General features: G+C 45.0%; 11 protein-coding genes, 3 long non-coding RNA genes, 1 other non-coding gene and 1 pseudogene across 20 annotated transcripts; 9 read left to right on the top strand and 7 right to left on the bottom strand.

The window, feature by feature from the left end:
- Positions 1-18,442: 18,442 nt before the first annotated feature.
- LOC104581691 lies at positions 18,443-19,388 on the bottom strand. The gene is made up of 4 exons (XR_729774.3): positions 19,347-19,388; positions 18,868-18,883; positions 18,771-18,828; positions 18,443-18,587 (listed from the first exon to the last, which is right to left on the bottom strand). It is a non-coding gene; the product is annotated as an uncharacterized LOC104581691 (long non-coding RNA).
- A 2,926-nt stretch (positions 19,389-22,314) lies between these two features.
- On the top strand, positions 22,315-25,395 carry LOC100821434 (probable 1-deoxy-D-xylulose-5-phosphate synthase 2, chloroplastic). Its single transcript, XM_003557395.4, has 4 exons — positions 22,315-22,547; positions 22,697-22,879; positions 22,967-24,703; positions 24,822-25,395. The coding sequence occupies exons 1-4, from the start codon at positions 22,473-22,475 to the stop codon at positions 24,966-24,968; spliced, it is 2,142 nt and encodes a 713-aa protein (XP_003557443.1). The 5' UTR covers positions 22,315-22,472; the 3' UTR covers positions 24,969-25,395.
- Positions 25,396-42,349: 16,954 nt separating this feature from the next.
- LOC100821136 lies at positions 42,350-49,530 on the bottom strand. Of its 3 annotated transcripts, none has more exons than XM_010229953.3 (8): positions 49,283-49,529; positions 49,099-49,158; positions 45,591-47,591; positions 45,433-45,490; positions 45,127-45,275; positions 44,765-44,851; positions 43,260-43,388; positions 42,350-42,807 (listed from the first exon to the last, which is right to left on the bottom strand). In XM_010229953.3, the coding sequence occupies exons 1-8, from the start codon at positions 49,349-49,351 to the stop codon at positions 42,685-42,687; spliced, it is 2,676 nt and encodes an 891-aa protein (XP_010228255.1). In that variant the 5' UTR covers positions 49,352-49,529; the 3' UTR covers positions 42,350-42,684. The 3 variants fall into 3 exon arrangements, with proteins under 3 accessions (XP_010228255.1, XP_003557442.1, XP_024312788.1); XM_024457020.1 differs by lacking the exon at positions 42,350-42,807 and adding an exon at positions 42,936-43,076 and having other exon boundaries at positions 49,283-49,530; XM_003557394.4 differs by lacking the exon at positions 49,099-49,158 and having other exon boundaries at positions 49,283-49,528.
- Positions 49,531-58,236: 8,706 nt separating this feature from the next.
- LOC100823843 lies at positions 58,237-60,912 on the bottom strand (annotated as a pseudogene).
- Positions 60,913-63,745: 2,833 nt separating this feature from the next.
- On the top strand, positions 63,746-69,478 carry LOC100846640 (plasma membrane ATPase 3). Of its 2 annotated transcripts, XM_010229952.3 has the most exons (21): positions 63,746-63,943; positions 64,525-64,644; positions 64,754-64,852; positions 64,950-65,087; positions 65,174-65,308; positions 65,398-65,577; positions 65,659-65,865; positions 65,967-66,086; positions 66,172-66,291; positions 66,375-66,497; positions 66,590-66,694; positions 66,781-66,925; positions 67,097-67,261; positions 67,367-67,605; positions 67,697-67,729; positions 67,841-67,922; positions 68,039-68,199; positions 68,298-68,483; positions 68,623-68,805; positions 68,898-69,076; positions 69,169-69,478. In XM_010229952.3, exons 1-21 carry the CDS (start codon positions 63,890-63,892, stop codon positions 69,263-69,265), a joined length of 2,871 nt encoding a protein of 956 aa, XP_010228254.1. In that variant the 5' UTR covers positions 63,746-63,889; the 3' UTR covers positions 69,266-69,478. The 2 variants fall into 2 exon arrangements, with proteins under 2 accessions (XP_010228254.1, XP_010228253.1); XM_010229951.3 differs by having other exon boundaries at positions 67,097-67,605.
- A 140-nt stretch (positions 69,479-69,618) lies between these two features.
- Positions 69,619-71,960, top strand: LOC100820833 (pentatricopeptide repeat-containing protein At1g59720, chloroplastic/mitochondrial). Its single transcript, XM_003557393.4, has one exon. It carries the CDS (start codon positions 70,096-70,098, stop codon positions 71,749-71,751), a length of 1,656 nt encoding a protein of 551 aa, XP_003557441.1. The 5' UTR covers positions 69,619-70,095; the 3' UTR covers positions 71,752-71,960.
- A 165-nt stretch (positions 71,961-72,125) lies between these two features.
- LOC104582282 (subtilisin-like protease SBT4.3) lies at positions 72,126-76,408 on the bottom strand. The gene is made up of 10 exons (XM_024458409.1): positions 76,200-76,408; positions 75,915-76,036; positions 75,611-75,702; positions 74,497-74,734; positions 73,908-74,418; positions 73,632-73,690; positions 73,294-73,518; positions 73,075-73,186; positions 72,772-72,970; positions 72,126-72,676 (listed from the first exon to the last, which is right to left on the bottom strand). The coding sequence occupies exons 1-10, from the start codon at positions 76,323-76,325 to the stop codon at positions 72,126-72,128; spliced, it is 2,235 nt and encodes a 744-aa protein (XP_024314177.1). The 5' UTR covers positions 76,326-76,408.
- Positions 76,409-79,414: 3,006 nt separating this feature from the next.
- LOC100846337 (transcription initiation factor TFIID subunit 10) lies at positions 79,415-83,422 on the top strand. The gene is made up of 6 exons (XM_003557391.4): positions 79,415-79,607; positions 79,682-79,746; positions 79,937-79,999; positions 81,685-81,742; positions 81,841-81,891; positions 83,026-83,422. The coding sequence occupies exons 1-6, from the start codon at positions 79,455-79,457 to the stop codon at positions 83,104-83,106; spliced, it is 471 nt and encodes a 156-aa protein (XP_003557439.1). The 5' UTR covers positions 79,415-79,454; the 3' UTR covers positions 83,107-83,422.
- Positions 83,342-83,700, bottom strand: LOC112269879. Its single transcript, XR_002962103.1, has 2 exons — positions 83,655-83,700; positions 83,342-83,540 (listed from the first exon to the last, which is right to left on the bottom strand). It is a non-coding gene; the product is annotated as an uncharacterized LOC112269879 (long non-coding RNA).
- Positions 83,701-83,863: 163 nt separating this feature from the next.
- Positions 83,864-86,073, top strand: LOC100823227. Of its 2 annotated transcripts, XM_003561279.4 has the most exons (3): positions 83,864-84,662; positions 84,776-85,064; positions 85,803-86,073. In XM_003561279.4, exons 1-3 carry the CDS (start codon positions 83,970-83,972, stop codon positions 85,820-85,822), a joined length of 1,002 nt encoding a protein of 333 aa, XP_003561327.2. In that variant the 5' UTR covers positions 83,864-83,969; the 3' UTR covers positions 85,823-86,073. The 2 variants fall into 2 exon arrangements, with proteins under 2 accessions (XP_003561327.2, XP_024313101.1); XM_024457333.1 differs by lacking the exon at positions 85,803-86,073 and having other exon boundaries at positions 84,776-85,247.
- On the bottom strand, positions 85,340-85,411 carry TRNAC-GCA. Its single transcript has one exon. It is a non-coding gene; the product is annotated as a tRNA-Cys (tRNA).
- Positions 86,074-88,594: 2,521 nt separating the features above from the next.
- Positions 88,595-101,785, top strand: LOC100845723 (tRNA ligase 1). Its single transcript, XM_003557389.4, has 27 exons — positions 88,595-88,838; positions 88,907-89,233; positions 89,968-90,018; positions 90,140-90,222; positions 90,317-90,416; positions 90,787-90,865; positions 91,093-91,216; positions 91,935-92,041; positions 92,153-92,281; positions 93,484-93,548; positions 93,652-93,816; positions 93,964-94,124; positions 94,491-94,522; positions 94,634-94,815; positions 95,104-95,183; positions 95,562-95,627; positions 95,726-96,015; positions 96,901-97,008; positions 98,330-98,427; positions 98,551-98,611; positions 99,007-99,083; positions 99,171-99,242; positions 99,334-99,410; positions 99,785-99,865; positions 100,033-100,135; positions 100,741-100,899; positions 101,082-101,785. The coding sequence occupies exons 1-27, from the start codon at positions 88,701-88,703 to the stop codon at positions 101,472-101,474; spliced, it is 3,408 nt and encodes a 1,135-aa protein (XP_003557437.1). The 5' UTR covers positions 88,595-88,700; the 3' UTR covers positions 101,475-101,785.
- A 2,510-nt stretch (positions 101,786-104,295) lies between these two features.
- Positions 104,296-106,156, top strand: LOC100846029 (AAA-ATPase At3g28580). Of its 2 annotated transcripts, none has more exons than XM_010229950.3 (2): positions 104,296-105,017; positions 105,111-106,156. In XM_010229950.3, the coding sequence occupies exons 1-2, from the start codon at positions 104,389-104,391 to the stop codon at positions 106,006-106,008; spliced, it is 1,527 nt and encodes a 508-aa protein (XP_010228252.1). In that variant the 5' UTR covers positions 104,296-104,388; the 3' UTR covers positions 106,009-106,156. The 2 variants fall into 2 exon arrangements, with proteins under 2 accessions (XP_010228252.1, XP_003557438.1); XM_003557390.4 differs by having other exon boundaries at positions 105,096-106,156.
- Positions 106,157-106,252: 96 nt separating this feature from the next.
- On the bottom strand, positions 106,253-110,674 carry LOC100845424 (mitochondrial import inner membrane translocase subunit TIM14-1). The gene is made up of 3 exons (XM_003557388.4): positions 110,388-110,674; positions 108,628-108,806; positions 106,253-106,665 (listed from the first exon to the last, which is right to left on the bottom strand). Exons 1-3 carry the CDS (start codon positions 110,388-110,390, stop codon positions 106,509-106,511), a joined length of 339 nt encoding a protein of 112 aa, XP_003557436.1. The 5' UTR covers positions 110,391-110,674; the 3' UTR covers positions 106,253-106,508.
- Positions 108,813-109,946, top strand: LOC106865844. The gene is made up of 2 exons (XR_001405218.2): positions 108,813-109,227; positions 109,430-109,946. It is a non-coding gene; the product is annotated as an uncharacterized LOC106865844 (long non-coding RNA).
- Positions 110,675-113,771: 3,097 nt separating the features above from the next.
- On the top strand, positions 113,772-115,439 carry LOC112270071. Its single transcript, XM_024457730.1, has 2 exons — positions 113,772-114,085; positions 114,171-115,439. Exon 2 carries the CDS (start codon positions 114,266-114,268, stop codon positions 115,001-115,003), a length of 738 nt encoding a protein of 245 aa, XP_024313498.1. The 5' UTR covers positions 113,772-114,085; positions 114,171-114,265; the 3' UTR covers positions 115,004-115,439.
- Positions 115,440-140,333: the final 24,894 nt, after the last annotated feature.

Raw genomic sequence — 140,333 nt, 5'->3', positions numbered from 1 at the left:
GCAATGGTCTCTCTGTAGATGCGTTGCAAGATGTCATAAGTGGGCTTCAGAAACTTGGTCCCTACAAGTGTAACTCTTTCTTCCATGTAGAGTGGCTTCAACACTCTTTTACCAGCAGCATCATTGTCATGAGGACGAAAGCAGAAGGGATGCAGTGTCCAGCATTCTCATAACCAAGGAGGCCTGCAAACTCAGCCCATGTGGTAGTGCAAAAGTGGCTCCTTGACATCCATGAAACTCTGCGAATGTTCTGATCATCAAGATCTTCTTGGAAAACCGTGACATAAAACTGAGCCACAAGGTATTCATCATAAGGTTGGTTGAGTGTCATGATAGGAAACAAGTTGAGCTTCTCACAAATAGACAGTGCTTCTCCAAAGTACTTCTTGTCGGCTTGCATAGCTTCAACATTGATAGAGCATTGAGGAACAACTTTGGTCTTGGGAGACAAATAGATCTCTTCAAAGATATGAATCTGAAAGTTGGTATGGAAATGATGATTGTTATCCTTGAGATCGGAATCAGGGTCCTTCACATAAGGATTAGTGAACCTCTCCCTCGCAAAGACCTGCTCGGGCCAATGCTTGATAGGAAATCTGGGATGTGCTTTGGAAGTGGACTTTCGACGAGAGGACTTGGACTTGGCGAGGTCCAGCTGCTCACGCTCGCGCTCTTTCATCACAACCTCTGCCCTTTTCTTGGTTGAGAGTTTCTTGGGAGAGGGAGGAATGACCGGATCCTTGCCCCTGTCTTGACGAGAACTAGTACCCCCTGTGAAACAGAAAATGATATGAGGGACAATAGGTAAGTGCTCAGGATTGTAGAAGCAAATAATTGATCAATTGGAGCCGAGGCTGTACAGAAAAATTGTCCAGGGACCGTAAGTTCCGGCTATTACCCGGAAGTTCCGCCCAACCGGAAGTTCTGGTCACGACCGAAAGTTCCGGGGTCCCGCAGAAATTTGACGGACCCTAACTTCCAATCCCTCAACAATCTAGCCATACAACCTCAAATCCAACTAGCCTAGTCGTTGCATTCTACACAACAAAGGAATTCCACCAAGAAATTTGCCCTAAGTTCTCACATTCATCCAAGGATTCAAACAAACCCTAGAAGGAGAGAAAAGAGGAATTACTTGATTTCACCATGGTGGAGATTGAAGAGAATCGCGTCCTTGTTGCAGATCTTAAGAAAGGAACCGGATCTTCCGGTTGAATCCAAGGAGATTGAGACGTCCTTGGAGCTAGGGTTTGAGGAGGAGGGAGCAAGAGAGATGGAGGGGGTGGGCTGGCGTGGAGGGGAAAACCCCCCACCCGGTCCACCCCCTTTACTTAACAGAAAAGCTCCCGACCGGAAGTTCCGTCTGACAGGCGGAACATCCGGCTGACCGGAAGTTCCGCTCGAAAGCCAGAAGTTCCGGCAAACCCAAAAATAGAACACAAATTCAAAGTGTAGGAACTTTTGAGCATATATAATAGATTGTTTTCAGATAAGATGGCTTGGGTTAGATCACACAAAGTAGGAATTATATTATGACATTATACAATTCAAAATACCAAATATGAGTGCATTTCCATAGATAAATAATGTGTCATATTTAACTATATAAAGATTTGCAATTAATTAAAAGAACCAACCTCACAAACAATGAGGCCAGTGGACGAGGCCACCATTGAGTATGTATGAGCTTGACACCGCGAATATAGATTCTTCGGCTCAAGACTCAAAACTCACATTAAAACTCAATGTATAAAATTAATGTTAGCATAGTAAAAGTAGCATTTTCCCATGAATTGAGCTATGCTCCCCCTACATCCATGTGCACATCCAAACTAGACAAATGTTAACCCTGGGTACGGGTGCAAGTTCATCAAACCACAACACTAGAATCTAGGATATTTAACTCATGCCTTAACTCCCGAAATCTTGCTTCATCAAGTGGCTTCGTGAAAATACCTACTAGTTTCTTATCGGTGGCAACATAAGAGAGATCAATATCACCACGGGCCACATGCTCTCGAATGAAATGATGACGAATCTCAATATGCTTCGTCTTGCTATGTTGCACGGGGTTGCGGGCTATGTTGATTGCACTCTCATTGTCACATAAAAGAGGTACACTTTCACAAGTGATTCCATAGTCCAAAAATGTTTGCCTCATCTATAATAATTGTGCACAACAACTTGCGACGGCTATATACTCGGCTTCCGTCGTGGAAAGAGACACACAATTTTGCTTCTTAGAAGACCAACTCATCAAAGACCTACCAAGAAATTGGCACGTCCCGGAAGTTGACTTCCTATCCACTTTATCTCCCGCCCAATCCGAATCCGAATATCTCATGAGTTTGAAAGTTGATCCTTTAGGATACCATAAGCCAAAGTTTGGGGTATGAACCAAATATCTAAAGATTCTTTTCACCGCCACTAAATGGTATTCTTTTGGTGCGGATTGATATCTTGCAAAAATACCCACACTCAACATAATATCCGGTCTAAATGCACAAAGGTAAAGCAAAGAACAAATCATAGAACGATATACCTTTTGATCCACATCTTTACCATTGGGATCGAAATCAAGAGAGCTTGATGTAGGCATTGGAGTCTTGGAACTCTTGGCATCATGCATCTTGAATCTCTCTAGCATGTCTTGGGTGTATTTGGCTTGATTAATAAAGATTTCTCCTCTCAATTGCTTGATTTCAAATCCAAGAAAGAACTCCAATTTACCCATCATAGACATCTCAAACTTTTCGGTCATTAGCTTAGCAAATTGATCGTTGAACACACCATTAGTAGAACCAAATATGGTGTCATCAACATATAGTTGGCTTAAAAACAAATCACCACCAACCATCTTCGTAAAAAGAGTGGGGTCAATTACCCTAATTTCAAAACCACGATCCACCAGTAGCTCCTTTAGGTGCTCATACCAAGCTCGAGGTGCTTGTTTGAGACCATTAAGGGCTTTATCAATCCCCGGTGGTTGTTTGACATATACCAACTCATTTAGTGGACAATTTAGAAAATGCACTTTTCACATCCATTTGTTACAAAGTAATGCTATGATGCGATGCATATGCAAGCAAAATACGAATAGATTCAAGGCAAGCAACGGGAGCGAAAGTTTCACCATAGTCAATACCCTCGACTTGGGAGAAACCTTGAGCCACCAATCTTGCCTTGTTCCTTGTCACTTGTCCAAGTGCATCTTGCTTGTTCTTGAATATTCATTTGGTGCCAATGACATTCTTACAATCTTTTGGTCTTTCCACCAATGACCATACTCTATTGCGCTCGAACTTATTCAACTCTTCATGCATGCCATTAAGCCAATCCGGATCCTCGAGTGCTTCTTGTACCTTTTGGGGCTCAACACAAGATACAAAAGCACGATGTTCACAAAAGTTAGCTAATTGTCTACGAGTGGAGCATTGTTCTTGTTCTTGTTCTTGTTCTTGGCTAGCTTGTGGATCTTGTGGAGGTGAGGGCTCCACTTGAGTAGAGCATTGTCCTTCTCCTTCTTCCATACGGGGATCCTCAACGGGCATAATTTGACCTATGCCCATTCTTCGTATGGCTTGGGAAGGAATTTCATCATCTGCATCCACAACATCAACTTGCCCCACATGGCAGCCATTATTCTCATCAAACTCCACATTACAAGATTTTTCTACACATCCGGTGGATTTGTTGTAGACTCTATAAGTGTGGGAGTTTGATGCATAACCAACAAAATTTCCCTCATAAGTTTTAGGCTCAAATTTAAATAAAGGAACACATTTCTTAAGCACGAAACACTTACAACCGAATACCCGAAAGTACTTGAGGTTGGGCTTGCGTCCCGTGAGAATTTCATAAGGTGTCTTGTTCAATATCTTGTGGAGATAGAGGCGATTAGTAGCATGGCATGCGGTGTTGATTGCTTCGGCTCAAAAGTTGTACTGAGACTTAAACTCCGCTAACATTGTCCTTGCCGCATCCATGAGAGTTCTATTCTTCCTCTCCGCTACACCATTTTGTTAAGGGGTATACGCAACGGAATATTGTCTTTTGATACCCTCATTACTCAAAAACTCAATCAAGGTGTAATTCTTGAACTCGGAGCCATTATCACTCCTTATAGCCATAATCTTTGCATTGTATTGGCGTTGGGCTTCATTGGCAAAGTCGATGACGGTTTGTTGGGTCTCGCTCTTGTGCTTAAAGAAATATACCCAAGTGTACCTAGAATAGTCATCAACAATAACCAAACAATATTTCTTACCACCAAGACTATCATATGTAGGAGGACCGAAGAGATCCAAATGAAGGAGCTCCAAAGGCCTCGTTGAAGTGATAATTGTCTTGTGGTGATGTGCCTTCTCATGTAACTTCCATTCAATACAAGCACCACACACGGTCTTAATTAATTGAAACATTGGTTAGTCTTAACACATGCTCACCTTTGAGGAGACTTTGCAAAGATCTCATATTGACATGGGCTAGACGGCGATGCCATAGCCAACCCACATCAACTTTAACCATTAGACATGTTTCTTCTATACTGGATTTCTTACCGAAATCTACCACATATAGACCATTTTCACATATCCAACAAAGGCTACTTTAAGAGTCTTGCTCCACAAAAGGGTCACACTAGTTGTGTCAAAGAAGGAATAAAAACCCATATGTGCAAGTTGAAGTACCGAAAGTAAATTGTATGAAAGGGACTCACCAAGTATGACATTCTCAATGGATGTATCCGGAGAGATGACAACCTTGCCTAGTCCCAATACCGTTGATTGTGAAGAATCTCCAAATGTAACTTGCTTGAACCTTGATGTACTCATTTTGGCGTCCACAAGCAATTCTTTGCTTCCGGTCATATGATTAGTGCATCCACTATCCACTATCCATGAAGATCCACCGGAAGCAATCTCGTACAAGTTTAAGTTTTGGTTTTAGGTACCCATCTTTGAATGGGTCCTTTAGCGTTACCAACAAGGGTCTTAGAAATCCAAATAGACCAATAAACATATTCATAAGGAGAACCAACAAATTTGGCATAAACATGCCCATCATTAGTACGACAAAGAACATATGAGGGATTGAAATCCCCGGCACTATTATCTTTAGTGGCCTTGCCACCCTTCTTGTTCTTTGGCTTCTCCTTGGCCGCCTCCCCTTCCTTCACAAAATAAACATTAGTGTGGGGAGGAGCCTTGGCCTTCTTCTTGTTGTTACTCTTCTCATTGGGGTTATACCCAATTCCCTCCAATCCAAAAACTTTTCTATGATCATTCAAAAGATCATGGAGGTTTTTCTCCCCTTGGAAATAAGTGGCTATGCCCTTTTCAAGTTGAGCCTTCAACCTAGCATTCTCCTCAATCATAGATGTATGCTTACAACAAGGGTTAGTTGAAGCATCTTTATTATTAGAAATTAATTCTTTAACAAGAGAATATAGAAGATGATCACAAGACTCTTTGAGATACTTGTACTCACTTGTCAAGGACTTGTGATCCTTTCCAAGTTTGTCAAAGTCCTCAAGGAGGTTCCTATGACCATGCTCAACTTCACATATCGTAGCATAGTAATCATTAGGAAGGGACATAACTTTATCATAAGAATCTTTAACTTTAGCAAGTTCCTTAGCAAAAGACTCCTCAATTGCTTTCCTATTTGCTTGTTCTTCCTCAGGAGCTTCATTAAGCTCCGCAATCTCATGAGCGGCCACGCACTTAAGTCTTACATTCTCATCCATGAGCTCAACATGTTCTTCAATAGTAGCTTGAGCTTCACCTAGTTTTTCCAAGAGGTCCTCAAACCTCTTTTTGGTCTCACCTTCCAAGCTTGCCATGAAGATCTCGAACTCATTCATGTTATGCTTAACAACACTACTCTCCTCCACACAATCAAATAGAGATAAACTCTTAGGAATGACATGCTTGGTGGGAGGAGGGATTACCAAAGAGGTATTGGCCATGAGACACTTGGGTGAGTGGTTCTTGTTCTCATTGGGGGAGTCGAAGAGAGATGGAAGTGAAGGAGCAAGGGCAATGTTCGCCCTCTCCGTGGACTCTTCCTCATCATCATCTTCATCACCCAAAGTATATTCTTCTTGAACACGAAGCATTCTTGGTTGCCTCTTCTTCGTTGGCTTCTTGTGGAAGGAGGGCTTGGTCTTCCCCTTAAGGATGAGGCAACCACCATTCTCCTCCCTCTTCTCATAAATACACTCTGCAACGAAATGGTCATTGTTACCACAATTATAACATTTACGAGATCTTTGACCTTTAGGCTTGGAGCTTGAAACTCCCTTGTTGTTGTAGTAGTTGTTGGGGTTGAAGGTGTTGGTCTTGACAAACTTCTTGTTCTTTCAAAAAACTTGAACCGCAAGAGCCATGTGATCACTAAACTCATAGTTGCAATTTTTTTCTGTAATCTCAACTTCTTCTTGTTGGGTGCTTCACATGGAGTTGAGGTGGGAGTCACGTTGGCCTTCCATGCAAGGTTTGAGCTTTGTGAGAGAAATTTGGCGTGAATGAGGTTGTCCTCGGAGGTCTTCTTGAGAATATCCATAGCCACAAATTCTCCCATCACTTGACTTGGAGTCAATCAATAGTAGTCCGTTCTTTGCCTAATCATTGCGGCATGAACCTCTCGGTGTGGGGAGATGGCTTCTATGAATAGACGCTTGATCCATTCATCATTGATGTCACGACTTCCATGGTCCTTCATCTTGACTCTAAGAGTGATAACTCTCCTATATAGCTCATCCGGAACCTCTCCATTCTTCATGAAGGAATTCTTGCATTCATTGATGACCATTTCAAACTTTAACTTCTTGACACTCTCATTGTTGTCAAAGTGCTCACCAATGAGCTTCTAAGCATCTCTAGCGGAATCAACTCCATGAACATAGGTTCTATACTCCAAGAGTAGAGCCTTTAGGAGTATTCCAATTGCATGCTCATTGAGTTGATTCTCCACATACTCTCTTGGCGACATGTTCTTTGGATCATAAACAAAGTAACATTCATCAACAATTCTCCACAACTCCGTTGATGTGCTCTTGAAGTGAGTCCTCATGAAATGAAACCAATCAAGGTAGTTAGTAGAGGTTAGCATGGGGGGATCACCTTGGTTGTACATAGGTGGCAAATTATGGTGGCGATGATTATATTGAGGTGGTGGAGCCACCTCACTATACAACCCATAGCCACCCCTACCTTGGGATTTGGTAGCACTCTGTTCGATAGCCTTAGCCTTGTTTCGGGCTTCGGCATCCAAATCTTCCTTAGTCAAATCCACCGCACTTGATGGCTTGGCATGGAAGGACTCAGTAGAAGAAGAAGAGGCTTTGTTAGGTAGGTGCTCACTAATCTTTTTGTCCACACTATCTAGAATCACTTTTTGCATGCTATCCAAAAGCAATTTGATGGATTCGAAAGTTAGTGGAGCATTATCATCTATCACCTCGGTTTCTTGGGGTTTCATGGTGGGTTCCCTATCATCGCCGGCCATACTCTTAAGAGTGGTAAAGCCCTAATTAAGAGATGAGCTTCTGATACCAATTGAAAGATCGGTATGGTCGACTAGAGGGGGGGAGGGTGAATAGGGCAACTAACAAATTTTACTTTTTCTTTTTCTTTTCTTGAAAGATACAAACACTTAATCCTAGGGTTTACTAGATTCTCTAAAGTGAATGCAACCCTAGTATGAAATGCAATAGCCGAAGCAACAATAGATAGCAAGAATGTAAAGGGGAAAAGATATCACACGTGGAGATGAAGATTTCACCGGAGTTTCACCTATTGGGATTCGGTGTACGTCTCCGTTTGGAGGAGTGCTCTACCACAAAGGTAGAGACGCCACGAAGGCTTACTCTATTCTCCAACTCACCACACCACAAAGGTGGGATGAGCTCTCACAACACCACAAAGGTGAGGTGAGTTCCACTAATGGCTTCCTTGAGGGCGAACGCCGAACCCTTACAAACTTGACCGGGGCAAACTCCACAACTCAATCCGAGGCTCCCAATCCAAGCCGCGAGCTCCTCAATCACCAAGGGAGAGCTCGAGGTGACCGCTTCCGTCTAGGGTTCCCAACAACCCAAGAGAAACAAAATCCACAAAGAAAACAAGGGGAATCAACTTTTTTACTTGGTGAAACCCTAAATCAAGATCTTCTCCTCCAATCCTCAAAGAATCAAGAGTTATGAGTGGCTAGGGAGGGAGATCTTGGAGATTTAAGCTTGAGGTGTTTTTGGGGTGAGAGGTGGTGTTCTTGGCTGCTTGCTTGGTCTTTTTGCTCGTTGGGGACGAAGGGGTATATAAATGGGGTCCCCAAAAATCGAGCCGTTAGGCACTGGTCGGGATAGGCCGGAACTTCTGCTGGATAGCCGGAACTTCTGACTAACCGGAAGTTCCGCATATTCCTCCGGGACTAACAGAGAGCACCCGGAGGTTCGGACGGAAGTTCACCCGGACTTCCGCCGCCTGTGAATCAGAAAAGCCAGAACAACTCTTTGAAAAATGTTTTTTCTCACACCTTATTTGGTAGGCTTTTTAGTGGGTGCAATTTGGTGTAGATGTGTACGTGAAATTGATTCACTCGTTACCTTCCCTTGTGGATCCCCTCTTAATAGTACGGATGTCCTACGACTCAAATCAACCGAAAAAGCCGCTAAACATCACTACACTTCTTTCCTGGTTGAGGGTCCACAAATCATCTTGTGTCGAGTTCTTTATAAATCCTGAAATGCTTAGCACAAGATTAGACACACATTGTCATCACCACCAAAACCATTTAGGAGAGAAATACCCTTTCACCTGTCGGAGATATCCTTCCATGTGGACGAAGTGGTGGTAGCAGTCGACGAAGACCATGTTGATGAAGACCTTTGGCGATGGAGAGTGTCGGGATGGCGTATTGGTGGCCATTTTGACAATGATGTGTCTCTTGAAGGTATCCCTTTTGACAACGCTATGTCGACCCCGTGTCATGTCGTTTGTGATAAGTCGATGAAGATTGCATCGTCGTAGAATGATCGAAGGAAAAAACTAAGGATGGGAGGCCTCCGGAGAAATTATGGAGAACGATCTCCCCAAAGACAGCATGATACGGAAGATGTGGACAAGGATTGACGACATTAGTCTAACTGCTTTGATACCATGTAAAAAAATGAGATTGGAACCCTAATTGATATTCCACGATAGTGATCCTCACGGGGGTATATGTAGAGTATAATGAGAGATACAGAATTGGAGTACAAGACAAATTGTTGTAGGTTTAAACTTTCTTATTTCTATCTCGTTATCTCTAAATTGAACACAATTGTATAGCTACCAGTATATGCATATGGTTCGTGCGTGCCCAGATAACTAAGTATTCATACAATTTCTTCTGCAAAACATGCAAAATCATTAACTCACAACTATAATGCTCGGCTGCGAAAGAACCAAACATAACTCAGGTGGTTACCGGTGAAGTAGTTGTATTCCTATCCACGAATTGAAGGGTTAAATCCTAGGCTTAATGCTACATATACTCTTAATTAAGACTTACTGTTTCAGTATAGCTAGCAGGCGACTTACCGTCGATATCAATAAGTTTATGAGGACTTCGTCAATTTTAAAGCTCAGTGTTCAGTAGCGGCAAGGTAAATATATGTGTGTACGAATTGTACTGGAGTAGTTGTTTCTAAAAACAAATGATGCGTGCCAGTGAAGAACTCAAGCGAATGAATGATCCAATGATCTACATATATGTTTGGGAGGATTATTGGATACAGTAGTGAAGAGGAAAATTTCTCCGGTATCCAAGTATACACGCATTCTAGCTAGATAGAGATCGAGGACTAGGAGACAAGCTCGCATAAAAGCCAAAGCCGCTACAACTAAGGCCGTACACTGAAGCCCCACATACATTTCTTTTTCTTTAAGGAAAAACAATTCCATTAAATCAAGTCTCGCCCCGTCTTACAGAGATTACTAAAGTTCTCCTCGACAGGCCCAGGGATAGCACCCTCCATTGTCCCCGTGGATCGGCTACGTCTGGCATAAAACGCCAGGGAATGCTTGGCTGCGTCAGGCTAGTTTCCAAGTTGTACAATGGGTATATATATGGCTAAAGTTTTAGCCAATTTCTTTGCATACTACCCCATTTCTTAGTATAATACTCCCTCTGATACATAATAAGTGTCGGGGATTTAGTAAGAGGGCGTATGTGTTTTAGCTTCATTGCAACAGTTAAACTTTTAATGTTTGATCAAGTTTATTGAAATATAGTGTAACATATCTACAATATCAGATAAATATTCTATGGAAATATATATAACGATGGATTTAACAAAACTAATTTTAGTTCAAGATGTTAGTTGATTTTTACAAACTTGGTCAAATTTAGGTTTGTCTTATGACAAAAGCTAGAGTGTTACTGGCGCAATGAACAAAGAGACCGACCGAGACACGAGTTGCTAAAACTTTACTCGATCGGAAACAAGTGGAATCTACGAAACTTTCAACGGTCTGATTCCCATGGCCTCATCAAGATCGAAGCTTTTGTCACCACAAATTTGTATATTAATTAGCTGGCATGCGTGATGCACTATGGGCGATGAAGGAGATTAATTAATCAAACTTGTCTACGTGGCGAATGGAATGGCGATTAACCCGAGTGAATTGCTCCTAACTTTTCACCACGTACGTACGAACAAAGCTGCTGTTAAAACTTATGCTTTAGTAAAGTCAGTCTGCGATTGTTGATTTGCGATGAGTTCTAATTTTATGAGATGTTAGTTGCAGAAATTATAATGTCTGGCTCCAGGGATATAGGAAATGGCCCTTATTTTTATCAGGTGCCAATGTGCCATATGTCACTGCGAAAAGCTGGAACTCATCTAGACAAACCATTTTGTGCGTGTCACTTAGGTAAAGTTAGTTCAAGTAAGAGTTGGCTAGCTATAGCGCAATGGTATAAGAAATTAGCTAGCAGTGTCACAAAGTTGGTGCCAGACCAGATTCCTTCGTGTTAGACCAAGTTCCCTTCCTTGTCGCGGACTGTAATAAGGTATTGTTTTATTCTGTTGGCTTTCAAAGTATAGGTGATCAATGTTAGACATGGACAAAATTAGAGCTATTTAGGGGAGTGCCTACCGTAGTACGTTCCCATGCATCATTTGTCTATACTTTATGCCTACCTTGGCGTATCCGGGAACTTTTCAAGGTGGATACGAGAACTTTTTTCAAACCGTAAGCCAAAGAGCAAAAAAGGCCAGGTCTTGTTTTTGTACAGGTCGCGGTGAAAATTTGTCAGAAAGAATGCTGAAACTCCTTTTTGGAGGTTAGGCTAGATCCACGAAGTCCAAAATTTAAAATAAAATAAAATGTTATTTCTATGTTTCAAAAGGTACTGAATATTACATACATGTAAAGTATCATCAAAATAGGTTAATCTGTGATCTGTGCCAAAATCACACATTTGTGGTTGAAGCTACTGTTTTGGATCGTGCGTGGGCCGAGGCTTGTTTTTAGTCCTTCTAATCAAATCCCCTCCCCGCCCCCCCCCCCCCCCCCCAATTTTCCCCAATTTTTTGTACTCTCTTGACAATAAATACCGCTGTTTCGTAAAAAAAAGTAAAATATATTATTATTATTTTGCCAAACGTACGAAAAAATGCTGCTCCACTCCCTTTGATCCATATTGTTTTTCATAAGTGTCGCTGCTTTAGTAATTAGTATAACTTTAATATGTACTAAATCAGCGACACTTACTATGAATGGGAGAGAGTACTATTTACTTTCTAAAGAATGTGTCAAGAATGGCTTCAACCATGTATATGATATTTGTTTGTCCAAGTATGAGAAAAATTTGATGCATTTGTGACCAATATTGCATATGAAGAAGAAGAATGGATGTGTGCATCATTCGATGCAGAGACCGGGCCAGGGTACTTCCTCCTTTTGAAAATAAAAATTGTGTATGAAGATTGAAAGTTTGACAGCCTATTCAGTATTGAAGGGTTCAACATGATTCCTCTAGGTTTCAGGACTTTCATAGGTTCAAAACTTCGGGAAATCATGAAAATGATCTTAGATTAGAGATATATATCAGATCGTGAAATCTAAGAAGAAAGATTAAGCAACCGACAGATCGATCAACAGGAGGAGCATCGACAAAAAACGATCGGCCTTTTCATCTTAGGGGCCTACTCGGTTCAAAGGCTTTTCACAGGAAATCTAGAGGAAATGGTGTTCCGGAGTAATTTCTGAAAAGGGGTCGTTCGGATCACACGAAATGCAGCCACAGTTTCCTCTGGAATATTGTTCCGGCCCCTTGGATCCACAGTAAATGAAAAGTCGAGTCCGACCTCATGTTCCGCGTATGCCCGAGGAAGATCAATCATCTACGAATAAAAACTACTCCCTCCGCGTATGTTCCTTGGCGGTTGTGCTGTGGGCGCGTGGTTGCGGCTCCCTCTCCTGCGGCTTGGCTCCTCTGGAGCTGCGGCGGACGGATCCCGGCGAGATTTCTAAGTCGGCATCGGGTGGCGCGGCCCGGCCTCCGGTGGCGCGTCCTCCCGTTCCTCTTTGGTCCTCGCGACGGATCTTGGAGGCGAGGCTCCGATTCGATCGGAGCTGACAATGGCGGCGCCCGCGAGCATCGTTACCTTGTTGAAGGTGTCGTTGCTGCTCCTACCTCCCGCTTAGATGTTCCGGGGGAAACCCTAAATTTGGGTCTCCCGGATCGGACGATGACGACATTCTTGGTGTCATTTTCCCTCTTGGGCATCGTTTTGGAACACGTGCTGGCTTGAGGGGTCTGGTCCTGCTCGTCATTGCAGGCTTCACATGTTGCAATGCTTCGATCCCAGTCCTGAAGATAGTTCGTGGAAGAAGGTGGGGGCTGTTTCCGTAGCGTGAGTAGACGGCACACGTTATGGATTTGCTTGACCGGTTGTGCAGTGCGGCTCCGGATTTGGATGTTCGGCGGTGGTTTGCGATTAGGGCATGCGGATCTGATAGTCACCCCTTCATTAGGTTTGTAGGCATAGATTGGTGGTTTTGAATTGTTTAATCGATGTATTTATTTTGTCAGGCTTGTTAATAAATTAATAAAATATGGCTGTGTGCATCATTTTGATGGAGGTTGAACCTCCTTTTTGAAAAAACTCTCTTCGTTTCATAATTCTTGGCTCAAATTTGCTAAAAATTGAATGTATCTATTTTTGAAAAAATGTCTAAATACATGTTATATTTCGACAAGAATTATGAGACGGAGGGGCAGGTGTTTAATAGCCAAATAAAAAATGCATAAAGCTGAAACTTCTTCCTCCCTTACGCACGTTTCTCTGTTTACCTCCGTTTTCGATTCCTCGGTTTGGCAGTTGTGTTTCTTTTTTATTCTTCTGGTTCCGTTTATTTTTATGTTTTATATCATTTGAACCGAATAGGCCCGAAGTCCAGGAGGCTGCAAGACGATATCAATCGACGATGCATGTACTGGAAGATGTGCGTGGTCGTTATTTATCAACGAAAAAAGCATGCATGTCACTCCAGTCCACTTCTGTCCCATCAACTGAATCATGTGGCCACGAGGAGAAGCTCTTGATGCTCATGGTTCCTATAGCTACCTGCAATTAAAACATGGAAAGCAACTGAAACACGTGCACTAATTTCGATATGTTCGTGAGAAACCTGCCTAGAGATCGAAACTCTGTATAGTATGGTACAGACTAGCATTCGTTTTAATCAGCTTGATTTGTTCCTTGCATAATGATTCATGTACTCGTGACGGCTCAGTTCTCTACAAGCTTAGCTAGCTAGACCAATTTTTCAAAACAGACAAATCAATTAAGCATGCATGCTCAAGGTTCCTGAAAAACAACAATCATCTGAACCGTCTGTTCAGAGCAGACAAAACAATTTTGGGATTTCTTTTTATCGGCCAGAGTGGCCTTATATGTTACTCACTTCATTTCAAAATACATCTCACGTAGATTTGTGCACTTGTATCAAGACAGCTCTTTCTAGTGCCTGACATCTCATATTGGGTTAATAATAAGGGTTAATTGGATCTATGCCATTATAATTTCCACCGGTTGGAGATATGCCATTACAAAAACTTGACTTGGAAAAATGCCACTCTAACTTTTTTATACCTCCATTCATGCCATTTTGTCCAATACCAGCACGTATACTGTCTAAATACGTATAGACATAGCTTATACGAACAATTTTTTCCCATCTCAAGTCAAACAGTTTTATTCCTCTTATTCCCCACGCGTTCCTCATATCCTGTACCCAACGGTGGAATCATATTACTGTTTTTATTTTCTGTAATTTTTATAGATTTTTCTTAGAAGATTGAATTTTGGGCCAAATTTGATTTTTATTTTAACCTTTATGGCGCCCGGAAGACTTGAACGTACTGCTGAACATTATAAATAGGGGTATTATGGTAAATACTGTTGTACACGCTGAAATACATGTGTTTTATGAACACTTATTGGTCTTAAGTGAACAGAATGACATTGATAGAGGTATAAGAAAGTTAGAGTGGCATTTCTCCGAGTCAAGTTTTTGTAATGGCATATCTCCAACCGGTGAAATAGAGAGTGGCATAAATCCAATTAACCCTAATAATAATAAATGGATGTGAGTTGTTATTGGCCGGGTGCGGGTACCAAAAGAGAAATGAGGTGTATTGTGGAACAAAATGAGAAAAATCTATACACATTGTATTGTTTTTGTAATGGCATATGGGGCCACACTGTCGGGATCGCCGGAAATTTTAAGTTGGATAATAACGGTATCATTTTACAATAATACGGTAAAATGATTTATTTATTTTGCTAAATAGTATGTCACAAACATTTTTAGATGGGTAAAAAGTGTAATTCAAGACAGAAAATAAAAATAAAAACATACTATCATGTGTATACTTTTGGAAGATGATGGTCTCGTTCTCGTAGGCAGGGCTTCCTTAGTTCATCGACATTTTCTGATTGCGCAATCGGTGATTCTTCTACCAGTTCCGTTTGTAAATAAAGAAAAGGTTGCACGAGTGTACCTAATTTCATAGGAAATTTTGATATTCGATAAGATCAATAGACTAAATGTACTGCAAGTGGATTGAGTTGTACATACATGGGATAGTTGAAGATATCCCGTGCAGCCGTCTCCAGCTAGTAATGCTAAAGCAGTGACCATGTAGATAACATGTAAAAAATGAACAACTCTAGATCTGTTAAAAATAAAGTTTTTCTGCATTTTCAAATAGCCATGCAGACGCTCCCACCCATACGTGTGCTTTAATTATTATTATTTTCAATCACATTTAACTATAATTCACAAATATATTGTCTGGGAGTAAGTTAAAAAGCAAAGTAAATAACTCTGCAACATTTGTTGCAAAAAGGATTAGAATCTGCCTGTTGGTCACTTGAAAATGAGAAAGCAAATAGGACGGTTTCCACCGAGGAGATAGAGCAGCCCGGCTGCTTAGCCAGGAAGAGGACCGGCACAATGATCGTCGTAGCGGCACGGAATATACGGGAGGAGATCGAGCCACGTGGAAGCAGGGGAACTTTCCAAAACCCAGCCCATACGTACGCATCGCAGTACCGGCCAGCAGCCATATATACACGACGTTCCGGTTTTGGAGACAGCCAAACTGCCGGGAAAAGTGACCTTTGCCGGCAGATAGAGTGCCCCGAAACTAGTTTTGCCGGCAGGCAGGGCTGCCCCCTCAATCGCTGCCGGCAAAAGTCTTTGCCGGCAGTTAGACTTTTGCCGGCAGTTCCTCTGCCGGGAAAAGTGTCCTTTGCCGGCAGTTTTGAACTTTTGCCGGCAGTTTCTCTGCCGGCTGTTTTGTATTTTTACCGGCAGTTCGATTGCCGGAGGTAATAGTTTTGCCGGCAGATGGTTGCCACTGAAATATACAGTTTTCCCGGCAGGCAGATTGCCGAGCATACTTTTGCCGGCAGTTTACACAGTATGCATAAAAATATGAAATTCACAGCTGTTTCAATTCCACAATCCGAAATTCAAATAGGCTTTGACAGACAACCAAACAAGAACACATTAAATTTGCTCACATACAAAATATCTCAAAGTTCCGATCAACACAAATGCACATCACAACATTTTGTGTTCTGAAGAACATCATATATTATACAAAAGGCATTCACTCGATCACAGGTAGCTTCATCATACCCAGAAGTGCAAAAGACACATGTAGTATATCTAGAAACCCAAAATGATAGATGGTTATGTTCTAAAGGCCTAATAGTCCATCTATAAACCCAAAATGATGACTTGTAGAGTTTGCGAACTCCATTCACACATGTAGACGTCATCCAGAATGTGCGCCACCACCGACATCCGCTCGAACGGGTTGCGGAACCACATGATGTCCACGTCCTGCAAGCATAACATAGGTATGTTATGATTTAGGGTTATTAGGATCGCAAATGCTAAAATGCAACATAATTATAACAAAGTGCTTGAAAACCGACTACATATAGAAGTTTCGGTGCTCATGTGCTGCATTTTTTTTTTGGCCTGACACGCCCCCACATTAGAAAACATCTGCTAGTTGTCTGTACGTGACTAAAACATGACTCACACCTCAAAATTTCACACATTGACGAACTGACAGAGGCTCGAGGGATCTTTCTCTTTTGCCTCGGTTTGGAAAAAAAGAGAGGATGTTTCTGTCAATGCCCACATCGGACCGTTTCTGAACAGACAGTGATTATTCCTCCAACCAATTCACACCAAAAAACAACAGAAAGTAGATAAAACAGTTGGGGGTTCAGGCTCCTTCAGGCGGTGTTGTTGGCTTTCCCATGGACCTTGGGTCCACCTCCATCTACATGTATACAGATAACACAAGACACATTACTATGTTTAAATAGTTAAGACATACTCAAGATGGAAAGATATATTGCTTCAGAAGGATTCAACCTACATGTTTATACAACCAAGTGATAGATCGCCCTTGAGCTTGCCCCATGATAGTTAACTTCCCAATCGCATGAGGCAGGATAGCATCCTTTTTGATAATATAATTGATGACAACTTCACAGCATTCAGCACCCAGTTCCCTACCCCCTACCACTTTCTTTCTATCAGTTGATAGAACCGTAGCTTTTGCAACAGCAGTAGCATGGTTTTGATAAACATTGTACAAGATCACATCTTTTCCTTGCTGGAGAAAATGAAAACAGAAATTAAGATACTAATATTCATACACATGTGAGGTTAAGAAAGCGAAGAGGTTTGCAGCATCACCATACCAGATAATTTCGTTGTGTAACAACAGTTGGGTTCTTCTTTTTCTGCTGGTGGGCTGCTGCTGCCTTGTTCTGCTTCAATGCGGCTTCTCTATTCTCTAATAGCTCTAATTCCTGCTTCTTTTTCTGCTGAAGGGCTGCTGCTTCCTTGTTCTGCTTCAATGCAGCCTCTTTCTTCTCCAAACACTCTAGTTCCTGCTTCTTTTTCTGCTGGAGTTGATCAGCTTCCTTCTGCTCACGAATGGCTGCTTCTTTCTTTCTCTTCAAAAGATCAGCTTTCTTCTTTTCAAATACTTCCTGTGCTTCCATCATCTCTCGCTGGATCTGTTCCTCTTGTTCAACATTGTAAACAATGTGTTCTTTCACAGCAACAGACTCACCAACACTATCAGCACGTTCAGTTGGAATAACCTGAAATAGACAATCTAGATTTATTATTGTGCAGTAGCAAATGATATTGATAAATATTTTCAGAGAATAACTGTAGATGCGCAATCAACCTGTGAAGTAAGATTTCCAACAATCAAATTCTTGAGTTGGCTAAGTTCTTCCGTAAGGGCATCAATCCGAAGCTGTGTACCGTGTTGAATATCATCAACTTGCTCCTTTAGAGCTTCATTAGCACGCCAAGCTTGTTTGGTCTCTTCCTCGGCCGATTGCATCTTGGTAGATTTAAGCTTTTGACCTCCAGGTATGCGAAGATCTGCAGGACTCGGGCCTATACCGATGCAGCGAACATAGCCATTTTTCTCTCTGCCCAGCACATGTGACAGAATGTCACCTTGCTCAATTGTTTTCTCTAATAGTTCTGGATTTGTATCAATTGCCATCTCTATATCTCCCTAAATAAGCATACATAAAAAGGAAACAAGATTTATATGAATACGAGATGTAAGTATTGCTGCTGCATATGGTTTGTATTCCCAAACTATATATCCCTTCACAAACCCATAGCAAATTAAATGCTCACGAACAATAGCAGCCTCATGTCAAGAAAGGTTAAAACATTTCCTACAAGGACATAATATCGTGGTTCCTCTTGTTGAATGTGTAAAAGCAAACTCTAAAAACCCGTCTACTCCATCGGAATATTTTTTTTGTGTGTACCCTCATCCATCCAGCTCTTGTCCATTTTATCTATTATGCATTCACGATTCAGCAACCCATAAGCAACAAATATCACCATTCACATGAGCAAAGGTAGATGCATGACAAAGAGGGGTTGAACATATACCTCTAATCATTGGTAGAAGCTAGGTGCAGTATCCTCTCCTAAGGGTCGCAATGCACACTTCGTCTGTGTCTGAAAACATGCACAAACAAGGATTATTCAGACTACTGCAATGTATAACCTGGATGCATTATGCAATTGAAAGGAAATATAAAACCACCCAGGACCCAACAATTCATTGCATACTTAAGTTGACCCTAGCAGGCTGGCAGCTCATCATACAAATGAAAAAAGTGTGAGAACAATGATGCTTACATGATAAAACAATAGCACGGGTATCCCTTCTTTGTTGCTTCCACCTTAGCACCCAAACCTAGTACAATCTTTGTTGCTTCCACCTTAGCACCCAAACCTAGCTTGTACTGCTCCTGAAAGTGCACAAAATTAGTTAACAACAATGAAAACAATGGCCGGACAGATTACTTTAGTAACAACACAAAACAAGCGGGATAAACAAAGAGTCTATTACACTGCTAGGTAAATCACAAATGCAACCCTATAATGCAAAATGTATGGCTTATATTTCTGATAAACAAAACTGATGAGTTTTACTAAGAACACAAAACAAAATGTTCCATACATTTTTTGACTGAACATGCAGGAACACTGCGATGGCATTTAGTTTCAGGAACAACAGTTACAAAGGGAGGTAAAAGGAAACAAAAAACTGTACTTTCACTAGCATAATACAAGAACACCATGTAGCCTGGCAGAGGCCAAAACGTTAACCTATCTTGTTAGGGCATTTTCCAAGCCAAGAATCTCATCCCTAATCAGCCAAACCGCAGCTATAGGGGGAGTCAGAAGAAAAACAAAGAGATGTGTACTGACCTGGACGAGCGTTGCAAGGGGCGGAGGAGGGGCGGAGATGTGTGCTGACCTTCTTGTGCTGCCCGTGGCTGCCTGTACTGCTCGTTGCAAGGGGCGGAGGAGTCCAGGAGGACCGAGCGGCGGGTGGAGGGAGGCGGCGGTGGGCGGGTGGAGGGAGGTGGCGCGCGGATGGAGGAAGGCGGGCGGGTGGAGGGAGGCAGGGAGGGAGGCGCGCGGGTGGAGGGAGGCAGGGAGGGAGGCGTGCGGGTGGAGCGAGCCAGGGAGGGAGGCTGAGGCGCGCGCGGGTGAAGGCGGTGTCGGGCGGGTGGAGGAGGCGCGCCTCGCGGGTGGAGGGAGGCGCGCAGGAAGGGAGGCGCGGTGGGTGGAGGGAGGCACGGCGGGTCGAGGGAGAGGAGCGGCGGGTGGCTGCGGCTAGGGGGAGCGGCGACGGAGTGTAGCGGCGGCGGAGGTGGATCTGCGCGATGGGGAGGGAGAAAAAGGCATCCGCGGGGAAACTTATTTTCCTTGCGCGCGTGAAGTTGCCGCCAGCTCGTTGGGTTTTCCTGCGCGGCCGCGCCATATATATTTCGCTTCTCCTCATGTACATGTGCCGGCAGTAAAGGTGCCACCAAATATCTTTCCCGGCAGCTAAACTGCCTTTAAAATTTCCGACTTTTGCCGGCAGATGCCTGCCTGCGTTTCCCAACTTTTGCCGGCAGATACATTGCTGTCCTAAATTTTTACCGGCAGGTAACCTTCACCGGCAACTAAATTGCCACCATACGTCCATCTTTGCCGGCAGTTTTGGGCCACCAAATTTGGGACACGTGGTGCAGTGCATGCGTATTCGCTAAATTTGGACTCGTCCACGGAGAATCACGCATGGTCGGGGACCAAGCATCTACGCCTTCTACTCATTCCCCAACTCCTTTTTTATTTATTATTATGCCTGGCTTTCTTGCGTGGGTCAGCCCATGTGCGGCACAAGTGTGCAGTGAACCAAACCTTGCAGACCGTGACTGAGTGATTTCTACGATAAGGCCTTTAGATTTTTACATTTTGAGAAACCACACATCGATCGTAGACACATCCACGAAAGTGCATGTATCTCCTAATCACATGTTGCGACTGATTGAACTGTTTCAACCCTCGTCCAGGCTAGAGTCATGCATGCGTGCATGCCCGGCAGGCCCTATAGCTCTGTCCTTCCTACTCCCTCGGTCCCACGTTAAGCGACTCTAAGTTCGTTAAAATATGAACGTATCTATATACTGAAATACTCTAGATACATATTATATTTCGGCATTTAATATGATACGGAGAGAGTATGATTTTGTAGACAATTAACATTTGTACCGATCTTCTCTTATATGATTTTATAGACAATGGGGCAATCTAGTAATTTGGCCTTTTGTGTTGGCGCTGGGTAAGTGTGTATGCGACTACGATTTGATCGGTCTTTTGAGAAAAACTATGAGATGTATTTAAGTTTTCCTACTGTCGAAAAGAGGAACGAAACTGACCCCTTTCATCCATCGACACACACAACCATATTTATTATGAAGTCGCAAATAAGGTTTTGCAATTCATGGATAAGAGAGTGTGGAATAAAAAAAAAAGCAAGCAAAAAAGATCTACATAACCAATCTATGCATCGAGTAATCTAGTAGACCGTCAACCAACTCGGTTGAAGATATCCCGAGAGATCATCTCTAACCGGTTGTGCCTAGAGACCGAAGCGCGCTCCCACTGATCCACAAAAAGAAGAAAGGACCACAGACGAGGTAGCCTTGTAGATGACCTGCAAGAAATGCGTTGTTGTACTATTTGAAATTGCATGAATCATGTACTCAACTCAGTTTACAAAAGAAAAATGTACTTCAACTCCTATCAAAATATTAATTTTCCTTTTCTATAGCACACATTCTTGTATTTTAAAAGTTTCTAAGATTTATTTTGACAGTCTATGAATATTTGGTCTATGTTTGATTGGATACCAAAATTTTGATTGCCTAACACAAATCTTGTCAAAGTTTTGGCCACCCAAAGACCAATATTTTGGCTAGCTATAAACCAAACATACCCTCGATCCTTCTATTTGAAAGAGATGGTAAGAAACAAATAGAGAGCGGATTCTCTACTCTCGAGCACACCACTCCTCTGTTGTGCGCCCGTACCACACAATCAAAACTGCCTGCCCACTGCTTGTAGGTCCCGCTCCCGTCTCCGCTTCTTCCCCAACCTCACGCACGTGAGACCGTCTCCACGGAATACATGGCAGGGCGCGCGCGCAGTGGTGGAGACTGCGGCAGCAGTCCATGGCGGCGGCAGCGGGCCATGTGCTTCTGGCGAGTGATTTTTTTTCTTCGGCGCACTATAGAAGGAGGCCTGGTGATCTCGAGAGTACCTAAACTATTTTTCCAAATAGAAAAGAAAATCCTTACTCTTAGCCATGAAGCATGTCCAACTCAACTAGTACTACCCTCTCTTAAATGACACATTTCAGATAAAAGGTTAGACTGTCCAAAGTTTTGAAATTTTGTGCACACGAGGACAATGTAGACATACACCAGGCATATTCATACCACCACACTCAGGGCATGACCACACTCAAACACTTCAAAAGCTAAGGGAGGAGAACTGTCATGCATTCCTAAGACCATTTTGGCATTGGTAAACATTTAATTTTTATTTTTTTTCTTCATGTTTCACATCGGACCTTCAATTTCTCAGGTACAGGTCGTACAGCCCCTGAGGGTTTCGGAGACATGACGTGATATCTGCCCACATAACAACCCAGTCAACATTTTCAAGAAATACTCTCCAAAATTTCAAAAATGTAAATGGAAGAAGGTGTTTCAGAAATTAAATACAATTAGATTAAAAAAAAAGTCAGTGTGAGCTGAAATTAATTCACGTCACCTACCCCTTCCCGCGCGCCTATATAAGCGACTCCACCTCTGCTTTCCTCCCACCACTCCTCACTCCTCACCTCTGCTCTTCCTCCTCTTCTTCCCCTATCCAACACAAGCGTCCCGCCCCGCCGCCATTAACAATTGAGCTTCACATCCACCTGAAAACAAAGTTGGTCACAAGCTCACCGTAACAAGTTGAAGTAGCTACACCGTCTGCACGGTGTCTCCTCCAATGGCGCTCCAAGCATCATCGCCCTCTGCGTTCCTCGCCGTGCCGACCACAGCCCGCGCTTCTTGCCGGCGGCAGGTACAGCCGCAAACTTGCACTTGCATGTTCTTGCTTAAAATTCTGCCGTGTCGGCTCGCCGGAGCCGTCGTCGTGCTCAGCGTTCTGATCTCTGAAACGCGTACTCTGTTTCCTGGATGTGTTGCTGAATTCTGATGCGGTGTTTGCAGTTCCATGTGCGCGCGAGCGCTGCCCCGGCGGCTGGCGGCGACGGGAAGGTGATGATGAGGAAGGAGCCGACGGTGGCGGCGGCGCCGGCGCCGCGGAAGATCGACTATTCCCTGGAGAAGCCGGAGACGCCGCTGCTCGACACCATCAACTTCCCCGTCCACATGAAGAACCTCTCCACCCCGGTATATATGATAGCTTCGTCTTCTCCAGCTCCGGCGGCGACGGAACGAAAGCAAAATCTGACCGATTTTACTTGCGATATATGGCAGGACCTGGAGCAGCTGTCTTCGGAGCTCCGGGCGGAGATCGTGCACACGGTGTCCAAGACGGGGGGCCACCTGAGCGCGAGCCTGGGCGTGGTGGAGCTGTCCGTGGCGCTGCACCACGTGTTCGACACGCCGGACGACAAGATCATCTGGGACGTGGGCCACCAGTCCTACCCGCACAAGATCCTCACGGGCCGGCGCTCCCGGATGCACACGATCCGCAAGACCTCCGGCCTGGCGGGCTTCCCGAAGCGCGACGAGAGCGCGCACGACGCGTTCGGCGCCGGCCACAGCTCCACGAGCATCTCCGCCGCTCTCGGCATGGCCGTGGCCAGGGACCTCCAGGGGAAGAAGAACCACGTCATCTCCGTCATCGGCGACGGCGCCATGACGGCCGGCCAGGCCTACGAGGCCATGAACAACTCCGGCTACCTCGACTCCAACATGATCGTCGTCCTCAACGACAACAAGCAGGTCTCCCTCCCCACGGCCACCATGGACGGCCCCGCCAAGCCCGTGGGCGCGCTCAGCAAGGCGCTCACCAAGCTCCAGTCCAGCACCAAGTTCCGGAAGCTCCGGGAGGCCGCCAAGACGATAACAAAACAGATCGGGGGTTCCACCCACGAGGTCGCCGCCAAGGTCGACGAGTACGCCCGCGGCATGATCAGCGCTACGGGTTCCTCCCTCTTCGAGGAGCTCGGGCTCTACTACATCGGCCCCGTCGACGGCCACAGCCTCGAGGACCTCGTCACCATCTTCCAGAAGGTCAAATCCATGCCGGCCCCGGGCCCCGTCCTAATCCACATCGTGACCGAGAAAGGCAAGGGTTACCCGCCCGCCGAAGCCGCCGCCGACAAGATGCACGGGGTCGTCAAATTCGACCCTGTCACCGGGAAGCAGTTCAAGACGAAATCCCCGACGCTGTCCTACACGCAGTACTTCGCGGAGTCGCTGATCCGGGAAGCCGAGGCGGACGAGAAGGTGGTGGCGATCCACGCCGCCATGGGCGGCGGCACGGGGCTGAACTACTTCCAGAAGCGGTTCCCGGAGCGGTGCTTCGACGTGGGGATCGCGGAGCAGCACGCGGTGACGTTCGCGGCGGGGATGGCGGCGGAAGGGATGAAGCCCTTCTGCGCAATCTACTCGTCCTTCCTGCAGAGGGGTTACGACCAGGTGGTGCACGACGTGGACCTGCAGCGGCTCCCGGTCCGGTTCGCCATGGACCGGGCCGGGCTCGTGGGCGCAGATGGGCCGACCCACTGCGGGGCCTTTGATGTGACCTACATGGCCTGCTTGCCCAATATGGTGGTCATGGCCCCCGCCGACGAGGCCGAGCTGATGCACATGGTGGCCACGGCCAACGCTATTGACGACCGGCCCAGCTGCTTCCGGTTCCCGAGGGGGAACGGCGTCGGCGCCGTGCTTCCGGCGAACAATAAGGGGATCGCGGTTCAGATCGGGAAAGGGAGGGTGCTTGTTGGGGGGAACCGGGTGGCGCTGCTTGGGTATGGGACCATGGTGCAGGCGTGCGTCAAGGCGGCGGAGATGCTCAAGGAGCACGACGTCTTCGTCACCGTCGCCGATGCCCGGTTCTGTAAGCCGCTGGACACGCAGCTGATCCGGGATCTCGCCGCCGAGCACGAGATCCTTATTACGGCGGAGGAGGGGTCCATAGGGGGATTCGGATCGCACGTCGCGCACTACCTCGGCCTCAGCGGCCTCCTCGACGGCCACCTCAAGGTAATTAAACATCTCAAATTCAGAATACTACTGTACCATTTTCTTACAAAATTCTTCTTGTTTTTCGCCGATTGAATATGTTGCTGATAAGTTTTTTGTTTGGTTGATGTTGTTGCAGCTGAGATCGATGTTCCTGCCGGACAGGTACATCGACCACGGCGCGGCGGAGGACCAGATGGAGGAGGCTGGGCTCACGCCGAGGCACATCGCCGCCACCGTGCTGTCCCTGCTCGGTCGCCCATTGGAGGCGCTCCAGCTCAAGTAAAATCAAGCAATCCACGCCAGGAGATTAGCAGATAAAATAAAAACCAGCCAAGGAGAGATTCAGATACATCTGGAGATAGAACAGATGTGATGCTGCTGCTCCCTAGCTAATCTAACCACAAATCACAGTCAGATGGATCTTGGAAGGGCTTGGCCAGTAGGCAACAATGCTACGACTGCACTAGCTAGGTAGCTGGCAGAATTTTCTTGGCCTGTTTCAATGCTTCCAAGAGGAGAAGGAGAAGCTGGGGGATTAATTTGCTTTTGAGGAGGAGGATATTCCTTGTCAGTGACATACGCATCTTCTTCTCTTGGGTTTTGTACAGATATATCTAATTGCAAGTTTAAATAATGAAACTATGTAATGTAATGTATACTCTGTGCTTAGTCTATGGAGAAAGAAATTAAGAATGATTAATTACCATTAAGCTGATCTTGTCTCCTGGGAAAGAGCCATGCATGGGGCTTGTCAAGGTTGTGATCTCCTCCTGCATTGCGTTGTCCTTGTCTAATGCCTGAGTTGATGGAATCATGGGAGTGGATGGGTTAGCATCTGGGGGTTGTTGTCAAGGAGCAGAATATTCTCAGGTGCCATGATTTAAATGAGCTCTTGGCTTCACTCTTGTGGTTGTGGGAATACTAGCAACCTAGCAAGTAGTAGTAGCCTGTTAATTAAACGGATCGAGACACATGACCACAATCTAGAGAGACATAATCTAATGACTTGGCTCATGACTTCCATGATTAGCAGGCAGTAAGCAGTATAATATAATCAAACAGTTCACACCCTGAAGTTCTGGTATTGCAGATGCTTTTTTTGGACTGACCTGTAAGGACAAAAAGTTTTACTACTACTTCGAAGCATGATTTTTGGATCAGGTTGGAAGTACAAATTAAGTCTTACTGCCACAACTGGTATGATGCCTGTGGCTAATTAGATTAGATTGTACGTGTCGTCATAAGACAACAGGTTAAGAAAGTGCAGAGTGGCTTTCAAGCCAGGTCATAGTAACAAGACATCGATTAGATAGTTCACAGCTTCGCAACTGTCTGCAATGACCCCTGCGCCGGCGAAAGAGACTGGCCTGTTGAACATGATGTGGACACGCACAGTTTAAATTTTATTTTTTCCCTGTACAATTTTGCTAAGATCATCCCAACATTCAAAATGAGACTAATTATACTAAGTCCACCGTCTGCTCCTCCTCCGGCACACCAAAATACATAAGACCATCTCTAATGCAAGAGCGTTTATCTACATTAGAAAGAGAGGGAAACACAAGTGCCCACATAAGCGTCACACCCGCCAATGCAAACTATTATTTCAGGGACATTTACATAACTAAAATACACGAATAATTTACTTACGAGTCAAAATCGAAGCTAAAGGTTGATGCCACAATTCAGCTATAAATCCAAAAACAAGCTAAACTATTGATATTTTGATCCTGCAGTGCCGACTCCTAAGTGCCCAGTTAGAGATGGCCTGAGGGACAGTTTTTTTCGGCTTCTATAACAGCTTCTAGGTCCACAGCAGTTCAAGCCGAAAAGAACTCAATTTCAAACCATTTCTAGGAGAAACCCAACACCCGAAATCCTTCATATGAGAAAACGCTGGTCCAGGAGCTTCCCGAGCTTCTAAAAAATCCCACCTTTCTTTGTCCCAAAACGGCACTCTAATTACAAGAAATGCCACCGCACGCGCTTACCGATTCATTCTTTCTTCTCCCGTGTAGCCACTCGTGATTCCTCCCATCTCCTCTCCTCCTGCTCTCCACTCTCCAGCCACGATTAGGGTTCCTACCCCGAGCCTCTGCCACTGCCGCCAAGTCCTTGCCGCGCCGCCGCCCGAAGCCCCTGCACCGAATCCCCTGCTCCGCCGCCCGACGCCCCTGTTGCGCCCGTCGCCCGAAGCCTCCTCTGCCGCTGCCGCCCGAATGCCCTGCAGGTCGCCGTCGCCCGAACCCCCTGCTCCGCGGCCTGGCGCCCCTGCTGCGCTGACGATTTGTGAACCCCCTACGGTTTGAAAACGAGGGAAATCCCTCGACTTCTGCATCAAACTACGCATGCAGCTAAATATTTGAAAATGTATGCATATTTTCCTTTAACGCTGTTATAAAACATAGACACATGGGCACAAACACTTCGGTTGACATATACTGTTCATGCAGCTTGTGCGGTATCTGTTCTGAAAAGATGGTTGAATATAGGAAGGAGTATCAGAGTATAACAACAGCGGTTATAATTTGGTTTGGACCCACTCGAAATAAACGGGGTTAGACTTTACTTCGTTAACGTGCATGGATGATCATCAGAGTGCTAGTGTGCATTCTTGAAAAGATCAGAGTGCTAGTGCTGCTTAAAGTCCGGTTCAGGTTTCTCCATGAACATGTTGAAGTTCTACCGGAGAACAGCTCATTTCACTGAATATTCTCATCTGGAATGTCAAGCTGGTCTCAAATGACGACCCTAGCAATAAATCATGTTATAAAGTGTATGCATGTATTTATCTTACTAGTACGTAGTCTTTCCAGTAAAGCACATGGAAGGAATCCTGCAGAAGACAGAAGCATGCGAGATGTCAACGTTACGAAAGGAGATTCTTAAGAAAGATGGCCAAACTCACTCATGCATGCAAGGCTACTGAACAATTGGACTGGCATCGTCCATCAACATACAGAAGACTGAAATACAGCAATTGACCACTGGACAATTCGTACTTGGGCTATTTGGTCAAAGGCCTGCTTTAATTCCACGCGCAATTTTCATATTCCTGCGGGAATTAAACTGTTTGTTACCCGGGGAAGTTTCCCGCGGTTCCCAATGGCACTAAACTTAGCAGAAAAAAGGAGAGGAAAGGAAAGGAAACAAGTCATGAGTCCACAACACATGAGCTTCCGGCGATAAGACTTCCAAACACACCGTCTCAGCAGTCTGCACTGACTGGTGGCTACTGATCAAATTCCCTACTTTTCAACTCCCTGAGCTGAGATGAGAATTCACATGTTTTGAACTCTCACACAAACAGCCGTGTGGTTAAAAAGATCTTGACGGCGACTGCATCTGGCATCTGCTTGCTTAAAAAACCTCGTCGTCAAGCGAACAACAGATTTTGACATGACTCCAACCAATTTCATGAAGCTGGGATGAGGAAATGAATCGGGGGGAATGTTGACTATTGACCATTTGACCTCACCAGCAGTCACCACCGTTGGATGATCATTTCCTCAACTCCACATGCGGGAGGGCTAGTATAACACGCAGGACGACATTAACTCGGAGCGCTAGCTAGTGCTGCTTAATGTCCGGTTCAGAAGTTTTTCCATGCACATGCTTCGCAGATTTCAACACTGTTTCGGAGCAAATATCTTCTCCTCCTGCAAGCAATGGGAAGACAGAAGAACATTTGCTGCTTCTTGTAGTAACATTGAATTCTTTGCGTAATTACTGCTGAAGCTGCGGGGCGCGTAATAATCGTGGAAACACGTACTACGTAGCAGTCGGATGTCAGATGAAGTGCTTCCATGGGAGTCACATGGCTGTATGATCCAAATTTCGCAATCCACCTGTTCTATCTGATTGGCCGCTTGCACAGTCTATTTGCTCAACATGCAGACTGTTTTTTGTGCCACATAAATGGAATCGCTAGAGCACAGGTGCCTGATTTCTTTCAAGTCCCAACTAATATTTTGTCCAATGGCATTTCAGTCATTTTTAAATTTTATAAAAAAAATTATATATTTTGCAATTGACACAACATACGTATCTTTTTTATGTGATTGTACTTTTTCTGCAACTATATTTTTTTCTGCAATTTCATTTCCACTGCGGAATCAACTGAAACAAGAGAGATTTTCTGATATTTGCATTTCTTTTTTTTTTTGAACTGAAACCTGAGAGTTTTTCGGTCATCTGCACCCTAGACAATCCCAAGAATCTAAGGGCTAGCTTGGAAAAAAAAAGCCGTAGAATTGGATTTCTGTAGAAAATTTTCCGATGAGACCCTTTTGATGGTAGGAATGATCCGGTGATTTCTAGAAAAATTTGCTTTCCTCCACATTTTGGAGGATTCTATACTTCGTCCAGAAGCCGCAGGAATCACCTCCGGACGTGTTTCTCAACTTCATGTGTAAACAGGAGAATTGCTTTTTAGAAGGTTAGAAGCAGCAAATGGCAATGTTTGCCCTCTCCGTTGACTCTTCCTCCGGAGCAATGGCAATGTTTGCCCTCTCCGTTGACTCTTCCTCATCATCATCTTCATCACCCGAAGTATATTCCTCTTGAACAAGAAGCACTCTAGGTTGCCTCTTCATCGTTTGCTTCTTGTTGAAGGAGGACTTGGTCTTCCCTTTAAAGATGAGACGACCACCATTCTCTTCTCTCTTCTCATAGATACAATCTGCAACGAAATGGTCATTGTTACCACTATTATAACATTTACGAGATTTTTGACCTTTGGGCTTGGAGCTTTAAGCTCCCTTGTTATTGTAGTAGGTGTTGGGGTTGAAGGTGTTGGACTTCACAAACTTCTTGTTCTTCCAAAAATCTTGAGCCGCAAGAGCCATATGATCATTGAACTCATAGTTGCAATTTTCTTCCGTGATCTCAACTTCTTCTTGTTGGGGTGCTTCACTTGGAGTTGAAGTGGGAGTCACGTTGGCCTTCAATGCAAGGTTTGAGCTTTGAGAGAGAAAATTGGCGCGAATGAGGTTCTCCTCGGAGGTCTTCTTGAGAATATCCATAGCCACAAATTCTCCCATCACTTGACTTGGAGTCAAGCTATAGTAGTCCGTTCTTTGCCTAATCATTGCGGCATGAACCTCTCGGTGTGGGGAGATGGCTTTTATGAATAGACGCTTGATCCATTCATCATTGATGTCACGACTTTCATGGTCCTTCATCTTGGCTCCAAGAATGATAACTCTCCTATATAGCTCATCCGGAACTTCTCCATCCTTCATAAAGAAATTCTGCATTCATTGATAACCATTTCAAACTTTGACTTCTTGACACTCTCATTGTTGTCAAAGTGATCCCCAATGAGCTTCCAAGCATCTCTAGCGGAGTCAACTCCACGAACATAGGTTCTATACTCCAAAGGTAGAGCCTTTAGGAGTATTCCAATCGCATGCTCATTGAGTTGATTGTCCATATACTCTCTTGGCGACATCTTCTTGGGATCATAAACAAAATAACCTTCATCAACAATTCTCCACAACTCCGTTGATGTGCTCTTAAAGTGGGTCCTCATGTAATGAAACCAATCAATGTAGTTAGTAGAGGTTAGCATGGGGGGATCACCTTGGTTGTACATAGGTGGCAAATTATGGTGGCGAGAATTATAAGGAGGTGATTGAGCCACATCACTATACAACCCATAGCCACCCCTACCTTGGGATTTGGTAGCACTCTCTTCGATAGCCTTAGCCTTTTTATGGGCTTCGGCATCCGAATCTTCCTTAGTCAAATCCACTACACTTGGAGGCTTGGCACGGACGAACTCGGTAGTAGAAGAAGAGGCTTTGTTAGGTAGGTGCTCACTAATCTTTTTGTCCACACTTCTAGAATCACCTTTTGCATGCTATCCAAAAGCAATTTGATGGCTTTAAAAGTTAGTGGAGCATTATCATCTACCACCTCGGTTTCTTTGGGTTTTACGGTGGGTTCCCCATCATCGCCGGCCATACTCTTAAGAGCGGTAAAGTCCTAATTAAGAGACGGGGCTCTGATACCAATTGAAATATCGGTATGGTCGGCTAGGGGGGGTGAATAGGCGACTCAAATTTTTTTCTTATTCTTTTTCTTTTCTTGAAAGATGCAAACTCTTAATCCTATGGTTTAATAGATTCTCTAAAGGGAATGCAACCCTAGTATGAAGTGCAATAGCCGAAGCAAAGTATAGACAATGAAGTAAAACAACTAAGTAAAAGGGCAAGAATGATACCACACGCGGAGACGAAGATTTCACCGGAGTTTCACCTATTGGGATCGGTGTACGTCTCCGTTTGGAGGAGTGCTCTACCACAAAGGTAGTGACGCCACAAAGGTTCACTCTATTCTCCAACTCATCACACCACAAAGGTGGGATGAGCTCTCACAACACCACAAAGGTGAGGTGAGCTCCACTAATGGCTTCCTTGAAGGCGAACGCCGAACTTTTACAAACAAGGGGAATGGCACAAATCCACAACTAAATTGGAGGCTCCTTCCCAAATCCTCAAGCACCTCCTCACAAGATTGGAGTGCTTGAAGACACACCTTCCGGCTAGGGATCCCAAAATCCCAAGAGTAACAAAATCCACCAAGGAAAATGAGGGAAATCAACTTTTGATTTGGTGAAACCCTATATCGAGGTCTTCTCAACCCTTCCTCAAAGTATTGGCTTGGGGGATGCACTAGGGAGAGAGATCTCAAGATTTGAAGCCCTTGGTGTTCTTGAGTGAGAGAAAGGGGATGAACTGGGTGTGCTCGGCCAAAGAAACCGGTTGGGGATGAAGCCCCTTTTAAACCCCATCAAAATCCAGCCGTTAAGACACATTTCAGTTACACCAGTACCAGGGCGGAGGTAGACCGGAAGTTTTAGGAGGTAGAACTTCCGCCCTGCTACCGGTCTCCTACCGCTATATGCAGTAGGATTCCAGTAGCGTTTCCGTACCTGACCAGTACTAGGGCAGAAGTTCCGGCCACCGGAACCTCCGGCTAATTAAGCGGTAGTACCGCTATCTCTGAAAATGTCTGTCAGACTTAGCAGGATAAAAACAACTCTCAACTCAAAACTGGGTTTAGGCTTTATATGGGTGCAATTTAGTAGATTTGTGTACGTGAAGTTGATTCACCCAAAAGCTTTCCCGAATGGACTCCCTTTTTATAGTACGAATTTTCCTACGACTCAATAAAATAAAAATGCGTAAATCCTTATACTCTTCTTTCCTTTTTGAGGGTGATGAATCGTGTCACAACACTAGTTATAAAATCTGAAAACACTTGGCTCACGATTAGTCCACAAGTTATGTTGTCATTAACACCAAAACTCATTAGGGATCGAAATGCCCTTCCAATCTCCCTCTTTTTGGTGCTTTATGACAACACAACGATTTGCAAATAAGATATGAGAATAAAGCTTTAGCACAAGCTAATAAAATATAAACAGGCTCCCCCTAGCTATATGCACTATTTTGATTTTGCTTTTGAAATGCAAAGTGCATATATATGCTAGGAAAAACGCACCCCCTAGATTTTATAAGCGAACACTCAATTGCAAAGGATCAAAGATATTTCAATTAACACTTCCTTAAGATATGAATGATTCATTTAAATGAGATAAAGACCATACCTACTTGAGGCACACAAGTAAGAATGAATCACACAAGGAGCTTATCTTTGCAATGAGATCTTGTGATGGAGCAATTCTATAAGGGCACAAATAAACAACATCTACACACAAGATTAGTGAGACATGATATATAAATGATAACCACAATGCATAGAGTAAGTCATAAGGGGGCTAGCTATTACAATCATGCATAAAGTTCAACATGTCTCACAAATAGATAACAAATGCCACGAAGGGCATTCCACACACATAAAGTTCACAAACTTAGTTCTCATGCAATAAAAGTTCGATAAAACCTTGCAAATCCCTGTTCTACTCCTACTCCTAACTAACTCTCTCCCCCTTTGGCATCAAAGACACCAAAAAGGAAAGAACGTCCCAAGAAGCAAGCACAATAAAATGGATCACTCATCGTCTTCAATGTCATCATCATCATTGGTGCCATTGTCTTCCTCTTCTTTTTCCTCTTCCTCTTCTTGTTCTTGGTCTTCGGAGGGGCTCTCCTCTTGATCCATTTCTTCAATCCATGTAGAGGTGTGCTTGGACTTCCATTTCTTGAAAGGAGTAACAATCTCCTCACTACCACTAGGATATGGGATGTCCAATTTGCGACAAATGGCCTTTTGAACATGGCAATTCTCCTTTTATTCAACATGGGCAGCATACATCTTTTTCTCAAAATCTTGTTGGATGCAAAAGATTTGCTTCATTTTGTGGCTCATGGCCTTCATCCAACTCTCTTTATGCTTGTTAGTACGAGTGCGAGGGCGAATCTCAAAGTCTTCATCATCCGCATCACTCTCCACCGCTTCTTCTTCTTCATCAAACCTTAATCTATTATGCTTCTTAATCATCAACCTTTTGGACAAATTCTTGGACAAGGGTGTATCTTCAGGAATGTTGGCCTTGTTGATGAGCAAAGCCATGACATATGGTGCATAAGTGGGTGTCCGTTGATAGTTGACAAGACCATTCATCTCATGCCAAAGATAGTCCATGACATCCAACCTCTCATTAGCATCCTTCTTTCTATGGGTCCAAATCATAAGATCTCCAAGAAAGCCATGTAAAGCATCAATGTTTCCTCTATAAATCCTGTGCATAATGTCATACAAAGGTAGAAGATCATTTGACTTCCCAAGGTCAGCTCTCCCTCCAATGTATAGTGGCTTCATTTCTTTCTTATCCATAGGATAATCTGCCCCATGAACTCGAAAACCACTAGCAATCTCATTTCTTTCCATGATCTTCATAATCTTCATAGCTAGATTATCAACGGTGAGACAATGGCGATGCACTGCAAGCCACATGAAAAAATTTCATTTCATCAGGGCCTCGGACTTCCAAATGGGCTTGGCGCATGCAAATTTAGCATTGGCAGCAAAGACTAGATTATATGCCAATTTGATAGTGAAGTTGCCGTCCTTTGCGAATTTCCACACCACTTCATCTTCATGTCCCGGGGTCAGATTAATTTATGAAACCAAATCCTAGAGGTATAGGTATTCAGTGAGAGCAAGGGATCGAGGAGACGTCACCGGTAATATCTCTAACACATATGTGGCCAGAGAGGGCAGCAGCCACTGATAGGCCGGACTTGCTGACGAAGGAGGAGAGCACAAGAGCTACATCTTGCATTGTTCACCGTCCATGCAACCAATTGTCAGTCCAAAATTTAACACGCGTGTCGTCACCCAACCAAATGAACATGGCAGAGTAGCAAACAGCTTGAGCTTCGCGATCTTCAACTGCAGGAATTAGGGTCCAGGGTCGAGGCATAGGAGCCCATCGCAGCCAAGGCCAGCGACAACGGAGTGCCGTGCCGAAGTGGCGGAGGTTAAGCACGCCGAGGCCCCCATACTCCACTGGACGGCAAACTCTGGACCACGTAAGGAGGCAATGGCGTCATTAATCTCCTCTTCCCCTTTCCAAATGAATCCACGACAACGGCGGTTGATGATGTCCAGGGCCCATTGAGGGATGTGGAGAACTGAGAGGAAATGGAGGGGGAGCACCATCAGCACGGAGCGCATCAGAGTTAGCCTCCCACCCGTCGAAAGAAATTTCGGTTTCCATCCCTTGAGCTTGCTAGAGAATTTGTGAATCACCAGCTAGAAGTCGGACCTGCGGAGGCGGCCCAATGGAGAGCGACAGCCCAAGATATGTGATAAGAAAATCCTTGTGGATGCATTGGATGTGGTCCGCCACCATCTGAGCCATCTCGCTGCTGCAACGAATGCAGGTGGTCTAACATTTGTGCAAGTTGATGTGGAGGCCAGTTGATTCACCGAAAATTCTGAGTGCCATAGAGACTACACTCAAGTCAGAGAGTGTAGGGCGAAAAAAGAGCACCGCATCATCTGCATAGATTGAAACTCTTGGAATTCTTCCATTTAGACCCAGGTCAGCAAGAAGAGCATGGTCAGAAGCCCATTTCAGGATCGCCTGGAGGGAGTCCATCGCCAGAATGAAGAAAGCCGGTGATAGGGGGTCGCCTTGCCGCACTCCCCTAGCAAGATGGACAGGAGATCCTCTCTCCCCATTAATAGATACAGAAGAACGTGCAGAGGCGAGCAGGACGCAGATCCAATTGCGCCATCTCAAGCCGAAACCTCTGCGCCGAAGAATCTCGGTGAGCAATTCCCACGAAAGAGAATCGAAGGCCTTCGAGATGTCAATTTTCCTTTTCTTGCTCTACAGCAATTTAGCAATGTTTGCCACCAACTTGAAATTTTCATGGATGCTTCTAGACTGGATAAACGCGCACTGGACTTGGGAGTTGGGAGATCAGAGAAGGAAGCATCTTGGACATGCAAGTGGCCATAATTTTGGCAAAGATTTTTGAGAAGCCATGTATCAGGCTGATCGGGCAAAATTCCTGAATGTCAGTGGGGTCTTCTTTCTTCGGCAGCAGGATTAGAAGAGAATCATTGAGCTGGCGGAAATTCTGGAATTGCCCCTGGTGAAGCTGATTCCAGGCCGCCATTAGATCCTCGGCAATGATGTCCCAACAACACTTGAAGAAAAGGCCCGAGAAGCCATTGGGGCCGGGAGCCTGATCACTAGGCATCTCCATAATAACCTTTCTGACTTCTTCATGGGAGAAAGGGATCTCCAATTCCCTGGCTTGGAGGGCGGACAAAGAGGGGTTGTCCACTGCGTCTAGGTTGAGACGATGCTGCCTTCGCGGTGCAGTGCCAAAAATATTGGTGAAGTAGCTTTGGGCAAGCTCCAACTTGTCGTCCAAGGAGGAGACGGTTCTGTCATTGAGGCACAGAATAGGGATAAGGTGCTTGTGGAGGCGGGCATTGGCCTTCATATGAAAGTATTTGGAATTAGCATCTTCTTCTTTGATACCTCGAATGCGAGCACGTTGTCAGAGCCTGGTTCTTTCTAAGGACATGAAAGCAAGACATTTTTCTTTGAGGAAGGCCCGCAGCTTCTTTTCATCACCTTAAAGGCCCCGAGATTCCATGGCCTTGTCAAAACCCAAAATGACTTAATTTGCAATCTGAAACAGCAAAGTGAATTGGCTTTGTTTTTTCTGACCCCATCTTGTAATTGCTTTGGCAGTAGCCATTAGCTTCAAGTCCAAGACACGTAGTGCTCATAGTCAAACTCCATGCATCTTGGACCACCTCCTTGAAGCCGGGGATCTTCAACTAGAAGTTCTCAAAGCGAAATCTGGACGAACGAGGCCTTGAGGAGGAGCAAGATAGCACCAGCGGCAATGATCCGATGGAGACCTGATTTATGACGCCTGCAATATCAGATCCTGATTTTGCGCTCAAAAAACTCACTCAAAATAATCCCGATTCAGAGCACCCCCACCATCTCTGCGGCGGCGGCGACTCCACGAGCTACCCGCCCATATCCGCTGCCCGTTGCCACCGGAGGTAGACGTCGGCCCGAATCCCGTCCGCGGCCACCGAGGTTGGGGGTCCGAAGATATCGGAAGTCGCTGCCCCCAGGTCGCCGGCTGCCGCCCGGAGCTCATCTTGCCACCTGGACTAGGTCTAGATGGCACCCGCAGGGTATGGGCACGGGTACCCATCGCCCATAAACTAACCTGTTACCTGTACCCATACCCGTGGCCGGGTACAACTTTTGCCCATACCCGTACTCGCCAGGGTAGGCGGGTACCCACAGGTAAAAATGCCGTATATTTTTTTATCACATGGTTATAAATAGCACTATACTTGACATAAACGACAGCACATTTGCTAAAAACAACAACATATTTGTCATACGACATCAGCATATGGCGTAGCGGCACAAAAAACAGCAGCATATGCCACTGGATCTGCCGCCTCCTTGGTTTGGGTGTGCCGTGTGGGGAACTGGGGATCGGGGAGAGTGAGAGGAGAGATCGAGAGAATGGGGAGCTACAGGAGCTTAGGGTTTTTGTGACTGGGCCGGCAGTCCGAGGCAGCCCATCAAGTTATAGTGTCCAGCGAGGCCCAACCATCAATTCACTCGAAAAAAAAAAGATCGGCAGTGTACACAGACTCCAGAGAACAGACTTGCCAGCCCATATTACGGGTACACAGGTATGGGTACTAATTCTCCATACCCATACCCATCATACCCCTGGGTACAACTTTTTTCCCATTTACGTACCCACGGGTAAATTTTTTGCCCATACCCGGACTGGTCCAACATCGCCGCTTCACAAGCCTGCATCCCAAGCTGGTCCAAGCTAAGGTTATATCCTGCTCAGTAAAAAAAAAATCCATATATGCGAAGTCACAGGACATATGCTGTATGAATTATCGTATGCAAAAAAATAAAAAAATCTTGACAGTACAATTTCTCGTAGAAAGACCTCTTTCTCAGCATTTATGCAAACATATGCATTGATAGGTTAAAAATTTAAACCTGATCTTGTTTCATCTGAATCATATTCCATATCAATATTTGTAGGTTGTACCTGGGATTAAATTATGCAGTTGGTTCTGTTAGTATCCGAGCCCATACCAGTTCTTGGGATAATTCGTTTTTCTTTTGTTGCCATACCAATCCCTGCTCCTTTGGAGCCTGTCAAGGTTTTTTGTAGGCTTGGACGAAAAGATCAAAGTTCGACAATCTTATTGAACGCTCGCTAACTCGGTTCGTTAAGGGCTCGGTTCGTCAACTAAAGAACCAAACCAAACTTCCTTTTTCAGATCGTTAAGCTTAACGATCTGCTAGAACTGTGCTATTATTTCTCTTTTGTTGTGTTATTTCCAATCTTTATAGCCATGTTCAGTTTCTGATATATTTTGTTTGATGTCAAAATTTATCCCAATCAAATAGGTCACACCAAAACTTTGGATCAAAATGCCATTTATTTATCTTAACAATCTTTTAACGAGCTTAACGAGCGCTCGCGAGCTCTTAACAAACCGAGCCGAACAATGGTATCAGATCGTTAACGATAACGATCTTAACGATCCGGGCTCTTAACGAACCGAGCATGCTCGTTAGCCAGCCCTAGTCTTTCGGCCCCTCTCTGGTGAGTCATGTCGGATCTGACTTGCTCACTGAAGGGGTGATGTGTTCATCGATATGGCGGGGAGCTTCTTGAGTGCATCTGTTAGTGTGTTGGTGTGTAGGCGGAGCGTTAGTTTGTCGTTTTGGTCCTCCTGTTGACTGTTTGGAGTTTCGTCCTCTTATATCTGGTTTTTGTCCGGTTTTCCTAATTAACTGGACAACTCTATTTCTTATATAATGAAATGCATGAAAGCCCATTTAAGGTGTCCTAAAAAAAACTGTCTTCGTATGATCTGGAAAACAGAGTACTGTCCGCGTGATGTGTGATGGTGCATGCATCAGGTTTATATCTGCATTACATCCGCGCTTACAGTACTTCTGTTTTGATGTAACAAGTGATATGGGTTTTGCATGACCAGTTTTGGAAGCTCAGCATGTTATCGACCCATTGGTTTGATTAGTTCGCGAAGCTCATTTTTTTAGAGAAGAAAACCTTTATTACAAATTCTGTATAGCATCTCCCTTTTTTCAGTCCATGTTTGTGTTTTACCGTGCACAGAAAATACTCCGTACAAGTGAATCAAAATTCAAAACACACCCGTAATCAGTGTTTGGCAGAAGAAAAGAAATCAGAAGCCACCGTGACATGATCAACTATAATGCGCTTCTTCTCAAAGAAACAAGGATTTAAAACAGAACGCGACTATAAGAAATTCGGATCGAATCATAAAAAATGATCGACGTACATACCCAACACTTTGGTGATGCGGGAAGATCTCCTGTTGTCGCCGCCACGCGCTAAGCTCCAAGCATCAGAAAATACTCGGCACATCTCCAGCGAGTTCTAATACAGTCTACTAGCAACGCATGCCGACAAGTTTTGGGCCTTAGGAAAAACTGAAATCAACGAACCAAACAGGGTTTTGGGCCTCAGTCGGATCTTTTTGGCTCCAAGTTATACTATACACCGGTATTTGGATCCAAAACACGTTCCAATCAGGGCCTCGTGGAATAAAAGACTTGGAACGAATTAGTACAATGTAAAAAACCAATGTCAGTGTATTAGTATTTCGGGACGGTGGGAGTACTCCGTTAGTCTATTTTTACAGTGGACTATGCTATGGCGCGACTGGTCGCACCTGAGTCAAGGCGCGCGTACGGTCTCATGCCATGCATGCACTCTAAAACAAAAACACGTGGACCCTGTTACCTCACGACCGCGTACAGGCAAGGTCAAGAGCAGAGTAGGTAGAGTAGAGTGTCCATGCAAGCTAACTTTTGCAAAATCAAATTTCAAAATCTTATAATTCTTGAGCCGTCTACTCAATTCATGATCCATTTTCACTATTAGCTTTGTCTCGACGACATGTTCGAAACTGTATTCCATATTGGTATGTTTTGAAAACTTTTTTTCCACCTTACAAGTTACCACCCATGAATATATGGAGTTGCCATTCTGTTAGCAATAAGTTACCACGTGGGAACTTCATAAAAAGCATGATGATAACTTGCGCATAATTACCATCCAATAATATATGAATTGCACTCTATTAGTAATAAAATTACCATCGATTAATATATGAATTGCCACCTTGTTAGTAATAAAATTACCATGCAATAATTTAAGAAATTACCACTTTAATAGCAATAAAATTATAATATGGCAACTTCTTACAGATTAGGATGGTAACTCGTGTATTAACTATGGGAATAAAGGATATTGAAAAAAAATCACCGAATAATTAAAACTACTGGCATGCATGTGTGTAAGATAATGAAATATGTCCATGCATGCATGCATATACTTTTGCCAAAATTTAGAACTTTAAAATGTTTTAACTTCTAAACCTTATGCACAAGATATTCGAAACTAGATCCTATATTTGAATGTTTCAATTATGTTTTTTTTTAAGTTATCACTCAATGATTGATGAAGCCACCACCTCACTAACCTTCATACGATATAGGGTGGTAACTTGTGAATTGCAGTTACCACACCATAATATATGAAGTTGACACCCTATTCATAACAGGTTACCATGTGACAACCTAATGCAAGGTAGGATGGTAACTTGTGAACCGAAGTTACCATCCTGTAATATATGAGTTATCATTGTTTATCAGCAAGAGTTGCCACATGGCAACTTCTTTTCATGTACATTGGTAACTCGTGCATTATTCCTTGGTAACAAAGAGTCCAAAAAAAAGTTTACCGAAACGTACCAAAGTAAGGTCTATATTGAAGCACTCGTCGATACGAAACCAACGGTGAAGACAGATTATGAATCAAGCGAACGGTCTGAGCTACAAAAAGTTTTGAATTTCTAGAAGCAATTAGTACAAGAAAATGATTCAATATACTTAGCGCATGGATGCCCACTTTGCATGTTATCCTATTGTACTCCATGCTAGAGCAGTACCCACTCCTACCTTTTGCATGCATACAGTGACATCTCTTTCGCTAAAATCGTACGCGCATGGAGACCAATCTCTGAACGTTCACATGGCTGGACGACATGGGCACGAAAACAGTGCGCGCGGGACAACAAAATAAAGAACGTCAGCTCCTTATGATTTAGGTTTCACAGTTTGTATGAACAATCATCGAATCACACATGATCAACACACGCATGTGTATCTATTTGATTCCAGCAAAGATATGTGATACAACCTCGAGGCAGATCTAAGAGACTAATCAAGATGATTGACTATCGCATCGGAGCGCTAACAATCAAATAGTACTAACGAAGGAATCACATGTGTACACCATCCATACAATTACTCAAAAAAAATTACTCAAAAAGAAGCTATTTGACGTAGTACTACTTATGGATTGGAATCAGTCCTACTTATTTTGGGGGTTTATAGATATCATGGCACGCAACGATAATGATCACCAAAAGCCACAACGACACAACGGCCGTCGTAATTACCCTGGCGACGCGATTATCGGGGATTATCGTGGGCGCATAAAGCAAAAGCAGCACCTCCAGCGCCACGCAAAAGAAGATGCAAAACACCTGCAAGCCGATCAAGACGAGAAGAATTATTAATTAGATATTATCACGAACCCGAGCTAACTAAAACAAATTGATTAACTCTTTTTTTCAGTTGGCCAATAGTCAAATTTGCATATCAATATACCTAATAACAATATGTATGATGCATCACTATTCTCCTAAATGAACATATATATTCAACAAACGTTACATACGCAAGTATGTTACAATCCACGCAAACTAAAATTACAAGAAAAGTTCTATGAGTTGCTCCGAAAAAATATACTAGTGTTGCTTTTTTTTTTAAAGAGAGTCCACTGTAAGATAATAAATCTGTATATACCTTGCAAAAAAAATGTGTATATTTTGTATTGCACATAGAGCACGTAGGTACCGAGCTAACGCGACTCCAGAACGGGTGGCTCATCAGTCCCATGTCGCCGCCGGCTCGGAGGATATCAGACCAGCTAAGCTATAAGTTAGCTGATCTGCTGATGGTGTAGTAACGCGGGCGGCGGCTGGGTGCGACGTATCGCGTTGCTGCATATACATATATATGCCTCCGGCCAGGCCCTGGAGGAAGACGGATCCCATGCTTGATTGGTTCACCTTCCGCGAATACTTTATGTTTCCGAGCAAAAATTGCACATTTTATGGGAATCGTTTCTAACCTTCCATGTTATTTCCTAAAGTATTCATTCATTCCATTATGGCTTGTTTTAGCTTATATCTTGTTGTCTATGTTGTTACTAACTGGTGGTGATGCTTCCGGTGCAGAATCGACGAGCCTAAACTCTTGAGAATCAGTATGTTGCCTCTTCTGTAGGTGAATAGGAACATTTGCATTTCTCATTGGTAACTAAATCTTTCGATGACAATGCTGTCTTTTATCCAAATACTCGCCTCCTTGTTCAGGAATCATTTGTTCCGCAGCCTTGCTTATTCCATCTATCATTTGGGATGTGATTGTTTTTTAGTTTCTATTGGTTCTTCTTCGAAGTTAGAAGAATAAAGAATTAGATTTTTAGATTTCAAGACAGGTTGACTCCGACCAAAAATTAAGAGGCATTATCTTGGTTTCTAGGAACTAGGAATCTTTTCCATGAAAATTGTGGACCAATCCTGAAAGCCATCGAAATAGTCATGTGTGCAAGGTATCTAATAATGCTACAGGTGCAACTAATTTCTTGTCCAATGGTATTTCAGTCATTCTGTATTTATTTTATTTTGTATTTATTGCAACAGCATACCTTTTTTTGGGCGATTGCATTTTTTTCACAACTATATTTTTTTTGCAATTTCACTTCCACGGCAGACATAGAAGCGATTGAAACAAGCGAAATTTACTGATATTTGCATTTCTTTTTTTGAAATTTGCACTTTAGCTGGGGCACCAAAAGTGACTGAAACCTGACATTTTTTTTCAGTCATCTGCACCCTAGACAATCCCTTCCTACAATCAAAGGGATTGATAAGTTCAAGGCAAGAAGACGAGTCTTTCTCTCCTAAAAAAAAGAAAGATGGTCTTCTCTCCTCTCTTCTCTCCAATCAAGAATTTCCTGCAAAATTACTCTAGGGTATCCAAACAACAAATTTGCGAAATTCCTGTAGGAATCCACAAGACATGACACTCATTCCTGAGCATGAAAAAACATTAAGCAACGGGGTTACATCACCTTCTGTCAGATAAAGAGCTTACTCAGAAGAAACTGGTCTGGATATACAGAGAATTGTGGCACTATACTTTACTCCACATCTGAAGAACAAGATATGAACCTATTAACTTGGGAGAGGCATGGAATATAGATATAAAGGATGAAGCCAAGAAAGATGGTGGTGTTCTATCCGAGGGAGTATAAATTAGTGATCAACATCATCCATGTGAACTTTGCTCATAACCTCAAGTCCTTAAGTCATGGGTTTTGGTCCCAATCAAATGCTGACTTCTTGCCTTCAGAGCTTCCTCTACTAGCGAGAATGATGTGTTGCCTTACAGCATCCGGATCGACATGAAAAATGAATTTCATGCCCCTTATCTGCAGGAGAAATTACAGGTCACCGGAAGACTGCAAATACTACATGAAACTTGTACAGTGAATTAAATTGGTGTGAGTAATCAATTCAAAACAACCCAAGTCAAAATATAACTAGTCGTCATTACCCAGATCTAACTGTTGTTTTTAACAAATGATATAATTAGTATTACAGTTACCCATGAGATTTCTTCTGATTGCTTTATGTCAATCATGAGTCATAGACTCTTCAACCAGCAGGTCTGGATGCTTCAGTTTTCCAGTACATTTTACTAGGAAAAGTTGCATACAAATAATCAAAGGGTCAATAGCTACTGGTTTTACAAATAGATATCACAAATAGAATTAGGACAGCTGAACTTGAAAGAACAGGAATATTGAATGAAATACTGTCTTTCACCGCCAATTGATGAAGTCATATAGAAGATAAAATTTATATGATAAAAAGGGAATACCTCAAGTAATGCATCAGAAATTAAGTTGATCCGCTTATTACATGGTACTTCTTTGCCATTAACAAAGATTGGATATCTTCCAATGTTCTTTATGTGGAAGGATCCACCTGCGTCCATCTTGATAACTGCCTGTACACCACAATACAGAATGGATTAATCAATGCAAAGATGACAAAGCAGACTTAGAATCGAAATTATCTTTCTTTGGGTGGTGGAAAATTTTCACAAATAATACATTATCATTTTGTTGAGTGGTGTTGCCTGAAATACTAGCTTTCAAAAGAAATCAGTATCAGTGATGCTCAGCAAAACTTTTTCCTTTGGGATTTTTCAATATTTCAAGTGATATTTCCTAACTCAAACTGAACTAACTAAACAAACAGCTTTTGGTGTGTTAAGAACAAAAGGTGGGTCAAAATAGTGGAAGATATAGAAAAGAAGTCCAGTGCAGAAAAAAGGTGACACAGTTCCTGTATTATTATTAGTCCCATATTTTTCAGCCAAAATTTTGGATTCAAACTGGGGCTGGAATAAGAAAACCTAGGCAGAAACAGATTTTAAATTCAGTCTGCACATCGAAATTTGTAACTCAAACCATCCAGGAGTATCCCACTGGGAACTGTCTGATTTTCCGGTACATGCCAACGAGGTTCTATCCGGTACAAGGTTTACTTGAAATCAAACCGCAGGCCTGAGTTAAGATGAAAATGAGCAAGCTTCAACAGCAACCTGTCTTGTCAGCCCCAAATGGCGCTAGATGAAGTATTTGCCTATTTGGCCCATAATGCACTATATTTGCAATATACCTAGCTTGACTAGGATTTTTCTAATATGTAGTGGCATAAACATATTACTACGTTATATCAGATTACAGTGTGACATTAAAGGCATCAGACTGATAATTGTCGATTACATTCCGGTAGCCGGAATGGCTGGTCCGTTCCATACCAATTAGTTTATTGATTTAATAATGTATTTTGATTTTTAAGATCTGGAATGCTCTAATATTGGAACGTTTTTGTCCCAAAAGCAGACCTAATAGTGACAAGAATGAAACTAACAAGAACCGTCGGTCCAGAAATGTGTGGCAGGGAATGGACTGAATCGAGACATGTAGAAGAAAAGAGTAAATTGCACCACAGGTCCATAAACTTGCAAGATGGGCGCATCTAATTCCATGCTCTATAAACTGGACATCCATGTCAACAAATTTGTCTTACAATTTACACATAAAATCCAAATCAACAGATGTGGAGTCTTCTATCACCAAAGCAAAGACTCTCATTTTTTTCATATTAATATAATTAGGATTGTTGCACATAACGACATAGCAATAGTTCAAATAGTCAATAGCAAGCGGTTTGTTATGCATGATTTGGGGTGATTCACAAATCACAATATATAGCTGAAAATAATGGTGTTTATCAGCAGAACCTCCTCATAGTTTCCATCAATTCAAGGTTATTTGGCATGTTTTAACTTTAAAATAGAAAGAGAGAAAGTACCTGTCGACGGGATATTTTATTTGCATTCCCTTCTTTTGCCAGATCAATGTCCACATGTACCTCTTCTGTTTCTCTCCCAAGAGTTACCTGTGTTAGTGTCAGACTAAGTAAGAATCCAAATATGGCCTCAACGCATTGAAGAATCATGTTTTAAGACATATCAACTATAAATGAAAATCTTAGCTTGAGTTATTGTCTTGCTAGTCAACATAACTGAATATATAACAGTACAAGTGATATTTTATTTTATTTTATTCAGAGCAAAATTAATTGATATATCTTGACAGGAATATATCAATGGTTTCTTGAATTAGATCCACTAATATGTAATGAAGATTTAATAAAATAGTGCCTCAGCTTACCTCAGGATCCTTTATGTAGTACTTCAGATATCGGCCATAAATAATTGCAAAAGCACCTTGGGACATGATAGACCTGTTCATATAAGAACGAGCGCCTTGCTCTAATCTTATCAACTTCTTCCTGCTTTCAAGGTGCTGAAACCTTGAAACTTTTGTACAAATTATACAGATGAAAGAACTTAATTTAGTATCCATTTAGCACATAGTAATCACAACAATGAAGAAAATCTTGAAACAGAATCTACATATTCTTTTTGTGAACAACCAAAATAAACTTGAAAGATCATCTATCTGCAAAATATTTACCTTCAGGTTGGACGAAATCAGATTCTTCATCCCATGGAATTAGATCTTGATCAAGTATCTGCAGTAGATGTTCAAATGTCAAGAGGTACGAAGGAAAACAAAGCCTTGTAAACTCAACTAAGAAAAGAAATACTCCCTGAGACAGAGGAAGTACATACCAAAGCTTCTATGTCAAAATAGTTTGGAACACTATTCTCAATGTCAGATCCTCCTTCCGCTTGGTCTGAACTGGACATGGTTGCAATTGGATTTTGAAATTTTATATCTAGCAGTGCATGTGACGAGAGAGAGTTTTGGATAGCAGTCTCACAGCCCATGTCTGGCTTATCAGCAAGAAACTTGGAATTCTTTTGAGCGGACACTTGATTTGGCATATGCAAAGTCAGATTCCGAAAGTTACCAACACATTCATGTTGCACTAAACCACAGGTTGTTTCTTTACTAAATTCAGCAGCCGAGAGGAAAGTTGGCATGCACATAATTGCATTATCAGTACCAACACCAAGTATGACAGGTGGCCTACTTCCTATGATATATGCTTCATTTGAAGCCACCATATTTTCCTTTTGTTCAAAGGTGGATGTTACCATCTTCATTGCTGTTGATGAAGGTTGGACATCTACCACTGAGTCGGTATGATTGGAATCAATAACATTTTTTGAAGGAGCGGGTTCAGTGGAAACCAAACACGTGCTATGTTGGGACTTCTGATCGCAGGTAGAGATGAATTCTAAAGGAGGCTGGCCAGGCATCAACGCATCATCATTGCAAGGAATTTCAGAATCTTCGGTGTTCAATCTGCACTCAATACTACAACCAGGATGAGGCACTTGTGATGAGGTAGGTACCATGTCGGTTCCATAAACATCAGTCTTGCTATGTTTCTTATGGATTGGGTCTATGTGACTATCACATGTATTTCTTACATTAGAATCGGAGAGGTCCGGAAGGTGCACTCTGGAGATGTCTTCTGTAACAACTTCAGTGTGAAGATCGCTGCATTCTTCGTGATTTGTATCAAGAGCAGAATCAGGAATTTTCTTGCCATTGAGGAGCTCAAAGTCTTGGCTCAGACTGCAACTCACTGAACGGTCATGCATGGAATCACTTCCTGATATTGATGCATTGTCTAAACCAGAATTAGATATTCCATTATTAATGTTCACTAGACATGCGAAGGTGTCACTGCTAGTTACTTCCATTTTCTTGTCACAAAAAAAGGTAATATGTTCTTGTTCCTTTTTATGCACATATATCTGCATGTCAGGTGAATTAGAACCTTCAAACTTACTCCAAGTATGTATGCTAGGTGACCTCGAACACAACTGTTGCCTACTCGCTTTGAACAAGCCTGAGTATTGCAATCTTCCCTTGTTCTGTTCTACTCCATCTTGATCAGTATCTAGAAGAATCTTCGATCCTGTCGATCCATTTCCACAGTGATCACCAAAAAGTGGTTGCTGGGAGTGTGCGTAATCCTGGAGATCAGAGAGTCCTTTTAGAGGGGCAATTTTCCTTTCGCTTGACCGAGGATTCTTTTCCATGTTGTCACATATATACAGCTGACCTACATCAGAACAGCCATGCAGGCTTTCATCATTGATGTTTCCATCTATTAATATGCTCCCAGAAGCACTAGCATGATTTGGATGGAATACATAATTTTGATTATCTTTGTGATGTACATCTTGTTCCCTGCCATAGCTTTCTTCTATATGTTGATAGCTATTTACAAAAGTTCCTGCAGAATCAATTCTATGAACCAAATCATTGCCTTCTGAAGGTTTAAGTACTCCACCACATACACAACTGCTACCAACTGGAATACATGAACAGGGTGCAACAGCATAACCAAAATTTGCAGGCAAACATGGTTCATGGCAAACTCTCTTTCTCCTTGAATAATACTGAAGCTTTACACTATCTATTTTCCGTTTGCGCAGTGATAAACCTTTTCCCTTTGAGTTGAAAAGTTTAACTGTTTTGCCAGGACTGGAAGTTGAAAGCTCCGTCTCAAACTCAACTATGCGAGCAGATGCCTGTGCTGAGGTCACTGAGTCATATAGCAACGAGCGCCAACGATCCTGCAATTCTTGAAGAGTGAATTTGCAGGAAAAGCATACAGCTCCTTTAGCCAAGGATTCCAACGACGCACCAGCCTATGAGAATAAGAAGAGTAGACAAAGTTAGCAGGATACAAAAAGGCTGGTACTCGCGTATTCACGTATGGGGGAAAACATCACCATAATAAGAAAATTGTTATCATGTTGCAAGACATGTGATATATCATATAGTTTTGGCCACTTAATCATGAGTCGTAAGTTGTAACATCACCAATTCTGACATGCATGAAGGCACTAGGGTTTCACAACCAATTCTGCTAGATGTGGCGTTGAATCTCTACACCTGACAGATCAATTGAATAAATTATTCCAAAGGAGACTCCTAGAATTACCCAAAGTCAGTACTGTGACAAGCACCAGTAACGCCACAACGTGTGGCATTCAATATTTGCCATGCCGACAGCTACAATTGTCAAATCACATACAATCTGGGGATGGGGTAAATGGTTTACTGGCAGTGACCCTAGTAGTGTCCAATTAGCTGTGACATTAAGTTCACTATTTATAGATTAAAAAAACAAGAAAAGAAAGAAAGGGTTGCCAAAAGTAACTTCCAGACATCTTTCTGGATTTGAAATGATTTGCCCATGTCATACATAAGAATAAATTGCTCGTAGAAAATATGGACACAGGAGTGCTAGTAAGGGAATACTCCCATATAACCATCATCTTCTTTGATGCAGTGGAATTTAATGTCAGAGAACAGTTTTGACTAGTAGATTTAGTAACATACATATCATTAGTGTTACTACAGAAATGTTTACAAACTGAACTTCTTAGGCTTTGGGGAATCAAGGTAACATGATATGTTGCTTCAACTGAACAATCAATTTTGCAGGTAAATCTATCCACTGAACTGTCCTCCAAAATGCTACTATGGTTAACAAGAATAGTAGCCTCAAGAGAAACAAACAGGCGCATAAGATCATACAAGTCGAGCAATCCAGCCATTAATTAGCCAATAGGACCAAATCATACCACTATTCTTCAATAGATCCTGGAACCAATGCTTCTGCATCTCTAAGGTACAATTAAATCATCCGAATTCACATCCTACTACTTAACTGCATGTTAATTGATTACCATCTGATTCAATCTGTGCAAACAAAAGTCTGGGTATAGCTACACATAGCATTGCAATTGCCAGCATTGGCCTGCCCGGCTCCCCGTAGCTCGCTCACTAACGAGCATCGAAACATCAACCAACCGTTGTAATGACCAACAGAGCGGTTTAATCAAATTTATTCGCCACCTAGACTAATTTTCCCTTGTATAGTTGTATTGCATATCGTTGACATCCTTAACACTTTTGCTGTTTTGCACATCTGCCGCATCTGATAAAAGTAGCTGCCTCTCTTCACGCACCATATCCAAGATTAACAGGGTGCTTAACAGCTGCAGCCTGCACACAGCACACCCAATCGAGGGAATCAAACTGAACTGTAGAAAATTATCAACCAACCACCGGAAAGATTCCGAGTTCCAACTACGGCAGACCACAAAAAAGCTACAGAAATCAATTAAATGGCTGGAGGCTCTCAACCTCCAAAATATGCAACCACACGCGCAACGGACCAACCCACCGGCGTACGAGAACCAGCATCTGGGGACGAGAAACAGCGAATTACGCGCCACGGCGAGAGAGGGAAGATTCGGTAAGAGCACACCGGCACGATCCGATCAAGGAAAGGGAAGCTTGGGCTGGGTTCAACTTCAATTGCGGTTACCTCGACGGCGTTCTTGAGCAGCAAGTCGTCCTTGGCGTCCCAGCTCGCCCCGGCCGAGAGGACACCCATGAAGCTCCGTTCGCCCGCCGCCGATTCAGTGGCTGGGAAGTGCGGCCGTATGTGTGTGTGAGAGAGAGAAGGGAATCGAGGAGTGGCCGTGCGGAGGAGGTGCCAATGGCGATTTGGGAAGAGATGTGCTGTTTCCTTTCCTAGAGACGGAGGGTGGGGAATGTTTGCAAGCAAAGTTTATTTTCTTATTTTCTTTGCTACGGAGTACCTAAAAAACAAAGTTTACTCTCTTTTCTCCAAAGGAGTACCCATTATTTCTCGACACATATTTTTTTTAGTAGAGTAGAACTAACATACGACAGTAAAAAAAAACATACCAGAGTTTGATTTACTTCCTCCGATCCATATTAGTTGTCGAAATATTACATGTATCTACACGTTTTTTAGGCAAAAATACATTCATATTTGGGCAAATTTGAGACGATTAATATGGATACGAGAAAGTAACTCTTTCACTATAATTTTTGCCATACATTTGGGAAAATTATCTAATCATTGTTTGTCGGGGCCACGCATCAATTGTATCAATCGTGTCTACCTCGTCGCACCTTGCCTTGCAACAGCACTGGCCACCCTGCCGGGATCGCCGTCCACCGCCACAACCTCATCACCGCCTATGCGTTGCTCCATTATTATTTATGCCATGATTTTCCAATTTTCATAAAAAAATTCCTAATAATTCAACAGTATTTTGATGTTGCCATGATTGAACGGACGAGATCCAGAGTTTTTAAGGAGATTCAAGAACCATAAGGTGGCGGATTGGGGGCTAGGATCCACGGACAGACGCCTAGCATTGCCCATACATTAAGTGGCTCCCTGGCCAATCAAAACTATGTACTTTACTTTTTTATATATAAAGAGTGAATTGCTACAAAACACAATATCATTAGATTTTTGAACTTTTTTACTTAAGTTTTTCACATTGACTATTCCTGAGCACCGAGGGCAAAATTGAAAGGTTGGGCTCACGTGCGGAACAGCGGAAGCCATACTCATGTAGACATGATGGCGAGATGTATAATAACCTCGTCTACCGCGAAAATCATATTTGGCACCTGGGTGCCAAGGAGCACCGTTATTTTATTTTCTACCAAAAACCACAGTTTTTGATGAAAAAAAATATACATGTACATATGAGAGTATATCAGGTGGCTATAAATTTTCATTGCGAAATATTGTTGATTTTAAGCTACACAAAAAATACATAGATTTCAAATAAATATACAATTTCCTTTTCGCGACCAACATATTTGTGTTTTTGCATAGATCACAAATTAATCGATAAATTTCCTGACAAAAATTATGTGTACTTACACCGGAAAAAATCGATTATTCTGACACCCACAATTGCACCAACAATCTATCAACTATATAACGAAGCTGGTTGGCAAAGCAACCACACATTGCCATGTCTACTCTGAAGAGAACTTCATCTAGAAGTCTTCGTATCTGGTTCACTCCGAAAAAATCATAGAGGGCCCATACTGGCTGTGCCAAAAAGAGGCCAATTTTTCTTAACAAAAAGTAAATTACAAAAAATCACCGCATTACAGGTTAAGGTTTCACATGGTACCAGTATACGTTTTAGTTACTAAAACCCACCGAATTAACTTAACTGCCCGCTTGCTAGCGTCTAAGCCCGAAACTGACAAGTCGGACCCACCTATCGGGTTGGCGCAGTGACGTGGAAGATTTCTCCCAACAGAGAGACGAGAGAAAGAAGAAAAAGGGCACAACCTCAACCTCAGTCGGCGGCGAGGCACCTGCTCTCTTTGAAAGAAAGAACGGATCGAGGAGCAGGGCTATAGTCACGGCGAGATGTACCGAGGGCACAGGCTCCTCTTCGATGGGGAGGGCCGCCAAGGCCGCAGCCTTGTTGCTCCTCTTGACGAGCGCCATGTACGACGAAGACGCCGTAGCCGTCTTCATAGAGGCCACCGCGGTCGCCGTGGCGGTGGAGAGGGCCTCGACGGCGGAGAACACCGCGGCCAACGATTGCGACTCGAGCCATAGGCCGCCGCCCGTGCGCCGCCGCTCGCCCCCGCGCCGTCGCGCGCTGCTGCCCGCCGCTCTGCCCTTCGCTCGCCCGCGCGCCGTCGCGCGCTGCTGCCTTCCGCGCGCCATCACGTGCTGCTGTTCTGCGCTCGCCCTGCTGCCCGCCGCTCGCCCGCGCGCCGCTCCCCGCTCGCCGCGCGCCTCCACTCGTGCCGTTGCTCCCCGGACGCTGCAGCCTCGCCGCTTGCGACGGGAACAGAGAGAGAGTGCTAGGAGGAAGAACGGACTGCCATGATCGACATCATGTTGGCTTGACCGGTGGGCCATGTTGTCAGAAATGTGCTTAGCCGATAGTAAACAAGAGGTTTCACTAATCCGGTTGGTTTTAGTAATAAAGATTTTTTATAATTTATTTTTAAAAAAAGATAGGCGGGAAACTCTCGTCAGAACTTATACCTGGGAACAACACATTCGTAATTATTAGTTTTGTTTCGGCATCAAAAAAAATAGCCTGCTTTAAAAAAAACTTGTTGTTTGCCACCTTTTTAATTTTGTGCAGAGGTCGGATGTATTTCCTTTATAAAAAAGAAGAAGACAGAAATACTACAGGGCCTTAGTATGGGCTGTGAATTTGGTGATTCCAGGCCCGAGGTTTCTTGGGTCATGGCCCGTCTAGAAGAAGCTCCGATTAGCTAGCGACAAGGCCTTCGTATGGGCTGTGATATGAGGGACCAATGCTGCAATGTTTCATGCGGCATATGGCATTATCTGGAATGGAATCCTAAGTGACGTCGCATATGTTTGGTGCGTCTAAATCGGCTAGAAGATCGGTCTTCGGTATGTTTGCATATGATATTCAAGCTGCGCAGTGCTCACTGGCTATTTTTTGCTAAAGCATGCCAAAATAAAATCTTGGCCAAACTTTACCTTGTCAGCCTTTTGATTACGCTTGAGTTGAAACTAACGGGGATGCTCATAACGACATGTAGTATTATGTTAAGATCCGGTAGACAGGATCTGATTTTGTCATAAATCCTCTCTCTCCCTCTCTCTTTCTCTCAACACACGAAGTACTCCACTAACAAACAGCTTAGTTTCCTGTCAAACAACCAGAAAAACAGCTCAGATCTCACTGAAAAATAGTCGCCGCCACGAACACTGGTGACCGGTGTACGAGATCGCTACAGCTCGGTAGTAGGTGTAGGACTTTTAGGACAGCCCCACCCGGCCGCCGGATGTCTACGTGTCCTCGCGATCACTGCTCATGCGAAGACATCTGTCGGGGGAAAGACGAGGATCAGATCTCTTTTGGGCGAACAGGACGTCCCGTCCCATCCGATCAACCCCAACGCGGAACGACTTCTGATCTCGTGCGACTTAAATCGCTGAAAGCTGCAGCGCGTACGGGGCGACAGGAAGAGACGGCTCGGGATCGCGTCAGGATTCTGGTTCCAATCGTCCTAGTAAAACGATGAATACGAACTGATCAACGACATTGATGTACTGAATCACGGTGATGTGATCTGCAATTTTGATCAGAGAGGATCAAAGCATCAATCCTGATGAGCTACAAGTAGTATACTCTTTACTCTTGTATATTTATCGCAGAAAAAAAGAGTACTCCTAGTCTTGTACAGTATATAATGAAAAACTCTTGTCTCAAAATACACAGATTTGCTCATGTTTCTTTATCATGCGGCTTGCATTAACTGTTTTTTCTAGAATGTTGCTTGCATTAACTATAGTCCACACGACCCCAATCGTTTTCTCTCACCGGCCAAATATTTGTCGAAAGAGGCAGACACCGAGACACGTAGAGCGCGTCGCATCCGTGCGTAGAGAGCCACACGCTGGCCCTGCCAGCTTAATCTGCTCCGTTAAATTAAACACAGAGATTTTGCTCACCTACTCGAAATCCCCGTCACCTGGCAAGGTCCGTACGTACAGGTGCTTGAATCAAATGGGGTACTCCCTGTCGCGCGGTTTAATTAACACTATCAACGCCTTACTTAATTCTTTATTAATTAGCCTTTAAAGGACCATCAACCCCCTTAATTAAGTATAGACTCGATCCATCAGTATCCTATACTACTGTACATATCCTACCCGATCGAGCTTAGCTCAACGTGGCCATCAAACGCATGTGGTGCTCTCCACAATGTAAATCACCCTGGAATAGTATATAAGTAGAAATCGATTCTAAAAGGAAATAGAAGTAGGAATATTGTTGACCTGCGGGACTTAAGAATTTGGTAGGTGTTGAACGCTGTTGGGTCACCCGGCCAGAAGCTTGATCCCTGCACCAAGGCGAAATTAAGCCCATGCATATGCTGCTGCAAGGGCACAAGGAGGTAGATACTGTGCCATGTCTCTGCCGTACATAGGGTACGGTATGTACCTCCTGCTCAGCTGAATTGAAATAGCAGCCCAATGGCACGGAGAACAATCAAACAACGGAACAGTACGAAGGATGTCGACTTTGATAGTCTGATAGGGAGAGGAAGATCCTCCGTACGAGAAAGATAGATTTTCCTGTCCAACTTTGCTTGCCGGCTTCTGATCAGGTCCGGTTTGGCCATCCGTCCACCTGTTGTGTTGCTTTTGGTTGGACTTGGACACTTCAAACATGTCACATTCCTGGCTCTGCTCTGCTTTGCTAATGCTAAGCTAGTACTAGAAGTTAGGAAGCTTGTTGCTCTGGGAGCCTTTTTCTTTTCTGGCCTTTTCTTCTTCTTTTGCACATTTTTTTCTTGGTGGGGAGGAGTGATCTCATCCCCTTTGTGTGCCGTGTGCTTCCACCCACTGGGAGGATCTATTGGTGCTGGAAAATGAGTGCCAGTCGTGAGGGTGCGATTGTCTTGGTGCATTTTTTAGGCATGAAAAAGGGGAAACGGATCAAAGGTGTAAACCGTATGGCTGCATGTTGGGTTTCTTCTTCTTGCATCGCACGGACCTCACTTGAGGTAGAGATAAGGTTTTTATTAATAATAAGTGCTTCACTATAGATGCAAGTGGCGTCACGTTGCCACTTCCCCTGCTTTGAAGACAGCTTTAAATATCCACATACTTTAAGAAGTCCTCCCGTACGGTAAGAAAACACATGCTCCAAACAAATTACTAATATAATTAAAAAAATGAAACACATCATAAATAAGAGAAATACGTACGCTGATCATAGAATATCAACGTATACGTTGGCACACATAAATTCGTACCAAACAACTACTGCCACCTTGGACTTGGAGTGCCATGCCAGCATGGTCGTTTCACGAAAAAGAATCACCGACACCATGATGAGACAGCGAATTTATTCCCCTTCCCGAGCATCCGGCTTTTCTTTTCTCTCTTTCTTCCGTGCAGTTCCGTAGTCCCATGGTACGGAACGTCCCCGCTTCCAAAGGGCGGCATCAAATCTCGCCGCCCACCGAACCCTCCGTACAGGTACGTGCCCGTGCCGTGACTCCTCCTCAGTTGCTCCCGGACCCTACCACGACCCACTGCCCTGCTCTGGTCTCTCTCTGCCTTTCTTTCTTCTTTTTGCCGCTTTTTCCTTGGCCCTGCTCTCCCTGCAAGTCTGATTAGTGCACGTGGTCCAGTGGACTCGCTTTCCACCGAACCGCCAAGTCCACGGAGATGCGTCTGCGGAGTGGGAATGGGGGAGACTTCGTGGACGGATCCCCTACCTCTTTTTACAGCAACAAAAGGTTTCAGCTTTTTTTTTTTCTCTTGTGGCCGGTGCTTTGCACGAACGAAAATCAAAAGCTGTACTACTGCAAAATGTGAGATGCTCGAAGGTATATAGTGTTGATTATTAGGTCTGCCGACGAGAATTCCTGGCGTAAAAACCCCGGTACTACTTTTGTTTATAGTCAATACCTGTCCAGCGAGCGTTTTGCAGGAAACTCTGTTCTTCTTCCCGTCATTTCCTTTTGTGTTGAGAAAGGGGAAATAGAGTTGGAGAGTGTCGTTCGTTGACCCTATCTAAGTATCTAACAAACTTGCATAAGTTTAGCCACATTCTGTACCGCCAATCAATCGACGGCTCTACCCTCCCTGCCAATGACATTTATGCTTGCCATGTGATGGGGTGCCCCTCATTCGATGCAAATGTATCATGCTCCCCCAAGTGTACTGTGTGTATACATGTGTGCAAGTCTGGCAAACCAGAGCAAATGAAACAGATCCAAGTAGCTTGGGCACATATGATGCATGTAAATTCATTGTCTATGCTATGCTTGGTTTAATTCCCCCATGCATGGCTCAGCTAGGCTGCATGTGCTGTATCTGAATCCTGATGACACTTGCATGTGCCGTGCACTGTGTCATGCAGTGGTGGTGATCGACGAGGCTTTTTACCTTTTGTTTTTTCTGGATAAGAGGCTTTTCACCTTTTTGTGCATTGCACTAGCTATAGCTATAGCTCTCTTTGTGTGCCCGGATGCAAATTGCATCAGATAGCTAGCATGCATTAGCTTAGGATATGCTCCAATTCAGACTATCAGCACAAGTTGCACACATTTATCTGATTTACTCAGCATAATTCCGCATGGGTTAATGAATGCAACTTCTTTTCAAATCAGCTTGGAGTATATCATAGGAACCTCAAACTAAGACTTCACAGGGTCTGTTTTGGCTTAATTATCTAGCTTGAGGCAAAAGTTCAATGTACAATATTCTCGCCACTTTAATTGTCTAAAGGATATATGCGTGCATGTAAGCAAGACCAAACTAGTCTTGTTCCAACAAATCGGGATTGGTAGCCGGACAACTTTTTTCAAGAGGAATGCTATTTCATCTTGACTTCTTTGAAAAGGATGTTTATCTACATCCACACTATATTTATGTTTAATTACCACGAAGACTCTTTGCTCACTTTTACAAAGACAGAATATTGTTGAAAGTACGGTTTGATGACGGCGTTGTAGGTGACAGACATGTCCATGGTGAATTCTTCCCTAACCACCGGCCATAAAACCTACTTAGCTTTTTGAAACCTCTAGCTTTTTAATATCATGCGAGTAGAATATTTCAACTACATGATCGGTAGTATAGTAGTGACCCAAAACTCTTCAAGTTTGACTGAAATGGCAAGGCAGTAAAAGTGGCAAAGAAAATCGTTTCACATGTCTGTCGTACGTAGGTCATCGGTTCTTCAATCTCTAAGACTCCGGTGAAATATTGTAACCTTTGTTCGAAGCTTGTTGGTAGCAGGTATAGAAAATTGCACGAGCCATTCGTTCTGGCTTGTGGGGGCAGAGGAAGGGGCCAGCAGGCCTAGAACACGAATGTTGATGGCGAGGGTGCTAGCCGTCCGTAGCTACGGAACCGTACACCCAATCGTACCCGGCTCGCCTTTCTTTGCATCGTCCTTGTTAAAACTGGATCGGATCTCACGTGGAAATGTGTCCTGTAGCCTTTCTTGTGTTCGTGGAAATTGGGGAGAGTCACCGGTCACGGACCCGTACGTCCTTGTCCGTACGCCGGCAGCTATATAAGCAGATTTAACTCTGCCAGGGATGCACGAGCTACTGCCTCCGTCCCATTTTAAGAGGCATACACGCATCTCAAAATTACAAATTTAACTAGCAAATTTTAAATTATATTTCATAAAAAATATATCATCGGATTCATAGTCAAATGAACTCTTTAATGATATATTTTTTATGTCATATAACTTATATTTTGATGGTTAAATTGATGATCTTGGGGCGCGTGCGTGCCCATATAGTGGGGCGGAGGGAGTATATCACCCCAGGTCGGTTCCCAGCTAGCTATAGCTGCTGTACTACGGTACTCTCCTGCGTGAACCCGAGACTCCAAACCCATGGCAGTAATTTAAACTGAATAAATTAACCAGGCCCTTGTTAATCTGTCCCTTTTGGTCTGTGCAAGCAGCAAGCACACGCACGTCGTCGTTTGCCAGCGAACCGCAGCATGCGCGTCTCCCTACTTGCGGTTTGAATCATCGCATTGGTATGATGGACTGATAGTCCTAGAGCAACAGCGGTGTATATGGTCAAAATGTCCATAAGGTGGGACCTATGTTCAGAGCTTGTAGCAAAACGAAAATCCCACGGTGTATATCTCCAAACCAGCCCTTAAGATGGGCCCGAAATGGCAGAAGAAATTGGCAGAGACCAACCGCCCCCAAATCCTTCGCGCGACATCCCCCTCCCCTCGCGCGTGATTCCCCATTTCCCCTTCCCTGCCGAAATCCCTAACTTTCTTCCCTAGCTACAGCGCCGGCCACCAAATCGGCGACGGGATCCTGCTGTCCTGCACTCCACCACTCCCCGAGCTTCTCCCTGCCGGCCATCGGCCATCGGAGGAGGCGCCAAGCCGGCGGCGACCACGGGGCGGCCTGCAGGTGCTGCTGCTGCTGCGGAGGCCATGGAAGGAGGCGGAGGCGGCCTGCAGGTCGAGGCGGCTGTGTGCGGCCACGGGAGGAGGTTGAGGCGGCCTGCGGGTGCTGCTGCTGCGGAGGCCATGGGAGGAGGCGGAGGCGGCCTGCAGGTCGAGGCGGAGGCGCAGTGCGGCGGCCACGGGAGGCGGAGGCGGTGGCTGCTGGGGAGGCCATGGAAGGAGGCTGCTGCTGCTGCAGCGGCCATGCGAGGAGGAGGAGGAAGCTGCGCCATCCACAGGAGGAAGAGATGCGGCACAGGGCAGTGCAGGTCAGCTCTCTTCCCCTACCATACGTGGATGCCTTTAATTTTGTTATAGTGCTTGTGCTTGTGTCATTCATAGAATAAATTCAGTGATACACACTACTGAAGCTAATTATATACTCAAATATAAATGGGGCATTCAAATAAATTGCAAATCTGAGAAATACATAGCACACACAATCATATAAATTAGTTGAATTACATCAGCTTAGCCCATCATATCTACTCCCCGTCTGGCTTGAAGCGTTGCCAAATATGCTCTACCAAATCCTCCTTGAGACGCTGATGTGTCGATCGTTCACGAATTTCCTTGTTTCTTTCAAGGACAGCAGTAAATCCATGAATTGGGCCATGGGCAAGTCCTCTCATTGACTGTGCATGTCTCCCTTCTTCATATATGTGATCAAGATTCTCCCCCCTCTCATCATCAACTATCATATTGTGCAGAATAATGCATGCATACATAATTTCAGCTACTTCATCCCTGTCCCAAAGACTTGCTGGTTGACGTATAATGGCCCAACATTTTTGCAAAACCCCAAAAGCACGCTCCACATCTTTCCTTACTCCTTCTTGCTTCTGTGCATACAATTGATCTTTCTCACTTTGAGGAAGTGGAATTGTTTTAACAAATGTAGCCCACTCTGGATAAATACTATCTGCAAGGTAGTATCCCATATTATATTCTGATCCATTGATAGTAAATTTCACCTCCGGAGCTCTTCCTTGTAGCACCTTCGTGAACAATGGTGATTGGTTCAGCACATTTATGTCATTATTAGAACCAGCCACACCAAAAAAGGCATGCCAAATCCATAGGTCTTCAGAAGCAACAGCCTCGAGCATGATAGTGGGTACTCCATGATCACCACGTGTAAATTGCCCTTTCCATGCAACTGGACACATGCCCCACTCCCAATGCATATAGTCCAAACTGCCTAACATCCCAAGGAATCCACGATCTTCACCTCTTGCATGCAAACGTTTGACATCCCCATCAGTTGGACTTCTAAGATATTGTGGACCAAATAGCACCCTCACACCTTCAGCAAACATAGCCAAGCACTCTAGTGATGCTGTACTTTCAGCAACTCCAAATGTTTCATCCATGAGGTCAGCTGGTGAACCATATGACAACATTCTTATAGCAGCCGTGCATTTCTGTAGCGGTGATAGACCCACCTTGCCAAATGCATCTCTTCTTAGGCGAAAATATGGAGACCAGTTACCAAGGGCTTCAACAATATGCATAAATACAGGCCTTCTCATTCAATACCTTCGTCGGAATTGAGAGGAGGTGTACAAAGGATCACTGGAAAAGTAATAAGCAAACAGTCGATCATGATCATCTTGATGATCTCTTTCAATGTACCTCCGTGTGTGATGAGCTTGCCGGTTAGAACCACCAGCTAATAATCTTGCTTATAGCTAAGCTTCAACTTTAGTTTCCATTTGAGCCACATATGGATCATCAACTTCTTCATCCATAAGCTCTTGCGGGTAGTCACTATTGATAGAATCATCTGAGTGTTCAGACATTCTGGTTGAAGTGGGTTGTTCTGGTGGGATGGAGTGGTGTACTGAAATGAAGGAGCGTTGTCTATTTGTAGATGTGGTATTCCAACGGCTAGTTTTCCAACGGCTAGTTTTGCGTCAGCTTTACATTTAATCATTAAATCAGAACCAGATTGCTTCAGAACAAAAATGTGAAGATACAAAGGCATGGAAAATATATTTAATCATTACAATCATAATCAGATTGCTTCAGAACTGAAATGGGAAGATACAAATGCATCAAACATACATTTAATCATTAGAATCATAATCAGATTGCTTTAGAACTACAATGAAACATGCATCTAATCATCAGAATCGGGTTACATTAATTATGAAGATACAATGTCATCAAACATAGAGGCTGCAGCTTAACACTACACATTTTCAGGAAACAATTGTTTGCCTAGAGTATCTAGAGCCTGCTCATGGCACTTCAGCTTTTCCTGACTGTAACCTGAAGTATCTTTGGCCAACGCATGCAGGTATGTTTGCACTTGTTCAATTTTGTTCGCTCCACTGAGGCTTCTGTTGTTTGAACCAAAGCTGCTGATCTCTTTCCAATAGCATCATGAAACAACAACATGTCTTCAAATGGCTTGTCTTCAGGTTGCAGTGCACCTTTTCCTTTTGCTTTCCGCCTCTCTTTTGCCTTCTTTTGCCCCTCGGGACGCATCTCTTTGTTGGGTTCTACATCTATTTCTGGGTTGGAAGATGATGCATATGCACCAGATGCTGTTGTTCTCTTGTTCTTCTCTACAGCAAATGTGTTTTTCCACTTGGGTTGTTCCTTGAGTATGTCCCACAAAACCTCCATTGTGAAAGGCTTACCATTGTTTTCCCCTTTGTACCACTCACGAGTTGTCTTCATGAGCATATCATCACATTACCCACAGACATAAGTGCTTCTTGCTCTGGCATAAACACCATTGAAATGTGCAATGGCTTTATTGATAGTACTCCAGTGACTCCTTGCTTGACACTCCTTTTTGTTCCATTTATAGGTCGGTTGCTGTTGAACTCTTCCGCTACTTGCCTCCAATAGTATTCTGCTTTCTTTCCATTGCCGTCAATGGAATCAACGGAATGTTTTATCCAGGAACTTCCAAGCCGCGTGTTCTCCTCATCTGTCCAATTGGTGCGCACCACTTTCTTCCCATCTTCTTCACTGCTATTCGATACATCTTCAACATGAGCAGGCTCTTCCCTTCCAGATTGTGGAGTGCTTACTTGTGATCCATATGACGATGTGTTTCCTGGACCTCCAAACAGAGAAACTGGTCGAAGAAGTGGCGATGATCCAGCTGCTGCATGGCTAAATACTCCATGTGGTGAGTACCCCATCCTCCCTTGATGTTGTAGACCTTGATAGATTGCTAGAGGTCGAGCATACTGTTGATAGTTGTTGGGAGAAGCAAAGGGATGGAAATTTTGCAAGAAATGGGATGGTGAAATTCCTTGGCCATATGAGAATTGGGGGGGATTTGTGTGCTGTTGTGGTTGTGGGTAGTTTGGAGCATATTGCATACTTGCTGCATTTCTTGGTTGGTGATTTGGGGAATCTGGGCCAACATGGCTTTGGTTTGGATCCATCTGAGCTTTGGAAAATAACTAATTTTTGTGTAGAACTGATGTGAATTCCTTTTAATATGGACAATGTGTGAAGCTGAAGGTTTTGAAGAATACGGAGAAAGAAGAAGGCAACGGCTAGAAAAGGGGGCAACGAATAGAAGAGGAAGAGGAAGAGGCCAACGGCTTTGTGTCTGAAATTGTTATTATATGACCTCATGTACTGCAACTCCATAAAGTATTGTTATTTTATCTCTTGTGGGCAGCCCACAAGCTTGAGGCCTGCCTTTAAGCTTTTTGGCTTGTGGCCATGTTCCACAGTGTATATGGTTGACCTTAAGGTCACCTTTATTGCTTGTGGACAGCTTGTGGTGCACATTGCGGTTGCTATTAGAAAGAAAGAAAAAACATGGCTGAAAGAAAAAGTGTGTCTAATTTATGCCACATTTCACCTTCGTTATTACAGTATGACAATTTATCAAATTTAACAACTTTTTCCGAATCTTGTGGGCACGCATATCATGCCTATGTGACGGATGACTGGATGCCAAATCAAAAGCATAAAGTTATAGGGTGTTTTCTCTTCTACCCGCGATTTACCTGACCTGCTTACCAATCGGATCCAATTCTCAGTCCACACAACTTGACCTGACCTGCTTACCTACACGATCCAATTTCCCATCCGCCCAACTTGACCAAGCTAGCATCCGACGGGGTCAGGAACACATGCCGGGTCTGGCTCAACCAAAACAGAAGCGTTGCGCCCAGTTTTAGTCAAGTCTAAGCGGACTAGGAGCTAGATCGAGAAGGTAAGTGGGTTGAGTGAACTGGGTACGTACAAGAGAAAACGTCATGAAAATTGACGCTTTAAATTTGGCATGAAGTAATCTGCGATGTAGGCCTAATATGTGGGCACTCGTTGTCATACTTGAGAAAAAAAAATCGGGTAGGATGTGCCACAATGTATCAACTAGGTGGTAAAACGTGGCCAAAAATATTAAACGAGGTAAGGTAAAAAGTGAAATTCACAGTAAAAGAAAAGCAAAACTCTAAAATGTGCCCCCTCTCTCCATGGACCTGCATGTGAAGAGCCTCGCAGGACAGCATGCAGCATCTGGGCTCATCATGCATGTGCCATTATCGGATTTTTCTAATAGCAAATGGAGTACCTGGTTTGGATGATGCGCCGGCACGGGAGGTCTATACCGGGGCAGAGAACATTAGCGGCTGATTAATTATGTTAGTGTTAGGCTAATCCCACCAGATGTGACCGTTTGGAACTGAGCTGATTCAGTTATATGTGCTTGGAGATTCCTTGTGTACACCAGTTGATCCCAACGGTTAATTAATGTATTAGTACCATCATGGTGCCAAATGTATTCCCGAAGTAGCATCGTCGTATCACCCTGAGATTGACCGTTCGATACTAAACTTAGACAATGGGGTAGTAGGTTACCGAGAAATACTTATTTGTCGACCGCGGCTAGACGTGCGATCAAGATTTTTTTTTACATGCACGAATTTTAATGTCCGAATAAATGGTTCTGATTGATAGTAACATCAAAATTGTTATTTCTTGGTCCTAGAAATAGCAAATATTTCTTTCTTGATTGAATAAACTAAATGCTATGCTCACATAAGATCTAGGACACTACTCCCTCCGTTTCATAAAGGTCGGCACAACTTTGAAGTAACCATTTCCGTCTTGGATTCGTAACTTTCGTGTCCCACGGATTGCCGCTCTAATATATACGTGGAATGAAAAAACTTCATGGGTGAAAAAGTCCAAAAGATGTCCCATTTTCTTCTTCTCTATCCAAACTGACGATAGAACACAAGAGGAAACAAGCTAATGAGTGGTCGGTCGCTCTTTTTTTTTACATATTCACGGCAAAGCGATGGTTAAAATTGATGTCATAATCTTAAAAGAATGCTTCTCTAGGACACCACTAACACACATCCACTACACTGTAGTGGTCGGTCGCTCTTTTGTTTTTTCATGAACACTTGTCCTTTCCCATGCATTTTGATAGGACATCCTTAATTAATTTTGATAAAACATAGAAAGCTATTGCAAAGATATACATTTGATATGACATATTTAAAACTATCTATACCAAAGCAGACGCCAACAAGGATATTAATCCACGATAGGCGACAAAATAAGAATCATCATATCTGTGCTATAGTCATAAATATCGTGACGCATTACAAATCAAGCTAAATTCGTAGATACACTACATACTACATGCGCAGCGTATTGCCTGATACGAAGAAAAAGCTATACAAAGGAGACAAACAAAAAAATTGAAAAGTCCCTTGCATCCTCTAATTCATCACCACACACTCTAAGATAGTAACATACATACAAGTTTTTTTATAATAAAAAAACAAAAATCCCTTGCATCATCTCGTTTATCAGCGGAGAGCCGTTAGATGGATACAAACACAGACGCATTCGGTGCCACAAGGTTGGCTCCGCGCTGGATTCCGTCAGAGTAAGCCCACCCCACAGCACACGCGCCCGTCCCCGCAGAAAAACCCCACGTTAAAAATTTGCTCCCCACCATTTCCTCCTTTTCCGCTAGTATATAGCGGTGCGCTAGCCTCGTGTCGTGCCGCCCCCACCAAGCCCAAGCACCTGCCTGCTCTGTGCTTCTGGAGCCCGGAGTCCGGGCTCTCCCCCTCACTCCTCCCCGTCTTCCGTCTTCCCCCGTAAACTGAGAGATCAATCTGCGAAGGGAGGGGAGCGATGGACGAGAAGGCGTCCAATCTGGACGCCGTGCTCAAGGAGTCGGTTGATCTCGTAAGCTCCTGGCTCCTCTCCTCCCTCCGAAACCACACGCCCTCCTTTGGTTTTAATGTATTCGTGTGTTCTTATTGTGGGGGACGGATTTGGGAGCTGCCTTGCCCGGTTCTTCCATGGTTTCTGTTTGTTGATTTCGTGGTGATTTTTCTGTGGTGTGTGGGGGGGTCCTTGAGGGCCGGGTTTTTTGGTGCCTAGTGTGGGTGCTGGTAAACTAGTACTCTGTCTCTGTTCTTGTTTTCCATCTACTTTTGTTAGTTCTTGGTTTGTCTTGTTGATCTCTCCGGCGTCACGCGATTCGTTTCGGGTATTGCATTCCTCGTCGATTTTGGGGGCCGCCACCGTCACACGCCTCACGAATCTGCTTGGTCTCTCTCCCGGTTTCGTTTGGGTTCTTGCGGCGGCGGTTTTCTTCAGTTTTTTTTTAACTCGGGTGTTCCTCGCTTTTAATCCCAGAAATTTATCTCCTTGTCCGCTGAACCATCCCCAAATGTTACGTTTTGCGGAGCAATTTTCTTCGGAAAAGGAAATACTGATGCATGATTAGTTAGTTCTGATTTCTAGTCCTTGTCCTTGCGCAGGAGAACATACCGTTGGAGGAGGTATTCGAGAACCTGAGATGCAGTCGCGAGGGTCTCTCCTCCACCCAGGCCGAGCAGCGCCTAGCCATCTTCGGCCCCAACAAGCTAGAGGAGAAAAAGGTAACTTTTTTATATTTTTCTGTTTCCATGGCAAATATTGTAAATAATATGTTTATGTTTGCACCTCACACTTCAGTATGAGTTTTGGATTGATGGACGGTGTTTGCAGGAGAGCAAGTTCCTGAAGTTCTTGGGGTTCATGTGGAACCCGCTGTCATGGGTCATGGAGGCAGCCGCCATCATGGCCATTGCGCTCGCCAATGGAGGAGTAGGTTCTTGATGTTTGAGAGCGTGCGGTATATATGGCATCTGAGATGGATTCGGGGAACTGTGGACTGACAGAAGTTCTTGATGTTTTTTAACAGGGGAAGCCACCCGATTGGCAGGACTTCGTGGGGATTATTACCCTGCTCATCATCAACTCCACAATCAGTTTCATTGAGGAGAACAATGCTGGAAATGCCGCTGCTGCTCTCATGGCCCGCCTCGCCCCCAAGGCCAAGGTATCAACAACATCTTGCTTGTTGTGTGGCTGTGATGTTGATGTCTTCTGCTTGAGTACTGATTTGGCTGTTTTGCGGTGATGAAGGTTCTTAGGAACGGTCGGTGGAACGAGGAGGAATCGGCCATCCTTGTTCCAGGAGACATCATCAGTGTAAAGCTTGGGGATATCATCCCGGCTGACGCCCGTCTCCTTGAGGGTGATCCGCTGAAGATTGATCAGGTAACTTAAATAGCTCTATCTTGTTGGGTTGGATTGGTTTCGTCATGCAATTGTAAGCTTATGTGTTATTGCTTGGTTCTCTTGTGCAGTCTTCGCTGACGGGTGAGTCTCTGCCAGTGACCAAAGGCCCTGGTGATGGGGTGTACTCTGGCTCCACTTGCAAGCAGGGTGAAATCGAGGCTGTTGTCATTGCCACTGGTGTGCACACATTCTTTGGCAAGGCTGCGCATCTTGTCGATTCAACAAACCAAGTTGGCCATTTTCAGAAGGCAAGCTTTTGCTCCCTGTTCCTGGACTTGTTTGTATTGGCAAAGTTTTGATGTGATAGGCAGCTATTTTTTTCTGTCCAGGTTCTGACTGCCATTGGAAACTTCTGCATCTGTTCAATTGCTGTGGGAATGGTTATTGAGATTGTTGTCATGTACCCGATTCAACACAGGGCTTACAGACCAGGAATTGACAACCTTTTGGTGCTTCTCATTGGAGGAATTCCCATTGCCATGCCCACTGTTCTTTCTGTGACTATGGCGATTGGGTCACACCGCCTGGCTCAACAGGTATCCACATGTGCAATTCTCTGGAGCAAAGGGCTGGTGTTTTTTGCTCATATAATCTGTCATATGACTCGAGTGTAAAAAAAGGTTGCATATTGGTGTAGGGAGCAATTACAAAGAGGATGACAGCAATTGAGGAAATGGCTGGCATGGATGTTCTTTGTAGTGACAAGACAGGGACACTAACCTTGAACAAGTTGACTGTGGACAAGAATCTTATAGAGGTTAGGCTTCTGATATTAACTGGTCAGTAGAACAGCCTTGTGATGATATAGATAATCTCAATTAACATGTTCTTAACTGAATCAGGTTTTCCAAAGGGGTGTTGATCAGGACACTGTGATACTAATGGCTGCCAGAGCTTCACGAACAGAAAATCAGGATGCCATAGATGCCACGATGGTTGGTATGCTTGCTGACCCCAAGGAGGTACATCCGACATCATATCTGTTTGTGATATACAGCTATTTTCCTTTTTCCTTTCTTTTCATACTTGGCTTGTTCGATGAAAGGCTCGTGCTGGTATTCAAGAGGTTCATTTTCTGCCGTTCAATCCAACTGACAAAAGAACTGCTTTAACCTACCTCGATGGAGAGGGGAAAATGCATCGTGTTAGCAAGGGTGCACCAGAACAGGTATTATTATTATCATTATCATTATCATATGCAACTCCCATTCCTCTTAGTGTACTGTGATTTCAGTTAATAATAATATGAAATCTTGACAGATTCTAGAGCTTGCATACAACAAATCAGAGATTGAAAGAAGAGTCAGAGTTGTGATTGACAAATTTGCTGAGCGTGGCCTGCGATCACTTGGTGTGGCATACCAGGTTTGAGATCCATCACCTTGCAGTAGTTGCACACTGGTACTTGACTAGTTGACTTACTTTATACATGACTGACAACATTTACACAGGAAGTGCCAGATGGTAGGAAAGAAAGTCCTGGAGGACCATGGCAGTTCATCGGGCTCTTGCCACTTTTTGACCCCCCTCGACATGATAGTGCAGAAACAATCAGGAGAGCACTCAATCTTGGTGTCAATGTTAAAATGATTACAGGTTTGGTCTATTTCATTCGTCTCCACAATCTCTATGTTGGCTACTCTAAATACAGTGTTATGGCAGATGTGTTATAGCAAATCAGGAAGTGCTGAGGAAAGTACTGTTATGCAACAAGTTTGAGTGTAATAGTTACATAAGCTTAGTAAGTTTTTTTTCTAATGTTTTTAGGTGATCAACTTGCAATTGGGAAGGAAACAGCTCGCCGTTTGGGGATGGGTACTAATATGTATCCTTCATCTGCTTTACTGGGACAACATAAGGATGAGTCAATTGTTGCTTTGCCAGTTGATGAATTGATTGAGAAAGCTGATGGCTTTGCTGGTGTCTTTCCAGGTACAACTTTGGAAATAACTATTTTTATGAGTGCGATTACTATTTTTTTCCTTGCAGCTATCGGCAGCACTCATGCTTACTTCACTTCTAACTATCACTTTACAGAACACAAATATGAGATTGTGAAACGTTTGCAAGCAAGAAAACATATATGTGGTATGACTGGAGATGGTGTAAATGATGCTCCAGCTTTGAAGAAGGCTGATATTGGTATTGCAGTGGATGACTCGACTGATGCAGCTCGAAGTGCTTCAGATATTGTCTTAACTGAACCAGGCCTTAGTGTGATTATTAGTGCTGTGTTAACAAGTCGAGCAATTTTCCAGCGGATGAAGAATTACACCGTAGGTTATTTCTGCCATTCCTTCCCAGTTTGTACTCCACCAGTATTTTTTCAATAATTTCTAAGTGTTTGTTTCTGATTGGTGATTGCAGATATATGCTGTGTCAATTACAATCCGTATAGTGGTAAGGTTTTTATTCCTTGTATTTTCTACCTTTTGCTAAATCATGGCTTAACTGCTTAGTAACTGATTGGGCAAACAATTAACTTTTTCTCTACACATTCTGTTGTATCAGCTTGGTTTTATGCTTCTTGCGCTGATATGGCAGTTCGACTTCCCACCATTTATGGTCCTAATCATTGCGATCCTCAATGATGGTATGTCAGATTTCAGCTAATTCATGACAAGAGTAACCTACCGTTGATCATTTCTTTAAATACATCTCAACTCTAGCATATTTGCTTACCTAAGAAGTAATACATTCTGAGAACAGGTACCATAATGACAATTTCAAAGGACAGAGTAAAACCATCTCCACAACCTGATAGCTGGAAGTTATCTGAGATTTTTGCAACTGGGGTTGTCCTTGGTAGTTATTTAGCCATGATGACAGTCATTTTCTTTTGGGCAGCATACAAAACTGACTTCTTCCCGGTATGGCTAGTAGTTTCTTAAGCATTTATACAGGCTGAGTAATCTAATGCATGTGTGGTGGTAAGTGCTCATCGCTGGCATCGTTTGTTGATTTTCAGCGCGTGTTTCACGTTGAAAGCCTTGAGAAAACTGCCCAGGATGACTTCCAGAAGCTTGCATCTGCTATCTACCTGCAAGTCAGCACAATCAGCCAAGCTCTCATCTTTGTAACACGGTCTCGCAGCTGGTCATTTATGGAGCGTCCTGGATTCTTACTGGTCTTTGCTTTCTTGGTGGCTCAGCTAGTAAGTGATCCTCACCATCCAATTCATGCCCAACTGCTTAAAGTGACGCTCAGCTACGCTTAGATGCTCAGCATCTTGTGGTATCTTATTAATCATTTTTACTACTTTCTCACATATTCATTGTCTTTGTTGCTCTCAGATTGCTACTCTCATTGCTGTGTATGCTGATTGGGGATTTGCCGCAATCAAGGGCATTGGATGGGGCTGGGCTGGTGTCATCTGGCTTTACAACATTGTCTTTTACTTGCCACTGGATGTCATCAAGTTCCTCATTCGTTATGCGCTGAGTGGGAGAGCATGGGATCTTGTCCTTGATCAAAGGGTAGGAACACATATCAAATGTTTGTCCAAATCCAACACTTCGTTGTCTGTCAGGTGTGTGTGCTCATCTTCTGTTGCTTGCCGCCCTTGCAGATTGCCTTCACGCGGAAGAAGGATTTCGGGCGGGAAGAACGTGAGCTCAAGTGGGCCACCGCTCAGAGGACGCTACATGGGCTCCAGCCACCAGAGTCGACAACATTCCAAGGCATGACCAGCTACAGCGAACTCAATCAGCTCGCGGACGAGGCCCGGAGGAGAGCTGAAATCGCGAGGTACAAATTCGGAGACCTGCCTTTCACCAAGTAACCAACCACCCCCCTGTGTGTTTGCATGAAGCTTATGTAATGTGACTGAATTTTTGCAGGCTGAGGGAGCTGAACACCCTGAAGGGGCGGATGGAGTCGGTGGTGAGGCAGAAGGGGCTGGACCTTGAGACCATCCAGCAGTCGTACACCGTATGATCGGTTTGCTGAGGCTTGAATGAATACATGTTGTGTACTAGCTAGCTAGGCAAACAATAACGATGATTCCGATTCGCGAGGAGCGTGGGTTTCGAGTGTCGTCGGTGCGGTGCTGATCGCAGTCGCTTCATCCCTATTTATGTCCATTAATCGCCCCCGGCAGACAATCTATTAGATGATCATATATATAGTACGGAGTACATTTTTGGTTTTTGTTGTTCTGGAGCTGGCTTGGCTCTCCCTGTGGTTGTGGTCTGAATTCAGCTGAATCTGGAGCATCGTAACGGCAACATGGCCACGTGCAATGCTGCTGCATTGTCCCCAGCACACATGGACTTGAAACATGTTCTGAGGCTGCTGCAATCTGCATTTGTTGGGGGAATCCGGGGTTTTGCAGGTGAAGGAATCGTTAATTCTTGGCATCTGGGGCCTGTACGCATCAAGAGTGTGCTTACTGCTTACTAATGCTTTGGACCTGGTCGTTTCTGGGGTGCATCCACTTGGTGTGTAATGCGAGTATCCATGGGCAACAGCAGCCAGCCATAAGCCATTGCATCTTCGTCGGACCAGGAGAGACGAAGCATGTGCGGAGCTTTTTCCTGTTGGTTTGAACTTTGGAACTTGAATAAGCTTTTTCCTGGGATTGTTCAGGCTTGCTCGCAACGCCGGTAATGTCTGAGAAAATCTCACTAGGACGCATACAAATTTCTGAATTCTCTTGCGACGCGCGCTGCCGTCCACACAAACCACCATCGCCACCGTTATCCACTCCGCCGCCCGCTAATTAACCCGGCCATCGCGATGCGCGCCTCGCCGCCGCCGCCATCGCAATGAACCCTTCCCTTGCCGCCACGCCGCTCCCCACCACGTCCAACCGCCCAGACCCCACTTCCTCCTCCGTCCAGCTCCTCCGCTCTCTCGCGCGCTCCCGCCGAGCGCACCTGGCCCACCGCGCGCTCCTCCTCTTCCGCTCCCTCCACGCCTCCCCATCCCCGCCGCCGCTGCACTTCTCCCTCCCGCCCGCGCTCTCCGCGGCCTCCTTCCTCGCCGCGCTCCCGGAGGGCCGCCAGCTGCACGCGCTCGCCGCCAAGCTCGCCCTCCCCGAACGCGCCCACACCGTCGTCGCCAACTCCCTCCTCCACCTCTACGCCTCCTGCGGCCTCCCGGCCGCCGCGCTCGCGCTCTTCCGACGCATCCCCGCCAAGTCCCTCGTCTCCTGGAACACCGCCGTCGACGCGCTCGCGGGGAACGGCGACCACATCGCCGCGCTCGACCTCTTCCGGGAGTTGCAGCTGGAAGGCGCCGCCACCGCGGGCCTCGCGCCCGACGCCTACACCGTGCAGAGCGTCCTCGGCGCGTGCGCCGGCGCCGGCGCGCTCTCGCTCGGCGTCTACGCGCACGCGCTGCTGCTGCGGGAGCTCGGCGGCGACGGGGACGGGCAGGCGGTGTCCCGCGACGTGCTCATCAACAACTCGCTCGTCGACCTCTACGGCAAGTGCGGGGCGGTGGAGCTCGCGCGCCAGGTGTTCGATAGGATGCCCGAGCGGGACATCACGTCGTGGAACGTCATGATCCTCACCCTGGCCAACCATGGCCGCGTACGTGAGTCAGTAGAGCTCTTTGATCGGATGGCACGGGCTGAGAAATTCGTTCCCAACGCCATCACGTTCGTCGCCGTGCTGAGCGCTTGCAACCATGGCGGGATGGTGGAGGAGGGTAGAAGATACTTCCAGATGATGGTGAGTGAGTACGGGATCAGGCCGAGGATCGAGCACTACGGGTGCATGGTGGACATCTTGGCACGAGCCGGGTTCATTGAAGAGGCCCTCGATGTCGTGTCTGGCATGAATTGCCGGCCTGATGCCATCATCTGGAGGAGCCTGCTTGATGCATGCTGCAAGCAGAATGCTGGGTTGGAGCTTAGCGAGGCCATGGCCAAGCTGGCACTCGATGTTCCTGATGACGCTGTGAGCGGCGTCTACGTTCTTCTCTCACAGGTCTATGCCTCTGCGCAACGGTGGAATGATGTGGGCATGGTCCGGCGGTTGATGAGGGAAGAGGGTCTCAAGAAGGAGCCAGGGTTCAGCTCAATTGAAATGGACGGCCTGGTTCATCAGTTTGTCGCAGGCGACACGTCGCACCCTCTAACAGAGGAGATATACAAGAAGCTGGATGAGATTGAACAGAGGCTCACATCCTCTGGATACAAGCCGAACTTATCAGCGGCCCCTATGGTTGCTGGCATCGACCATGCCAAGGGCGCCGCACTGCGTTTACACAGCGAGCGGCTCGCCATATCGTTTGGTCTGCTCAAGGCGACAGACGGGGCACCTATTCGGATCCTGAAGAACCTAAGAGTGTGCAAAGACTGCCACACTATCAGCAAGATCATATCAGAGCTGTATGGTGTTGAGATCATCGTCAGGGATCGGATCCGTTTTCACCATTTCAAGGATGGGGCTTGTTCTTGCAAAGACTACTGGTGATTCCCGAGCCATAATCTGTGATGCTATCCAGGAGATACCTCTTTGACGTTAGTTTCGTTAAGAGTGAAAAAGTTGTTTCGACAGTAAGTGACTGCAGTGTTCTTCGGCTGTGACATCTTTCTTTCATTCATCTTTTAGGCTGTGAATATCAAAATTAGCTGACCGATCAGTTAAACAGAATGGTGTATGATATGTTATACTATTTCGCAGTTTTCACTGTCACGCTAAAAAGGAAAACGTAGATGGTGTAAATGTGAGTACATTGACATCATCAGAAGTTTGAGACCAATCCTTGCTTGTGCAGGACCCGAATTTTAAAAATTCCGAAGTCCTCTCCACTTTTTATCGAAGAATTGTCATAACGAACCAGCTTATCATCCTTGGACATCGACGGTGTGCACAATCAACGGGCTCCTGACCTGCCTGACGCCGTCGGACCACACGACGGCCGCTGACACGAACTCGTTGGCCTCCGGCAGCGAGCCGGAGACCGACACGGTGAACGACATCTTCTGGCCCAGCCGGCTGAATTTCAGCCTCCTCGGCGAGACAGCGACGCGGACGAGGGACCTGGAGCTGATGACCTTGGCGACGTACACCGACCTTGGCACGCCGACGTTGGTAACGGTGCGCGGGAAGCGGGCGGTGAAGTTCTTCCCCGGCGTGGCGGGGACGGCCATCGTCGGGTAGTTGAGGTCCCCGGCGGAGGATGAGCCTCCCAGGGGGCAGGCCACGGCTTGGTCAGAGCCGGTGACGAGGCGGAGCTGCGTGGAGTTGTAGCCCTGGGCGCAGAGCATGGCGGCGTAGTCGCCCTCGCGCGCGTCGTACACGAGCCCCGGGTCCCGCGCCCGCGCCGGGTTCAGCTGCCCCGCGCCGTACGTCAGCTCGCCGCCGCCGCGGTTGCGCTCCGGGTCCATCGGAGTCGCTACGCCCAAATGCATGCGCCGCCATTGAAAACAAGCTGGTTAATTACTTAATTACCAGTGCAGCATTAAACGGATTGGTTGGTTAGTTAATTACCTGTGGTGATGAGAGCCGACATGATCATGGCCGGCGACCAGTCGGGGTGGAAGGACTTGACGTAGGCGGCGGCGCCGGTCACGTGCGGGCACGCCATGGACGTGCCCGAGTCGATGTTGTACCCAACCCTGCTGCCGGCAACCGGCGCCAGCTGCGTCCATGCCGCCAGGATGTCGATCCCCGGCGCCGACAGGTCAGGCTTCAATACATGAACATGCATGTGAGCCTCGGAATTGGCCATCCGGCCTCGAAAGTATGACCAAGACATTAATAACTGTGCCTGATCGATGATCTAGTAACAACCTTCAAGATCCCTGGAGTGATCATGTTTGGGCCCGGTGAAGAGAAGGAGGCCACGATGGGCGCTTCGGAGTCGAACTGTGTCTCGCTGGTGTGGATGGTGCCCACAGGATCGCTGAAGACGAACAACATGAGATTTCACTATTTCAGCTCGACGAAATCAATGCAATTATTTGTCAGACCAAAGGAAAAAATAATACTGAGCTGACCAACAGTACTTACCGGGTTCTGTTGACGTAGGCCATGATTCCGGTGAACTGATCCTGGGTAACCCAGACGGCGGGGAGAGGCATCGTGAAGGCGACGTCAGGCTGGAATGTGACCAGGACCACGCCGGCAACGCCGGCGAGGACCCCTCTGGACTTTGCGCTCAGCTCTGCGCAGAGAAGGATCTTGCCCTCATATGGCCGTCCGGGGGCCGCGGCCAGCGACTCTGCTTCACAGGAACTGCATGCGTAAACGCCCCAAATGTCAGTCAACCCAGCAATCACAAACAACAGCTCGTCATGGAATGATGTAACAGTCAATTTTCGTAGCTATGCGCTGTGTTAAGTGTTTACCCATTGATGGGAACAACAAGGGGAGCTTTCACCTCGGGGAAGATGTTAATGGAGACTCCCTGCGTTCAAGAAAAAACAATCCTTAAAACCTTCTTCAGCGTTTTTTACTCCCTCGCATCGCATCCATTATAAGTGTCTTCCATATATTGGATCTAGTACAAAGTACAGTATGACTTTATACTAAATCCAAGACATTTATTATGGATCGAAGAGTGAGTAAGTTCTAGTGCACAATATGATCGTCAGCGGTATGACATGACAGGATGGCGCGCTCACCACGATGGTCTTGCCGTTTCCGAGCACCAGCTTGTCAACGAACCGACGGTCAATGCTGCTGGCAGCGACGGAGAGCAGCCATGGCGCGACGTTGCAGACGCGGCCGTCGTCGAGCCCGGAGTTGCCGGCGGCGGTCGAGGTGACCACCCCGCGCTTCATGGCGTGGAACGAGCCGATGGCGGCGACGTCCTCGAAGTACTGAACCGGCATGTTGCTCCCGATGGAGAAGGAGATGAGGTCGACGCCGTCGGCCACGGCGTCGTCGAAGGCCGCTAGCATGTCCTCGTCGCGGCACTCGCCGCCAAGGTCGTCCCAGCACACCTTGTAGATGGCCAGCCTAGCGCCTGGCACGGCGCCGCGGGCCGTGCCGGAGGCCAGGCCGCCGAGGCTGGCGTGGCCTACGGCCCGGCCCGCCACCGTCGACGCCGTGTGGGTCCCGTGGCCGCGCGTGTCCACCGGCGACAGCCCCGCCGTCGATCCCTGCCTGTACGCCCGAGCGCCGATGATCTTGCTGCATATATGAACTTACCCTATTTAAATTGTGGGTGAATTAAATGGAGCGTGCGGGTAAAATGTGTGCCGCGTGTACTTGTTGCAGGTGAAATTGTAGCAAGTGCCCTTCCATCTGGCCGGCGGTGGGCCGAAGCCCTCGTCGGAGAACGACGGGGAATCTGGCCACAGGCCGGTGTCCAGCATGCCGACGATGACGTCGCCCTGCAGCTCCAGGCTTTGGTTTGAACTCTTGGGGAAGCCTAGGAAGTCCCATGATCTTGTCGTGAGAGTTTGATGCGTCCTGCTTGGGAAGATCGACACGACGCCCTCCATGCCTAGCACGTGAAAACCATGCGTTGCATTTAGCTGCTTCTTCTTTTTAATTTCTTCTTTCTTTGCGGGTGGCGTTGCATTTAGCTACAACTAGACAAATGAGTGAATGACCAAAGTTACATGATTGGATTCGTATTTCACTTTTTAGTTCCCTACAAGAAAGTTTTGGTGACACATTTTTTTTTCATTTGCCAAAAATTTCTTTGTTTTACCCTATTTAAAAAACTTTTCACATGGTTTTATCTTTTTTAAGATTTTCTTCTATCTGACAGACAGAGTGTCCCCAAATGTCATGTCTACATGGTGCCTCCACTTCGAAGGCGGATCTCCTATACACGATTTCGGCAAAGAAATTTTTTTGACAACCCTAAAATTTTGATGACCATTTAATTTGCAGGTCACCCAAATTTTGAAAATTTCGATAATTATCAACCAAACTTAATATTTAAGAGTACAATTCTGTTTGAATCATGACAGAGTGGTCCCACATGTTAGGCCTACATGGCTCTACTCTGCGGACGGCCATGAGCTAGGGAGTGGGTGAGCTTGCCCAATCAGAACAGAGGTTCAAATTTTCAACAAAATTCGAGCAAAATTTTCAAAAGTTTGGTGGGTACCAAACAAAAATTCTGCCTTGAAAGTTTGAACTAGATACAAACAAAATTTAAATCTTGGCATTTATGTGTAGTCAAAATTTGATTACATTCAATTAGCTCAATTAAGGTAATACCAAAATAAGTTTAGAAATTTTCCATATTCTACTATATTCGATGAGTTTCAATCAAGATAAGACCGTTATTTATTTATTTTGCGAAGGAGATAAGACCGTTAGTTAGCATACAGAGAAAAAAAAATGCATGGTGACTTGCTGAGCATACTAGAGAGCTTTTGTTTCTCTTGTTCCGTCAGTCTGGCTGCAAATCCACTTAGGCTCCTCTTGTAACTGTAGATGATCCTCTCCTGAGCGGAGCTGCAACACACGTTTATGCAGCACACGATCATTAACACAGTCAGTCAGTAGACTGTGTTAGGTTCCGTTTCAAGTTGAAATGGAATTCAGGGGTCGCCGGTTTCGAAAGCAAAAAAAAGAAAAAGAAAAGACAGTCAATCCGTTTCAGTTCCACGCTTCCGTGCCGTGGTACTGGTTTAACTGGTTCAAAAAAAATCAGGAGCCAGGCCGACCTGTCATCGAGGACTCGGTTCAGCAGCTGATGATGCGCAGCCTCTGCAGCAGAGAAGCCTCCGGGCGCCGTCTTCTCCCCCGGCTCCGACGACGGCTGATGTCCCATGTACACGATGTAGACCTGCATGCAATTCCCATCCATGGTTAGCTCTTGCTCGATGTACACGTTATGTACGTAGTCCATTCAATCCTAAATTCTAAATTCTTGTCATTATACACGTAGTCCACCCGATTCTAAATTCTTGTTATTATTGTTTTGGTTCAGATTAAAACTGCACGCTGACCTGCTTTCCGTCGACGTCGCCACCGCCGCCGCCGCCGCCGCCAGTCTGAGCATTAGAACCAGGCAGCAGGCTGCTCGCGAGAATGGCGGCTACCACGGCCACGGCGCAAAGAGAGAGCGCCCCCATTGTTCTTCCTGCGTTTGCCGCGTAGTAACACGTAAACGTGCATTTGGTAAGTTTAAGTAAGTGGCTTGTGGATCGATTCATACGTACGCACGCACGTACGTGTTGTAACTGCGTGCATATAGCTTTGGATGTGACGGCAGGCGCTGTCTGGATCGATCGATCACGATCACAGGATAACAGCCAGCTTGCAACGTGTCTTCGATCGCTGTATCTCTTTAATCAGCTTCGCTTGCACCGGAGCATTTTCTTGGCGCCGTCTGTGCCGGGCGTGCGAAGAAACGGTAAATGACAGAGCTTAACGATGATTTGCTAGGTTAATTGGTCGCCAGAGCTTAGGAGCGTACGCCCGGGATCGGAACCCCGGCGCCTGCTACACGTTGGATTCTACACTCCACAAATTTGGTGGAACAGCTAATTCATAGCTTTTTTTTTTTGGAGTTGGAGCTATCAGTTTTTTCAAAATGCAACAAGATAAAGACTGTCCCGTACAAAACATCTCCCAAGTAGTATGCTCCATCTTTATGAAATAATGGAGCTATGAATGACAAAATTTGGGAACCTGCAGCTGTCCCAGACATACGCTTAATTAATTTGTTCCCCTGCAGATTTGATTTTTAGATAAAGTATAAGCGTCATGTTAATTGTCCAATGATCCTTTGTTAGATGAGACTAGTAAGCTTGCACGTGCAACGCACGCCTCCCACAATACATGACAACATTTTTAAAGTCTACCTTCTTATATGATGACTTGTCTTTTTACAGTTTTTTTTGTCTATCTTATTTTTAAGCAAGAAATGCTAAAGTTGGGTCTCCAACTGCTCACATTTTCTTCATAAAATCATCAAAATCTGAACCATGATGACCTTAAAAAAAAACATGCACCCTAATACACTAAAGTCGAATACATCTCATTCGAACATAGAAAATATTTAAAATCATCAAATCTGAACCAATTAAGGATACATGGTTAAGGTTTATAGCGAAAAATTCATGAAAAAGTTGCATACCCTGTACCCAAACCTTGAATTACCCTCCGCTCAAACTACAATTGCACTCTAGAAACATTAGAAATCACTCTAGTCTCAGACTAATAAACTTGTGTACTTTTTTCCTCGGATTTTTTAACACATGATGTTATCACATCACACCTGACAAATCTACTCAACATGTGAGAAACCACTCCAGTCTCAGATTTTGTTGCAGGGAGAAGAGTGAGATATCACCTCAGTTGCCACTTGCTGCTAATTAACAGAAGCTAAATCATTAACAAGAAACATCAATCCTGGGACAAAAAAGGAGCAAGAATGCTGCAAGGGAAGTAGAAAACTGATGTGAGATTATTTGCACCAACCACACCGAAGAATGCCCTCAAATCCCTCCTCCTACACAGATTCAGATAAGGGCCCTGCAGTTTCACAACCAAGAAATGAAACATTGGTACTACCTCATGTAATTCTTGTGTTTAACAGGTATCAGAGCATGGCCCTTTTTCTTGAGTGAGCCAAGAAGTTTAAAGTACATATGGTACAGATTATACCTATAAATATTGAAAAATATTGCAGGGTATGTTTCTTCCAAATAAAGGAGTCAATTCTGTAGAAAGTTCATTAGGTCTTGATAAACTTCCAGATTATCATGACTGATTGCGGTACGTCCATGCGAATGTTTGTAATAGCCAGATACTATTAGCAAAATGCATGAATGGAAAAATACCTGCTATGGAGGGACCGGCACTTGGAAGCGATGCCATGGGAGACCTATGAGTCGGGTGGAAAGTGGGGGCAGCGGAGAAATGGGGCAGCGGCGAGGCGAGAGGACTCGGCGTCCGGGCAACCGTGAGCCGGCGGTGGAGAGGGAGGGGTATGTTGGTGGGGTCTGGGACGGAGGGGGTCAGCCGGCGGCGGGGCTGGACGAATCGGTGGATGCGCCTGCAGAAGTTGGTGGCGGCCGCTGGAGGAGCGGTGCGAGGCGGCGGTTGCGGTGGGCGCGGGAAGCAGCGGCGCCGCTGACAGGGAAACATGCGGGCGGCGGGCGCGGGAGGCAGCAGCTCCCCCGACGGAGGTTGCGTGTCCGACGGCGGCGAGGCGAGGGAGATGGTGGTGCCTCGTCGCGCGGATCGCAGGTGCAAGCAGGCGAAGCGGGGTGGCATGGCAGAGGAGGGCAGCGGAGGGGAGGCGGCGGCTACGGCTTGAGGAGAAGGGTAGGAGGACCCGAGGGTGCGAGTTGGACTGCTGTGTGGCGAGGCAGAGGCGGGCCACGGGGGTAGGAGGCGGCGGCGGCAGGGGAAAGGTAGGAGGCGACGGCGTTGGAGACGGGTGAGCAGAAAACAAAGAAAAAAAACGGTTCGAGGGTGCTGAAAAATTCTCCTGCGGGGTGGAATTTCAGTCTCAATGGGTAATCATTAAACGCACACGGTTAGCAAGTAATCCATATTTAGTGAGTCTGATTGTGGGGCTCTTAGTACTCCGTGTACGTTTAGTTGGGTGGACGTTGGGATGAATATGTTGATGTCTTTATAAGTAGTAGAGATGAGATGTGGTATGTCGGGCCTAGAACCCCCCTTAACGAGACAAAACTGACCCTAAGGCTCTTATGAAGAGTGTTCAGCCGAAGTTTTTGGAGAAACTGAGAATTGTTTTCTCTGGCTTTACTTTACCTTATTTTATTGAAGCGGGCTTATTAGAGCTTTTGTATCATTTTAATAAAATGGAACGGGGCAAATGCCTTCCATCTACAAAGAAATTACAGCATGGTAAGGATATCAGAATGACGGAGAAAATAATAACAGTGGAAATGGATACTTTTATTACATCCAAGACACTTATTATGCATTGGAGGAAATACAAGCTTATCATCTCTAATTTGGAATATTTATTCGACATGCATGAACAAATTTTCATTCATCAATGAACATGTCTAATTATGTTTGTATTAAACATTTCCTGAAATTTTTATTGTGTGCATTCGAAATATTTCATTTGGTACTCGTATTTAAATACTGTTAAAGCCAGAAAAAAAACATGATTGGGCCGGGCCCACGTGGCCTAAGGAATGGGCCCTGGATGGGCGCCCTTATCGCCCTTGCTAAGCCCAGGTCGACCAAGGACGAAGTCAGCGAGGCGGCAGAGGATGATGGGAAGCAACGGCGGCGGCGGAGGCGGGATGGTGCCGAGTACGGGGACCGTCGGCGGCAGCGGAAGCGGCATCGGCGGCGATGGACGGCACGACGACGAGGCCGTACTCACCGAGTTCCTCTCCTCTCTCATGGACTACACCCCCACGGTACGGTTGCGCCCCTCTCGCCCTTATGCCCGCTCGTTTCGCTGATCTGTGTGTCTGACACGGTTGCACGGCAGATCCCTGACGAGCTGGTGGAGCACTACCTCGGCCGCAGCGGCTTCCAGTGCCCCGACGTACGCCTGTAAGTACTCCCTACGCCTTCAATCTCCGAGAAGACCTAATTTCTGAATCGGTAGTTGAGCGGAGACTCGTATGCTGCTCCAGGAACATTTGAGTTAAGCTAGTCAGAAATAAATTATCATGCTTCCGTCAACTTGGTGATTCATGAATGACATGATTATGTTTTTGTCCTCTGATTTCGTGTTTGACAGAACGAGGCTGGTGGCTGTAGCTGCTCAAAAGTTTGTATCGGACGTTGCAAGCGATTCTCTTCAGTATGTGAATCTACGGCATCACTCTCTTCTTTTATAGCTCAATTTGTATTTTCTGCATATAAACTCTGCAAGTAGTTTCCCTTCCTGTTAACTAACTGATAAGATAGACTTATTACATTTGTTATACTCTGGGTTGTTCTTCATCTGTTCTTTTCTCTCATGTCTATAACTGTGATTGAACCTAACCGCTATATTAACATCGATGTGTCACCAAAATCTTAAAAAAGTTGTACCTAAAGTGTGTGTCTCTAGTAAATATGGTTGGAACATGATAAATAAGACATCAACAAATCAATTGAAATCAATTCAAGAATTCTGAGGGAACGTGACAAAACTGATCGGAAGGGTTCCAAAAGAAACGGTTAATTTGAGTTGTGAGATTCTAGTCTTTGTACTTGCGCTAGCTTATTGTTTGCTGTCAGTTTGTATGTTTGTTCTCCCAGAGACTAGTCCATATAGATCGATGCATGTAAATGTTATGGATAACCTGTCATGGTTGGGCACGCCAGCCGGTGACTAGTCCATATCATGCATTTTTCATATTGTGATAAATTGTCCTTGTGGTGCACGTGTTTTTGTTGCCTTATGTGGATGCACTTTCTTACTTTCCTCGTGCTCGTAGATTACAGCTGACAATAGTCCAATGTCAAATTCTGTGTACACATGACGGGTTTTATGTAGCAATGTAACATGGTGGATCTTTAAATAATAAATATCAACCATTGTAATTGAGATTAACGAAGCTAATTCTTTTAGCCTATGCAGATGTGATGGCTTCTTGTTCTCATATTTTCGCAATATTTCTCACATCCCAATCAAAATCTATGTCTCTGATTGTATATATTGTGATAGTACTCTCACAGACTAATTTATGCATGACGATGAAATGATAAGTCATCCTTTTTCCCATTTTATGGTCATTATTATCCGTTTGGAACATATTAAGGCCCTACTTATCCATTACTTTGTGTTTATGATCACTGCAACTTTTCTAGCCTTTCCGGTTGCTATTCGTGATGTTCTTTTCCAAGCATGCAACCCAAGCCAAGAAAAACTATGCATTGCCAGATATGCAATCATAGAACAATGAATTTAACATACTGCTTGTGCAAACTACCAATGCCACCATGGTGATGGATTTTTGTTCCTTTTGATGTTGTGTGTATAGAAGGAGGAACTTCTCACGTTGTATCTGTAATCCAATGCATTCTGGTAGCATCTTCCCTAACCTTTGATGTGACATGTTGCTATGTCATCCCGATGTTTTATTAATCTGACTGCCTATGTTTTGATCAACTCAGTTCTGACTTCTGAGTCCTACCCTATTCGAGCCTCTGCAATGCTCCATTACTGATCCCCTCCTCCCTAAGTTCTTGTCCAGGCTAAATGGTCCAGAACCTATTGCAATGTGCTGCTGAATCTGAAAAATGGCCAGTTCAGCTGCTTCCCACCATCCAAGCTCTTCCTGCTAGTAGGTCAAGTAGTTTGGTTTTAACACGTCTTAATGTACTGGTCTAAAATATCTGTATTGGACTGATGACTGTTGAGTAGAACAAGCAATTTCAACTTTAGCTTCACATTTGAGTATTTAAAGCAAATCTAGTTTGCTGTAGTTGTGTCATAACTCATAACAGTTACATTATATCTTGGACGCTAATTTTACATGATTATTTCCCTTAAACTAGGCACTGCAAAGCCAGGGTAGCAGCACCTATCAAAGACAACAAGAGCAAACAGCCGAAGGTGAATTTACTTCAGAGTTAAATATTTCGTTTTATTCTTAACATGAAATTGCACATACCATCCTTACTGCTATCTGGTGACATCTTATGGTACTTCAGGATAGACGTCTTGTATTGACAATGGATGATCTTTCTAAGGGCTTGCTTGAGGTAATTCATTTTCCCATTACATCTGAGGTTTCAATTTTTTTTAGTTATGCAGTAGCTGACATTCACTGCCTTGCCTTATCTTATGTTTGGCAGTGAACATTATCTGGTTTGGACAACGATAGCAATTAGCCAATTAATTATATTAGGTCTTGAATCTCAGTACTGATAAGTCTGTTAAAATTCACTATGGCAGAATGGTTTTAGTTAACCTTCTTAGACCAATAAACTGCTCAATATTAAAGATGATCTCATCTAAAACTCATAAACACAAACTCAACAATTTCAAAAGAAAGGAGTCGAGGACAGAATTCAACGTGGCCCACACATTAGTTAGGCCCAGAGACATAGTGTCATATTGGCATCCAGTTCGTGCATGTGAACTTGATGATCCTGCTCTGGATTCTTTCGTGCAGGCATGTAGAGCTGTTGTGCTTGATACCCGCAAAAGAGAGAAGAGATGTTGTGCTTGAGTAGCATGGTAGCATCCTAAAGCGGTGGTAGCACTAGAACATCTCTCATCTCTAGTTGCATGCCACTGGTCTAGATGGCAATGTCTAGACCCCTCAAAGTTCAGACTTCAGAATCACTCTACCTCCTACCCAGCCTCACACAAAGGGCATCCTTCTCATGCAGAGCCATGCAGCCACCAGCCAGATATCCTTCAGATTAAATCTCATTAGACGTGATTTGTTGTCACAAATCTCAGTCTGGACTTCACCTTTTCTTTTCTTAATACCTTCTACCAGTAAGTCATCACATCATTACTATAACGGAGAGTATCTGCTCTGAGCCTCCGAATATCGCAATTCCTAAATCCGTGTCCTTTTTCGGTTTAGTGGATCCCCTAATCTGGCACCCAGAAGCTAGCATGCTGTCTGAGACTCACATGGCAAATGTAGTGTACTGCTAAACTTACGATCAGATCAGATATGATCATTTAAGGTAAAATTCTTTTTATTTTTCTGTTATTGTAATGGATACCTCTTTAGACCTCACTCTACCACATTCACACGATAAATTTACAATTAATTCTACTCAAACAAGGTGGTGCACCAGCCTATATCAAGACAATAGCACAAGTCACATGGTTGCATGCATGCTTCATTGCTGATCTGTGCTTTTGAAAATTTTCAGCATGGGGTGAACTTGAAGCACCCCGAGTACTTTGCAGATAGCCCTTCAGCAGGGATGGCCCCTTCAACAACAGAGGAATAGAACCAGTTGCTTGTTCAACCAGAGGAGCAGATTCAGTTTGAGTCTAGTCCGAACCAAGTGTTAAGCGGTTCTTCCTCTGTTCCTTTTTAGAAGACGTTTTGGCTTGCCGATCGTAGGGAGTATATGCCAAAAGAACAGTTATACCAGCATCCTTGCAACGGTGTACTCACAAAAGCTTGAAGTATGTAGTTGATGTCTGTTCTACTGTCAAAAAACAAAAACTTGATGTCTGTTCTTGATGTATTTATGGTGAATTCCCCATTGGATTTATGGTGAATAGTATCAGCTATATGTGCTGATTGGTTTCTCTGAATTATCTCCCTTTTGTGTGTTGGCACAACTGAAACTTTGAAAGTGTTGATGCGTCGAGTTGACGTTGTGTAGCACATTAACCTGGATTCCTGATGATTGGCAACAACCTTTACCTACAGAAACTGGCAAGTAGGCCTGCAGATCAGGCAGGTGTAGTCTTGTCTATGTTCATTCTCCAAATTGCGGGATGACTCTGAATTAGTTGAAGAACAAATCAACAAAATGCAGTCACGTACAGCTCACAGAGTCGCAGCGACGTGTGGTACGCGAGGTCGAGACTTGTGAGTTGTGAGAGGCAATGGTTGCGAGGTGAAGACGGGTTCGCGAGGCGGGCTGCGTCCTGCGTGTGGCGGAGAGGGAGCTAAACAGAGAACAAACCAAACTCCCACGCGGCCCCAAAAATACCCAATCGGTCCGCGCAGCGCGGAGCTAGCAAGACCCGGCGGCCGGAGCGCGGCAGCCGTTCGTCGCGCACCATCGGCGTCTCTCCAGCCTTACGGCCACGGCGCCGGCGGCGAGCTCAAGGGCGAGGGGCGGATCACAAATTCACAATGGAGCTGTTCGAGCGCGCCAAGACGGTGCGGCTGCGGAGCTACCACGACAAGTACATGTACGCGGACGAGGACGAATCCCACGTCCAGCAGGGCCGCAACGCCTCTTCCCCGAACGCCCGCTGGACGGTGGAGCCCGTGCCGCACGCCCCCGGCGTCATCCGCCTCCGCAGCCGGTACGGCCGCTACCTCACCGCCTCCAACGAGCCTTTCCTCCTCGGCGTCACCGGCCGCAAGGTGCTCCAGACGCTGCCCCACCGCCTCGACTCCTCCGTCGAGTGGGTGCCCCAGCGCGACGACGCCAACGGCGGCGGCGGCGCCCGCCTCCAGACCCGCTACGGCAACTTCCTCCGCGCCAACGGCGGCCTCCCGCCGCTCCGCAACTCCATCACCCACGACGTGCCGCACCACCGCCACGCCGGGTGGATCCTCTGGTCCGTCCAGATCGTCCAGCTCCTCCCCGACCAGCCGCCGCCTGACTCCTCCGCCTCCGTTAATTCCTCTTCTTCTCCCCCTCAGCCTTACACTTACAGACCGCCCTTCCCTTCTCCCTCCCCCGCTCCATTGCCGACGGCGGCGCTCAGGCCGCCTGCGCCTCCGCACCACCGTACGGCGGCGACTCCGTTCGTCGCGCAGCCTCCGCCGCCGCCCCCGGGCTCCTTAGCACCCCCGGCCAACCTCTTCAGGCTCGAGGTCCGTACGCCGCGTCTGCCACCCTACTCCTGTTCGACGAATTGACCCAACAACAACAACCCGTCAATAACTTACTTCTCGTTGGGTTCCCATTGTGTTCTTCTTGGGAGCAGTCGGCGGACTCCTTCTCGGTGCCGCTGCACAAGGTGGAGGGCCGCAACATCCACTACCAAATCGGGGACAACAACGGCAACGTGGACGAGGACGACCAAGGGCGGTCCTTCACGTTCAACGGGACGTGCCTCGAGGAGCTGCTGGAGAGGCTGCAGGAGGAGACTGGGCTCAAGGACGTGATCATGTGCACGCGCAGCCCCATCACACAGAAGCTCATGCCGCTCCGCCTGCAGCTGCCGCCCAACAACAACGCCGTGCGCATCGTGCTCGTGCGGGAGTCATCCAGAGGTAGGGGTTCTCGTTTTGCCATGTGTTCATCATCTTTTGGATTTGCACACGTGACGTCCTGTTGTCTCAAGTGCATGACATTGAGAATTGGAACTGATCTGCTGTGCTGATTTTCTTTCATGTCGACATGTCGTTGCTGATGCTGCATTGAGAGGCGATATCTAAGTATATTTATAAAATAAACGTGCTGAATTTTATTTAGAGGTAAAAATTTTAAGACAGGGGGCTAAAATAAACGTAGTGAATCTAGAAAAATAATGGAAAAAAAATATATCAGGGCCCAACCGGGTTCGAACCGGTGACCTATTGATCTGCAGTCAATTGCTCTACCACTGAGCTATGGACCCGTTGTTGGAATGAGAACATCTTAATACTATATATCAGAAACATTTGACAAACCGACGCGTGTGTCTTGCCCAGCTCAACGTTTCAGTCACCTGACAAAAACACCCGTGGTTGCTAATAAATCAATGAGATACTCATTTAGCAGTAACATCAGTATATCCCCTTGCCTATTTAGCTCCATGCGGCTACGACTGTTTTTTTTTAATATTCAATTCTTGCTGGAATGAAAATAGTAAAGGTTCCACTTGGACCATGAATTTGTGTGCATTTGATTCTCGTCGTTGTTTTTCCAGGGAGGAAGGGGTAGTTCTTGTGGTTCTTGATTGCATTATGATATTCATATTATTTGCCATCCTCTAACACAGTTTCTCTTCCATCTTGAATGAATTCCAGTGGCAAAATCTTTCCTGTGAGCTTTACGGTCCACAAAATCTGAAGATGGTGGCGGCAGCAGCTCGAGTAAAATGCAATGAACCAGGATTAGATTGGAAATATTAATCAGGATTGTGCATGTGTTGTGTATATTATAGTTTTTGTTTCTGCTGGCCACCATAATTCACTCTTATTTTTCCATTTACAGAGATTCCTGTCTTCCAAGTTTTTGGTTTATTTGTGCATGTTGACCATTTCAATCTCAAAAACCATAAAAATCTTTGCAGTGGAAGATCCATGAAACTGCATATGCTATTCTCTACTCCTACAAAAACCCTAAATTAGTGGGGACAGTCTGTCATCTTTAAACCACGTTCCTGTTGATTTGGCACTAACATTGTGATAAAAACGGGTAAAACGATAGCACAACATTCTGTAAACATGTAGTATAACCTTTTAGTCCATATCAACGCACACACAATATTGCAGGAGCTACATCTCAGATCTTGAAGTAGTTTTTGAAGCCATTAGTGACAAACAATTGTTTTGCACACAATTTTTTTGTAGATCACATTCATCATGTTTGTATTATATACTCTCTCCGATCCATAATTGCCGCTGATTTAGTACAAAATCGGTGACACATATTATGAATCGAAGAGAGTATTATATTTACTAATAAATCATAAGAGGCAAATGATTCACAATAGTAAGATGCTCATATTGAAGGGAGAGATGCATCCTGCATCTGGTCAGGGAGAAATAAGAAGCTGCCCCGCAAATAGGAAGAAGGGACTAGCATATGCGATTCGACTAATGCGTCGATGGACCAGAGAGCTACCCACACCGTCTACGGTGGGTCATTATTATTTTTACAATAAGCAAGCTTTATTAAATTTCAACTCGCGGGTTACGACAATGTGAGGTGGCCTTAAAGAGATACGATTTCTTTTTTGAGTAATAAGAAATACAAAAAGAGTCCATCGCTCTTGGCAATTAACCGCTGCTTGAGCAAGATTATGATCGAGTTTCTACGTTGCAATTCCTCTTGTCGTGACAGAAGACAACACACTGAAACAACATGCGAGTTTTAATATCCACCTCGTGAATAATATGACCATTTATGCAACCACGGTTGTTGGTTGTTGGCATGGGTGCTGTTGGTCACCTCCAAACAGTCCGAAGCCACCTTTATTTTCTGAAACCCAAATTATGAGCCAATGGTCAATATGGATTCACTACAAGCATGCACCTCTAGAATTGTGGGGGTGCACCAAGTTGTTAAAAACGGCTGCCTCGTGCTGCCCAATCCACGTATACCAAATAGCCTTAATTGGGCTCAATACCAAGTCATCATTTGTATTGAAATGAGTTCCAATACCAATGCAAGCCCTTGGTTGTAAATAAAATTGCTACTCCCTCCGATTCATAAAAAGTGTCGCCCATCTTGTACAAAATTTGTATTAACTTAGTAACAAATGGACGACACTTTTTATAGATCAGAGGGAGTGGTTGGAATTAACCGAAGCTACAATACCAATTCTCGTTTGGCTCTCCCAGGCATTGAATTGTCCCATCTTCTCCACTCACCTGCGCACTGACAATCTGCCTGCCGCTGCAAGACGTAAGGTTAGAATTGGAACATGGATCTAAGCGCTCTAGAAGCGGATGCCGAAGAGCATGCATGCGGGGGAGGAACCGTCATCGCCGCGAGCGCGAGTTTCAGCATCGGAGCAGGAGCGCCGCCACGAGCTTCGGTGCGGATGATTGGCTTGTGTGGCGGCTAGTCACTCGTCCTCAACCTCAAATGCTGGCCGGGCTCCCTCTCTGTCGAGTCATCAGCGCCCCGTGCGCTCCCGCTTGATGTTTTGACTTGATGTGGTGCATTTTGTTTGGCGATTGATGGGAGAATTTGCGTCATCTCGTCTGATGCAGCGATTACCTCGTCAAGCTGGGAACATCTCCCGTCTCTAGGATAGCCGGGTAGAGGATTGGCTCCAGGGGCGGAGCTACAGTGTATCGACAGGTGTCAGTTGACACCAATGACTGTCGTCTAAACCTCTATACAAGCAGTCTAAATATTAAATTGACCCCAGTAAATCATACATATTAGTTACTTCTACGAAGTTATTGACACCAGTGATGATATATCCTCGCTTCGCCCTTGATTGGCTCGCGTGGCGGACGACAAAGTTGAGGAAGACGAAGAATAGGAGGGGGGAGATGATAGGGTCCAGACAACGTAGTCTGTGGGGAGCCTCTCCTCTGACAGCGGCGGTTGGCGGTGAACTCCGGTGGCAGCAGCGGTCGGCGGCGAACGTTGGGACGGTTGGCTGCTGCTGTCAGTTTTGGAGAAGGCAAAGTCAATTCCACGCGCTTTGGAGAACCGAGTCTCGATTTTGGTGGAGGACTCTTTCAGGCGCAGTTCAATTCCGTGGTATTGAGATCTCAATTCCATCTTAGACACAACCAAACACGATAACTCATGAAACACAATTCCAATTCCAATTCCAACACTGAATATCAACATCCAAATGCAGTGCAAAAATGTATTCTATTTTTTCCGTTCCGAGATAAGTGACGTGAATTTATATAAAAATGTATACGAAGCGTTGAAGTATTACCCGTTGACGCGGAACCGTAGGAACACAACCACCGCCGAGGATCCGGAAATCTCATTGCCAGAGGGCTCAGCCCCAACCCCCTCTGCAGGCTGCAGCTCGTAGTCGTGCCGCGCCCGTTCCGTGAGCCCCGTGACCCGTGCCGCACGACGAGCGTGGAGGAGCCCCCATCCAAAGTCCAAAACCCCACGCTGCGGAGGCCAGTCAACAGCACAAGCCCCCGCTCTGTTCCACCGCCAAACCCTGCCACTCCTCCCCCGCCGACTTCCCTTCCTGCCCGGCGGTGCTCCGCTCTTATATGTCGCTCTCCTCCTCCCTCCTCTCCCCTCACACGCCCAGGCGCCTCCTCCGCCCCCTCCTCCTCCCTCTCCGCCTCTCCTCCTCCTTCCCCTCCCCCGCGGCCTCGCCCCTCGCAATGCCTCCCCGCCGCGACCACGTACGCCTCTCAACCTTCCTCACCCCCTTCGCCTCGAACTCCCCGAGCCCTAACGGTTTCTCTCGCAGGGCAAGCAGCCGCAGCAGAAGTGGAAGCCGAAGGCTGCTCCGCCCCCCGCGGCCGAGGAGTTCGCTGGAGGCGTCAAGAAGATGACCCTTGCACCGAAGGCCGCGGCGGCGCCGGCGGCGCAGGTGTGGGTGCCCAGAGGCTACGCGACCTCGGCGTCCCCGTCCTCGTCCTCCTCGGTGGCCGCTGAGCAGGGTGGTGCCAGCGATAAGCTGTCCAGTATCTTCAACGGGGCCAAGGACTTCTCGGTGGACAACAACACCTTCACCGAGGCGAAGATCAGGGCCACCTTCTACCCCAAGTTCGAGAACGAGAAGTCCGACCAGGAGGTGCGCGGTTTGTTCGGTTCGGTTCTCCCTTATCATCCGGATGTTTGTTCAATTGCCTTGTGGCAACACAAGTGTCTCCTGAGTATCGCCCCGTGTTTCTGATCATTACATGCTTGTGGATCTTATTCCAATTATGAGTTAGTAACTTAGTATGACCTTGTTCCGGTAACCATGCTTGACCCAACTGGCCAACTGTACTTAACGAGTTAATGATTATAGGACAGGCCTCCTTAATTTTCTGGGTAAAGGCTCGGTTTGGGGTGAGTGTGGTTGCTATGCCTGTGCTGATATATAAAGTTGCCCCTGGTAAAGAAAGTAGTACTGAAAGTCTGTTCCTCCGTTTGGTCCTTTTCATTAATGCATAGTTCTGTTTTCCAGTGATTGTCGCTTACATTTTTCCTCTTGTGATGTGGCAATATCTGAGTTTTTTTTTAGTAATTCACAGACGACTTTGTAATTTACCAGGTTATGCTTGGACATGATGTCTGCAATCTGCATTGTAGCTGTAGAGGCCTTAATGAGTTCGATTAATATTGCCGTATTTTGTTGTAGCCTTAATGGGTTTGATTAATACAACCAAATTTAGTTGCTCTTGATGAAAAGATGTTAATAAACTGACTATACGGTAGATGCTTTTAGTAATGGTGTCTTCTGTGTCCTGGCTCATTTAGTCTCTTATTCCCTTTTAGTGAATGGAATGTGAAATAGATTTTTTTTACTATTTGTGATTGCAGACAAGAACCCGGATGATTGAGATGGTTTCACATGGATTAGCTACCATGGAGGTATATCTGACATATTGCTTTCCCTTTTAGTGAGTTATTTGGTTGTCTTAGAGGGAGCTAAGTGGAGTTTATAATGATAGTTCAATGTGTTTGCCCTGCTAAAATATTTTGTTTTCTTCAGGTTACGCTGAAGCATTCAGGATCTCTATTCATGTATGCTGGACACTATGGTGGTGCATATGCCAAAAACAGCTATGGAAATATGTATGTTGTACTATTTCTTCTGCAATATTTCTTGAGTTATTCAGGATCTATATTCATGTTGGCTGAAACCTGAAGGCGTACATTCTGCCTGTAGCTACACTGCTGTGGGCGTTTTTGTTCTCGGGCGCTTGTTTCGTGAAGCTTGGGGGAAGAAAGCCCCTATAATGCAAGCAGAATTCAATGATTTTCTGGAGGTATTCCACGCCCAGTGCAACTTTTCTCAAGAATTTTGTTTTCAATGTTCCTATGTTTCTTGCTGTGGACCTTTCAGTACTTGACACATCATCAATTATTTAGCATATAATATTGGCTTGGAAAGGGCACTTCTAGTCTACTCGTTGCAGCTCCAGATTGATATCTTTATTAAAATCTGAATTATTTTCTGGTGTTTACAACAACAATGTTCAGAATCATTGTTTTAGCTTTGGTTGCTTAGTTGACTTTTGATGCATAGTTTGTTGGAACTAAGTGCAATCAAGCATCTTCGGCTTATCCTTTGCTGCACCCTCTGATGCCAGCAGTTCTCTTGAGATTTCTGACTCAGCGCATGTTTTGTGTTTCTAGAAAAATCGTATAAGCATTTCAATGGAACTTGTGACGGCTGTATTAGGAGATCATGGGCAAAGGCCAAAGGATGATTATGGTATGCCTTCTTCTCATGACTGAGGCCAATAGTTCTCAGGATATACTTTTTCTATCATCATTATTCTTACTGATAGTGTGTTCAAACTATAACTGCTACATTTTTCTCATGTTTTCCCATTTAAATATGAATTTGATTGCCTTATTTGTTCCAGTTCACCAATTTCCCATTATCAACAGTCTCTTTTTGATGCATATTATATCAGCTCTATTTTGGCCTTTGTGCAGCCGTGATTACAGCTGTGACAGAGTTGGGTCATGGCAAGCCAAAATTTTTTTCTACTCCAGAAGTGATTGCATTTTGTCGGAAATGGCGCCTACCAACAAACCATGTCTGGCTATTTTCTACAAGGTACCCATTTGATAACTTCATATCCGGAAAGTCTCAGTTCCAGAGTGTTTGGCTGCCTTGTTTGATACGAGACGCGTGTACATCATTTAATGGGATTATTAGAGAGGGTGGAAGCCTGTGTTACCATTAATATTCATTTAGGTCATTAATACTGGACTGTCTAGGAGGCTTCTCACGCTACCATGCTTGTTAGCCGTTGATTTCTTAATCCGGACGTTCCTAGCCGCGGGATGCGATGGACAAATGTCCTATAGGCTGCCATTCCTGGAGACAATTAATTTAATAATGATGCCTCATGTAGGTGGACTGTATAGAAGAGCTTCTCATAATCCAACTTTTAGTAGGTACTTTTCTAATGTTTTGCAATCTTTCAGTGTACCCAAAGCAAGTGCAATGTAATTATTTCTTGTCAGAGTGGATTATTGCTTTAACACAATCCATGCAAACTTATGCTCATAAAATTATCGAATTCTTGTTCTGTTCTGCTTTGTACCATCAGCTACTCTTTATGCTGGCATGCATCTCTTTGAAGTAAACTACAGGAGCTGTTAAGTGCACTGTCCTTATCAACAGCTAGTTTTTTTTTGTGTCGATGCCCCGTGCATATATTTTCATGCCATTCATCTGGATAGCCTGCATGATCAGTTTCACGTGTTTATGAATTCATCGTTGGATCTGCTCATAATATTATGATGCTTTCTGCTAACATCTTCATCAGGAAATCAGCCACTTCATTCTTTGCTGCCTACGACGCTTTGTGTGAAGAGGGGACTGCCACACCTGTTTGCAAAGCCCTTGATGAAATAGCTGATATATCTGTACCAGGTATGACTATCTCGAATGATGATCTCTGTCTCTCACTCTTACCTCTGCCCTAAAGTACACTGGTATCTTGTCTTCTCTCCCCACCATTGAAGTACTAACTGTTTGTTCTAGGGTCAAAGGATCATGTAATGGTGCAGGGTGAGATACTCGAAGGTCTGGTTGCCCGTGTTGTCAGTCGTGAAAGTTCGGTTCAAATGGAAGAAATCTTGAGGAACTTTCCACAGCCTTCATTAGATGGATGTAAGCCACAATAATGAAGTTGTCTTGTTTGAGTGAATATATAAGCTAAAATTTTCAGTTTATTTGAAAATGATCTTGAGCAAGCTTTCATCTCAAGTTCAAGTTTCATCTTCAATGATGCCTACCAAGATTTTTTGGCCTAGTCTTGTTAGTTTCCTTCTGACCATCATGAACTATGCAGCACGATTTGGATATGTCAACATGTATCAACCCGATAGTCCGACACAGATACGTGTATTCACCATTTTCCAAAAATGCTGATACACCGATACCTAAAACTATTTTTATCCATAATAATTGATATACCATGGTTGGGATAGCATGTCAAAGAGCTACTAGTTGTCCATAAATGAATGCAAAAGAAGTGATTCCAGCAAACATCAAAGTATGGAACAGGTGGTTCAAGTTCAATGTAGCATAGGTGTATCAACTTCAACATTGGAGTGGTTCAACGATAGTTATATAATATATACTCAAACACATATTAAAAGGCATAAGCATTAAGCATGACTTCATGAGACTTCAACTGTCCTTGCCTGGGTTAAATGGACTGCGCTGTATCAGCCAATGTGCTCATATGTATCCATCTGAAACTGTGTAGCAGGAACTAAAGCTATTTAAACTGGGTCTCTGTTCCTGATAAATGTTTAACATGTATGGCTGGTGTATTTGCCGTGTAACATATTGGGTACGGTATTGGATACTGGTCTGCTGACTTCCTGAAGTATTGGTGCAGCATATTCATATTCAGTTTATCAGTTTTATTTTACATAATATGGGAGAGAAAAGGAGATGAAAAACGAAAAAAACAGGAAATAATTGAAAAATACTGGAATGGAATGTCTTGTTGTACTTATTTTCTTGTTTGGTAATGAGGATGATGTTTATGGTATGCAATTTCCCGTTCTTCTGGCATTCATATTGGTCTAGGCTCTAGACCTATAAGTAATAAAGACATTTTTGAACATGAATCCTGAAACCAATTCAAAATATCTGGGAGACACACAGAAACAATCACTTTTGGAGATGAGTACCAGTTAAAGATCTGGAAACCTTGGTGTTGGTCTCTATGCGTATATCCTAATAAATGTTTTCTGATCATGCATTTGGACATGTTCTAAGATTTGTTTTTGATGCTTTGATTTGTGAGGTAGTAAACACTTAATCTATATTATTGATTCAGAAAGTTATTCTATATGCAGGCAACTCTGATATAGGACCAAGTTTACGAGATATATGTGCTGCTAATAGGTCAGATGAGAAGCAGGTATCATTTAATGTTGTCAAGTAGATCCAGTGTTCCTTTTGATTTTGCTTAACTTATTATTGCTTCTACCTTGCTTTAACTTCTTACAATTTTTACATGACAGCAAATTAAAGCTCTTCTTGAAAATGTTGGATCTTCAATGTGTCCAGACCTCTGTGATTGGTTTGGAAATAGTGGTATTGAGGCCCAGTCTCGAAATGCTGATAGATCAGTTGTTACACATTTCTTGCAAGCACATCCTACGGACTATGCAACTAAGAAATTGCAGGTTAGTAGATCTTGTTGGTTCTTGTCCAACAATAGACTCTTCTTGACTGCAATATACATACTTGGTACTTCCATCTACATGCATTATGACTACGATCAATAATTCGTGAGATTGTTATTAAGTTATTCTGGTTCTGCACTGTTACAGGAGATGATTCGTCTGATGAAGCAGAGACATTTCCCTGCAGCTTTCAAATGTTACTGGGACTTCCAAAAAGTTGATTCTCTTTCAAATGATAACTTGTACTACAAGATGGCAATCCATGTGCACAGTGATTCAGTTTTTAAACGTTATCAGCAAGAGATGAGGTAAGCTTGTGAAATCAGCCTTGTGTATTACTCCCTCCATTTCAAAATATAAGGGCTATATCTTTTACGTTCTTCTTTCAAAATATATGGCCTGCATATAAAATGAATGACCTTTTCCCCTTTTTTCCCCTGATTTGTCTCTCCTCACCCTTTACAATTAAACACACATATTAACTATTCTCTCTCGTATTCCCACGATGAATATGGTTACCATGGTCCTTTCCTATTCTGTTAAGGGCTAATTATTTCCCATGCTTGAGAAAATGTGCCTTATAAATAGAAATGAAGTACCTCATTAGCTTATCGAAGTGCCTTTTTCTTACTTATGGAATTTATTAGATCTAATCAACCTGCCTTTTTTTGTAGGAGAAATCAAGGGTTGTGGCCACTGTACAGGGGTAAGAGATGAACTTTTTGTTACTTAAAAATTTCCCCTCTCTTATAAGTTTTTAATTCGTACAATTACTACCTGTTCTGAGGCGTCTTGGCTGATCTATGTTTAATTGTAGGTTTCTTTGTTGATATAAACCTGTTCAAGGCTAATAATAAGAAGGCTGCTGAACTTTCGAAAGACAGTAACACTTTACTGAAAAATATTGATGGTTCCTTGGATTCTAGTTCGTCAACTAAGGATGATCTAGCTGATGAGGATTCAAATTTGATGGTTAAACTAAAATTCCTGACCTATAAGGTACTTTACCATTGTTTTAGCTTCTGTAAGGGCACGATGCTATTTACCCTGGATTATTTACTCTAATTTTGAATTTGATGCACTCCCAAATCAAGTTTTGCACCTTTACTCATATGCTTTGTATATTCCTGTTGCTATGATCTGATCTTCCTTTGGTGTTTCTATATGGACTTCCTTTCACTTCTTAGTATTTTTATTGTTGCACGCCGAACAGTCTAAAACTATATTACGTTTAACTTTGCTGAGTATGTATCTTCTAATAGTTCTCTTGTTTTTGCTACCTGACAGATAAGGACATTTTTAATTCGAAATGGCCTGTCCACCCTTTTCAAAGATGGCCCATCTGCTTATAGAACTTATTACCTGAGGTATGTTGTTATATGCGAACCTTAATTTTCAGCTACAGCTTACCAATTTCTTTTTCAGCAATTGATTAGGAAATCAATGAGGACTCACACAAGAGCTGCTCTGCTAACTCTATCATTGCTGCTTTTGATTTTTTGGTAGTATAGATGCCTATAACTTTATTTGAAATTCAAGAATCCTGAAATGATGATTTCGTGCTTGAAGATTCTAATCATTTGTGATTGTTGTAGATTAGTTATCAGTTTGACCTTGTAGGTTAGTTATCAATCGTGAGCACTATACACAGTCTCTATTTTGGGAACTATGCATGGTCTTTGGTGCTTCTATATTGAATACATACAGTGCCACCTCTGATAGTATGTCACTGAGTGTGTTAACAGGCAAATGAAGATTTGGGGAACATCACCAAGTAAACAGAAAGAGCTTAGCAAAATGTTGGACGAATGGTATATTGCAAACTCCTTTCTTTCTGTAGCAGGTATTCTTTTAGTTCTTTATAAAACTTTAGATGCTTGTTTCTATTCATTTGGTTTACCCATTGCAGGGCTGTCTACATTAGAAGGAAGTATGGGAATAAGCAACTTTTATCCTCAACATATCTTAGTGAAGCAGAGCCTTTCCTTGAACAATATGCTAAGCGCAGCCCTGCAAACCAGGCTTTGATAGGGGCTGCTGGTAACTTGGTTCAAACAGAGAATTTCTTGGCCATACTGGAGGCGCATAGAGATGAAGAGGGTGATCTTCAGCCAGAACGCGGGACATCACCTTCTAGTCCTACATCGACCTCCCTAGATGTTGTTTCGAAAACTGAGGGTCTTATTGTCTTCTTTCCTGGTAAATTTGATTCATGTTCTTACATTCTAGGAGTTACGGTTCTTGATTTTGAGCTGTATTCATTCATTATAATAGACTCTGAGAATATTTATCATTTCTCAAGGTTAAAATAGATGATGAAAATTGGTTTTTCTGGATTTTTCTATCTGTTTGAGCTTTCATATGATGTAGAAACATATTTGTTGTAGCCTGGGTTTATCTCAGTTCTCAATCGTTAGCTTATCAAGCTTATATCTTACAAACCAGCTAAGTATATTAGCTGAGCATAGAGTTAGTTATTAGTAGCTGTCAGTGGATTTAATGGTATTAACTATATGCCCAAAAATTACTTGTTCTTTGGACTTGGCTTAAGCTTATTAACACCCCATGAGCCTAGCTTATGCCAGACCAAAAATGTTGGTGTCAGTATACAACAATACTTTAGCTAGAATTTTTTTGTCGTCTTCAGTAATGGTGTGTGGTGCCTACCGTTTTATTTCATTCTCCTTTATGAAAAGTAGTTTCATTTATGATTGTTTTTTATGCACACAGTTCCTTTCTTGGTATGCTCTTTTTCTGTATTTATGTAGTTTTGCCTCTTATATTATCATATACATGAATACCATGATTAGTTCATTTTTATTTTTCCATTTCCAAGATCAAGTCAATACTAGCAAATATGGGCATGTGATCCTACTTTGCATGACAATCCTGTTCTTATCTTCTAAGTCTACACTTCCGTACTGCTACAGGCTTCAGTCGTCATGAAATTTCCTGTAAATCTTTATCTGAAGTGGTCTTTGATAAAATATTTTCGATGCCAAATTCAGTCACTTATTTGTAATTTTCGGATTACCAATTCTCATTATGTTTTTTGGTTCTCCATCATGTTTATTCTTCTTTCAGGTATACCTGGTTGTGCAAAATCTGCTCTATGTAAGGAAATATTAAACACGCCTGGTGGCCTTGGTGATAATCGCCCTCTTCATAGCTTGATGGGAGATCTTATTAAAGGTATGGATCATTTGGCAATATTCTCTGCTTTCTATGTTCATTGGACCCATCTTGTTTTGTGATTGTCTTCTGCAAACAGAAAGAGTGTGGTTGTGTAATACTCCCTCCGTCCCATATTAAGTGAGTCAAATTTGCCCAAATATGGATGTATCTATGCCTAAAAAGCATCTACATACATGTAATAGAAAATCACTTAATATGGGACGCAGGGAGTACTAGTTAACTAGTGCTGATGAAAACAAATACAGATGCATTTATTCTGGCAGCATGTAGTTACCCATCCACACTCCGTGCCTTCTCTAGGAGTATACTATTGTTCACAATGTACTTGATTAGTTGAGTTGTGCCAAGCTCTCAATACGATGTTGTATGTTGTTCCATAATAGCAGCCGATAAGTATTGCTTTTCTCGTGATATTATCTTTATCTTCACTCTTATATAAGTCTTGAATAGTGGTGACAGTCCGTCAGGCCGTGCCAACTTTTGATATGGCACAAACGTTCAGAATGGGTACATGGCTGATTAATTTGGCATGAGACAAATGATAGCAATATTTTTTAAACATTTACGCCCTTCGATCCATAATAAGTGTATGGGATTTAGTAGAAAGTTGTACTAACTTTGTACTAAATCCCCAGCACTTATTATGGATCGGAGGGAGTACTTTTTTGGTACATATCAACACATAAGTCTTTTGCCAGTATGGAAAAGAGTTATGATAGTGCGTTATACTAGTGGCATCTCACTTTTCAATTGCTAGTATTGAAAAGAGTTATGATAGTGCTATTGTAGTTTCCAATTCAACTTTGTTCTCGATTTTCTGGAAGGCCCTAATTTTGAACTCATCATTTTGAGTGGACACAGAAAGATACTTGAATTTCTGTTGTGATCCAAAAGTAATTGTCAAATAATTCAGTAATATCAGGACCTCGTACCCATGTTAGTTCCAAGGACTTGCGGGTTCTTTCGTCCATAAAATATAATCCACATTCCATGTTTGGAGGGCCAAAATGGCATGAGTTTATCTATTCTGCAAGGATGGCTTTTCTATTGAAGAAGTATATTGGATATCCTGCAATAGATGCAGTTTCTTGAAAATATGCTGAAGAGGAACAGACTGAAAGAATATTGGCTTATGTATTAGCATTTAGAAGTATATATCTGTATTGATCGTCTTTTTGGAAGATTGCTGCAATAATGTCTGTACCTATGCTTCAAATGCTAATTTTGGTCCTATGTTTAGCGAAATCAATACATTGTAACCACAGTAGCTCGCTGATTGAGTTTATTTGATCATCTTGTTGACTGCCTGTTCTTGCAGGAAGATACTGGCAAAAGGTTGCCGATGAGCGGAAAAAGAAACCATTTAGAATAACCCTCGCTGACAAAAATGCACCAAATGAAGAAGTTTGGCGGCAGGCAAGATTACTATCAAATTAAATAGATTGTAGTAGTCTATTTTATCGCGAGAACTCTGTTTCCCCTTGAATATTTGTTTAACAAATACAGAAAGGACTGAACTGATAGATTACTATATACCAGATCGAGGATATGTGTGGGACGACGAAAGCGGCCGCTGTCCCTGTTATTCCTGATTCTGAAGGTAACCTATGCTTCATTTTCTCTTGCTCCACTGTCCTTTTTTTTACTTCAGAAGGTACCAAAGAGGAATATCCAATTGCTGTTCTTTGGATCTTTCTTTGCATCTATCTGAATTATGATAGAAACGCCACACCAAATACTTGTACAATGGTGTGAGCTATCAGGTTAGACATCTGATTGGGGTCCAAAAGCCCATGAATGTGCTACCTTGGTAATCTCCACGAGACCTAGTTTTTACTTAATGCTGTAGGGGCATATGCTCCATTTCTAGCCTGCTAGAAGATTTTGCAGATCCAGAATGACATTCTCATCTATTGCCTACATTTAGGAGTGGTAAAGCATATGTTCTTGGATCATTAAGTTCCTTGTACCTTTTCTTGTTCCTTGTATCTGCAGGCACCGAGACAAATCCATTTTCTCTTGATGCTCTTGCTGTTTTCATGTTTCGTGTGCTACAACGGGTCAATCATCCTGTATGTAGATGATATTTACTTCTACGCAAGTTTGTGATAGTGTTGTATATTGCATATTGGCTTACATTTTATAATATACATATAAAGGGAAATCTGGACAAGGCATCACCAAATCCCGGCTATGTTTTGCTAATGTTTTACAACCTATATGATGGCAAGGTATGTACATTTCATGAAAATACTGTTTCAGCTCCTGCTGGAATATACGAAATTATCATTGTTCATTAAAGATATTTTTTTGCAATTTCAGCGTCGAAGAGATTTCGAAAGCGAACTGTATGAGCGTTTTGGCTCCTTGGTTAAGATGCCACTCCTGAAGCCAGATAGGTAGAAATATTCTGTTAAATTCTTATACTTTTCCTACCAGTTATATCCTTTATACTGTTTCTGCCAGGTCTTTTGGTAAAATATCCTTTTGGTTGAGCTATACATTTGTCTGCCTAAATTGTCACTAAAATACTATGTTGGTTGAATATTTTTGGTTTTCACTCACGGAGGTATTTAGTATGATAACTTGTTTAATACACTTGTATGAGAAGAAAATTTAAAGCCTTCCATGTTATGAGCCAGAGAAAACATGTCGTGATGTTGTGTCTTAACACTTCATTTCCTGTCTTTTTTGTACAAGTCTGACTTGGCATATTTGATCTGTCGTACTTATATGTTGTGTCCACTAAACTGCTACTTGGCTTTTCATACAGAGCTCCATTGCCTGGTGATGTGAAGAGCATCTTAGATGAGGGCATTAGCTTATTCAGACTGCATCAAAGCAGGCATGGAAGGTAAGAAACCGTTAACCGGTTTTCATGTTGTACGGTACCCCATTCCTTATTTGAGTACAAAGCTAGTGCAATTTATGTGGATAATTCACACAAATCTAGTGCCACATTTTAAAACTATATTAATTATTTTAATATACTGGCTGATTTTCACAATGATGCCAAATCAGAGCGGAGCCCTCAAAAGGTTCATATGCTAAAGAATGGGCGCAATGGGAGAAAAGGTTGCGCGGGGTCTTGTTGGGGAATGCTGATTATCTTTCCTCCATCCAGGTAACCAGATATTATTTTACTATTCATTGAAAATATGAATTTTGTTGAGGAATCGTGGAGAATGGTTATAAACTAGCGGCAGAACCAGAAATTTCAACCTGTGGGCCAGTTACAACTACACCATAGCACAGTGTCTATAAGGATGTAGGGCTTCCTCAGAATTTTGTGGGGGCTCTTGCTCTTCTCTCAGCCACTGTTATGAACAAACAAATAAAGACTACCTTCTAAGCTTAATCACAAAAAGAAGTCACTGGAGATCAATCCTCATAATTGCCCTATGCTGTTGCCAAAGTATTCCAGTGGGACAACAGTATTAATTCAAACATTTACTTTATCACTGCTTTAGCAATACAATGGACATACATTTTATAATTTGTAAATGGTGCTTTAATTAGAGAGTTACGGTGTGGTATGTACAGTAACCATAAAAAGCTGGTTGCTAGCTTCTACTCCCTCCGATCCATAATAAGTGTCTCAAATTTTGTACTAACTTAGTACAAAATTGTACTAAGTCTGAGACACTTATTATGGATCGGAGGGAGTACAATTTTATTGAATAGAAAGAGACGGTGTATTTCTTGTGCTATAATGTTTCCAATTATTAGGTTCCTTTTGATGTTGCGGTGAAAGAAGTACTGGAACAGTTGAAAGCCGTAGCGAAAGGTGATATCAAAACACCTGATACTGCGAAGCGGAGGTTTGGCAATATCGTCTTTGCGGCTGTTACGGTACCCCAGGCAGATATATTGGGTCTTCTCCGAGAGGTAAGAATTGTATGCTCAACCGAGTCCTTGAGAAGTATGAATTGTTTGCACAGCTAAGATATATTGGGTACTTTTCCAATTTTAGTCTTGTAGTCATTGACTGCTGCTGCTAGGATTTGTCATCATGAAGTCATGGTTGATCCTCTAATCTTAACCATTTGCGCATTGCCTACCTGTAACAGTTGGGCAAGAATGACAGTGATGTCAACACTTTTCTCAACGGCATAAAAGTGGAGGATAACCTGAGCAAGGCTCATGTCACCCTTGCCCACAAAAGAGCACATGGTGTAGCTGCAGTTGCAAGCTATGGCGTCTACCAGAACCAGGAAGTCCCTGTATCATTTAATGCCTTCCTCTACACTGATAAGATGGCTGCTCTTGAGGCGCAGCTTGGAACAATAAATGGCGAGAAGGTCAATTCCAGGAACGATTGGCCACATGTTACTCTTTGGACAGCCCCTGGTGTTGCAGCAAAGGAAGCAAACACGCTGCCTGAGTTGGTTTCAGCAGGGCAAGCAAAACGAGTGCCGATAGATCCTCCAATCACCATCTCAGGAGTGCTAGACTTCTACTGATTACCCATCTTGATTTTGGAATTTAGTGGTGTAGGCTTGAACATAGAATCAGGAATCGTCGGCGAGCTGATAGTGGCTACAGCTTTGTAAATTGGTTGACTTTCATGCCACAGATTTCCGAGGGACTACACTTGCTGGGATAGGTGAAATATATCTCAGATGTGAATTACAAGAGGTAATGACTAAATGAAAAATGTTTTGAAACGAATGATTTGTCATCAGTAGCTGGCTGTCGTATTTTCAGTGGAAAAGAACCCAAAAAAGTGGATTCCTATGCTTATCATAAATTTGTACTCGTACTACCTTTGACACGACAACTGTCAGTGGATTATGTTCGTCGGAGGAAGATAATCGTATGATCATGTGATGTAATGGATCCAATTTAATATTTACATGCAAACCATTCTTGATGTGCTCGTACTCCAAAAGGTCCAAGTTGATTGCGACTGGCGTCAAACATGGATCATATCATACATGGAGATTGCAACTTGGGCATCGAATAACCGGTAGTAGACCGTAGCAACTTGGACGGCGCTTCCACGCCCGTTCAAATGATTCCGGCACAACAGCCGCCTCGTTGTTTGTTTTTTCCCTCGTCCTCGAACCCTCCCTGGAATGCGACCCCTTGTGTGGAGTTGAAAGAAAAGACAATATGGGAAACGAAAGCGCAAAAGGGAGGGTATTCCACTTTGGTGGCTTGTTCCTGATCATCTCCGTTCCCTTTGCTCAGGAGGTGTGGAATTATGGAAACATGAATGTGATCGGCCTGCCGATCATAGCAATGGATCGTCAGCCTTGGGTGTCACCAACTCACCACGGTCACCCTTGCCGAATTCAGTCGACCGGACGGTCGAGAATTTCGTGGAAGGCCCCGTCGAAGCTAGCTACTGGCGAAGCTTAGCGTTCAAGGATTCAGCGTGTGTGTGTTGCAATTCCTAATATGGACCATTCTCAGGCTTGCACATATTCTTTTTTCCGATTGATTATTGCTCAGTCGGTTGAGGCTCATCTCGAGATTCACGTTTTCTTGTTTTATTATCTGATTTGAGGTGATACTTTTCAAACTATGCGATGGAGATCTGATGATTCATCCATGGACTGGGGTTTCGTTCACTCTTGACCTGAGATGAAATTTCCTTCCCCGGGGATGCGTCGTGTCGGAAACATTCGCTAACAAATGCCCCACGTGAAACCCAGGGAATCTCTTCGTTCTCTCGGCCGGCTTGCAGTCCAAGTCTTAAGGTGATGTTCATTTCAGTATCGCCTGGCACCAATTCGGCTGTCACGTCCGTTGTTGACGCATGCTTGGAGTTCGCTTTCGTTCTCGAACCTGCCGCGGCAGCCTGTTCGACATGGACACGATAGCCCGTCGCCGTCGCCCTGACTGCACAGGGTCACAGGGAGGATGGATACACGTTCGGCTGATATGATAAAATCTATTGGATCGACCAACCGGACATTTTTTCGTGCTTTTCTTATGATCCGTGCGTTGCAAGAAACTTCATCAGTCGGGACAAGTGTCTGACAACGCACGCTTTCGCCGGATCCGAGGTCGTCCTAAGTCATGCTGCCCGTACGTGCTCATATTCGTCAACGACGTGGTTGGACGGCCGCGTGCACTGCCATTATGAGATAGGCATCCAGGCTTCATTCGTGGATCTGCACATGGCCAAATTGCCGCCCAGCCTTCGGAATTTGGACCCCGCGAAAAGGCAAAAGGGAGTGTTTTTACAACCCATGCTTTCTTGGACGGGCCACGGAACCTGCAGGTGATACACCCAGTTTGTGTTCGGTAGGCAATTCTATTTTGCTTTATTAATGGATTGAGTCCGAATCCTTCTTCATTCTCCGGTTCGATAAAAAGGTATGGACGAACAAATGAAAGTACGGACGAAGCCACAAGATATTTGAGACAGGAGAAAAGGGACACGTCCGTCTTAAACCCAAACAGAGTCGGATATATTTATGGCCTGGCTAGTCCCAGTCGAGTGTCGAACGTCATGTATTTTCGGATATATAGAGACACCATGTGACATGTGACATGTTCTGGCAGTAGGTCACGATCGAGTAAATGAACTTTGTCGGAAAAATCGTACTGTTATTGTGATTGGGTCCTTTCAGAGCGTGTAAGGACAAATACGATGGTTGATAACTGACTTATCTTAGGTGTTTCATGTCATTTAGAAAAAACAACAAAACATGTTATACAATGGGTTATCTCTTAGTGTTATATTTTAAAATTAATGCTTAGATGAATAAAATTAACTAAATAAATGCCAAGAAAAGGTGAAATCTAGTACAATGAAAAAATTCTCTTATCTTTGTCTTATCATTCTTGAGAAGAGATCATCTCTTAATTAAGAGAAGGTTTGTGTATTTTTTTCGTTTGTCCTTTCTTCCACGTCAAATTTTATCTTATGTAGCATCGCTAAGAAAAAACTGACGTCGTCTTATTGTCTAGTTCACTTGATTTTTGGGTTTATACTTACTGTCTAGCATGTGCCACGTCACGAAGATCCAAAAATATTAAAAATCGATGGAAACACAAGATCTTTTGAGCTGCCTTTGCAAAAATTGCAATACCATATGCATGCTTCCAAATCATGTTCTAATAGTATCATATTTTTCGAAAATTGAAGCTTTTAATACGTAAATGGTATCGTATATTCTTCTAAATAATTAATTAACGTTATAAACCCGGCCATGTGAAAACATGACCGCGACTGGTGACCTGCAGATCCTTTTTCTCTAGTAATCAGTGTAATAGATTGTGCAAATATAATTCCTGCTTTTGTGTCTCTATATAAACATCATCACTCCTGTGCAAGGCCACACGAGTGACCAAGTCCTTTCACAACTCACAAGAAGCAAGAAGCAAGAAGCAAAAGGGGGAGAGAGAGAGAGAGAGAGAGAGATGGAGGCGTTCGGATGGGGCAGCAGCCTGAGCTCAGGCATCGTGCTGAGCCTGGTGGCCGTGGTCTGGACCGTGATCTGGAACAACCTCCAGGGCCTCCAGCTGCAGCAGTTCATCGGCCGCCACCTGAGCCGCCACGCGCGCCGCCTGGCCGCCATCGTCGACCCTTACCTCACGGTGACCGTGGCCGAGTACGACGGCGGCGGGCGGATGCGGCGCAGCGACGCGTACAAGGAGGTCCAGGCGTACCTGCAGGGCGCCACGTGCGGCGCCGGCGGCGGGGTGCGGCACCTCAAGGCGGAGACCCCCGCCAAGGACGACAACCCGGACGCGCTCCTGCTCAGCATGGGCGACAACGAGGAGGTCGCCGACGAGTTCCGGGGCGCCACGGTGTGGTGGCTGGCGTATTCCATGCCGCCCAGGGAGGACAACGCGCCTTCCTACTGGGGTTCCCGCGGCCAGCGCGCCGACCGCCGCTTCTACCGGCTCTTCTTCCTCGAGCGCCACCGGGATCTCGTCTTGGGGGAGTACCTCGCGCACGTCCGCCGCGAGGGCCGCGCCGTCATGCTCAAGAACCGCCAGCGGAAGCTCTTCACCAACCTCTCCGGCGACGGCTTCAACGCCGACGGGTAATTAATTAAGAAATTATTTTTATGCGTACGGAAAAGAGATTAGGAGGATATTTTTTGCTGATGCTGCTGGAGTAGGATGTGGTCGGAAAGTGTGTGGAGCCACGTGGTGTTCGAGCATCCCAAGACGTTCGCGACGCTGGCCATGGACCCGGGGAAGAAGAAGGAGGTGATGGACGACCTGGACGCGTTCCGGAACGGCAAGGACTACTACGCGCGCGTCGGCAAGGCGTGGAAGCGAGGGTACCTGCTCTATGGCCCGCCCGGCACCGGCAAGTCCACCATGGTGGCCGCCATGGCAAACCACCTCGACTACGACGTCTACGACATCGAGCTCACCTCCGTCCGCACCAACTCGGACCTCCGCAAGCTCTTCATCGAGACCACCAGCAAGTCCATCATCGTCATCGAGGACATCGACTGCTCACTCGACCTCACCGGAAAGCGCAAGAAGAAGAAGAAGAAGGCGGCGACCGAAAAGGACGACAAGAAGGAGTCGACGCCGGATTCGGACGAGGAGAAGGACAAGGAAGACGCGGGGGCGAGCAAGGTGACGCTCTCCGGCGTGCTCAACTTCATCGACGGGCTCTGGTCGGCCTGCGGCGGCGAGCGGATCATCGTCTTCACCACCAACCACGTCGAGAAGCTCGACCCGGCGCTCATCCGGCGCGGCCGCATGGACAAGCACATCGAGATGTCCTACTGCTGCTTCCAGGCCTTCAAGCTCCTGGCTGATGTCTACCTCGGCGTTGACGACCACCCTCTGTTCCGCGCCGTGGAGGAGCTGCTGCCAGAGGCCGACATGACGCCGGCCGACGTCGCCGAGAACCTCACGCCCAAGAGCGCCTCCGACGACGCCGACTCGTGCCTCGCCGAGCTTGTGGAGGAGCTGCACAAGGCTAAGGAGGCCAAGGAGAAGGCGCTGCTGCAGGCCAAGGTGGCAGGAAAGGGGGAGGAGGAGGCGGCCGCCGACGAAGACGACGACGAGTAGGCCAATGTTGACTTGGCTGCCTTTCTTGGTTACTTGCTCTACTATCTGTCTTGCTTGAGCTATCCATCGATTAGATTTTTGACACCACAATTAAAATACAGATTCATGACTCATTTCTCTTAATATTAGCATCACTATTTATCTTCTACTCTACTCCATTTAGTTGAGTTGTTTAAACCAGCTTTCGAATAGTAGAGGTCACTTTTCTTGACTCCAATGAATCTAAACATGATCATGTTACCGGTTCAAGCAATCAAGCATGACAGCTTATCACAATGGAAGAAAGATCCCATGGATACAACTAATGACATTTCCACGCAGAAGTTTGTGTTACTCTATCGATTCCATCTCCATGTCAACAAACAGAGCTGCTCTAAAAAGGTCTCACCACATTCTTGATTCGTCCATAAATTTCAGCAACACATCAATATTTTACTCCACCTTTTCTAAATGCTGAGGCTAGATATGCAAAACTCAAGTTTTCACTAAATAGTCCATGCTCAAAAGGCAGATCCACCTCCTTTCGTCTTCCCTAGCATAATATCTTTGGCCTCATTGATCTTCGAAGCAAGGTAATGGCTACCACCAGCGTCTGGATGATTGGCAACCATGACTTTCTTATGCGCCTCTTTTACCTTCTCAGCATTGGCACTTTCCCTGGTGGAATCGAAAGAAAACCAGAGGGAAACTCAACAAAGGAGAAAAACAAATAACACTCTTAAATTGTATGTTACCAATGAAAAGTTGAATCATAAATGTGGGAGAATGGTGATCCAACATGTAGTCCAATATATTCAAATTTCGTCTAGATACATGTAATATTTCGACAAGTAATATTTGTTGGAGGGAGTTATTATTGGGAGTGTCTATTTCTCAGTCGCCTAATAAATAGTTATTTCTCAGTCGCCTAAGAAATAGTTATTTCTCAGTCGACAATCATAACCATCCAATGAAGATTTTCTCATTCATCAAACCTACATTAATTTTACATGAATCTCAATGATTGAATCAAAACGTTGTGATCATCAACTAAGAAATAGTTATTTCTCAGTCGCCTAAGAAATAGCAAAACCGTATATTATTTTATTGATGCAGCAAAGATACTTTTTGGGTGAACAGGAAACAAAGCAAAAAATGAATTGTGAAGAGGGACCTGATTTGCCAGCGAATGTTTTAACTGACAGCTGTACTTGATTGGGCTGTGGGTGGAACATACTCCCTCCGTCCACAGATATGTGTACTTCTAGGTTTTGTCTCAGGTCAAAGATATTAGAGTTTGACTGATTTACTGAAAAACGTAGCAACATTTATGATACTAAATTAGTATCATTAGATCCGTTTTGAAATGTAGTTTCATAATATACCGATTTGATGCCACATGTGTTGCTACTCTTTTCAACAAAGTTGGTCAAACCTATAAAAGTTTGACTTAAGATAAAACCTAGAAGTACACTTATTTGTGGACGGAGGGAGTAAAAGAGATTACAGACATACTTGCTCTGCGCCTGTGTAGCTGGCTAAGACAATTCAACCTTTCTAAATGCAGACAATTTACCCACAACAGGTAAGATCCAATCCATGTGAATTGGGTTCGAATCACACCAGTGGCAGCCCCTCAAATGAGAACAAGAAGGGTTGTGGGTCCTCGCGGTATATTTGTACATACATCACACCAACCTGCAGATGGGTGAAGAAAGCATCCAGGGGTTGGTTGAAGACTGTGACCTAGGTATCAGTGATCAAGTATCCCAGTAGTAGCTGGGCACCTAGAATGGCCGGCAATGGTTAACCAAGGTTGTCTGAAACCCCTCCCCATCAATCCATCTACAATTCTAAATGGTCAAATCATGCTCCTCTGCGATCAGTCTAACCTCTTCACCCTTGTTCCAAAACTCATGAACCACAGCCATCACCTTCGTCAGACATAATTACAGAGGGGTGACAAAGTAATGGCCTGAGGTTGCAGATATGTTAAATATCGAGTTGCTGTCACCAAGTCAAAATCACAGTACTTTGGGTACCTAGAATGGCCTGTATAAGGGCTGCATTCCATCAATCCATCTACTACTACAAGTATAATTTTAAACAGTCAATTTTTGCATCTGGATTTGTAAATGCCCAAATCTAGCTCCTGCATTCATTCCTAGGAGACTTTGTTCCCATAAGCATTTTGTACGTGGAAAGGACAGAGTTCCCTTTTTGTAATCTATTCATATGGGAATTAATAAAACAACCTAACCAGATGTATGATAAATATTCATGATGATAAAACTGCAGCTACCAATCCTGTGTCTATGACTATGATACTTGTCTAGTGAGTAGTATGGAGCACAACAAGATGTTCCACAAACTCCCCCAGAATTAGATGTTAAAAATTGTACTGCGGTACCCATACTATCACGGACTCCCTATTGATGACTGAGCTGTATGTGTCCATTGTTTATGAGGATCTGGGGCATGTTACGGCTGAAACCTCCCCATAAGTTAGATAGGGTAATGATCACAGTAAGTTCCCTGTGCATGATTACATCATCTCAACACAACAATGCATGAGCAAGAGCTATATGCTAAGGAAATAACATAAAAATATGATCGATTATGCTTTCATAAGATGTGCACCTGACACCCAGGATCAAACCAGCTTCCTTTCGATTCATTGTAGGTTGAAATCCACCTTCATAGAACTTGCGCATCCTAGGAACTATAGGTCTTGCCTTATATGCCTGCCAAGCTTGGATGCTATATCGACCAGCAAGAGCAGCTGCTGCAACAGCAAGTCCTGCTATCAGTGGTGTACCCTGCAGAAATTAAAAATAGAAGTATTAAATAGTGACATGTTAATTTTGTCGTGCTGCATGTACTTCTTTAGCCTTTTTGAATCTCTGTATTCAATTAAAAACTGAGTCTTCAGAATGTAAAATTATTCCAATGCTATAAAGCAACAGAAAGCGTCATGGTCATGAGATGACTATTTTGGCATCCTTAATTATCTGCAAAAAAATAGCAAGATTATCGCATTGCTATCTATTTGGAATCAAATCTGACATTACTCACTTCAACACCAGAAAGGCGACCCCGCCGGCAATTTTAGGGTTCGAGCTCTGGCAACTGTTGAAGGGCAGAGTTGGTGAGGCAGCGGCTTATCGCCACTTCCTCGGGGCTGCTCCGACAGGGTGGCTCCATCATGACGTCGCGTTGGTGACCCTCTGCCGCAATATGGTAAGTAAACAGTGCTGATTCTTTAGACTTTTCGATCCCGATTTAGATTTTGCAACTGGAGTTTCATCCGAAGGCAGATATGCAGGTTGAGGGTGATAATCTTTCAGATTAGTCATCGTGATGCTCCCATTCATTGCAATTTCAGGAATTTTAGGGTTTTCATTTGGTGATTTCTTAAGTATTCTTTTCTTTGTACTGGTAGGAAGCAACAATTTGTTTTCGGTTGAGATGCACCATGGAAGATTCTTTTATGGTTATGGCAGCAACAAGAGTTATGTAGATGGCCACATCAACTGGGCCCACGAGCCTGCGGTCAAGATCCATGAGCCAGAAATGGCGGCGGCAGGGCAGCGACAAAGTATAGGAGAGGAGCAGAGACAAGACTCCATTGTTTATAAGGGTCAGCTGAATGGCGGGAAATCTCCCGCCTAACGACCCGTGCCAGCATGGTGGCGGTCAAAGCGCCACCTGGCCGGTCAGCAGCTTCTCGGGCACGTTCAGGACTAGCAGGGTACAACTTTGAATTAGAACCCAAATATGCAGTTCTGTAGAATTAGGACCCAATTGACACCTCTAATAGCTATAGGACTACAGGTGCATTTTACAAAAGAATAGCAAAGAAAGATTTTCACACTTTTATCTATTTGGCATCAACCTGACATTACTCTAGTTAGGACTTCAACATCAGAAAGTATTAAAATTAGCAAAGTAAGAAATTTGCTTGGCTTTCAAAGAATGGAAAAGGTGGCAATTATTCTAGCTCATTTCCATGAGTTACAAGTTACAAAGAAACTAAAGCAGGAAGTAAGTACAGCAGAACTATGGAAGATAGGGTTTCAGTAAACACTCAGTCAGAGCACCAAAGACTGCACACAAGCTAATTTGTTTTCAATATATAAAGCATACAATCTACTTTTTTCACGCTCGTTCTGTTCTAATGAATTGGATTAACAAACTCGTAAAGTAAGCTATTTAAACCAACGACTCCACAGACACATAGAGCAAGTAAAATGAATGTTGTGAAAACTAAAGGAGTTCACCAGAAAACACCCCAAACTCTATTTCGCTGCAGTAAGATTTCATCCAACCCTAACGTATTACGTATACAACCAAGCACGCTCCTAAACAAGATTGATCCTGCGTGTCAGAGAAGAGCTCACCATCTGCACGAGCAGTCAATCCGGCGGGCTGGACCTGGGGCGTGCGACGGAGAGAGGGGCTGAGGGCCACGAGCAAGGGCTGGACCTTGATTTTTGCCTCAGTTACGAATTGGGGAAGATTAAGGAGATGAAACGGGGAGCAGAAACGGTCGGGAACGAGAGAATTGAAGGGCCGGATCTGTTCGTGGAGGCGCTCGCGCAAGGAGGAAGACGAGGGGGTGGCGGCGCTCGCTCACGAGCGACGGGTTGGGCCAGGCGGAGGGAAGGTTGCCAAGCAAAAAAATAAAAAATGCGAGAGATAAATGAGATAAATCGGAAGGAGGCACTGGCTGGGCCAGAGGAGAAGGAAGGGAAGATGGGCCAGAGGGAATATGGGAGGGCTGCTGAGCTGTGAAAACAAATAAAATGAAAATAAATGAGCCGTGTTGTGCCGGCCTGCGGGCTTGAGGCCAAGGCCCAGTCACGGGCTGGCACGGCCCGTTTAATTCCGTGCCAGGCTGAGCCCGTAACAGGCCGGGCACGCCGTGCCGGCGGGCTTTAAAAAAACGGCCCATACAAGAAAAAAGTAATTAAATAATTTATGTGACTTAAAAAATTGTTTTTTGTTGTCAACAAAAAAAATATATTTTTCGTTTGAAAATTTTGTCTACTTCGTTGTTCTTTTAACCATGTCTCATTAAAGTTTTTTTCCGACTCCTCTTAGTCCTCTGCGACTACAATTTGTTATTCGCCTGTAAACTTTGTATATTTCCTCGTTCTTTTAATCACGGCTCGTGAACTGTTTTTCTTTGATTTTTTTACGACGTCGTTCCCAACACAGATCCAGTCAACATAGTAGCAACGAGTTAAGGAAATGTTAAACAGGTTGCTATATCTACAATTAAAAGATAAGTCACCCATCCAAATATCCTCCCAGAATCTACTATTTTTGTCATGACCAACAATTTCAACACTGAAGTTGTTATAAATGTCCTTAACAACCATCAAATGATGCAAAAATTGAGATTGACGATTTTTCCATACACATTGGCTGAGAGTGCATTTCTTGAGATATTTGACCATCAACAACTGTTGCCATAGGCCATTGTCATTTTCTAGCATCCAAAGCCATTTTCCTAGATAACAAATATTTTTAGTAGAAAGATCCAGGACACCTAGCCCCCTTGATCTTTGGCTTGGGAGATAATGGGCCAACTTACTAAATGGTACTTCTTTTCTCATTGGTCCACCTGACAGTTGAGGTCGACCTGAAAGGAATCTCGTCCTTAAATTTGCGTTTTGGGCTAGTTGAGACAGTCTGACTGAAAATGTGTGGTTCTGTTGGCAAATTAGCAAAAAGTGTGACTCAGTGAGACGACTGCCCCAAAAACCATGGTTACTTGAAATTTACTCCATTTGTTATGCCAAATATCTATGGGTGTCCATATCTCATGTGCCTGATTTTTTAAGCAAAATATTTAATTCTCAGTCAATAGTATGTGTCAGTAGTATGTAAGCCATTGTTCCGAATCTTAAAGCACAATCTAGATCCAATGGCTGCATAATCAACTTATTCCTAAATAAAAATCATGCGACTTAGGTATAGTTAAACCGAATATCTATTTTGTTAAGTATGTAAGTATGAAGATGTTTCTACAAGCAAAAAAATATAATTATATATTTACTCTTAGAAAGACCTAACTTGGTAATATATCCACCTACATGAGTTTTATCCTTACGTGAAACATTAGAGTATACAAACATGCATATATATCACCAACTTTATTACACATTTGACAGTTTATAATTGTATGCGATGCGACATTATGTTTGCATGAAACCCATTGAAAAATGGAATGTTAAAAACAAAACATTATAAAGAATTATTAAAAAAATAAAAACCAAACACACTAAAATACATTTTTGCAATCATAAAATAAATATTGAATGTTATATGTCCGTTTACAAATTCGCCATACATTAACATATTTTTGTCCTTCGCCCATGGACACGAGAGGAAGGGTGGGCGTTGCCGGTGACAAGGCGGTCTACGGGACGCGAGGTGGTCGGCTACAAAAGAAAGCGACGAAGGCTACGGCCGTGGCCGGGGCTGGTGGTGGCGCTCGCTTGCTCTGATGATTTTTTGGCCGCGCGAGATGAGGCTTTGCTGTGTTGGGGGATCTTGGGCACTCGCCCTCCTAATTAATGGTGGGCTAGGCCGAATTGGCCAGACGGGCTAATCTCAGCTCGCCGTTCCGTTCGAATGACTCCCCCGAGCCTGCAAGCTCGTTGATTCTGAAGGCTTGAGCACACGAGCTGTCGTGGATCTAGCGCCACCACCGTCCTGTCTGTGGTCATTTTCTCGCTAAAAAAAATGTCCGTGGTCAGTGTCGGAAAGACTAATTGAAGTAAGCACGGAATAAAAGCAAATCGAAACCACATCGCGTCCTATGGCAATTCCTAGGCGATCACAACGTTGAAGCTCGTTTGATCCACGACGATGGAGATCCCCAATCCTTATGATGATCCTGACTCACTGGCGCATCTGCTGGATTTCTCCCCTAGACATTCCTTCCGAATCAAGGTTCGTGAGTTGTTCTCCACCCCGGTCAACCCTGTCTCCTCGCGACTGACTTTCACTTGGTTGTATCTTTTAGTCATGCCTCCTTCCGTTTGTCAATCATCAATGTTTGCCTTGCATTATCATCCTGCTTGGGCGCTGCTCATGATGAATTGCGTGTTACACGTCTCTCTGGTAGAGTTTTCAAATTCTCGGTCTGCTCCAAAGCTGTGGATTTCTGATCACTAAGAGATTTATCTATGAATGCAATTTCTTCAAATGCTATTTTCATCTGTGGAGTGCTGGGGGACCAAATTGGATTTCTGAACTTAGGAAATTTTCATATGAAGAATCTCTTTCTCAGACTACTGTTACACGTCAATCTCATCATCGTCCACAGCGCTTTGAATCACCTGGCAGAATTTTGCGTACTTCTCAGAGGAATGTTTCTGTTGCTAGATCAGTCAACCTTAATTCACATTCTGATATTGACCGTGTTTCTCGGATCACACCAACGGGTACCTCCGCTGCATTCGGATCCACTCCTGAGATTACACAGCCTAATGAACCTGGTTCCATCCTTGGGCCCGTTCCTTCCTCTGCCAGGCGCACCATTTCAGATAGCAGTCCAGCCCATGGGCCCCCAATTGATTTTTTCTGCAGTCGGTGCTTATCCTATGGTCATCTGGCCTACCTATGCCGTAATCGGATCCGTTGCAAAAGTTGTTACAACTATGGCCATCTTGCGCGCCAATGTTTATCTGCCCGCAACAGACGCCTCTCATGTCGGAAGAAGTCTTTATTTACCACCTTAACATCAAGGGAGAACTGTTCCTCCTTGGACGCTTCATCTTCCTCGAAGAGCACAACTAGTACTTTCATCGCTGAAACCCCTGCCTCACAAATCCCTCATACCACCACTTTGTCCACCGCCATGGCCAACTATCCAGTTGATCCTACGCCGCACCTCCCGCCTAGCACCACCGTTGTGGCGCCTGGTCCTCATCGTCCTCAACGCGGCTACGTGGTTCTCGGCACCTCCGCTCCTTTCATCTGCGATGAATGGGCCATTGCTACCCTCACTCCGGCTGGTGAGAACGAAGATTATGGAGATGCTTTGGAGGTCATCCGCAACTTCCTGGCAGATCGACATCTCCTGGTGCGCTTCACTTCACGTTGTGGTATGGGCACTGCTCTGATTCAGTTTGTGACTGTTTGTGACCGTGATACTACTATCAATACAGGGCCGCACTTCATTGATGATATGGTTTTAAGATTCGTACCATAAAATAGGGGTATCAACCATAGAGAGGCTGTGTTTACTCATGATGTTTGGATTATGCTCATGAACTATCCATTAGAGTGCTGGGATATTGAGGCAGTCTCTGATGCATTTGTGCCATATGGTCGTTTCCTGGTTTGGAATAAAGAGATATCAAACAGAGCTAGAATTATTGTGAAGATTAGAGTTTATGATGTCCAGGCTTTACCTCTTAGTCTTGTCATTCTCAACAACACCAATGATATTGGCAATGGTGATTCATGGACATGTCCTCTTTTCGTGCTGTCTTATAACATATTGGGTACCCTCCCGGCTGATGAGGACCCCCTGCCACCAAATGGTGAAACTCCACATCCTATGCCTGTCCACTTCCATGATGTTTGGTCTGAACCTGGTCATGTTCAACCTCAGCCCCCTTTTGTTGCACAAGTCTTTGCTGTCGAGGATGATATAATCCATATGAATGTTCAGGATGGTGATGATGAAGCTTTTGAACCTGTTCATACTGTTAATCTGCAACACAACAACCCCCATGATGTAGCTGTTCAACAACTGGATGATGAGCCTCCTCTTGAACTACAACCTGGTGCTATTCCTGTGGAACCAGTTGTTGCCTTGCAGAATATGGAGGCTGAAATTATGAGTAATGCCAATGACATCCTTCCTAAGCTACTTGGTGCTGATATCCTTGGGGCAAACTGCAAAGTTGTTGATGAACAGAGTGGTACTAAAAAGAAATGTTTTTTCAGATCCAAACAGCTGCTGAATATCAGCCCCCTCCCTGCAGTGTGGTGATTACTGAACTTTCTAAATCTGTTGAGAATGTTCCTGGCACCTGTACCTAAGAGACAGAAGGGTGCCAGGGTTGTTACTGAAGTCAGAAGAAGCAAGCGGATTGCTGGTCTTACAGCAGGTTACAAAAGTCCTAATCATGCCAAGGCTGCCTCTGCTCATTCCCCTGCTGCTATGAACAAGATCAAGAAGAATCTATCTAACAACTTCAAAGCTATTGTCATCCAGCCTGATGCTGCTCCCCCACCAGCTCTTCCCATTGATACCATCCAGGCCCTAGGTGTGGAGGTTTGCCAGATGCCACCAGAGGCGGTGTCCAAGGAAGCCCTGCTCTATGACAGTTCTGATGAGTACTAAACAGAAGACAGTACTGGGCAATACTATAAACTGCCTAGTTATCATTTGTTTTAGTGTGTGTTTGTGGCTTATTTTTGTGTCATGCAGTCTATCTGTCTCCCTTCCCATTGTGGCTTGTTATCTTTGCACTATCTCCAGAACCTCTGTTAGCTGGTCATTTAAAGTCTAGTTTTTACTATTATCTCTTTTATGAGTTTGCTGTCTTTGGTGCATCATTGTTGATGCCCTGTTATGTCTGGTTCAATATTGGTTATAATGAATAGGAACCACAACATCTTAAACTGGAACGTGAGAGGTATAAACTCACAAACTCGATGGAATGATCTAAGTAGAAAGATTGAGGAATGTAACTGCAATATCATCTGCCTGCAAGAAACCAAAACAGAATCATTTGATCACTCATATATCAAGAATTTCTGCCCTAGAAGGTTTAACCAGTTTGCATACTCCCCATCTATTGGGAACTCTGGTGGTCTTATCACTATCTGGAATGGCAGTCTATTTACAAGCAATGTTTTACATTACGACACATATGAAATCACTGTCAAACTTACTTCAAATATAGACTCCACTGTCTGGCATGTTACTAATATATATGGCCCATGTGATGAAGAAGGAAGAGCATTATTCACTGATTGGCTGCAAAATCTTGATCCCTACCTATATGAACTGTGGATAGTTATGGGGGATTTTAATCTCATAAGAGGACCCAATGACAGGAATAGAGCCGGAGGAGATCCTAACAACATGCTGCTTTTCAATGACATCATTCAGACGCTTGATTGGGAGGAAATACCACTCAAAGGAAGAACCTTCTCATGGAGTAATATGCAATTGGATCCACTTCTAGAGAAACTTGATTGGATTTTCACTTCATCTGATTGGACAACTGTTTACCCCAACACCCTTGCTACTCCTTTGGCCAGACTAACCTTTGACCATATTCCCATCAATATCCAGATTGGAACTCAAATTCCTAAAGCTCAAATGTTCAGATTTGAAGAATTTTGGCTTAACTTTGATGGGTTTCTTGAAATGACTGAATCCAATTGGGTTAACAATGGGGTTTTCAAAAACTATGCTCAAGATACTACTGCTAGGTTCAAATCCCTTAGACATGGTATGAAACAATGGAGCAAATATCTCTCTAAACTCAATTTATTAATTGACAACTGTTGTTATGTCCTTGCCTTATTGGATGGTTTAGAAGACCAGGGACCACTATCTATCTTGGAAAGCCAATTCAGAATTGCACTTAAGAATCACCTACTTAAGCTTCTGGAAGCTAGAAGACTCTACTGGAGAAAAAGAGCCATATTAAATGGGCGAAACTTGGTGACGAAAATACGAAATACTTTCACACTATTGGCACCTCTAATTTCAGACACAATTATATTGCCTGTTTGAATACTAATGATAGCAGAATATTAACCAGTCATGAGGAAAAATCTGCCTACTTATGGGAATCATTCAAGAATAGACTTGGGGTTTCTATTGAACCTCAGATGGCCTTTGATCTCAATGATTTGAATTTTGAGTATGATTTGTCTCATCTAATCTCTACTTTCTCTAATGATGAAATTGATGAGATCATTAGACATATGCCCAATGACAAATCTCCTGGACTAGATGGTTTCAATGGCATGTTCATGAAAAGATGTTGGCACATTATCAAAGATCAATTCTATGCCCTTTGCAAGGAGTTCCATACAGGGAATCTCAACATTAGCAGCATCAACACTGCATATATTGCTCTTATTCCTAAAGTACAAAATCCTATTACTGCTAATGATTTCAGACCTATTTCTTTGGTGAGCATGGCTTTAAAGATCATCACAAAACTACTTGCCAACAGGCTGCAGAAAGATATTACTTCCATTGTAAATGAGAACCAATATGGCTTTATCAAGAGCAGGACCATCCAGGATTGTCTCTCATGGACCTTTGAATATCTGCAGCCACAAGTCTGGTAAAGAGGGGAGCGTATCAGGTGAAAACAACTTTCTGGTGAAAATCTGAAAACTTTCCCTCTGAACCGTCCGATCGGAAATGGGCACACTGGATGAGAGGTGGGATGGCCAAGAGTTAACTTAAACGATTTTTCAAATAACCCCCAACATCTTCTGATTACCATGGCACTACAGCCCTTCGACTACCAAACTTCCTTTGCGACTCGATCGCCGGATGCGACGCAGCCAGTCTTCCGTGCGATTCGCCTGATGCGTTAATGCCAGTCCTTCCGCGCGATTCCCTCGCTGCTCCTGTCTCGCGGTCTCGCCTCACATGACAACGCGGCGCTCCCAGTCGCTGGCCTATGCCTCACGGCCCATACCCAACGCGCGGCAGCAACGTCCCTTGTTTGGTTATGAATCCAGCAACTTTTGACGAAGCATAAAGAAAGAGTCTAGTTGTGATTTTGCTCTCAAAACGATGATGGTCAACCGGAAATCAATCCTTCCCCCAATTGTTGAGGATAGCTTCAGTACACCCAAAAAAAGATACATCGACAGGCCCTTTTGTGGGAGCTTCAGTTCACTATTTCTTTCAATGTGAATGATCAGCAGATGCCAATGATTTGTACCCTAAATTATTTCTTTGCAATGTGGAGAAAAGAATTATGGGGTCCCCGGAATTATTTGTGCTCCAGTAAGATGTCAGTTGTTTGTATCCTTCAAATGTTCTATGGCAGAATTATGTCCCCAGAATCATGTCTTTGCAATGTTGAAATGATGCGGGCTTGTCTTCTGAATCCTTCCAGAGTTGTACTCTGAACATCTGAACATAATTATATGGTCTATTTCTTGCTGTTGTTGTTTATGGAGCATGCATGCTAGAAAATTTCCATCATTCTATTCCGGAATTGTTCAGGATACATGTACTCTTCTCGTATCACTTTTCACAGAAGAAAAAAGCTCAGGAATTTAGCCAAACACGGAGTCAACATTGATTTATATCAAGTGATATGCCTCCTATGTCTGATTACATCAGACAAGCACACTTTAGAACAGTGCTGCAGCTTGCTCGTACAGAAGGGAGGCTGCGGCGGCTCGTACAGGAGGAGGAGGGGACGGCCGGTGCCGGGACAGCCGGGTTGGATATCCTTGTCTGTCACCGCAATCTTGTAAGGGAGATTTGGGCGGCGCTAGGGCTGCTAGCACGAGAAGAGGATTGCCTCGGCTCCGCATCCTCATCCGCCGCCGCCGTCTGGTAATTAAGAGAGCGTCCAGGCGGCGCTGCGGCTGCTCAGGCGGTAGACGGATAGCCTTGTAGAGCACGAGGAGGTGGTCGGAGGGAGGGAGGTGGGAAACCAAAAGCAGATCAATCAAGCCGCCAGCATCCATCTTGGCGGCGTCTCCGGGACGATAGAACCAGAGGGGTTGAAGAGGATTCAAGGAATTTTGATTGGTTCGTGGGTGTGGAGGGGGTTTTCTGAAAAATCGTTTAAGTTAACGCTTGGTCATCCCACCTCTCATCCAGTGCGCCCATTTCCGATCGGACGGTTCAGAGGGAAAGTTTCCAGATTTTCACCAGAATGTTGTTTTCACCCGATACGCTCTCGGTAAAGAGATTGTGATTCTTAAACTTGATTTTGAAAAGGCTTTTGATAAAGTTGAGCACAGCACCATCATTTTTATGCTTCAACAGTTTGGGTTTCCTCAGAAATGGATTGACTGGATTAACAATATTCTATCTAGTGCTACTACATCTGTCATACTGAATGGAGTACCTGGGAAAACTATTCGATGCAAAAGAGGCGTCAGACAAGGAGATCCCTTGTCACCTCTACTTTTTGTCCTTGCTGCCGAACTTCTCCAAATCATCATCAACAATGCTTGGCAGTCTGGTATCTTAAAACTCCCCATTGATTGTGGTTATGAGCAAACATTTCCTATCATACAATATGCTGATGATACACTTTTTATCATGCCTGCTGAGGAAGTTTATCTGAACAATCTGAAGGAACTTTTGTTAGACTTCTCCAACTCCACTGTTTACTTATCAATTTTCATAAATCTTCTATGGTTCCCATCAACATCTCTGCTGAAAGATGTAATGCTCTGGCACAATCATTTGGCTGTAATACTGAAACCCTCCCTTTTACTTACCTAGGTCTGCCAATGGGTACTACTAAGCCTAAAATTGAGGATTTCCTTCCATTAGTTGAAAGGATTGATAGAAGATTATCCGGTACTTCATCTATGTTATCATATGGTGGAAGATTAGTGGTTGTTAAATCGGTGATCAATGCCATTCCCACTTATGCTATGTGTGCCAACATGCTGCCCCTCTCGATTATTGATCATGTTGAAAAAGTGAGCAGAATATTCCTATGGAGTGGCAAGGATATTAATAAACATGGCTCATGCTTAGTTAAATGGGACAAAGTCTGCAGGCCTAAATCTGCTGGTGGTCTTGGCATCAGAAACCTGAGAATACAAAACAGAGCTCTCATTATGAAAAACCTCCACAAATTTTTCAACAGAGATAACATCCCTTGGGTCAAACTCATTTGGAATGCATACTATCAGAATGACAACCTTCCTGGTAATCCTACTGGTTCTTTTTGGTGGAATGACTGCCTTAAACTACTTGGCACTTTCAAAGAGCTCACCCATATCATCATCTCTAATGGCAACACTGTCTCACTATGGTATGATAAATGGTGTGATGATCCACTATGTGAATAGTATCCTGAACTTCACTCTTTTAATAAAAATCCGAGTGTTACTGTTGCTAAGATAAGATTGCTTAATATTGATGAGCTTTATACCCAGTTCCACCTCCCTTTGTCCTCCATTGCTGATAATCAACTTCACAACCTTGCTGATGCACTTGCCAATATGGATGGAACTGATCATGATCTTTGGCACTTTGCTTGGGGACACAAATTTTCATCTACTAAAGTTTATCATGCCATGAATCCCCATGAACCTGCCCCTGCTCCTTTTCAGTGGATCTAGAAATCTGCCTGTCAGACGAAACAAAAGTTCTTTTTTTGGCTGCTCATCCAAGACAGACTTAACACTAAGGACTTAATGACCAGGAAAAATTTCTTTGTTGAGAACATCATTGACATGCTTATCCACACGGCTCAGCTTCAGGCCAACAATATCAGTTTTAAACAAACCATGATTCTGGGATGTTGGAGTATTTGGAACCACAGGAACAAGATCAGTCAGGAGTTTGGAGAATACTTATTTCAGATTCTTAGAATATTTCCAACTTATCAAGCATAGAGCGAAACCTAGTCTTAAGGAAGGAATGAGTGACTGGTTAGATACATTATAATTTATTCTTTTTTCCATTTTAAATATATCCATTGTACATACCCATTTTTATAATGAAAAATGACGCAGTAGGGACCTTCACTACTGTTTTCCTGTAAAAAAAAAGACTAAATTTTAGAGTTGAGAAAAATCTTTCAAACCTTGTCAACTAAATTCTGTATATGGGATTTTCCCTAAATTTTTCAGCCCTTGTTTCAACTCGATATTCAGCGGTATATCATTTAAATTTCAGCTCCTATTTAGTTTTGCTTTTATACTGACTAGTGAGACCCATACGTCACTGGGTCATGTTTTTTTTTCTCCACTCATCTTTTTTGTTGCCTCTATTTCCCACGATAACAGTCATGGCCACCACCCATTGATGGGCAAGGTTTGTGCGGACCTCTGGACGTGTGGCGGTGTAGTTGTGCGGGGCGGTGGGAGCCAAGGGATCGAGGCGGCGTGCGGCAGCGGCGAGCGGTAGCTCGCGGGGCAGCAGCCTGGGGCAGGGCGTTGCTGCCGTGTTGGGCGCGGGGCGGTGGCCTGAGGCACGTCAGCGATATTCAGCGGCCAAGGAAGCCCCTACTCTCTGCCACGTCACTTTTGCCCATCTTCTTCCCACGCTCATGCGCCCACCGCGTTGGCCTTCTCCTTCCGCCGCCACCTCCCATCGCCAACCGCCGGTGCAGCAGCATCAGTTTTCTTGGCTCCGCCTGCCCGTGCTGCCTACCTGCACCGCCGCCGCCCTGCCCTCATGCAGCCCATCCCCCGGCCATCCTCACCTCCTCCCGCCGCCCCATCGCCGCGCCTCCTTGCTTCGCCACCCTGTGCCTCACCACCGGCGGCCTGCGCCTCGCCCCTTGGGCCTCGTCGCCCCCTGCGCCGCGTGCCCTTGCGCCTGAGCCTCGGCCGCCGTTGCCCATCCGCGCGTCCCACTTCGCCCGCCTGCTCCATGGGGAAGAAGAAGATGAGAGGAGAAAAAAGAAAAATAACAAGAAAAGGCAATGACCCACTGACGTATGGGACCCACTAGTCAATGTAAATCCAAAACCAAATAGGGGCTGAAGTTTAGGGGGTACTGCTTTAGCTAAAGTTAAAATAGGATGGACAGAAGCTGCGGTGGGTGGAGGACTAGATGGGGTCGCCCACGTTGTTTGACACCAACCGAAGCAGGAGGGTGGCGGGGACGCACAGCACCATGACGACCATCAGCACCAGCAACATGTGAAGACGCTGGAGATGGGAAACAGAAACATTTGAACTAAAATTATCATTGTTCAAATTCATAATATCCAACCGAGGAAATTTCTTGGCATAATTTCATTCTCTAGCAAAACTTCAAAACAAACAAGGTATACAAGCTTGTTATGAAGCTCGATGGATGCAACTGTCATAGACGATTGAACAAGTTGATGAAACACATTCTGGGAATGAAGTCATTCAGAAGTTCGTCACGGGAAACCGTTCTGAGGAAGCCAAACTGGCAGTCTGAGACAGAATTAACCAAGAGTACAGCAATTCGACGCAACACAGGTTCATGAATCATACCAACATAGTTCCGGAACACCAACGAGCAAACTCGCATATTATTGTGCTATTATTAAGTTCTAATTATAACTGAATGAGACAGCAGCATGTAGCTTGGTCCGGAAAGAAAGAAGCAGTGAATTATCCAGGCAACCTCTAGTATAGGAGTAGTGCCTCTTCGAGTAAAGCAGGTAGTTCTAGCTGAGTCTGCAGGAACAAAGTTCAGATATATCAGATACGAAGCAAGCATAACATTTTTAAGTACTATATATAGGTGCAGACTATGAACAAAAAAGATGTTTGGCTAGCCAGCTCGCAAGGACGCGACTAATAAGGCCCACTGATCTTAATCGACCCATGCAGTCTTAATTGCCAATATTTGTGTCATTCACTGTAAATTTATCATTCCAAAGTAGAGACTGGACCACAAATGAACTGCTTCTTGAGCCCCGTGTGGGCAGTATACGGCGATACGTTGATACTAACTGTACTAAGTTACAGACTTAAATCTTATAAAACAAGGAAAAATTGTGCTATGCGACTCCGAAACGTGATGGTTAAATATAATTAACACCACACATGTGCTCTTTTTAAAATACCACAATTCCAAAACACATAGCATATGTGTATCCTTTGCCTTCGAGTTAAGGCAATGTTTTAGTCAAAACTTAAGGGCACAAGACATGCATTCACCCATAGCATCCGATCCATGTAAAAAATTTATCACTCGATCGTGTTAGATTGTGTTAGCTTTTCCATACCAAGTTACATGCTATTGCAACATCGTTTTCCCCTTAAATACATTATGTTACCGCTCTGATTCACTGAATGGCACAGAAAGAATATTCTGTTAACACAGATTATGTATTGAGCAATAGAAAGTAATGGCACAAAAAGTCCCAATACTACTTTGGCTAACAGGGCAAAAGATGCTGCCACAACCCAGGCTAACTTTCCAATTTTAAATCCAGGCATGCATGATACATGGACGCACTAACCATTGGAGAAACAAAAACGCGGTAGATGAGTAAGCCAGTAAGGCATGATTTAATTAGGAATATTCTTTTGCTTGATATAATAGACTATTTAATGATATATATATAGAGACAAAATGATGTAAACTGTAAATGTTAATTCAGAATTCAAGTTCACATATGAAAGTAGGCCCTCAGAATTGACATGATAATCTATCAAAAGTTAAATACCAGCACATACGCATAATCCCCGATTTAGTTTAGTTTCTCTTAGAACGTCTGAGTTATCTTTCCTTACTCCCTCCCCAGTATTAATATTCTAATGAGGCGATGGCCAGAAGCTATTGTATCTCAATACTCAAGGTATTGATCCTAGTCTAACATTTAATTAGTTAATCATAATTTGCTATGATACTAACTACTATTCCCTCCTGTCCATAATAACTGTCTCAGATCTAGTACAACCTTGTACTAAGTTAATTAGTACAAAATTTGAGACACTTGTTATGAATCGGAGCGACTAAGTCACATGTTATGCTAGATTTAAATATGATAAAACAAGGAAAAATTGTGCTGTGCAACTCCAAAACGAGACGTTTCAATATAATTAATACCACATATGTGCTCTTTTTTAAATACCACAAGTCCAGAACACATAGCATATGTGTATCCTTTGCTTTGTGTTAAGGGTCTTAACGTTTGTCGTAAAAACCTGGGCATAAGACATGAAATCACCCATAGCATCCGATCTATGTACAAAAAATAAATAAATAGAACATTCTGTTAGCTTTTCCATCATCGTTTTCCCCTTAAATAAATATATTACCCCTCTACTTCACTGAACTGCCAGAATATTCCGATAACACAGATTATGTATTCAGCAATAGAAAATAATGGCCGAAAAAAGTCCCAATATACTACTCCCTCCTTTTGTGTTTATAAGGCTCACATTGAGGTTCGTGCCACACTTTGACCAATGATTATTTAAATTATATTTAGTATATGCATATAAAAGTTCTACCATTAGAAAATGTTTTTCAAGACGAATCCAACAATATATTTTTTGTGCCGTAAGAATCTCATACTACCAATGTAAATTTTTGGTCAAAAATTTGCATAAAATTCCGCGTGGGGCCTTAACTTATAAACCCAAACGGAGGGAGTACTTTGGTTTGCGGGGCAAAAAATTCCGCCACAACCCACAGTAATTAACTTTCAGATGTAATCCAGGCATGCATAATATATGGATGTACTAACCATTGGAGACACAAAAATACAGTAGATAGAAAAGCCGGTAAGACATAAATTAAGAATCTTTGGCTTGATATATCAGACTATTCTAGTGATATAGAGATAAAACGATGTAAACTTTAAACGTTAATTCAGATTTCACTTCGACACATGAAAATAGGCCTTAAGAATTTACACAATCTCTGGGAAAAGTAAAATACCAACAGATATCCTAAAACTCTAAGGTATATATTGATCCTAGTCTAACATTTAACTAGTTAATCATCATTTGCTATCTTCCACAGGGACAAAGCTCTCAAATATGTACATGCAAGTATAATTGCAACCGATAGTTAGACAAATAACAAGAAAAAGGTATGGGTAGTCATTTGAGACTCTTGCAACTGGCTTCATGCAAATATTGTATACTACTGTATTTCAACGATTTTATGTGTATCATTGTAAGACTACATAAAATACAGCCAGTGTAAACGACTAGGACTTCTGTGGACTGGCTGTTTGATCAATTGCGTGCTGACCATTACACTACAGCTGACATATAACAAGGACAGCAGCCGATGCCTACTATGGCCGGTGTGTGTAAGAAACTAAACATAGTTGTCCTGCAGAATAAAATAGGAGTCCTTCCCCCATTAACCCAGATATTAAAGATGTGTGGATAAAAGTTTGAAGTAGAAAAGGGTGCCCATGTTAAGAAAGATACGTGAGTCCAATGAATTGTTCCTTGATTTGTAACTCATATATGAGAAAAGAGTTATGCTTATCCCACAGAACTATCATGACTACTTCAAAGAAATAAAAAACTCTCATGACTACACCCTATATATGATCCAAAAACATCCATGACAATGTGTACAGGGTGTACATGTCATCTAGTTCTTGAGTTTAGTTTTTTTTTCTTAAGTTTTTACGATCTATCTATATCCCCTCCCATGGCCTATGATCGCGCACGTCACTGTTGGCATGGCCACACAACGCACTAAAATATATATGATCTCTCAAAGCCATGCATGACTATCACGGGGCGTATGCAGTACTCGGGCTGGTGGCATGCAACGAGCAAAGTGTTTTCTTGACACACCATAGAATAACGTGGGGCTGCTGAAATGTGGGTCCTTCATCAGTGTCCCCATGTTAATTACTCTGCCACACGTGGGATCCCAATCAAAGTTTTAAACAACACGCTTTAACAGCGCTATAGCATTTCAGGCAAGGTGTGCCACTAAATGCAAAATTTACAAGTAGCATGCTATCTCCGCTTTAGCACCAATTTTCAGGTTTGCCGCTAAGTTGCTTAGCACGCTATTTAAAACTTTGATCCTAGTCCCTCAAGTTACACTAGATTTGCACATTGAACCAAGCAATTAGAACGTCGGCCTGCATGCAGATCCAATTACTCCGCCATGCACTTAAAGGGAAAGCGTCACAAGGATAATAACTCTCACCGTCATCCCTCAACCCCAGCCTTGGTATGTGCAAAAAATCTAATTCGCCCATGATTTAGGAATGGAGGAGTACAATAGAAGAATTAATAAGGATAAAAACAGTCCAAAGAATGTAAGCTTCTAATACTAAAATTCATAGGATTTAAAATTGAAATATGCAGTTTCTTGTTTCTATCGCTTGATTTATTGTTAAACAGTAAAATAGCAAGTCCCGTAGTTATGGCTAAAACATTTATCCTTATGCCTCCTATAAAAATACATACTGCTTTCCACTATGGTGATAGTTATCAGTTTACCCCGCTGATGCGAGATAAAATAAAATAGACGTACGATATATACTAACCTGATCAGTAAAGAAAAACCACCCTCTTAATGCAGCAGACTTCCAGTGTAAATACCAGTAGAACTGCAATCTTCCAAATGCAACATATGACTGTATGTGTCTGTTTTTGGATCATAACTTTGCACTACATCATTTGCTTGCGATAGGAGGATAATCCTCTGATCATCATCTAAGAGGGTCAATGGGTACGCACAACAATTGCCATGCCGGGAACTTATGCCATACTTTTTGACCCATAGAGCGTTCTCTAAATCCGTCAGAAACCAAATGCTTACAGAGATACCACATAAAATATGCACCATCACTAAGGATCCATTTAAATTCGTTATTGAGAGATTGACCATAATATCAGGGTTATCATAGATCCCTGTCAAATCGTCACCCTCATAGAAGCTTCTCAGATCTGGACCATTGATTGTCGGCATCCAGTCCTCTGTCTCGAGGTTAAAGGAAGCTATGCTGCCGGGTTTGAATGCTTTGTTCAAGTGTGTAAGATGGGGTTTAGGATAATCGAGCAAGAAATACACAACCCCATGAATGACCACACTTTGCTTCTTATTATTGGAATGGACAGTGCTCAGCGGGCCTGGCCGCTTTGCCCTCCAATGTGTATGGTTGCTGCTGTCAAGGGTCATGATCTCGCATAGCTGATGCCAACCCAGGGGTGATCTTCTCTCCAGCAAATACTCATACTCTTTTGAGAAGTCAAGGGATGGGGAGACACTAGCGCCAGTGGCCGGGTTAAGCACGGTGACAGCCAAGGGGTTGCGCCCTCCAACCAGGCAGACAAGATCCCGGTGTGTGCGCTGCAACCTGAAGCCCCTCTCGACGGTGTAGATCCGCTTGATGACGTCACAGGATGATAGATCAATGATGCTTACGCCGCAGGACTCGCCTTCTTGGTCGACGAGGGTAGTAGCGAGGTACGGGCCCTTGTGACGCGCCGCGTGATCCTTGATGAAGCTTGCATCACGAGTGAGCGAGCGCCACGAGCTGCGGACGGCGCGGAGGCGGCAGAGCTCCTTGCCCGGCAGCCGCAGCAGGATCTCGAAAAGCGCGTCGGAGGGCAGCGGCGGGCTGACGCTGGATGCAGCGGAGAGATCCTGCTCGTTGCGGATTCTCGCCGTTGGGGACGCCATCGCTCAGATCTGCCGACAGAGAGTGAGAGAGTAACGGAATTCGGTGGTTAATCGAGTAGAGTCCCCCGGGAGAAGAGAGCGTGGTAAGAGAGGACTGCGTGCTGCAAGTAAGGGGCTTACCAGGGGAGCGCCGGCGAGCAAGCGTGCGGGCGGCGGCGAGATCAGGGCTGCATCGGAGAAGACGAGGACGAGACTGTGGCTTCCCGAATTGGACGAGACTGGATTCCCAATTTGGACGAGACTGGGGAACTGGAGTGAAGTCTAGGTTAGAAACTGGAGTCTAGGAACTGAGTACTGGGAAGTGGGAACTGATGCGGTGGGGCGGTGGGGCGGTCGGTGGCAGTCTAGGAGGATTTGGGCTTCCTAACTGGGCTGAACCATCGCAAGTGAGCCGAGAAATTCTAGGGTCTGCCTAACTGTGTAAATTAACTCTGCTAAAAAAAAACTGGAAATTAACGCCTCTAAAAACACCGTGGAAATTAACTTATTCTCAGAAAGAAAAAGGGTGGAAATTAACTCACACCTGTCCTTACAGTAGTTAGAAACAAAGTAAAAAAGAAAGAAAGAGCGACCGAGGAGTGAAAGTACGTGCCTCTAAACTTTGGTAGCCTTAGGTAGAGTGAAATTATAAATTACCGGACCCAAGACCTAATGTTGAAGAATCGTCCATCCGTATTGCTTCGCCAAGAGTCATGCGGCTTGAAACGGTATTTCGCTTTAAGAATGGTGTATACCCGGTGTCGGACCTTGGAGCACGGGCCGCGGCCCCACCATGTCAGCATATGGCTTCCCGGGGAGGGGGTATTGATGAGGACATCCCCCATGTTGATACAACCGCTGCCCCTACAGCCACGATATAAGGACCTATCACAAGAGCTCGTGCACGCCAACTTAACTATCAGGTACTTTCGTTTCATGGAATGATTCCTCTCATACATGAGAATATGATGCTGCCTAAATAAGATGTGTTTGTTACACTTAGGAATGATGGACCTAGCATGGATGAGAGGGACAAGCACTGGAGCATGATCACGCATGGAGATGATGGCAGCAAGCGTGTACGGATTGAAGATGATGCCGCAACGGGAGATTTCAGCCACCACAAGGAGAGATGAAGGCGTGGGCGACATATAGAGTCTTCCAATTCGTATGTCCGTCCACGTGAACATATGGTGCCACGTCACCTCAGGTTGGGCCAGGCCCATGTAAACCAACCTATAGAGGGTTCGGCCCACTTCCCAAGGTGGCCGAATACCCCTCTATATAAACCCCTTCTAGGTCGTCGTTTAGAGGCGGATTTTGTTTAGTTTAAGACTTAGCCATTGCTAATCTTCGCCATAGGCACGAGAGTCAAATCGACCTCCTGTACTATGCACTTGCAGAATCCCATATATTAAGCTTCATCCTTATTCGCAATATCTTGATTGCATCTATTGTTCTTGTTGGTTCTTTGGTTGCTTGCAGGGATTGATCTTTCGGGATCAGGTTGATCTAGCTTCGCCGTGGTCAATAACCTTGGAAGTTGGTGTAGCGATCGCTAAGGCGCAACGTCTCGCATGTTTGTAGTCGGTTCGCCAACGTCGACCTCCACCCAAATCGATAGTTATCTCCTCATCGAAAGATCGGGCCACCTTTACCCTATCAAGTGGTATCAGATTTCAGGTTTATCAGTGAGATCTTACTGTTTTCCTAGAGTAGTTTGCATCTGTTTTGTTATTCCTACAATCCACGAAAAAGCCACAAAAATTAGGGTTAGATCTTGTCCTACAAACAATTTCGAGCCTTTGCATCTTTTCTTTTCAGTACGTGCATTGTTGAATTTTAGTCTGCATCATCGTGTCGAGTACTGGTTTTAGCGTCTAGACCTTTAGAGTTTCGAGTTCTGTTCATAGCCGTCACGCCGCCGTGCACCGCCTCGCCTCGCTCGCAGATTTTCCACCACCACCACCAATTCCGCCACCACATATCTATCCGAATCAAATCAGGTTTATTTTGTTTTCCTTTTTAGAGTTTTCTTCCCATACAAAGAGTTTCCAATCCCATCTGTAAGTTGAGTCAAGTCCGGAAAGCTTCGGCCGCAAGAAAAAGAGGAGGGGAGAGCAAAAAAAAGAGTCTGGAACCCTCTCCGAAAAAATTTCGTACCTATACTGTTTTTATACTTTCGGGACTCTGTTTAGCTATCCGCCATTATAGTGGAAATTTTCTCGCATCTGTGCGCTTTTCAGAGCAGTTGTTTTGCAGTTTCGCACATCTGGACACATTGTCCTTCGACCGCTATCCAGGTCTTTGTGTTTGTCTTTCACTTTGAGACACCTTCTGTCCTCTAGTTTCTGTTCTACCTATCACTTTCCGAGCGCTGCTACCTGTTGCTTTTAGTGCTGCGGTGTGACTCATAGGTGTTCTAGGCTCGCGTCTCTAGCCGGTTTAGCCTAGGACCAGCACGGTACCGTCGTTGAGCTATTTTTCAACTTGTGGCATTGCTGTTTTGAATTGTTGCTACAGATATTACAGCCACCCAGAGCTCCACATATTCCTACACCGTGCGTTGACACCGCCTGGCAATCGCTCTACTCAATCTTCCTGAGATTTAACCACAACGGTTGCTAGTCACCACCTGCTGCAGGGTAAGAACGGGTAAGAATTTTAGTTTGCTTGACGGATTACGCGTGTTCCACCACTTGCCTGTAGCATATCCACCCATATAGCTAGCTATGCTTTTGAGTACTAATCATGACAGGTGTGGACGATGCCAAGGAACCCACTAGCGCCGAACTGCAAGCTAACTTCACCAAGCTCATGGGCGACCACATGCAGGACGTTGACAAACGTTTTAATGATACGATGGAACACATCGAGGGCCTCGAGGCATCTTTCACCACCAAGCTCGACGCCAAATTCCGGGAGCTGATGGCGCATTTACCGCAGCCAACCGCAACTCGGGATCCTCATCAGCAAACATTCGCTGGGCGGGCACAGCGTGTCCCCCTTCACCGAGGCCAATCCTCGACTATGGCCGCCGCGTTCCACGATGAGCAGCATGATGAGTATTACGGGGCAGACGACTCCGAGGGCGAACACGAGGACGAGGAGGAAGTTCTACACCAACCGCGTGGCCGCCCACGCCCCTACGTTCGCAACGCCCGCCTGCCGGTACATGATGATGACCATGTTGCAAAACTGAAATTGAATAAACCCATGTTTGATGGTCGATATAATCCTGATGCATACCTTTCTTGGTAATTAGAAGTACAACAACGTTTTACATGTTTAAATTATCCCGAGGATAAACGTGCTAGTGCTGCTACTTGTGAGTTCACTAGTTTTGCTTCCATATGGTGGACCGAATATTGTCGTCTTAATGCTGCTAATCCAATCACTACTTGGGATGCTTTGAAACGGGCCATGCGAACTCGTTTTGTGCCACCATCTTACCAACGTACTTTGCTCAACAAGTTAACACGTTTAGATCAAGGTAAAAATTCTATAGAGGAGTACTATCAAGAATTACAAACTGGTATGATGCGTTGTGGTATAGTGGAAGATAATGAAGCTTTGCTCGCACGTTTCTTTGGTGGGTTAAATAAGGAAATTCAAACTATTCTCTGATATAAGTCATACCATACTATAACCCTTTTGTTCCATCTTGCGTGCAATGCTGAATGTGAAGTGCAGGATCGGCGAGAGGCGACACGAACTAATTTTTCTGCAGAGCGTTCTTCTTGTTGGAAACCATCGCCTTCGCCGTCAAGGGCTGCTGCACCGTCCACTTCTACGCCCACACCCACACGCTCAGCAGCGCCTACATCAACTCCATTTGCAGCGAAGTGTACCCCTGCTGGACCAGCCCCAAGTTCCTCGTCCTCCATGGCATCTATTGGGAAATCTAGCCAGATTCAATGCCACAAATGTAGCGGGCTTGGTCACATTGCACGTGAATGCCCCTCCGCTCGTGTAATGATTGCTCTTGAGGATGGTGGTTACGTCTCCGCCAGTGATTTTGATGAGGACACTTTAGCTCTTATTGCACATGAGGAGCAATGTGCTGCAGCAACCCAGGGGCACGAGTCGCACTTTATGGCTGCAGAAGAAGCAGAGAAGTGCCCGAGCTTAATTTCCCACCGAGTTTTGAGTGCACAAGTGACCACAGCGCCATAATCTGTTCCACACCAAAGGTGTGGTCAAAGATCGCTGTGTTCGCATTATTATTGATGGGGGGAGCTGCAACAATCTAGCAAGCATGGAGATGGTAGAGAAGCTTTCTCTCATGACACGACCCCATCCTCGACCGTATCATATTCAATGGTTTAACAACAACGGCAAAGTTAAGGTAACGCGTATCGTTCGTGTGCATTTTACTGTTGCTGCATATGCTGATTATGTTGAGTGCGATGTTGTTCCTATGCAAGCATGTGCTCTTTTACTTGGTAGACCATGGCAATTTGACACAAATTCGATACACCATGGTACCAGAAATCAATATTCTCGTGTTCGGTACACCATGGTACCATGGTACCACAAACCAATTGTGTTACTTTCTATGTCTCCCGAAAGTATTTTCAAAGATGATCTTGCTAGAGCTAGTAGAGCACATAATGAGAAAAAGATGAGTGAAAATCAGATTGTTGCTAAGGAACTTATGCCTTCTACAAGTACTTCCAAATCTGAACCTAAACATGTTAATGAAATTCGTTTGAAGAGTACTTGTTTGATTGCTAGCAAATCTGATATTTCTGAACTTGATGTTAGCACTACTACATGTTATGCTATTGTTTGCAAAGAAGTTCTGTTTTCATTGAGGACATGCCTCCTTCTTTGCCACCTGCCGTCGCTAACATTTTGCAGGAGTATGTGGATGTTTTTCCACAAGATGTACCTTCGGGACTGCCACCTATTCGTGGAATCGAGCATCAAATTGACTTAATTCCTGGAGCATCGCTGCCCAACCGTGCGCCATATCGTACCAACCCGGAGGAAACCAAAGAGATTCAACGAAAAATTCAAGCACTACTCGACAAAGGTCATTATTCGTGAATCCCTTAGTCCTTGTGTTGTTCCCATTATTTTGGTTCCCAAAAAGGATGACTCGTCGCGCATGTGTACTGATTGTAGAGCTATCAATAACATCACCATTCATTACTGACATCCTATACCACGATTAGATGACATGCTAGATGAATTGAGTGGCTCTACCATGTTCTCTAAAGTTGATTTGCGTAGTGGTTACCACCAGATTCGTATTAAGCTAGGAGATGAGTGGAAAACAACTTTTAAAACTAAGTTCGGTTTATATGAGTGGTTAGTAATGCCTTTTGGTTTAACTAATGCTCCCAGCACATTTATGAGATTAATGAACGAAGTTTTATGTGCTTTTATTGGACGTTTTGTGGTGGTATATTTCGATGATATTCTCATATATAGCACATCTTTGGAGGAACATTTGGATCATTTGCGTGCAGTTTTCAATGCGTTACGCGATGCATGTTTGTTTGGTAACCTTGCAAAGTGCACCTTTTGCACCGATCGGGTTGCTTTTCTTGGTTTTGTTGTTACTGCGCAGGGTATTGAAGTTGATCCCGCCAAGATTGCGGCCATTTCGACATGGCCGCCACCAAAGACGGTCACCCAAGTGCGGAGTTTTCTTGGGCTCACGGGGTTTTATAGGCGCTTCGTCAAAGACTTTGGATCCATTGCCGCGCCGCTGAATGAGTTTACAAAGAAAGATGTTCCTTTTGTTTGGCGCGCTGCACATCAAGACGTGTTCATGTTGTTGAAAGACAGGTTAACTCGTGCTCCTTTATTACAACTGCCTAATTTCAATAAGATATTTGAACTTGAATGTGATGCTAGTGGTATTGGATTGGGAGGCGTGTTGTTACAAGAGGATAAACCTGTTGCTTATTTTAGTGAAAAACTGAGCGGGCCAAGTCTGAATTATTCTACTTATGATAAAGAATTGTATGCGCTGGTTCGGACATTAGAAACTTGGCAACATTATTTATGGCCTAAAGAATTTGTTATCCATTCTGATCATGAATCTTTGAAGCACATTCGTAGTCAAGCTAAGTTGAATAAGCATCATGCCAAGTGGGTCGAATTTATTGAATCTTTTCCGTATGTTATTAAACACAAAAAGGGCGTCGTACCAGTGGCCCACGGGGTCCCACTGATATGGGACGCGTGGGTCGGTAGTGACGAAGCCCTGTCAGGAAGGCCTCCCAGGAAGCAATGAGTCCGGGAAGCCTGCCTCAAGGAGACGGTCCTTGGTGAAGGTGAAGCTAAGGGCCAGAATATAAGAAGCTCCCAGGAACCCCGATCTCGGGAAGCGGAAGAAACGCCTCCCGGCAACTAGCTGGGTGCGCTAGCCGGGAAGTGGCACCCCAGCAACCCATGCTCGGGCATGCAGGCGGGTCCACAGAACAGTGAAGACAGGACAAGACGACGGGTGCAGTGCATTTAATGCACTAACTGGAGACTTATCTGTAGGCCTAGTCTTGCCGAGCAAGGCTAGGGCGACTACTCTATGAAACATTTTTTCTACCGTGTACAGTGGACCGGGCGCTGCATGGCGTCCAGCGTGGATCAGCGGGAGTATTTTTCATGTGGCTGCGACACGCGTCTGGGAGACGTGTCGTGCTACATGCACTGGCACCTGTGGTATCCCCTTGTCTATAAAAGGAGTACCGATGCCATCGGTCAAAGGGTTCTGATCAGCCTTAGTTTGAGCCATCGCCGAGTAGCTCCCCAAGAACCCCCGAGGCACCTTGTAAGTGACATACGCAATATTGAATACAACAAAAAGCAGGACATAGGGTGTTACACCTCCGGGTGGCCCGAACCTGGGTAAATTCGCGTGTCCGCACTTCGTGTCTATCGTCACGCCGGCGATCGCCGGAGCGATCGCCTCGCCCTCCATCGAACCAAAAAGGGGGTGCTCAGCATCCCCGGTGCCGGAGAACCGTCCTCCGACATCTGGCGCGCCAGGTAGGGGGGCGTGTAGAGAGCTTCGGGTGACCGCCGGCGTCATCGTCTTCAACACCAGCTTCTTCGTCTACGACATCCTCAACGACTAGCTCTCCATGCCGCCCAAGAGGGCAGACGAGCCCTGGGTCGACTTGCGCAACACACTCGCCATGCGCACTCGATCCCACGACGCAGCGCGCGCATCGCAAGCACAAGGGGACCAGGGGTCCCCTCCACGGCAGCAGCAGCAGTCGCAGCTGCCACCTCCGCCTCCACGGCCGTCTGCGGACAACCGGCTGAGGGGGCCTGCGGCGCCTAGCGCCGGAGCCAGCCGCGCGAGCGACCACAATGTCACGCACGCCAGCCAGCGAGTCCACTCGCGGGCTGAGGATGCACAGCGACAGCTGCGCCACGACCACAGCGCGTCGCGTGCGACACCAATTGAGTCTCACCCCACACATCCGAGGGCACTGGGTGAAAGGGCGGAGGGTAGCCGGTTGGAGAACCGGCAGCCTCCCGCCCAGACCCCAACGGAAGCTATCATTGCCGCACGTGTCATGGTGCGCTACGAGCCACCGCAAGGCACGCCGGCACATGACGCGTGGAGCGCGGAGCTGGACGCGCTCCTCGCGCTTGCTGCCCAGCAGCCGCAAGGCGAGGGCAGCCCGGCCGGTTTGGGCCGAGGACAGAACCCGGGACGTGGAGACGCGCCCCGCGTCTCGGGGCACGGAGAGCACCCTGCCCCGTCGGGAGGGTAAGGAGGCGAGGATCCCGAAGGATACTCGGACTCGTCACCGACCGTCACGCCATCAACGTCCGCGACCCGAAGATGTGTGAGAAGCTGAACACGCACTTGATCCAGACCAGAAGGGATCTCTACGCTCTTGCGCACAAGTGCGCGATGGCCGAGGAGGGGCGCTTGGCGCCCGAGCTTGCCGCCAAAGCGGCGGCAAACCCACCCGACGGTTCCGAGAAGAAGGGCTCCCGGAAACACGGCAGGAAGCAAGTGCTTGCCGCGGAGCCGGGAGCTCCCAGAGGCCCACCAAGAAGGCGGCGTCGGCGGGAGCATCGGGTAGCAAGCCGGCGGTGGCCGCGCGCTGCCCCATTCACACCAACGCCACCCACGACGCGCAGGACTGCCGCACTCTCCAGACCATCAAGGAGAAGTGCGAGTAGCGCCACGAGGAGCGCCGTGCTGCCGGGGCATGCTTCAACTGCAGGGACATCGGGCACCTCTCTCGGCCGGGACTGCCCGAACAACCCCCGCGTCGGAGCAGGCCGGGGCGCAGCCAGCAGCGACAGAGGAGAACCCACGGGGGGTCGCGGTCAAGCCCGCGGCGGCAAGGACCGGCCTCCCTGAGGACGCGACAAGCCTCGCGCCGAACAGCGCGAGGATGACTGCAGCGACGACGCCGACGAGCCTGGCTTCCAGGAGCCTCGTGATGTCACCTGCATCCATGGGGGAGCATATGCTCTCACATCTCATGCTGCCGTGAAGCGGCTTACGCGTGAGGTCTGCGCCCTCCTCCCCAGCGTGGAGGCGTAGGAGCCGTTGAGGTGGTCGCACGTGCCGATCACCTTCAACTCGGACGATCACCCGATCTGTCCTTGGGGTCAGGGGTACTCCCACTCGTGGTGTCACCGATCATAAACAACGTGACGGTGACTAAGGTACTGGTGGAGAGCGGGGCAAGCCTCAACCTGCTGTTCGCCAAGCTGGTGGAGAAGCTTCAGCTGCCCCTGAAGCAGATGAAGCCCACTGACCCGTTCCGAGGGATCAACCCCGGAGTGGTGCAACCCATGGGGCGAATCACGCTCCCGGTGACCTTCGGTTCCTGGGAAGCGTTCCGGACTGAGCACATCTTTTTCGATGTAGCTCACACCCCGTTGCCGTACAACGGGATCATTGGTCGGCCAGCGCTGATCAAGTTCATGGTGGCAACCCATTGCGCCTATGGCGTGATGAAGATGCCGTCAACATATGGCGTACTCTCCCGAGGCAGCAACGGACCAGGTAGTGAGCTCCGTGCTCATTGCCGAGAGGGAAGAGCAAGTCCCGGGGGCTGGGACAGAAGGGTCGGGGGCTCCCGTCGAGCTGAAGGACCCTCGGCTACCGCCTCTGCCCCTGAATCCAAGGGACAGCCCATGCAGGCTGCCCCCCGCAAGCGGCTAGTGCAGCACCCCGTGTATTTCATCAGCACAGTGCTGTGTGATGCCCGGGTACTGTACCCGCAGGTCCAGAAGCTTCTGCTTGGGATCCTGCTCGCTTCAAGGAAGCTACGCCATTACTTTCTTCAGGCGCACAGCATCACGGTGGTGTCGGGATTCTGCCTAGAGAGGGCCCTCACCAACCATGAAGCCACCGGGAGGGTGGTCGAGTAGAGGATGGAGCTAGCGGAATTCGGGCTGCGTTTCGCAAACACCAAGAGCATCAAGAGCGCCACTCTCGCCGACTTCGTCGCAGAGTGGACATCGACGGGCATAGAGGAAGAAGAGCTAGAAGCGAGCCTTCCCGGCAGATTAGACGAAGGGTACTAGGTCATGTACTTCGACGGCGCCTTCTGCTTGCAAGGCGCCGGTGCCGGAGTAGTGATCGAGTCGCCCACCGGAGACCAACTTAAGTTCGTCATATAGCTCGACTTCGCCAACTCCACCAACAGCACAGCAGAGTATGAGGGACTGCTTGCCAGACTGTGCGAGGCGATCGCCCTCGACATCAAGAGCTTGGTTGTTCGCGGGGACTCCCAACTCGTGATCAACCAGGTGAATAAGGACTACGACTGCCCCCAGATGGCACCATACGTGGGGGAAGTGCGAAAAGTGGAGTCCAGGTTCAAGGGACTTTGGTTTGAGCACGTGAAGCACAAGGACAACTTTGTTGCGGATGAACTATCCAAATGGGCAGCGGAACATAGCAAGGTGCCTCCTGCGGTGTTCGTGCGGAGGTATTCAAAGTCCTCCGTCGAGACAGTTGTCGGGGAAGCCCCTCCGGCAACTCAAGGTGACCCTGCAGCTGCGGGGGACCATGCCGCCAAGTTGCTGGCATACACTAGCCGGGAACCACCACCCTGGAGGACGGATATTATTCGTTACCTCAGGGATGGGACCCTCCCGGAGGAAGACGTTGCCGCGGAGCGAGTAGCCCGGCAAGCTAAGATGTACGCCCTGGTGGACGGAGAACTCTACCGGAGGCGTCCTAATGGAGTCATGCTCCTCTACGTGCTCCAGGAAGAAGAGCGCACGTTGTTGGAGGATATACATCGAGGCACATGCTCGCACCATGTGGCCTCCAGGGCACTAGCTGGGAAAGCGTTTCGGCACGGCTTTTACTGGCCGACAGCACTAGCCGATGCCAAACAACTAGTCAAGACCTGTGAAGCATGCCAGTTTCACGCCAAGAAGAGTAACCAGCTGGCACAAGCCCTGCAAGTTATCCCGTCCTCGTGGCCGTTCGCGGTCCGGGGGCTAGACATCGTCGGCAAGTTGCCGAGAGCAGTTGGCGGCTACGAGTACTTGCTCGTGGCCATCAACAAGTTCTCGAAGTGGATTGAGGTGGAGCCTGTCCGAGCCGTCATGGCGCAGGCGGCCATCAAGTTTTTCAAAGGCATTGTGTGCCGGTTTGGTGTGCCTAACGGCATCATCACCGACAACGGCACGCAATTCACTAGTGCGGTGTCCAAGCTTATTGCGAGGACATGGGCACTAAGATTCACTTTGATTCTGTTGCTCATCCAAGGAGCAATGGGCAAGTTGAGCGAGCCAACGCAAAGGTGCTGCGGGGGCTCAAGACGAGAACCTTTGACAAGCTCAAGGGCCACGGGAAACACAGGTTTGAAGAACTCCAGCCCGTGCTGTGGTCGCTACGGACCACACCAAGTCGGGCGACGGGTCAAACTCCGTTTTCCCTCGTCTACGGGGCAGAAGCTGTGCTGCCCCTCGAGCTCAAGTATGGGTCACCTCGGGTACGCGCGTACGGCGACAAGAGCCAACACATGCAGAGGATTGACGACCTTACCTTCATCGAGGAGATTCGATGCCGGGCTGCTGTGCGAGCTGCAGGCTACCAGCTAGGGCTCCGTCGTTATCACGACAGGAGAGTCCGTCCTCGGGGGCTCGAGGTTGGAGACCTCGTCCTGCGTCGGAAACAAGGAACGAAGGCCGGGAACAAGTTGACTCCAATCTGGAAAGGCTCTTTCCGGGTAGTGTAGGTGACCAGACCGGGGGCTGTCCAGCTGGAAACTGAAGAAGACTTGCCGGTGCCCAATAGTTGGAACATTGAGCACCTGCGCAAGTTCTACCCGTGAAACGGTGGCGCCTTACCCACTGGTGACGCTGCGGCAGCGTGCCTCTTTAAGCTAGTGTAGCCGGGCAAGTCCCGATTGTAATCGGCTAGCACAAAGTTGAATAAAGATAAGTGTTGCTTCAATGAATGTTGTGCTTTGCTATATATGAGTGCTTGTCTCCTGCTCTAGGTGCACAGAACTGTCTCCTCGTCCTTGGCTGTGAGCAGGGGGCTGCCGGAACCCCGAAAACCAAGCTCGTTGCCGGGACGTCCCGGAATGAGGCCTAGCAGTTGCCGGACCCGTCCGCAACGTGCTACGTGCCAGCAAGGCACCATGGGGATATCAAGTTGCTCACACCCAAGTCTGAGGTCGACTCTTCTGTGCTCGGGGGTTGGGAGGCAGGAGGTTATCCAGTTTGAACTGTTTTTTTCGTGCATTTTGAAATTTTTGCTATGCACCTTGGGCACTACAGGAATCTGACATGCAGGGTAAAGATGAGGCAAAGGCACACTATGATGCTCGTGGGGTTCTCACGGGTGTCGTCGTCTTGCTAGTAAGTTGTAAAGATATGGCAATTACTTCGAGGCTTGATGCAGGAAACTGAGACAGGGCCAGTGCCTCCACGCGGCGACTGGTGGTCCCGTGCGTGTGGAGGCAAGGGCAGCGCTTCGGCTGTTTAAAGAGACCGGGGCAAGTGTAACACCAGCAACGGGCAAGAAAGCAAGATATGTCGCAGAAAGGCGATGGTGGTGCATCCCTCTGTGCTTGTCGCTGAGGGTGTTCCCACCATCGCGGCCCTGCCACATCTCTTATGGAACGACACCAGAAATGGCGGTGTCGTGGGCGAGGGGCATCGCGAAGACGTTGTGGGGGTGCATGCCACTGGAGGGTGCACGGCCACAGCGTCCTTGCCACGGCTCTCAACAAGGTGCTACAAGACCAAAGAGAGCAAAAAGCTAAGTACTTTGTTTTGGTTCCTTAGCTGTTCCTTTAGTAACGCTGGTTTGCTGAGGTAAGCTTGGTCCCCGTGTTGCCGGAGCGTAGGAAGGACGCTTGCAGGGTGAGGACGCCCCCCCACACGTGGCTCGCGGGTCCGTCCCGGAGGCATGCGCGCTGGAGTAGTTAACTCGTAGGCGGAGTGACTAGCCGCTGCTGTTTGGTACTAGGTTGGCACCGCGGTCCGTCCCGGGTCCCTAGTCTGGCAAGCATGTACTTGGCGAGTCCCTGGATACGCAAGGCTAAAGCACGAGAAGGATAGAGCGCCTCCCTGGCAGGCTAGTCTTAGACAAAGAAGCAAGTAAAAGTAGCATTGGATATATTAAAGCTTGATCAAACGAGTTAACAAATAACACTTGTAATGATAAGGGAAAGCTAACATAAAAAGTTCTAAGGTGCCATGCGCCACTTGTAGAAAAAACAACAACAGGAAATCATGTAGGAGGTGCTCCCGGGGCGGCTGCATCGGTGAAAGGTGCATCCTCGGCATCGGGGGCTTCTCCGGCAACCTCCTCGTCGGCGGCTTTGGCTTCATCGACCTTGCCCTGCATCCGCGCCACCATCTCGTCCACAACGCCCTGCACTACTTCCTGGTGGGTCTTGGCCCCTTCCTCGTCCGACCAGGCATCGAAGACCGACTTGAATGGGAAGTCGGGGTGGGCGGAGTGGACCCGGGTGAGAATTTGCCCGGCGACCTGCTCGGCTGCAAGACCGACTTGCCGGTCCCCGAAGGCCGTAACGCGGTTCTGCAGGCCGCTCAGCCGGCCGACGAAGTCTACTAAGAAGGACGT

This window comes from Brachypodium distachyon, chromosome 1 (genome assembly GCF_000005505.3).
Source record: "Brachypodium distachyon strain Bd21 chromosome 1, Brachypodium_distachyon_v3.0, whole genome shotgun sequence".
In the NCBI taxonomy this organism is placed as follows: domain Eukaryota; kingdom Viridiplantae; phylum Streptophyta; class Magnoliopsida; order Poales; family Poaceae; genus Brachypodium; species Brachypodium distachyon.
Note: the sequence above shows the minus strand (reverse complement) of the source record. Positions and strands in the feature narration are given on the sequence as shown.

Coding starts and splice junctions, on each gene's coding strand:
- LOC100821434 (XM_003557395.4), top strand. CDS start 22,473: ATGGCGCTCCAAGCATCATCGCCCTCTGCGTTCCTCGCCGTGCCGACC. Junction 22,880..22,966: donor TGAAGAACCTCTCCACCCCG/GTATATATGATA, acceptor GATATATGGCAG/GACCTGGAGCAGCTGTCTTC. Junction 24,704..24,821: donor TCCTCGACGGCCACCTCAAG/GTAATTAAACAT, acceptor ATGTTGTTGCAG/CTGAGATCGATGTTCCTGCC.
- LOC100821136 (XM_010229953.3), bottom strand. CDS start 49,351: ATGGGTGTCCTCTCGGCCGGGGCGAGCTGGGACGCCAAGGACGACTTG. Junction 47,592..49,098: donor TGTGGTTGCATATTTTGGAG/GTTGAGAGCCTC, acceptor TTATTCTCATAG/GCTGGTGCGTCGTTGGAATC. Junction 45,491..45,590: donor ATTTTGACATAGAAGCTTTG/GTATGTACTTCC, acceptor CATCTACTGCAG/ATACTTGATCAAGATCTAAT.
- LOC100846640 (XM_010229951.3), top strand. CDS start 63,890: ATGGACGAGAAGGCGTCCAATCTGGACGCCGTGCTCAAGGAGTCGGTT. Junction 65,088..65,173: donor GCCTCGCCCCCAAGGCCAAG/GTATCAACAACA, acceptor GCGGTGATGAAG/GTTCTTAGGAACGGTCGGTG. Junction 69,077..69,168: donor AGGAGAGCTGAAATCGCGAG/GTACAAATTCGG, acceptor GAATTTTTGCAG/GCTGAGGGAGCTGAACACCC.
- LOC100820833 (XM_003557393.4), top strand. CDS start 70,096: ATGAACCCTTCCCTTGCCGCCACGCCGCTCCCCACCACGTCCAACCGC.
- LOC104582282 (XM_024458409.1), bottom strand. CDS start 76,325: ATGGGGGCGCTCTCTCTTTGCGCCGTGGCCGTGGTAGCCGCCATTCTC. Junction 73,519..73,631: donor CTTGTTGTTCCCATCAATGG/GTAAACACTTAA, acceptor TTACGCATGCAG/TTCCTGTGAAGCAGAGTCGC. Junction 72,677..72,771: donor GTCGGCTCTCATCACCACAG/GTAATTAACTAA, acceptor ATTTGGGCGTAG/CGACTCCGATGGACCCGGAG.
- LOC100846337 (XM_003557391.4), top strand. CDS start 79,455: ATGATGGGAAGCAACGGCGGCGGCGGAGGCGGGATGGTGCCGAGTACG. Junction 81,743..81,840: donor ACAAGAGCAAACAGCCGAAG/GTGAATTTACTT, acceptor ATGGTACTTCAG/GATAGACGTCTTGTATTGAC. Junction 81,892..83,025: donor TTTCTAAGGGCTTGCTTGAG/GTAATTCATTTT, acceptor GAAAATTTTCAG/CATGGGGTGAACTTGAAGCA.
- LOC100823227 (XM_024457333.1), top strand. CDS start 83,970: ATGGAGCTGTTCGAGCGCGCCAAGACGGTGCGGCTGCGGAGCTACCAC. Junction 84,663..84,775: donor CCAACCTCTTCAGGCTCGAG/GTCCGTACGCCG, acceptor TCTTGGGAGCAG/TCGGCGGACTCCTTCTCGGT.
- LOC100845723 (XM_003557389.4), top strand. CDS start 88,701: ATGTCGCTCTCCTCCTCCCTCCTCTCCCCTCACACGCCCAGGCGCCTC. Junction 96,016..96,900: donor TCTTATTGTCTTCTTTCCTG/GTAAATTTGATT, acceptor TTCTTCTTTCAG/GTATACCTGGTTGTGCAAAA. Junction 99,411..99,784: donor CCACTCCTGAAGCCAGATAG/GTAGAAATATTC, acceptor CTTTTCATACAG/AGCTCCATTGCCTGGTGATG.
- LOC100846029 (XM_003557390.4), top strand. CDS start 104,389: ATGGAGGCGTTCGGATGGGGCAGCAGCCTGAGCTCAGGCATCGTGCTG. Junction 105,018..105,095: donor GACGGCTTCAACGCCGACGG/GTAATTAATTAA, acceptor CTGCTGGAGTAG/GATGTGGTCGGAAAGTGTGT.
- LOC100845424 (XM_003557388.4), bottom strand. Junction 106,666..108,627: donor GGTTTGATCCTGGGTGTCAG/GTGCACATCTTA, acceptor CGATTCCACCAG/GGAAAGTGCCAATGCTGAGA.
- LOC112270071 (XM_024457730.1), top strand. CDS start 114,266: ATGCTCATGAACTATCCATTAGAGTGCTGGGATATTGAGGCAGTCTCT.